This window comes from Panthera tigris, chromosome D4, assembly GCF_018350195.1.
Source record: "Panthera tigris isolate Pti1 chromosome D4, P.tigris_Pti1_mat1.1, whole genome shotgun sequence".
Lineage (NCBI taxonomy): Eukaryota > Metazoa > Chordata > Mammalia > Carnivora > Felidae > Panthera > Panthera tigris.
The window spans coordinates 968551-1078049 of NC_056672.1; the positions used below are offsets into that span (position 1 = coordinate 968551).

General features: G+C 58.3%; 3 protein-coding genes and 1 long non-coding RNA gene across 12 annotated transcripts; all 4 read left to right on the forward strand.

The window, feature by feature from the left end:
* The first annotated feature begins 8740 nt into the window (after positions 1 to 8740).
* On the forward strand, positions 8741 to 59098 carry FGD3 (FYVE, RhoGEF and PH domain containing 3). 5 transcript variants are annotated; one of them, XM_042965317.1, is made up of 18 exons: positions 8741 to 8846; positions 31247 to 31396; positions 32226 to 32748; positions 37187 to 37276; positions 37918 to 38054; positions 39467 to 39623; positions 41874 to 42012; positions 42462 to 42520; positions 45061 to 45207; positions 46221 to 46313; positions 47880 to 47959; positions 49128 to 49158; positions 49995 to 50102; positions 50974 to 51036; positions 55490 to 55612; positions 57084 to 57227; positions 57881 to 58027; positions 58267 to 59098. In XM_042965317.1, exons 3-18 carry the CDS (start codon positions 32266 to 32268, stop codon positions 58483 to 58485), a joined length of 2220 nt encoding a protein of 739 aa, XP_042821251.1. In that variant the 5' UTR covers positions 8741 to 8846; positions 31247 to 31396; positions 32226 to 32265; the 3' UTR covers positions 58486 to 59098. The 5 variants fall into 5 exon arrangements, with proteins under 5 accessions (XP_042821251.1, XP_015399841.2, XP_042821252.1 ...); XM_015544355.2 differs by lacking the exon at positions 8741 to 8846 and adding an exon at positions 23456 to 23550; XM_042965318.1 differs by lacking the exon at positions 8741 to 8846 and adding an exon at positions 23456 to 23550 and having other exon boundaries at positions 57884 to 58027.
* A 9511-nt stretch (positions 59099 to 68609) lies between these two features.
* Positions 68610 to 70929, forward strand: LOC107181100. The gene is made up of 3 exons (XR_001511893.2): positions 68610 to 68815; positions 69201 to 69340; positions 70526 to 70929. It is a non-coding gene; the product is annotated as an uncharacterized LOC107181100 (long non-coding RNA).
* A 194-nt stretch (positions 70930 to 71123) lies between these two features.
* SUSD3 (sushi domain containing 3) lies at positions 71124 to 91975 on the forward strand. 3 transcript variants are annotated; one of them, XR_006210317.1, is made up of 7 exons: positions 71124 to 71254; positions 81811 to 81999; positions 83487 to 83631; positions 83985 to 84137; positions 87052 to 87342; positions 91184 to 91244; positions 91918 to 91975. XR_006210317.1 is itself a non-coding variant. In XM_042963380.1 (5 exons), the coding sequence occupies exons 1-5, from the start codon at positions 71167 to 71169 to the stop codon at positions 87242 to 87244; spliced, it is 768 nt and encodes a 255-aa protein (XP_042819314.1). In that variant the 5' UTR covers positions 71124 to 71166; the 3' UTR covers positions 87245 to 87729. The 3 variants fall into 3 exon arrangements, 2 of the variants coding, with proteins under 2 accessions (XP_042819314.1, XP_015399849.1); XM_042963380.1 differs by lacking the exons at positions 91184 to 91244; positions 91918 to 91975 and having other exon boundaries at positions 87052 to 87729; XM_015544363.2 differs by lacking the exons at positions 71124 to 71254; positions 91184 to 91244; positions 91918 to 91975 and adding an exon at positions 75791 to 75857 and having other exon boundaries at positions 87052 to 87729.
* Positions 91976 to 93221: 1246 nt separating this feature from the next.
* Positions 93222 to 107185, forward strand: CARD19 (caspase recruitment domain family member 19). Of its 3 annotated transcripts, none has more exons than XM_042963263.1 (6): positions 93222 to 93469; positions 103357 to 103499; positions 104946 to 105099; positions 106157 to 106216; positions 106401 to 106472; positions 106916 to 107185. In XM_042963263.1, exons 2-6 carry the CDS (start codon positions 103401 to 103403, stop codon positions 107029 to 107031), a joined length of 501 nt encoding a protein of 166 aa, XP_042819197.1. In that variant the 5' UTR covers positions 93222 to 93469; positions 103357 to 103400; the 3' UTR covers positions 107032 to 107185. The 3 variants fall into 3 exon arrangements, with proteins under 3 accessions (XP_042819197.1, XP_042819198.1, NP_001277529.1); NM_001290600.1 differs by lacking the exon at positions 93222 to 93469 and adding an exon at positions 93967 to 93988 and having other exon boundaries at positions 106916 to 107174; XM_042963264.1 differs by lacking the exons at positions 93222 to 93469; positions 106157 to 106216 and adding an exon at positions 93708 to 93988.
* Positions 107186 to 109499: the final 2314 nt, after the last annotated feature.

A 109499-nucleotide genomic window follows, 5' to 3' on the forward strand; every position in this document is an offset into this window, starting at 1 on the left:
TTTAGAATTGGCATTGTTAAAATACACAGAGACTCTTAATTCATGAATATCTGAGTTGATAAACTGAAGTTTAAAAGAGTCTTCAACTAAAAAAGAAATCAACTCAAAATGTTTTAGTTTAATTTACAATACCCAAAAGATGAGGTTTCTCTTCTTTATTTTAGGTTTTGCTTTGTCTTTTCAAATGGGCCACATAACGACCCTCCTTGGTGCCTTGTGATCAGACACAGAAGAGGTTGCAGGCCTCTGTCTCCTTTCACAGGGATGAGAGGGCCCTTTCCCTTCATCCTGGCTGGCTCTGAGTGTGGGTCTTTCCAAGTTTTGCCAACCTGGCGTGAAAACAGTGTTGTGTCGTTTTGATTTGCGACTCCCAGGCCATAGGCGGGGTGTGTCTGAGAACACTTGCGGGCGGGGGTTCAGGGCGAAAGCTGAAATCGGTCACGACTGGGTGTGGAAATAGCCCTGTGGAGAATCTCCTCAGAAGCACCACATTGGAGGCTGACGCAACATCCGTGTGGATCGGGGTCAGACAGCAGGGAGCCAGTGTTCTGACACGCTTTACTCAGCAAACCGTGTTATCCAGCAACGTTAGCGGGCACCGGTTCACCGGCTGACCTTCCGAGCTAAGCCATCCCCCGCGTCTGCAAAGCTGGCCGAGCTGCCGGCCGGGGGTTGTGGGGGGGGCCTGGAGGCTCCAGGCGGGTTCGGAGCTGCTGCCTAGAGGCACAGCCTGGCTCGGCCCGTCTTGCCCCCTGTCTCCACACACTGACAGGCGCCAGCCCGCGCTGGTCTCTCCACGGGGCCTTCCTGAACTGTTCCACAGGGTGCTCACTCCCCGGGCCGCACTAGGGAGAAGGGAGGGCCCCCGCGAGGCCGGGAGCAGACACCCGCCGCCCCTCTGTCCTGCAGATGGTCCCTGCCAGGCCTAGGCGACCCGAGAGTCTGTAACTGGCAGGAGACATCGCTTTGGGGGGCACCGCTTTGGTATCAGAGGTGCTGCAGATTTCCAACGGTGGGGATGAGGGTTAGGTATTCAGTGCTGCCCGGGCCTCAGACTGGTCACTCCGGCTGACCCTGTCGCCCAGCTCCAGTATGCACTTCACGGCTGGCCTGGCATCGGGCTACCGTCCTCAGCCCAAGGCCCATCCCGGGAGCCCATCTCACGGGTTGATGCCGTGGGCCAGAGCCTTTCCAGCTCTGTGAGCCTCAGCGTCCCCATCCGCGTGTGGTAGACAACAGGAGGTACTGACGGGTGGTCGTGAGGTTCCGCTGGGCCGCGGTCGGTCCCATCCTACCCCACAACATGTCTGTGGGAGATGGGGCTTCCCCACCTGGAAGGGAGGACTGTTGCCCCCCGGTGTCCAAGGCTGCTTCTCACTGCCTCCTGGCTGTGTGACCCTGGGTGCTCTGCCTCACCTCTTGGAGCCTCTGTGGCCCTGAGAACAGGGCCTCCCTGGCTCTGGGGAAGGGCGTGAGTTCCTGTGTGAAAGCGCCCAGCAGGCAGCGGCCATCGGGTGTGAGGCAGCCTTACCATTTGCTTGCCTGTCGGGGAAAGAAAGCACTGAGCCGCAAGAATTACTGATTCATCGGGGAGGAGGGCGCCCACAGTCCAGCCTGGCACCTTTCTGGTCTGGAAGCGATGTGGGGAGGCAGTGCGCCCCCCGGTCTCCTCTGCCGGACTCTGTGTGGCCTGCATCCCGCGGGGGCTGAGCACAGCAGCATCAGGCGCCCACAGTAGCCTGGGTCCTGGGCAGCGGCTGATGGATGGGGACCCCCTGTAGGCCCCAGTCAGGTGCGTGTCGCTACCCCCACATTACAGGTGAGAAACAGGGGTCCTTGGCTCACCCCACGGCCCTGCGGAATGGCTGGGCTCTGCCATCTCCAGACTTACACCCTGCTGTTCCCTGGACCCCCACTCTTCCTCTCAATCACACATAAGGAGTGTTCTTACCACCACTGCCTCCCCTGCTCCCATGGCACTGACTGCAAGCTGACCGCTGCACAAGCTGTAGGCCGTGGAGTCTAGGGCAGACACGGCCGTCACAGCCATCGAGGCAGCATTACTAGTCGAGGTTGTCCTCAGAATGACCCCCACCCATCATCCCGCCCAAGATTGTTCATCGGCTTCTGTCCTTTCACATTCTGTTCCCACCTTAGAATGCTTGTCCCAGCGTTCCTCTGACTGATCACTGCTCATCATCAAGACTCAGGAGCCTTTCCCTGGGAAGCCTCGCTGCCTCGCCGGGCTGGTGTAGCGCCCCTGCCCACCTCTGCTGCACAGCTGTGCCCCCACCGCTGCTTCATGGCTGTGCCTACCGATGCTGCACGGCTGTGCCCACCACTGTACCCCCATGGGGCTGCTGTTACCTGCTCTGCCAGGACCCTGCTCTGCTCCCCGTTGCTCAGTCGGGGTGGCTGCGACCTTCACAGTCCTCAGGCCTCTGTGCTCACCTGTGCAGGCCCTGCACCTGGCTGAAGGTTCTGCTGCCCAGAAGCATGTCCACAGCTGGCTCCAAGCTGGGGGCCCTCTCGTCCTCCTGTTGGCCTTCCAGGGCTCAGCGAGCAGGGCCCTCCGTCAGGAATGAGCATCAGAACAGACTGCACAACTCTGTGTAACTCGAGTGAGTTAAATGCTCTCCTATTTGCATTTAAAACTGGCATTGCGTCCTATAAAGGTTAACTGTAAAACTCATGCTACTAATTTAAAATTCAAACTTTATTTTGAATCAAATTAAATAATAAATATATGATGTTATGTCAAGTCAAGAGAGAGACCATGGAAGAAAGGAGAAATTTTGTATGGCCATCTACAATGCTTTTTATATTTATTTACTTACGTATTTATTTATTTAACGTTTATTTATTTATTTTAATGTTTATTTATTTTTGAGAGAGAGAGAGCACACAACGAGTAGGGAGGAGCAGAGAGAGAGAGGGAGACACAGAATCCCAAGCAGGCTCTGCGCTGTCAGCACAGAGCCTGATTCGGGGCCTGAACTCACTAACTGTGAGATCATGACCCGAGCTGAAATCAAGAGTCGGACGCTTAACCAACTGAGCCACCGAGGCGTCTCTTGGACTTTTAGTATTTTAGATGAATTTTTGAATCAGCTTCTCTAGTTCCAAGAAAAAGCCTGAATTAATTTTCTTTTCTTTTTTTTTTTTTTTCTTTTCAACGTTTTTTATTTATTTTTGGGACAGAGAGAGACAGAGCATGAACGGGGGAGGGTCAGAGAGAGAGGGAGACACAGAATCGGAAACAGGCTCCAGGCTCCAAGCCATCAGCCCAGAGCCTGACGCGGGGCTCGAACTCACGGACCGCGAGATCATGACCTGGCTGAAGTCGGACGCTTAACCGACTGCGCCACCCAGGCGCCCCTGAATTAATTTTCTATTGCTACCATAACAGATTACCACATGCGTCATGGCTTGAAACAGCAGACTTGGTCCGTATAGTCTTTATTTAGGTCAGGAGCTCGGTATGGGTCTCATGGGCTAGAACTCGTGTGGCAGACACGTGCGCCCCCCAGAGGCTCCAGGAGAGGGTCTCCTTCCCTGCCCCATCTTCAAAGCCAGCAGCTTTCTGCTTTGTTTAAAAGTTTCAGATCCCACAGGATCCAGCTACATCCCAAAGGTAAATTCGATGTGAGAACACAAGAGCCCCCAGAACGGCAGGAAATCAAGTCTAGCTTTGTGCCCGTGCGACAGGAGCGGCTTGTCAGTGGGCTCCGTCCTGTGGAGGGACCCTCAGCGAGTCACTGGGCCCCAAAGAGAAATCCTAAACGTGAAGCCGTTTCTGCACCTCATTTGCAGGCAGGACGTCAGCCCTCGGTCGTGCAAACCACCCTCTAGGCGTGCGAATAGAACAGCCCAGATGTTTCCCGCTGTGGAAGGTGTTGGTTTTCACAAGTGAGCAGCAGAACAGAATCGCCAAGGATGCTGGTGGCTCAGAACCAAGAGGGCTTCTCGACCCTCCTCCCCGCCCTCAGTTTTCTCCAGGTGAGTGCGAGCATGAGCAACACGGGCCCCACATTTGCTTCCACATTTGCTCCGGGGCACCCAGCAGGTGCTGCGCTCTGGTTACACTGTGTTCCAGGTTCCAAGGGTTGACGGTGGCCTGGGGAGCTGCAGTGTTGGGCACGCCCACATGGTCACGGGGACATGCCCACCAGCCTGTGGGGAGGCTATCCTGGTGGCCCTGACATCAGGGGCTGTACTAAACCTCTTTTAATCCCCCCAACAACTGGGAGAGATTGGTACTCATTATTCTCATTATATGGATGAGGAAATGGAACTCAGAGAGGGTAAGTAACTTGTCCAAGGACGCACAGCCCCTAACCGCTGCCCCTTGGTGACATGTGAGCACAAAGAATAGCAGAGTGGGTGCCCACCCAGTGCCCCCAGGCTCAGAAGACCAGGAGGCTTGCCAGGTATGTGTGCGTGTGTGTTGTGTGGTGGGCCCAGGGGTCCATGAGGACGGCCAGGAGCTGGGTGTGATGGGTCAGAGAGGTCAGGTGTGGCTCTCAGGTTACCGGAGCCAAAGTAGCTTTCCCCTTAAAGGCCGAGCAAAACGGGCTGTTGCCTGGGAAAGGAAGGGCATTTCCAGCCCCACGGAAGGCTGGAGTCTTGCTGAGGAGCCTTGAATGCCAGGACAGGGCGTCTGTTGCTTATCCTGCGGGCCATGGGGAACCGCTGAGGTGTTTATTCCAAGCCAATGTTAGAGTTACAGAAAAGCTGGGGAACCGGTAGCCAGTCCCTGGCTCCTCACGGGGTCCCTGAATGTAGGCAACCACAGCACACCCACCGAATCAGGCACAGCCGCCTTGGTGCCCCCCCCTCCCCCCCGCCCCGGCCGTCTAAACTCCGGACCCACCCACATTTCACCCACTGCCAGTGATTTTCCTTTCCTGCTCTGGATGCCACCCTGCACTTAGCTGTTCCTTCTCCTGACCCTCCCCGATTTGCCACAGCGCAGGGCCCTCAGTTTGAGCTTGCCCTCCGTTTCCTCGTGCCTGCAGGCTGCTTGCATTTGGGAGGAACCCTGCAGAAGGTCACATCGGGGCTTCAGGGATGGCACGCATCTGCAGCGCCTCCCTGGCGACCTGGCCTGGTCACTGGGTTCAGCTGGTTTCTCCTTCGCCTTCAAGGTTGCTAAGCATCTTGGGGGAGACGGTGTGGATCCGGTCTCTCCTGAGACCCCCGCCGTCTTCCCGCGTGTGGTCCTGTCCTCAGCCCCTGTTCCTGGCGCCTCCCAAGCCTCTGTGCAGCGTCACTGTGGGCTGGGGTTCTGGCCCCCCGCACGGCTGGCTGACTTCAGTTATTAACATCAGCTTGGACTCATGGATATTGACTCTGCGGGTTAAATCTGACACCCTTTCTTTTGTTGCTTAAGCGATTCCGGCTCTGGCTGCTGGGAGCTGCCCCAGACCAGGTCCTGAGTCCTGCTGACAAGTCCCACCTTTTTTCTGAGCATTTTCATCCTTTCTGGAGCCAGCACACGCTCCAGCCTCATCTTTCCAGGGGATGTCCAGGGACAGGAGGGCGTGGTCAGGGGGTCCCTGAGGGAAGGAGGGTGTGGTCAGGGGGTTGTTCTGGTTGGGCTGCCGTGGGCTGCAGAGGAGACGGGTCAGTGGCCTGAGGTGGATGGGGTCGGCTGCCCTCCGGTTCAGGTCCCAGGTCCCTGCAGGTGCTACCAGAATCTGAAGACCCATCAAGGCGGGGTCTCACTGGGTTTCTCTGTCTGTTGATGCTCTTCTGGGCTGAATGGAGGACGTGTCCAAAACTGAGATGAAATACGCTGTTTTCCAAGGGACAGTTGGCACGGGTTTTAGCACCATATTCCCCAAGCGCGGATGCACTCGTCATTTAGGCTCGTGGTACCCCGTGTACACAGCCGTGACAGAGAGGCAGCCTGAGGGAAGCTGCGTGCTCGTGTGTTCAGGTCTGAGACCTGGGACGTGTCACCGAGAGCGCTGGAACTATGGCGGGGCTGGGCTGGGGCATCTTTCCCATGACACGGGTGAGGCCTCTGCAAACACATGGGGTTTCTGCCATCCTGGCCAGGCCCTGCAGCCACCTCCACCCCCTGCTACACCCTCTGTGTGGGCCAGGGGGCACCCCTGAGGCTGCCAGGGGAGGGGCTTCTTGCTCAGAGACCCCCTGTCTGCAGACTGATGGGAGAGCAGCCGGTCGGGGGCCCCCTGGGAGAGGGGCTCACGGGCCCTGCCCCCTGGGTACGGCCAGCCTTGTCTCGGGGCCTCCACCAGCAAAGCCAGGAGACAGGCTTCACTCCAGGGCTGCCGGGATCAGATGGCACAGGTTGTGCCTGTCCTGCTGCTTCTGGAGGGCCATAGGCACCCCTCCCCGGGGAGGTGTCCTGCATCACCTTGGCTCACAGCAAGCTCTGTGCCGAGACAGGCCTGGAGGCGTGTCCCTGTATTCCTGGCTACTGTCCTTTAGAGAATTCTAGGTGTGTTTGGGGGGCTCAGTCAACTAAGGTCCAGCTTCAGCTCAGATCATGATCTCATGGTCCATGAGTTCGAGCCCCATGTCAGGCTCTGTGCTGACAGCTCAGCACCTGGAGCCTGCTTCCGATTCTGTGTCTCTGGCTCTCTCTGCCCCTACCACGCTCACTCTCTCTCTCTCTCTCTTGAAAATAAACATTAAGAATTTTTTTAAATAAAAAAAAGAATAAAGTATTTTTTTTTAATTTAGAAAATTCTGGGTTGGTCACAGCACAGAAATGTGGGGCGGGAGCGTGTTATACACACTTGCATACGGTGTGTGTGAGCGCGTGCGTGTGTGTGAGCACACAGGTGTGTGTGCACACATGTGGCTTCCATCCACCAGCTGTCAGGACGAAAGCCACGGTGGCACCCATGCCCAGGCCGGTGAGCCAGGAGCCGGCAGACAGCTCCAGCCGCCTTGTCTGGAGGCACTCCCGGCTCCCTCCCAAGCATTTCACCCGTCTTGAGACTTCTTCATCTGTGACTAGAATTAATGATGCTCACCTCCCTGGGGGCAAGCAATGATGCCCTCACGTGGGGGCCTGGCGTCCAGCGACTGTGCAGAGCAACTGATTCATCACTGGTCAGTACGTAAGCATTTAGTAAACAGTCCTTATTGGAGTTACACTCACCGTGTAATAGTAGCTTACTTGCCGTCCGTGTGTCTGGCAGGGGGAGTCAGCGTCTCTGCGGCAAGCGGCCAAGCTCGGGCCTGTGGGCCCCACAGGTGCGATGCCTGGGTGCTGAAGGAGAGTGTTCGGGCACATCAGACCGGCACAGGAGGGGGCCCCTTCTCGGGGGTCACGCAGCTGGTGGAGGCCGGGGGAGAGGTGCAGGACCCAGTGTGCTTGGGGGCCAATGTTGCAGAGAAAAGAGTGTGTGTCCAGCTCGCTGGGGACAGGATGCCTTGCCTCTTGTGCTCCAGGCAGCACAGCAGAAACGTTTGTTGACAGGCCGTTGCTGGCTATCTTTAAACGCAGCAGATAAACGTTTGGGATTGAAGTGTTTCTACTATTTCTTGCATGCCACAGGCCAATCACACGGCTCCAACCTCAGCCAAAGACACCTTTTCTTCACTGGGGTTGGCAACAGTCACCCGTGGGTTCGGGACCCCGGGATGGAGTTACCTGGTGGCACCTGGAGGCACGGGGTCTCCTTCCGGGATGACCTTGGGGCTGAATCTGAAGCCCCCTGTGGCTTTGCACTGGGAGGGAGCCTTTCTCCGAGAGGCAGTTGGGTGGGAGTTTCGGGTGAAGAGACCCGGGTTTGGACGAAGAAATGCAGCCCGGATGGGAAGTGCCTGAAAGCCAGCGGCCCCGTCCTTCCTGGTGGCTATTTGTCAGACTCTTCCTTCACGGCTGGGCGGGAAAAAGGGACACTTGCACTCGGTCCCTCCACGTGGCAGAAGGCATCTTTCCCGAGTGGTGATCCGGCCCCCACCGCTGCTGCCTCCTAACTATTTAATGCCACGTAGCACTCGCCTCAGGAGCCGATGACACGACATTCTTGGTGGACCACAAGCCTGTGTTTCTATCTGCAGATTTCCTGGCAAAGGAAAGGCCACATGGGGACACTTGGAGCTGTGTCCAGAGGACAGGACGATGGGCCCAGCATCTCCTGGGTGTCGGGGGCCTCACCCTGGCTGTCACCTCCTGTCCCTGATGCTACAGGCATGTTGCTGTCCTGTGGGCACGTGTGTGTGTGTGTGTGTGTGTGTGTGTCCCTCACTGACCCACGGCTGGTTTGGGGTGGCCTGGCAGGGCTGCCCATGTCTTGCCTGGGTCCTGTGTCAGCCACACACAGCATCACACACACACAGCATCTCACACGCACACATGCACACACACACACAGACACACACCCGCACGGCCTCCAAACAAAGCCCTCTGTAAGCGACTGTGTCCTCCCGGGAGCCTCCCGAGACACGTGCTAAGCGTGTACACACAACCGTGCTGGTGGAGTAATGTGTCCTGTGGCCTCAGGACCTTGTAACAAGTCTGTAAGAGGGAGGGCGCGCCGCAGGGGGTTGCGGAACAATAGATAACACCTCTCTTCTCCCAGCCTGCCCCGGCCCGCTTCCGCCCACAGGGACGCCCGGCTCGCGTCCCACCGCACCCAGCCGCCGGCCCACCGCGTTGCCACGGAGACGGTGGGCATCCCCGGGGCCGCCCCGCCCCCTGCTGGCTTTGTCGGGGCTGGAGAAGAAAGGGGCTGTGCGGGCGCCGCCCCGCCCGAGGGAGGGCCCGAGGGGGCAGGGCCGCCGTGCCGCCCCGCGGTGGCCTCCCCGCGCGCGCCGGCCGGACGGGGGCTTCCTGCTGGGCCCCCTTGGCAGGGAAGGCGGTGAGTAGGTGCGACTGGAAAGGTTTCAGGTGGCGGTGAGGTCCGGGTCCCCGCGCTGCTCGTCCTGCAGGGTGGCGGGCAGGGACACAGCGTCTGCGTGCGCCCAGGTGACTTGAGGAGGGGGCCTGCCCCTCCCTCGGCGGGTCCCCGCCCCCCGGCCTCCCCCCCCTGGATGTTTGCTGGGCACGTGCGTGTCTGTCTCTGGACGTCCCCACGTCTGGCTGAACCGCGGGGAGGGGAGTGGGGGTGTGCTTAGAAATGCCACGGCCTGAGGTTGCCACGAAAACGGGGACCCCGTTTCAGACGCCGGACAGTATTTTTATAAAAGCAATTTTTTAGAGCAGTTTTAGGTCCACGGCAAAATGGAGGGAAGTTCAGAGATTTACCCTGCGCCCCCGGCCCACCCCCGCCTCCCCCTCATGGAGGGGCACCTGTGAGCCTGCATGGGCTGGGCATCGTGGCCCGGAGCCCACACGTTGTTGGGGTCACTCTTGGTGGGCCTTCCGTGGGCTTGGGACAAATGTGTCCTGACGCCTGTCCATCATTTCACACCCTAAGAAGCCCCTGACAGCCAGGTCACACCGGCAGGTCTGTGCGGGTGTTGCCTTCTAGGATTGGCTTCTGTCACTTAAGTTTCCGGCGTTCCCCCGCCCCCTGCTTTCTCTCTCTTCAGGAAAACCAGCCCCTCGGATGCATGTGGTCGAGGGTACCTTTTCTTGACAGAGAGGCTGAAGACTGCACACTCCCGAGTCCTTGGGGACGCCAGGCCCCAGGCTCTTTGGAGGTGTGGACCAGGACATGCGCATGTAGGGCGACTTCCCAGCTCAGCCTGGAGTGAGGGGGTCTGCACACCCGATTCTTCTTTGAACTAGTGTAAGCCGGCAGGCCCAGCCACAGTGCCTTTGCGGGAAAGTTCAACGTGCCTGGGGTGGGGGTTCCGTCCAGGCCTGGCTGTTGGGCTGCTGGGGCGGGCGGCTGAAGGCCACGGGCTCTGGGTGCAGAGCTTCCTCTGTGCCAGGCCAGGGTCCCACCGGCACAGAGACTCCCTCGGGTAGACCCTGGGCTGGGGCCTCAGTTTCCTCCTCTGTACCACAATGGTTGCCACAGCTCGTCCCCGGGCCCTTGGTGGGCTCACTCAGTGACCTCAGCCTGCGCCGTGGGGGCCTGGACCTGCTCTGGGCACAGTGGACAGACGGGCTCTGGGGGCTCAGGGCAGGACACGACCACCTGCCCCCCAGCCATGTGACTGGGGCCCATGCCTCAGTGTCCCCAGCTGTCCAGCAGGGCTTGCTATGGGTGACAGGAGCTGAAGGGTGCCCTCTGCACACACATGGCTAGTCAGACTGCAATGGCTTCCCTGGGTGGCGGGATGCCTTCCCAGGCTCATGGTCGCCAGTCCTGCCTCAGTCCCACAGCCTCGGGCCAGCTTTGGGGGCTTCCTCCCACCCCAGGACACATGGTGAGGGACCCCCAGGGGCCTTGGGGCTGTGTGGGGACCTCCCTCAAGCACAGATGGGGTTGGAGCATGCCCATGGCTCAGTAATCCCAGCCCACTCAGGCCACCCCCTCCCCGCAGCCGCTGCCCACCGTGTGTGTGCGTGGACTTGTGTGTGTGCACGTGTGCACAGGGACCAGTTGTCCAGTGAGAGGCTGGGCGCCCATGTTGGCAGCGATCTGCCCCCGAGGGGCTGAAGGCCGTCTCCTCCCTGTGGGCACTGATGCCTGGCCCCATACCCTGCGCTGCAGCCAAGGAGGGGGCACCTTCCTGCCACTCCCCTGAGGCTCCTGCACCTACAGTAGCGCTCAACTAACTGGCCCGTGGGCACTGACCACCGCTAACCACCTAGTGACCCACCCACTTCCTTTTTTGTATCTCCATCCATCTCCTCCTCCCTCCTCCCTCCTTTCTCCTTCCCTCCTTCATCCTCCTCCCTCCCCCCTCCCTCCCTCCACCCCTCACCTGCCTCCTCCCTCCTGCCTCTTTGCCATCTTGTTGCAGAAGGGATCTGGTTCAGCTAAAGCATGCAGGATAGAGAAGCAGGTGCATACAAGGGGAGAGCTGTGTGTTTGCCAGGCCGAACTCAGGGCGGGGCTGGTGAAGCCGCAGGGTGGGAGCCCAGGACCCACTTGCATGGGGGTGCTGGACCTGGGCTGACTCTTCCCCGTTGTGAGTTTGGGAAGCTACCTCCCACGTCCAGGTTGGCCCTTGTGAGCTGTGGGAGCCTATGAGCAGATCGAGGAACACTCAGAGGGGGTCTGCTGCTCGGGAGCCCCGAGGTGGCCTGGGGACACAGAGCACCCCAACCTGGGACACGGCAAGGGCAGGATGCTCCAGGTGGAAGCTGAGGCTGTCAGCCCAGAGTTGCCCCCACCCCCAGCTCACGCCCTCCTGGGGCTGCTCAGCCCCCAGGGTCCCCCGCAGGAACAGGGAGATGGGGCAGAATGGGGGTGGCCAGCGCCCCTGCCTGGCTGAGCGGGAGGTGAGAGACCAAGGAGGCCGTGTCTGGTGTGTCTGGTGCCGAGGAGGGAATCCCCACGGGCTTTCTAGAGCTCCAGCTGGGGCTTTTAGAATGAAGTTGCTGGCGACATATGCTTGAACCTTTTGTTTCCCAGTAATTAATTTCCAGTAAGCCCCTCCCGCTCCCTCCTTTCACAGTGCATGTTTGGGGGGGCTGCCAGCAGATTCGCATCCTCCCTCCCCTGAAAGGCAGTACCCTAAATACACAGAGCTATGAAGGCTGAATCACTTTGGTTCATCAGGACCTGAGAGTGAGGATCCCAATGGGAGAGGATGCATATGTGGGGCTGCGGCCAGGACGGTGGTGGACCCCGAACTCAGGGCCTGGGCCTGGGTGCTGGTGGCCACCCCGTGTCACCCTACTTCTTGAATCAGAGAAATTGAGGGTTTCCTTCTAGACCACTGGGACAAAGTGAATATTGCAATAAGTACTTAAGTACTGTTAAGAAACGCTAACCATCATCTGGGTTGTCAGCGAGCCACGATCTTTTTGCTGGTGGAGGGTCTTCCCTCAGTGTTGAAGGCTGCTGACCCCTCAGGGCAGTGGCAGCTGACCCCGCAGGGAGGTGGCGGCTGTGGCCATTTCTGGAAATAAGACAACTGTGACGTTTGCCACGTTGACTGACTCTTCTCTCAAGAACAATTTCTCTGTAGCACGTGATGCTGTTTGGCATTTTACACACAGAACTTCCTTCAAACCCGGAGTCTATCTTGTCACACCCTGTCCACTGCTCTGTCAGCTAAGTTCGTGTGATATTCTCAATTCTGTGTTGTCATTTTGACACTCTTCACAGCATCGTCACCAGGAGCACACTCCGTCTCAGGAAACCACTTTCTTTGTTCATCCACGGGAAGCAAGTCCCCATCCGTTGGAGTTTTATCCAGCTCCCAGGGAGCTTGGCCCAGCTCCCTGCCGTCCTCAGGCCCCCCTTCTGCTTCCGGTTCTCCTGTTTCCACACGTCTGCAGTGACTTCCTCCCCTGGAGTCCTGAACCCCTCAAAGTCCTCCCTGGGGCCGGAACCAGCTTCTTCCCAACTCCTGTTCATGTTGAATCGTGACCTCTTCCCATGAATCCCCAATGTTCTTCATGGCATCTAGGATGGTGACTCCTTCCCAGGATGTTTTCAGTTTACTCTGCCCAGATCCATCAGAGCAATCAGTGTGTGTGGCAGCTATGAGCTCACGAAAAGTGTCTCTTAACTAATGAGACTTGGAGATCAGAATTACCCCTCGATCCATGGGCTGCAGAATGGTGGTGGTGTTGCAGCAGGCATGAAAGCAACAGTAATCTCATTGCTCGTCTCCGTCAGAGCTCTTGGGTGACCAGGTGCAATGTCTTTGAGCAGTAATCTTTTGGAAGGAATCTTTTCTCCTGAGCAGCAGGTCTCAACAGTGGACTTGAGCCACTCGGTCAACCGTGTTGTGGACAGATCTGCTGTCCTCCAGGCTTTGTTGTTCCAAGTAAAGAGCACGGGCGGAGGAGATTTTGCGCGATTGCGACGGGCTTAGGATTTTCAGAATGGCCAGTGAGCTTCCACCTGGCTTCCACCTCAAGTCACCAGCTGCATCCGCTCCTGAGCAGAGTCCTCCTGTCCCTGGAGGCTTTGAAGCCAGGCACTGACTTCTCCTCTCCAGCCATGAAAATCCTAGGTGGCATCTTCTTCCAGCAGAAGCCTCTTTCATCTGCATGGAGAGTCTGCTGTGTAGTGTGAGCACCTTCCTGAGTCCTCTCGGCCAGATCTTCTGGATAATTCTGGCAGCTTCTGCGTCAGCACGTGCTGCCTCACCTTGCACTTGGGCGTCACAGAGAGAGCTTCTTTCCCCAAACCTCCTGAACCAACCTCTGCTAGCTCCTACCTCTTCTGCTCCTTCCTTACCTCCTCAGCCTTCGCCGGATCGAAGAGTCTGGGCCTTGCTCTGGGCGAGGCCTTGGCTGAAGGGAACGTCGTGGCCGCTTTGATCTCCCATCCAGACCAGCCAGACTTCTTCCATATCAGCAGTCAGGCTGTTTCCCCTGCTTATCACCCGTGTGTCCACTGGAGCGGCGCATGCGTGCAGTGTCCTTCAAGGACTCTTCTTTGCCTTCACAACTTGGCTACCTGTTTGGCACAAGTGGCCTAGATTTCAGCCTGTCTTGGGTTTCGCCCTGTCTTCCTTACGAAGCTTAATCTTTTCTAGCTTGTGATTGAACGCGAGAGACGCGTGACTCCTCCTTTCGCTTGAGCGCTTGGGGGCCATTGTGGGGTTCTGAGTGGGCCTAATGTCAGTACTGTTGTGTCTCAGGGAATGGGGAGGCCTGAGGAGGGGGACAGAGATGCAGGGGGGGACAGGTGAGCAGCCAGAACACAACAGTTTATCAGTTATCAGTTTAAGTTTATCAGTTAAGTTCACCATCTTATATGGCTTGGCTCGCGGTGCCTCAGCTTAGCATGGTGACATCAAAGATCACAGATCACCGAAACAAATATAATAATGATGAACAAGTTTGGAAAAATGGTGCCAAAAGACTTGTTCCACACACGGTTGCCGTAAACCTTCCATTTGTGAAAAACTGCAGGGAAGCGAGGTGTGCCTATATACGCACAATGATTTTCTTTCTTATGGGGTTAAAAAAAAGCCCATAGACACGGCACCCCCTCAGTGATGGGCATCAGAGTGCTGTATCACAGGCCAGGGGCCACTTCACCTGGGGCGTCGCCCTCACTCACCGGGACCTCCCGTAACTGTCCTGTTCTGTCTGCAAGGCTCCCAAACGCCACCTCGCGTAAGGGACTGAGGCCACAAGTTCTCCAGCGCATCCCAAAGGCTCCTTTTGGCTGAGATGACTGAACTGTCAAAGGTTTTCAGAGCAATTCTGCTTTTGTTTTGTTTACGTAAAGAGGTAATGGGACTGCTCAGCAATCAGGCCCTCACTTTCTCACGCTGACATCTGGCGCCCAAAGCCAGGTGTGGGCTGCGAGGCTGTCCTTAGTGCCGCCTGGCTTCCGGCTACATGCTCAGCAGCGCCCAATTTAGGGGACATTTTCTGTCTTTGAACAATATGCACTTTCAGTGGAAAGGAACCTAGAGAACATTTTGCAAAAGTGTGTTTTCAGAAAGCAGAATTACATTCCGGGTCCATTCCTCCTGGGTTTCTTGACCGCATTTTTCCTCAGAGAAATTTAAGACAGCTAAGTAGAAATTAAATTTTCCATGTATAAACAGACGTGGAGACAGTAGTGCCTCTGACGGCAACTGCTGGAGGTTTGGAATCTCGAATGAGCAGTATGAGTTTACCGTCTTATTTTTAAATAGGTTGACTGTTCTCCCAAATGCAAATATGATAAATGTTCTTTGTAAAAATGCATATATTCCTGAGAAGCAAGGAGAGGAAAATGGAAAACCCCAGAAGCCCAGCCCCAGAGCCGGCAAGCCCAGCGGCCTGCACGTCCGTGGGGAGTTTGCTGTTCCCTCCCGGGTCTTGTCCAGCACTGGGTGGGTGGGTGTTCAGGCACCTGCCGACTGACAGAGCTGACCCCTCCAAAGCCCGTTGTGTCCCACCGCCTCAGTGCCCGACACTGCCCCACCCTGGCCTGACGGTCCTCCCCGGAGTAAGCAGGAGGGGCAGGGCGCAGGGAGCCGTGCCGGGATGAGGGGCGGGCAAGCCTCCGTCTTGGGGAGCTGCTGGGAGACTGAGTGAAGGCTTCGCGCATCCCTGAGCCTCGGTTTCCTCATCGCCGTCGGTACTGGGATGTTCCCCTGCAGGGCCTTGGCTCGCCCTGCTGCCCTGCGCCCCATGTCAGTGGCCCGCTGTCCCGGCCACATCCTCTGCTGGCTCCCAGCCTGGCCTTGGCAGCTGCTTGGCCTCCTGAGACACTGCCTCCCTTCTGGGAGCAGGGAGGCGGGGTGTCCCCGAGGCTGCTCCTCCTTCACTCTGTCTGTGGGGACACAGGGGCTGTGATGCCAGGTGCCGATGTTGTGGGGAGGGGAGCGGCGGGCCCTGGAGGGCAGGAGTGTCCAGCCTGCGCACCTGTGCTGGGTGTGGACGGTGGTGCGGGGGGCGCCCTGGGCAGAGGGCACAGGGTGACGGGCGGGGTGTGCTGGCTAATGTGGAGGAGCTGCGAGGCCTTGGGGCTCGGCCCCACGTCCATTTCTGTTGTGCTGGGGATTCTGGGAGCTGCCCTGTTTCCCTGGATAAGTCACTGTTTGCCTTAACAATCAGGGGACTCCGTTAGCCCCTTTTCTTTTTCAATTTTTAAAAAATGTTTATTTTTGACACAGAGAGAGAGCAAGTGGGGGAGGGACGGAGAGAGGGAGACACAGAACTGGAAGCAGGCTCCAGGCTCTGAGCTGTCAGCACAGAGCCTGATGCAGGGTTGGAACTCACAAACCACAAGATCATGACCTGAGCTGAACTTGGACCTTTAACCAACTGAGCCACCCAGGTGCCCTCCATTAGCTCTCTCTTAAAAATTAAACTTTTTATTCTGCAATAACTAACCGTAGATTCACGTGTGGTTTACGCAGCCTCCCCGGAGGGTGACGTCCTGCGCAACTGTGGAGTGCCGTGCACAGCAGGACGTCCACACGGGCACAGCCAGGTGTGAACTGCCTAAGGACGCAGCTCGCCTGTGCTCCGTGAACGCAGGTCCATGAACGATGCTCTGTAGGTGGAGCTTGGAGCGGTTTCAAATGGACCCGCCGGGTCTGCTGTGCACCCAGCGGGTCGGGGCTGCGGGCGTGCCTCAGCTCAGCCCTGCACCCCTGGGGCACACGGGGCTGTGTGCAGGTCAGGGCTGTGGGGAATGAGGCTGCACATCTGCGTGCAGGTGTCTGCATGGACGCAGGGCTTCGCGTCTCCGCACGGACACGAGGCCGTTGCTGCGTCCTGGGTGGTGGCCCTTTCCTTCTAGAAGAACCTGCCGGGCTCTTCCCAGAGCGGCAGCCCATTTGCGAGCCGGGTGTGGGTGGCCAGTTTCAGCACATCCTGGACGCCGTGGGCTGGCCTGGCCTGTCTCCATGTTCTCCTTCCCACACGTGTGAGGGCATCTAACCCCGGCCAAGCTCGCACTTGTCAATTTTCCCATCAGGGCTCGTGCTCTTGGTGTCCTGGCCCCAGGTCCCAAAAGTTTTCTCCTGTTTTTCTTGAAGTTAGCTTACATTTTACGTTTGATCTATGACCCACTTTGTGCTGGTGTGTGTATCAGGCGTGCGGTTTAGGTCGGGTTTCTTGTTTGCCTGTGGAGGTCCCGTCCTCCGAGGCCATTTGTGGACAGGCTCTTTTTCCTCCCTTCGCACGGTTGGCAGCCCCCTCCCCCCCGCCCCCGCGGTGGGGCTCCCGCCGTGCCCCGTTGATGCCTGTGTGTGTCCCCCCAGCGCCACCCTGTCCCCTTTGCTGTGGCTACAGAGGGACCTTACTGTGGGGCCAGGGGCCCCTCCAGCGTCTTCCGCCTGTTCACGGCCGCCTGCTGCCCGGGGACCCGTGCCCCCCATGTACATTCTGGAATGAGCTCCTCTAAGGTCTACAGAAAGCCTTGCTGGGACCTTGATAGAAACTGAATTAAACTCACAGGTCATTTGTGGGAGAATTGACGTTGCTACTGTCTTGAATCCTCAGTCCATGAACACAATATGCCTTTTTTAAGACTTCTGTTTCCTTCGTCATCATACTATACTTTTCAGCACCCAAGCTTAGCACATGCTTGTGTGTGTGTGTAAATGGCATTGTGTTTTTTGGATTTTGGCATCTGCACGTTCATCGCCGGCATATAAACATTCAAGCGATTTTTGTGAATTGATCTTGTGTCCGTGACTTGCTACTTCTAAGTGTTTTTGTAGATTCATGGGGTTTTCTTAGACAAGCGTGTCATCTGCACACATGGACACGTTTATTCCTTCCATGTGCTCCGTTCTGATGAGCAACAACAGTGACATTGTCTCCCGTTCCCACCCTCCGGAGGTGGTGTGGGATGAACGGTGCCCCCCCAATTCATGTGCTGAAATCCTAACCCTCAATGCCTCAGAATGTGACCGTATTTAGAGAGTGAACCTTTAAAAAGCTAACTAGTTAAAATGAGGTCTTGTGTGTGGGCCCTAATCCAGTGTGAGTGGTGTCCTTATAGGCAGAGATGTGGACACAGACATGCACGGAGGGACGACCCCGTGAGGACACGGGAGAGGATGGCCGTCTATGCACCAGGAGGGAGGCCTCAGGGGAGGCCGGCCCTGCTCACGCCTGCCTCCCCAACTTCCCTCCCCCGGGACTGGGGCAGATGCATTTCTGTGGTTTCTACGGTATTTTGTTACAGCAGCCGGAGCAGCCCCCACCACAGAGGTTTTCCCGCCCCAACTTCATGCCCAAGTTCTGCCTGTTGATTCACTTCACCTAAAATAGCCTTTTCCATCTGGCTTCTTATGAGACGCATCCCTGTCGCTGGTGTATCAGTAGCTGAGTGATGTTTCCTGTTAGGACCGTTCCACACTTGGCTGATTCATTCTCCAGTTGGTGGACATTTGGGTTATTTCCAGTTTTGAGTTATTATGAACAAGGTTTCCACAGACATAGTGACCAGGTCTTTGTGGGGACAGGTGTTTTCTTTTCTCTTGGGGAGACCCCCCCCCCAGGAGTGGGATTGCTGGGTCGTAGGCGGGTGTGTGCCAAGTGCTTCTGTCACCCCTCATCCTGTCGGCACTTGGTACCATCAGCCTTGGACTTTGGCCACTCTGATGGGCATGGCGGTATCTCAGTATCTCATGGAGGCTACGTTTCCCTGATGACAGTGCTGCTGAGCCTGTCCCTGTGTGCTCCTTGTCTGTTTAGACAACTTTTGTAAGCCAAGTGCCTGGTCTAGTCTATTCCTCAGTTTATTTTTTATCAGATTCTTTGTCTTTATTGGTTCATAGGAATTTTTTTTAACTTTTATATCATTTGAGTAGTGTTCACTATCACACTAGAAAAATGTGACAGATAGAATGTCTAATGTAGGAAAGAGGTGCTAAAACATTGCCAGGGGTGAAAACTAACCTTAACATCTTCCTGAAAGGCAGTAGAAATAAAAGTAGGGAAAGAGAAAGGCACATTTCACAAGATTATTTCAGTAATAATATCTTGTCCCAGAGGCAACAAACAGCAAACTAGCCTTATTTTAAAACATGTATCCATAGGAATGTTTTATATATTCTCTACACAAGTCCTTTGTCAGATGGATGTATTACAAGTACTTCCTCCTACTCCGCAGCTCCCCTTTGAATAAGCACAAGTCTCGTGTCGGTGACGTTTGGTTTATCACGTTTTTTTCTGTGGCTTTTAGGCCTGAGACATCTGCGTGCCTTGAGGGCGTAGGTGTCTCGCCTGCGTGTTTTTAGAAGCTCTCTAGGGCTCGCGGTTAAGACCGATCCGTCCCAGCTATTGTGTGTGAGGTGAGTGACGGCTGAAGTCCACCTGTCCGTGTCCACTTGCTAACGCACACTTGCGAGGGGCTCTCCCGTCCCAGTGAGCGCTCACACCATCAGCCAAAACCAGCCGACCACGTGTGCGTGACTGCAGTTCTGGACTCCCCATCCTGCTCGTTCATACGTTCCTCCATCCTGACCCGCCGACACTACCTGTCTTGTTTTAATTCAGTTTACTTTTGTTATGATAGGAATTATTTTACTTAATGAACTAAACCATTTTACTTATTATAGAAACCTCTGCACTGTGGTAATGGACAGAAGCGGTTCCCCATTGTCAGCCATTCATATCTGTGATTTCCCTCCTACAGACACGGCCGTGTGTCACGTTCTTGCTCATCCATGGGCGCGAAGGACTGGCACGTGCGGGGGCCGCTGCACACGGGGCTGTGAGCCATTTCGTCGTCGTTGTTTTGGTGGAGGCTCCAGATTGCCTTCCACAAGGTGCAGGGAGAGGGGTGCTCCCCAACCACTGTTTGCACCTGTTCAGGCCTCCTTTCTTCTCCGGGGTAGCAGTGCCCCCATCTTGTGCTCCCCCATCCTCCTCCCCCGTGCTTCCCCATCCTCCTCCTCCCTTCCTGTGCTCCCCCATCCCTCCCCCCCATGCTCCCCCCATCCTCCTTCCCCCCTGTGCTCCCCCATCCTCCTCCCCCATGCTCCCCCATCCTCCCCTCCTGTGCTCCCCCATCCTCCTTCCCCCATCCTCCTTCCCCCCTGTGCTCCCCATCCTCCCCCCCTGTGCTCCCCCCTCCTCCTCCCCCGTGCTCCCCCCTCCTCCTTCCCTGTGCTCCCCCATCCTCCCCGCCGTGCTCCCCCATCCTCCTCCCCCATGCTCCCGCATCCTCCTCCCCCCCTGTGCTCCCCCATCCTCCCCCCATGCTCCCCCATCCTCCCCTCCTGTGCTCTCCATCCTCTCCCTGTGCTCCCCCATCCTCCCCCCTGTGCTCCCCCATCCTCCTCCTCCATGCTCCCCCATCCTCCTCCCTTCCTCTGCTCCCCCATCCTCCTCCCCCGTGCTCCCCCATCCTCCCCCCCATGCTCCCCCATCCTCCTCCCTCCGTGCTCCCCCATCCTCCTCCCTCGTGCTCCCCCATCCCTCCCCCCCGTGCTCCCCCATCCTCCTTCGCCCCTGTGCTCCCCCATCTTCCCCCTGTGCTCCCCCATCCTCCTCCCTTGGGCTCCTTCGTGCTCCCCCCATCCTTCTCCATTTATCAAGTGTCAATATTTTGCCCTGTTTGTGGTCTCCCCACATAGACAGGTAGGCTTTTTTCTCACAACCATTTTTTTAAAAACGCAGCACTCACAACTAGAACATTCTGTGGCCAGTACTTCATCCCGTTTTAGAGACCAGCCCATGAGGAGTCCTTGCCACCCCAGCCGTCGGCCAGGTGCTTCTCTGTACTGACCCAGGACCGTGCAGTCCACCCGCCAGTGCTCAGGCCTTGGTTGTTTCCAGGCTTGCTCTTACCCGCCCTGGTGCAGGGAGCCACCTGGCCCTCGCCACCACGCACCTGTGCAGTATGCTCAGCACTGATTTTGGAGTGGTCAGTGCTGGGTCAAAGGGCAAGTGTCCCCTTCCCTCGCCCCACCCATCCTGTGGAGGGGTCTCTGCTAACCTGACGGGAAGAGAGGGTACGTGGGTGTGGGCCGTAGCTGTCCCATCACATGTGTGGCGGGCCACTTAGATTTCCTTTTCTGTGAGCTATCAGCTTCTGGATCATTCCATAGCCCACGCATCCCTCATTCCTCACCAGGACTAAATGACGGAGGTGACTCATCCAATGGAGGCCAGCTGTCTGAATCTTGAAGAAGACACAAAACCGAGCCAAGTCGCAATGCGATGAAGTGCGGGCTCAGCGGAGGCCCTGCACGTGAAAACAGCAGACAGATGGCTCTGCGTCCAGTGACTGTCTTTACCACCTATGTCCCTCACGTTGCCTCCCTGGTTAAAGTTATTCAGGACATGAAGGGCTGTGAGAAGCATGATTCTGAGGGAAAACAGCGTGGCTCGTGGTCCCACAACACGATCGTTCCATCCATTAAAACATTAAATACTGATTTTGGAATAATTTTAGAGGCACAGACGAGTTGCAGAGACAATACAAGGGGCTGCTGGGTAGCCTGGACACAGCTTTTCCCAATGTCCACATCCACACAGTGAGCTCCGTTTGTCCAGAAGCTTAGCTTGGGGGAAATGCCACTGGCCACAGACTCACGTTTTACCCACATCCGATGTGGGGCACCATAATGTGTTTAGTAAACATGGAATTTTAATGTTTGTGCCCAGAAATCTATCAAAGGACAGGAGAGAGAATTTGGTTATCTTGGCAAGTTTTTTTTCTTTACAAAGAAATAAACACTTTAATTCCGGATGTTTTCAACAAGGGGCAGGACCAGAGGGGGCACAGGGCTCCCACCGTCCAGGGCTGCGTCATGTGAGCAGCGCCCGTGGAGGGTGGGTGCATGGAAGACGGGAGGGCACGTGCGGCCTTCCCCCAGAGAGCCTCGGACCCCGAGAAGCCCTCTGGGCTCACCGAGAGTGAGCAGCACAGAACGGGTCTTCACCGCCATCAGGGAGCCCTTCCGGGTTGAGGCCCCAGTTTGGTCTGTTGGGCCACTGATTAAATCATTGGCTAGAGAAATAGTGCCTTAAAACAAGACTGTCTGTAGATGTCTCTCCCCTGTGGCCTGACACCCTCTGACCTTAGGTCACCCCTGGCCCTTTTTCCTGATGACCGCAGTCTATCACCTGTCACTGCATAACAAACAACCTAAACCACGTGGCTTAAAATGACAGTAAACACTTACCAATTCTATTTTCATTGGTGGGTCAGAAATTTAGGTGCAGCCTGGCTCTGGTCAAGGTCTCTGGTGAGGCGGGGGCTGCGGTCTCACCTGATGGCTGGGCAGGCAGGGATCCACTCCCTCATTCTCCCTCAAGGCAGGCTGGTGCCGGCGGCCGGCTGGCGGCCTCCGCTGCTGCCCACGCAGGGCTCTCCACACTACGGCCTAAGGGTCCTCACCACGTGGCAGCGGCTCCCCCAGAGCCAGCGGCCCAGGAGGGAAAGGCAGACCTGACCTTGGAGGTCGCCCTCTTCGTTTCTGGTGTCCCAGTGGCATGTCACCGGGTCAGCCCCAAGCAAACGGCACAGGTGTGCAGTGAAGGAACACCCAGATGTGACTGTTCCCCGGCCATCCTGGGAGCCGGCTGTCACAAGTGTGTTCCTTGTTGGACGGTGCCACCTCCCTGGTTGACATGCCTCCCCCCCGCCGCCCGCCATAGGATGCTCTCCAGCCAGGCCGCGCCCCACTGCACTTTTTGTTCCTCACTCTTGTGCCTTTACACCTGGCCTGCTGCCGTGCTGTGTGCCCGCATCCCTGCCTTCTTAGGCCACTTGTGTGCAGCAGGGCTCCGGGCCTGGGTCCTCAGGTCCTGATGGGGTCCCACGGCCAGTGTCCTGGCTCAGGGATGTCAGCGGGCAAGGGCCACGCTGGGGGAAGGTGGCAGGTGCTGCTCTTGCCACACCTGAGCCGGGGGCATCTGGAGGGTCCCCCTGCCACGGGCCAGGCCCTCGTTCCACCCAAAAACCCCATGTACCCCGTATTCTCTCCACCTTATGGCGCAGATGGCACAGGAAGAGGGGCTCTGAGAGGCTCTGTGGCACAGAGCTCTTGGCCCAAGAGCCGGGACGTGAGCCCAGGTGCCGGTGCGACACCGGCCACCGTCCTTCACCTGCCGGGTGGGGCAGTTCTGAGTCCTCAGTGAGGTGGCGGCTGGGGGGGGGGGGCCCACACAGAATGCGCACCCGCCTCGGGCTTCCTGGAAGGAAGTGTACCTGCGTCCGTGCACACGGCGGCCCCCGCTGCGGGCTGACCTCGGTCGGCATCTCCCTCACAGACTCTCTCAGACCTCAGCTTAGAAGGAAGGCTATCCGGAGGTAAAGCCTGACCGCCCCCAAACAGCGGGGCATGGGAGCAAGCGTGCTGTGTAGACCCCACTGGGGAGCCACGTGAGCTGTGGGGATGCACGAGGCAGGTCTTCGTGGGCCAGAGAACCCCGTTAGCTGCCCCTTTGCTCATTTCCTCACCCTCACGCGTTGCCTGTGTGTGCAGTGCTGCCCCGGGGGGCTCCACAGTGACCCCCGGCCAGCAACGAGGACATCAAGGTTCAAAGAATCACTTTGTCTCTAAAGAAGCATCATGGCGGGATGAAGGAGCCACCATTGGATGGCGGGCAGAACTCGTGGCCCGAGCTCTAGGACTCCACTTCTTGCGTATTTACTCCCCGAGGTCATGGAGTGTCGTGGGTAGGGTGGGCCCTTTTCGCCGTTCCTCTGATGGTCTGTTGGGCCCTCCTCTCAGCTAGGGGACCCCACTGCTCACGTCTGCTGGACACCCCAAGGGTCCCAGTGTCGTGTGCTTGCAGATCTGAGCAGAAAAGCCCACAAGGCGAGCTGGAGGCAGGAAGTCTGGGGCCTCCGTCACGTCCGTGCCCAGGACAGTTCAGGGCACTGTGAAGCCACCGCAGGCCACGGTGCAGAGGCTCGGCGGGGCCTGGACAGCTCTCCAGCCGGTTAGGGCTGTACTTTCACAGAAGAGGCAGCTGGGGAACCAGTGAGCTTGGGCATGTGACGACGCGGAAGTGCAAAGGCACCGTCTTTGGTGACCTGTGTTGCAAAACCAGCAAAAGGAAGTTGTGTTCGCTGCTGCCTGAGGTCCGCCCCGGACAGAAGCACACACTCCCACGGAGAGCAGGTGAGTGGTTCCAGCTCCGGGGTCTTTGCCGGCCCCCGCAGCCTGTGCTGGTGCTGCACGGGGCACTCCTGGGGACGAGGGTGTTCAGAGCAGGGGCCGTTTGGGGTCGGTGGCTCCAAGGCAGGAACCGTGTGGTGGTACGTGAGCGGCGTGTTGTGCGCACTCCTCTGCCTCCTGGGGGCCTGTTTGTGAAGAACCAGGGTGCTATGGGCCGCATCCAGCGGCAAGCACGCCGTTTGCCAGGACAGCACTCGGCATCGTCTGGGGCTGCTCAGACCGGCTGAGGTGAACGGAGCCCGGGAGGGGCCGGGGTCTGAGGCCGACCTGGCTCAGGGTGACCGCCCCCCTCCGTGGGTCCGGCCTGCACATTCGTCACTGAGGCCCTGGCCAGTGCTGGTCTTCCCTTGCCTGGGCTTAGGAGGGGTGGGTGGTCCCAGACACAGTCCCCGGGCGGGTAGGCCTTCCCACAAAATGCGGCTCTGGAAGGTTCTGCAACCTGCAATTTAGATGCTGACAGGGCTTGGCTGTGGCGGCCCTACTGGGGAGGAGGACCCCCTGGGAACCCCACACGGCTGACTCCTGGGTGGGGGCACACCACAGGTGGCTGTGGGTGGAGCCAGACACCAGTGTGTTTGTGCGGAGCAGGGGTGTGTCCAGGGGCACAGCTGCGCCCCGAGCACCCAGCTCCCAGGGCCCTCCAGGCTTGCAGTCGACTGGCCGACTACTCAGCCACTTGGGCAGGAGAGGAAACAGGGAGCTTTGGGCCTCGGCCTCGGGCCCAACTCAAACCTTCGGAGCCTGACAGCTCAGCCGGGTGGGGCCGGGTGCGCAGGGAGGAAGTGGTTTGTCTCCAGCTGGGTGTTTGCAGGATGTTGGGGGCCCTGGTTCCCCTCCTCGGGGCTGATGTCCGTCTCCCCACAAAGCCCAGCACCTCCTACAGTTCAGGGGCCTCCGAAACTGGACGGGCCCATATGCCCTGACACGCAGAGGCCTGAACCTCAGTTGGTCCGCTGAGGCCGGAGCTCAGATGGGTTAAACGAGGTTCTGAGGTCACACAGAGCATTGCTGCCCTGAGCCCCTCAAAAGCCCAGGAATGGGGCTGTCCTTGGACTCAATGGTGACAGTGGTGCACCTGCTGGCCCAGTGCTGGGAGCACCTGCCCCAGGTGGATTCTGAGGATTCCCACTGACACATGACGAAAGTGAGGCACCTCAGTAAAGGAGGTGAATATGGAAGTCAAACCGTAGGACAGATGTGAAGCCCAGCCTTGAATGGGGCGTCGCCCACCTGCACAGCCCCCTAGCTGCCCACAGCTGGGAGACCCATTCTGTCTGCAGCCCTAAGATTCTACCTCCTCCATCTCCAGGCGCATGACCTGGTTCTCCGGATGGCCAGGTTGATGCTCGTTTGCCCTGTTTCTTCCATCAGGGATGCTGTTCCCTCTGGCTGGGACACTGTTCCCTCTCTCTGGGTTGCTGTTCGCTCTCTGAGATGCCATTCCCTCTGGCTGGGGTGCTGTTCCCTCTCTGAGACGCCATTCCCTCTGGCTGGGGTGCTGTTCCCTCTCTGGGATGCTGTTCCCTCTGTCTGGTATATGTTCCTTATCTGAGGTCTCGCATATGATGGTGATGATTGGTCGTGTAGGTGTCCAGTCAGGTGGACGGTGACTGACCTTTCCGGAGTGCTCTGCAGGCTCTGACGGGCCCACACGAATGAAGCCCGTGGGCGCCCAGGACATGGCACTCTGGCTCGCCCAAGTGAGCGGGTTTGGGAAGGTGATGTCCCTTTCCCACAATTACCTGGCAGGTCACTCACTGCACAGGTGAGACCTGTTGTCATGGGGAGGGCTCCACCGGGGCAGCAGGGACAGTGACCGCAGGTGGGGATCCATGGGGAGGCCTCCCCAGGGCGGTGTGGACCCGGGTGGGACCGGGGTGCACGCACACAGGGTGGCTCTCGGCAGCGCGGGGCAGGGTTTCCGTGAGATAGCTTTGGGAAGGTGCACGTCTGCCTGTCTCACTAGATGTTTTAGTGAAATTTTCAGATATAATGAAAGGTAGGGCCACACGTACCCCAGAAGCAGGTGGCTCAGTGCAGCACCAGAAGTTGGTGGCCCACCCCCGGCACGCAACCCCACCACACAGCCCGGCGCCCGCATGGGCCTACACACCGGTGGGAAGGCCGGGCCTTCTTCCTGCAGCTGTGTGATGGCTGGCAAGGGCTGCAGCGTGCAGTGACGGTGAATACCAACAGCAGGAAACAGAAGTACGCGCGTATACAGAAAGTTCAAGGGGGAAACAAAATAGGAAAGAAAAGGAAACAGTAAGTAGAGGCAGCGGAGGCGGTCGGTTTTGCAGGCACAGCCAGACCCGCGTGCTGTGCGTCCCATGCGAGTGCCGTACACCTGCGTGTCGTGTGTCCCACAGGCTGTTTGTCCTGCGTGCCATGCGTCCCTCGCACATGCCGTACACCTGCGTGCCGGGTGTCACGCATGCTGTGCGTCCTGGGTGACGTGCGTTCTGGGCATGTGGGTCCCCTGTGCCACGTGCCCCGCGTATCGTGCGTCCCATGCGCGTGCGTCCTGCGAGCCGTGCGTTCTGTGCGCATGCGTCTCGTGAGCTGTGTTATCAGCGTCCCGTGCGTCTCGTGCGTGTGTCATACACCTGCGTGCTGCGCACCTCTCCTGCTGTGCATCCTTGCGCGTGCGTCCCGCATGCTGTGCATTCTGTGCGCATGCGTCCCCCGGGCCGTTCAGCAGCTTGCGGTGCGCACCTTGTGCCGAGCGTCTTGTGCGCTTACCGTACACCTGCGTGCTGTGCGTCCTTCCTGTGCTGTGCGTCCATCAGGTCCACACTCCCCCCCTCCACCCCAGGTCTGTGTCAGCGTCCCCCCTCCCCATTTGTGTCAGCCATTACCAAGTGTGGGCCCCCCCCCCAGGTCTGTCAGGATTCCCCCCAGGTCTGTGTCACAGTCCCCTTCCCCCCGTCTGTTCGAGCCCCAGGACCAGGTCGGGGGGCGGGGGACAGAGCAGCAGAGCAGTGGCTTAGCAGCAGCAGGTCAACCGGTTTTCAGGCAGCTGGCTCTGGGCCAAGCCCTCACCACAACCGCGTGTCCCCACGGGCCAAGGGGCTTCCGGGGTGTGGAGAAAAGGCCAAGGCACAGCGGGGGAGTAGGTTTTAGGTGCTTTTGAATCACTGTTGTCTCGACTCTGGTTCACACAACTTCTGATAGGATTTTCCAAAACACAGCTTTTTAAAAAAACTGTGTGTGTGTGTATGTGTGTGTGTGTGTGGTAAAATACAGGTGACATAAAGTTTGCCATCCAAGCCACTCTAAAGGTCTGGTTCAGTGGCATTAAGTGTATTCACATCTTTCTCCAGCCATCCCCACCATCCATCGTCCAGAACATTTTCATCCAAACTGAGACTTAGAAACACGAACTGCCCTGGCCCCACCACCACTGCCTCCGCCCCGGGGTCCACCATCGATGTTCTGTCTCTGATTTGACGACCCCAGGGACCTCGCGTGGGTGGAATCACACGGGGCATGTCCTTCTGTGACGGGCTCACCGCCCTCAGCATCATGTCCTCAAGGCCCATCCGTGAGGTAGCAGGTGTCAGGGTCTGTCTCCTCTTACTGGCAAGTTATGTTCTGTCACACACACCCACCATGTGCTGTTTATCATCCCCCGTGACCACTTGGGTTGCTTCTCCTTTTTGACTCTTGTGAATACCGCTGTTGTGAACATGGGTGTGCAAGTACTCGTTCAAGTCTCTGCTTTCAGTTCTTCTGGGAGGAAAGCATTCTTGAGGACAAGACGCATTCGTGTTGGAATCGGCATTGAAACAAAAGCATGTCTCTAAGAAAGGCTGCAGCCCACCAGGACCCTGTTGGGACCATCCAGTCCCCAGGCGGCTGCCCACACGAGCATCCCAGTGCTAGGGTGACAGGGAGCTCTAACTTCCTTTCTGTTTTCCCACAACTTCTAAGTTTTCTGGAAAGGATGCATCAAACCATTTGCAAAAGTGCAGGAACTTTGAGTCAGGATGTAAGCTGGTGTGGGCATCCCAGTGGGCAGGGACAGCACCGTGTCGGTCCATCTCCTTTCCTCTGTGCTCAGCTTGCCCTGGCGGCCCCGCCCGCCTCCAAGATCCCACTGACCCCAGACACGTGCCAGGGCCTGCGTGTGCTCAGCAGACGGGACGGAGACCGCAGGCTGAGGCCCCAACACAAGTGCCTGACCTGGAGCGGAGCACCCCCGGGTCATGGGCCTCTCTCACTGGCAGCTCGTGGGTTCTGCAGCCGTGTCTCCCAGCCTGGACCCGCGTGCAGGTGTGGTGGCACAGAGGTTCCTGGTGCCGCCCCATGGTATTTTCAGCCTCGTTCGGGTCACCTGCTGCAGGTGACCAACCACTTGAGCTTGGTGGGGGAGAGAGCAGCCCCACTGAATATCTCGCATAGTTTTGGGGCTGGCAGGGTGCTGCCAGGTGGCTCTCACTCAGGGTTTCTCTGGGGCCAGTCAGGGCCGGGACAGTTCCAGAGGCTTCTCTGCCTCACGCCTCTGGCGGCTGCTATTTGACAGGGTGCCAGGTGCCAGACGGCAAGAGACAGAGATGGTGGTGGTTCCAGCAGGGGTTCCTGTGCTGCTCCTGAGGAGCAGACCTCACCACAGGGGAAACTAAGCAGCGTTCGGCCCTGTGGTCCATCTGCAGAACCGTCCCTGCCTGTCTCGGGTAGTACTAGGGCCCCAGGCCCGGGACAACAGCGTTCATGCCTCCCTGTCTGCTGGCTGCTGCGGTGGAGACACTTACATGGTCCCCAGCACCCTGCACAGAGGGGGACATTTGATCTGTCCGTACTTCTACATTGCCCAAACCTCCCCCAGCCCCAGTGTTGGTGCCTTCTCTGCTGGGTAGTGGCAGTCTTGGCTGTCAGGGGCCCTGGACCCCGGCTGAGTCCTGCATAGGTACAGGAGCCAGCCTCACTCAGCTGGGGGGACTCGGGGCTTCTAAGGGGAGAGCCAGGGCCTGCTAGAGGTGTCACCTCCCGTGGTGACACCCCCACCCCCCCCCAGGCCCTGGACATGTCAGAATGAGCCCAGAGCCCAGTCCGGGATTCAGAGCAGCGTGTCTGGATAGAGGCTCCCAGGTGCTGCTTGTCTGAGACACAGAGCATCACCCACCTTGGTGACTGGTGACTATGACTGGGCAGGTGTGCAGAAGTGCTTGGCACAGCTCCTGGCACGTGGTGTGTGTGTATGTGTGTGTGCACCTGTTGTGGAAGCATGCGTGTGTGTGTGTGTGCACACGTGTGTTCCCTCCCCGAAGCCGCCTGGTCCCCTGAGCAGCGTGGAAGGCGGGCAGCAACTGGGCTGGCCTTCCCTGACCTTGGCCTCGGCAAGGCAGCGGGGAGACCAGTCCTGGGGTGAGCAAGGTCGTGGGCTGCATCCCAGGGCTTCCTGAGTCAGAGTGGGGGGCGGTGCTCTGCGTTCCCTGAAGGACGCGTTGATGTTGAGCCTTGGGCTTTCCTGTCTGGCTGAGCTGCTTCCTGCCGCTGCCCTTGGAAGAAGGGGCCTTCGTGGCCCACGGGTCTCTGGGGGCAGAATGCAGCCCACTCCTCCGGAAGGGAATGCCCAGGTGGGCACCAGTGCTGCCGGAGCCTCCCTAGGCCACAGGCCTGGCCCTGTGCTCTGGCTGACTCTCCGTCCCTCCTGGAATAAGGAAAATGACACTTGGGGACATTGACTTGCCGAGCTGGAGCAAGTCAGAGGCATCACCATCTGTGCGGTGTAACCGACACAGGAACTGCCCGCGTTCAAAGCGCACAACCTGACGTTTCCACACGCGTCCGTACCTGTGAAACGGTCTCCCCGGTCACGACAGTGAGCCGCCCGGCATCCCAGACCGCAGGGTAGTGTGCGTCTCCCGGAACTCTGTAGATGGAGCAGCAGATGAGGACCTTCCCTCGTGTCCATCTGCTTCCACCCTGCACGGTGTTTCCAGAGCCATCCGTGCGGTTGGCAGGCGTTCTCTTTCCCTCGGTGTTCTGGAAAGCTTTGTGTCGAGTTGATACCATTTCTTCCCTAATGTTGGACAGAATTCGCCAGAGAGGCTTTGTAAGCCTAGAGTTTTCTCTGTGGAAAAATGTTTAAGTGCACGCTTTTCTTGTGCTTGGCATCGACGGAGCTGCTTAGATCCGTGGATTTATAGCTTCTATTAAATCAGGAAACACTTTGGCCATGATTTCCTCAAGCATTTCCTGCTCAATCCCTTTGTTTGGCCTGCAGTTATATACACGGGGAGTCCAGGTACATGCACACCGTGCCGCTGGGTTTTTCCACATCCCGCTATCTCGGTGATTCGGTCGGGATGGCTTCTGTTGCCCCCAGCGGATCCGCTCCTGGAAGACAGTCGTGCGCGCCCCCGTGTCTGCTGACCTTGTGCACGGAGTAGGACGTGGGCCCGCAGCTTCCCTGGTCTGTGCTCTCATCACCGGTTGTGAACGTTGTTCAGGGACGCAGTGACGCTGCGTGTAAACGGGGGCTTCCTGGGACCTGAGCAGGGCTCCCCGTGGGTCCCCCGTGGGGACCGCATGGCCCAGCCCGCACCCGTGCCATGCCCTCCAGCGGCTCCTCCTCGGTCTCGTGGCGCCCTCTCGCGTGCGCTGAGCCATCCTTGGGGGCCCTGCAGCGCTCTGCTCCCTGACGGGCTCTCCTTCCAGCGCTCTGCCTGGTGACCGCCACCTCCTGTTCTCCTGGACTGTCACCCGGGTCCCTGTCCCGCTGGGTGACAGTGCGCGCAGTGCCGGTTCCCACCTGCTGGGGGCGCTGTGCTCTGCCGCCCGGTGGAGGCTGTCTCTCCACCCTGACCAGAGGCAGGACAGCCTGAGGTGGGGTTGCGGAGGCTGCACCTGGTGCGGGTCGACCCGCTGGACCCAGGGAGGCCTCGCCTGCCGCCCGCATTCCAGCCACGCGTTGGCAGGGCTGTGTCCTGAGCGTCTGCTGGAACTTGAGTTTGTCTCCGAACAGCGAGCACAACGCAGGATGGAAATCTTGGTACTTCCCCCCCCCACCCCCCACCCCCACCCCCACTGCGTCAAGCGATTGGGAGCGTGGCAGCCAGGGTGTGCGTCCTGCTGTGGCCTGGTGTCCCTTAGGGAAAGGTCCGCTCGGGAGCAGTCCCGCCACACGGAAGCCAGCTACGCAGGTGGCAGGTGCCGTAGGCAGAGCTGGTGCGTCAGGACTTTGCCCTCAGGTCTTCCGGCCCTGAAGCGCCGCGGAGGGGAGGGCCAGGCCCTGGATGCCTGTTGGGTTTTGTGTGAGAGCCAGAGGGAGCTGCGTCTCCACTGGTGGGTCTTTAGCCTTGTCTCTCGGGGGAGGAGGGGAGGGGGTGCAGAAACTGCTTGCTGGCCGCTGGGCTGACTGTGGGCGTGAGCCCTGGGCGCCGCGTCTGGGGGTGTTGGGAGGGTGCCCGCCGGCTCTCTGCACACCGGGTGCGACCCTGACTCCGAGGCGTCAGTCCTGGCCCTCGAGCCACCCCTGTGCTCCCTCCGCCTGTGGCCGTGACCCTTGCAGGGTTGGCCGCGCTGGGCGGGGCCCTAAGCTACCCTTACACCCGCTGCCTTTGGAGCCGGCCTGGCATCCTGGCATCCGCGGAGCCGGCGGTTTCATGCTCCCTCTCCCACCGTGTTGTTTCAGGACCCCCACTTCTAACGTGATGGGCAGGAAGGAGACTTTCGGCCAGTCCCTCTCACGCCGGCTTCTGGCCTGAGCCACCGACCGTGACCCGGAAGGAGTGCAGCCAGCAAGGAGCCAGGTGCAGAGCCCTCACTGGGGACCTGGGGCCAGGTAAGTGGGGCATGAGGAAGGTTTTGGGGGAATGTCATCTCCCCTGGCCCAGCCCCACCCTCCCAGACTGGCACCTGACTCCCTCTCCTCCAGGAGAGGTGGGAGGTGAAAGCAGGAAGTAGCTCCAGGGTGCTCTGGCTGGGGGGGGGGGGGGGGGGGGCGGGGGTTGGAATCTGGAGCAAAGCCCTGGCCTCCTTGGCCCCGGGTCTGTGGAAGGTGCCTGATCACCTGTTAGACACGCAGCCCCAGTGATACCAAGGAGGGTCCCTTCAGAACTATATCATGGGGTACACAGCACCCAGAAGCCAGAGCACCTCGCAGACTGCTGGTGACCTCATGACCGTGACTTTTGTGCATGTGGTTTAAATGTATTGAGCAGTGGCTGGCTTCACACTGGGCACTCCTTCTCTCCCTCCTCCCTTCCCTCCTCCCTTCTCTCCCTCCTCCCTTCCCTCCTCCCTTCCCTCCCTCTTCCCTTTTCTCCTTCTCTTCTTCTTCCCTTCCCCCTTCCCTCCCTCCCCCCTCCACTCTTCCTTCTCTCCCTCCTTCTCTCCTTTCCTTCCTCCCCTCCTTTCTTCTTCTTTCCCTTTCTGTCTCTTCTCCTTCTTTTTTTTTTTTTTGATGTAAAAAAATTTTATTTTAAAAATAAAATGTTTTCCATTTGGTATTCTCTAAAAGTCTGTCTGGATAGGGCCTAGCTGGAGCTGTGTGGGCTGTTCACTCCACACTCAGTCCCCTCCCACCTCCTCCCTTCTCTGGGGGGACATGCCTGTGCCCATGGACTGGTCCATGCCTGGCTGGCACTGACCCTGCTCATTTCCTCCCACAGGAAGCCCCTGGCTGGTCCCCCACAGAGCTCAGCTTTGAGGATGGAGTCAGGAGAGGGGTCCTCAACAGCCCCGACCCCCACTGCTGCCCTGGCGGAGCCGAACATCGGGCCTGACTGCTCTTCCCCGGGGCTGCCAAAGGCAGCCCCAGGGAAGTTCCAAGCACTGCCCCTTGGGCCCAGAGCCCCCCGCAAGGACCCTGACCCCGGGAGTCCCGGCAGCCCGACCGCAGGGGACAGGCCCCCGGATGCAGGCCCCGCGGGGGACCCCAGTGGTGGCGCTAAGATCCCTAATCGCGACAGTGGGATCGACAGTCCATCCTGCAGCGTGGCCGGCGAGCACTTTCCCTGTGAGGAGGGTGGTGAGGCTGGCCTGGGCCCCGTGGTCCCGGGGCTACACCCAGAGGCAGCCCCAGAAGGTGGGGCCCTGCGGGAGGAGGCCGACAGCGATGATGTGGGCGAAGGTAGCGGTGAGGAGCCAGACACCGAGAACAGCCCGCCGGGGGCCCGTGCGGACACAGCCAAGGTAGGCCACCCCGTCTCCAGGCAGCAGGGGTCTTCTGAAGGGTCTTGAGGGTCACGGTGGCATCGCTCCCGCCTGGTTCCAGTAGTGGCTGCACGTCAGCACGTCAGACAGGCCCTGCAACAGGTCAGTGGGCAGGGCAGGGGCCCCAACACCTCAGGCGGCAACCTCACTGCCGAGCCTAGGTTAACATGTCCACACGGTGGCACGGGGACCCCACCCCCGGTGGCCGTGACGGTGGGTCTCGGTGCCAATGGAACCACCGCCACACCCTTCACCAGGACTGGCTGCCCGCCTGGCAGAGCCCCTGTGAGGAAGGCAGCATGAGTGTCCCCTGTGCTAGGAATGGGGAGCCCCAAGGTCACCGTGGAGCATGGCAGGGGCGGGAGGGGAGCCTGGGCATAGGAGCCGAGCCCTGTGCAGATGCTCCGGGAAGGAGATATGCCCACAACATGGCGGGTGTGCTGTGACAGACCCACCTGTGTCCTGTCAGCATCTCGGGCTCTGGGTGCCGTGCGGGGACGTGTGGGGATGGGGAGTTGAAGCGGGGGGCCCTTGGCTCTGAGAGACGCCTGTGCGTGGGGAGGGTGCGACCGGGTCCTACGAGAAGCCCAGGTGACCCAACCTGCTGGCCCTGGTTGAGGTAACCCCCGACCTTCTGGCCCCGGTGGAGGGGACCCCCGACCTGCTGGCCCCGGTGGAGAGCCTACTGGCTAACGTGACCGAGACAGAAGACAGGCCTGGAGGGCGAGGGGCCACCACGCGCCCTCGCTGTTGTGAGCCAACTTTTCGGGGGCAGGCGGGGGCTGTGGTTTAATCTAGGTTTTGTTACTGTTCGGGTGTGGTAATGCCAACGCATCAGGAGGCGGCAGCCGTTGAAAAAGATGGTGGGGAGTCCGGCTGGCTCGGCCAGTAGAGCACGTGAGTCTTGATGTCCAGGTTGTGCGTCAGGCCCCACACTGAGCGTGGAGCTTACTTAAAAACGGATGGTTTGTTACTTATAGTTCCCAAGAAGAGGAGCAGGCCGGGCCACGGGGCCACACGGGCAGGACCAGAGTGGGTCAAGAGGCAGAGGGGGTGAAAACTGTGGCAAGTACACATTGTGGTTTCTGTGGGAAGGAACGGGAGAAGCAGGGTGAGCAAGTTTGGATTGGCCAACTTGAATGACCTTAGTGTGCCCTGGGCACAGACGCGTTCCCAGATGTCTGGATCAGCGTGGCCTGGCTTGCATGTGAAAGACACGATTGCACGTGGGTCCTTTATATCTGCAAGAAACAGCCAGACCTGGGAGGGGCCCTTGCTGTGGGGTCAGCAAGGTCCCAAGATGTCCAAACACCTGAAATACAGAAAATAGGGGCATCTGGGTGTCTCACTTCGTCTCAGGTCACGATCTCACCATTTGGGAGTTTGAGCCCCACGTGGGGCTCTCCTTCAGATCTCTGTCCCCCTCCCTCTCTGCCCCTCCCCCACTCGTGCGTGCGATGTCTCTTTCTATGTCAGAAATAAATAAAATGTTAAAAAAAAATTCAATGCAGAAAATAAATGATGTGGTTACTAAGGACCACACCACCTGTGGCTCTCAAGGTGTGTCCCGGGTGCTGAGAGCAGGTGCAGACCCCAGGCTTGTCCCATCCTGCCCACACGGGCTCTGGGGGTGTGCCCGGGGCCAGGGGCTTGCTGGGGAAGGCCCAGGTCTTCATGTCTCTAATACGGAGATGCCAACACTTCTGGGTTTGTCTGCCTTCTCCATCCTGGGTGTCTGGTTAGAACATCACACACTGGCCCATCCTTGGGGTGAGGCACTGGACCAGAGCCCTGGGACCCTGTGCCTCACGTCCCCCCACCCAGGTAGAGTGAGGGCATGCTGATGTGGAAGGGTCACACACATCAAGTCAGCCTTTATTATGTGGAGGAAGTCCCCGTTTATTCATAGTATGTTGCTTTTATCACAAAGGGTATTGCATTTTATCAAATGCTTCTTCTGTGTCAATTAAGATGATCAGGTGGGGTTTTTCATTCTGTGAATGTTGTGTGTTGAATGTTGATGGATGGAAGCACTCTGGCATCCCAGAATAAATCTCTCTTGGTCATGGCATATGATCCTTTTAGGTAGTGTTGAATGAAATTTGCTACTGTTCTGTTGAGGACTTGCGCATCAGTGTCCTTTAGGGAGGTTGTTCTGTAGTCTCCTTATAAAGTCTTTGAGTGGCTTTGGTATCAGGGTAATGCTGGCCTCACAGAGCTCAGCTATGTTCTCTCCTCTTTATTTTTTTTTTTAAGTTTTTATTTTATTTTGGGGGATGGGGAGAGAGAGAGAGAGAGCAAGCACACACACACACAATTGGGGGAGGGGCAGAGAGGGTGGAGGGAGCACGAATCACAAGCAGGACCCTTGATGTCACCACAGAGTCCCACGCAGGGCTGGATCCCATGAACTGCAAGATTATGACCTGAGTCGAAATCCAGTCAGATGCTTAGCAGACTGAGCCCCCCAGGCACACCTGTTCTCTCCTCTTCAATTCTTTGGAAGCATTTGAGAAAGATTGGTATTAATTTTCCAATGAAATCATCTGGTCCTGGGCTTTTCTTTTTTGGGAAGTTTTTTATTTCTTAGCCAATCTACTTACTCATTGTTGGTCTATTCAGATTTCCTATTTCTTCATGACTCAGTCTTGATGTGTTTCTAGGAATTTATCCATTCTTGTAGGATGTCCAGTTTGTTGGAGTGTGAATGTTAATACCAATCTCTTGTGATCCTTTTTATTTCTGTGACATCAGTTGTAATGTTTTCTCTTTTATTTCTAATATTAGTAATTTGAGTCTTCTCTCTTTATTTCTTAGTAATTTAGCTAAGACTTTGTCAATTTTGTTGACCTTTGCAAAAAACAACCCTTAGTCTTGTTGATTTTTTCCATTGTTTTTCTATTCTGTGTTCCATTTATCTCTGATCTAATCTCTATTATTTCCTTCCTTCTGACTGCTTTGGGTTTAGCGTGTTCTTTTTCTCATCTCTTGAGGTGTAAAGTTAGGTTGTTGATTTGAGTGGAGGGTTCTGTGTATGTCTGCTTGGCGGGTTGGTCTACAGTGTTGTTCACAGCCTCTGTTTCCTCACTGGGACTCTGTCTGCAGGTCCAGTAGGAAAATGGGGTACACAAGGCTCCTACCATCTCTGTGTTGCCGTGTCGCCCTTCAGTTCTATCAAGTTTGCTTCCTATATTCAGGAGCTATGAGGCTTGGTGCATAAACATTTGTGGTTGTGTCTACATTGATCCTTTTATCATTATATCCTGTCCCTTGTTCTGTCTTGTAACAGAAGTTCTGTCTTGTCTTTTTCTTTAAAGTCTGTTTTGTCTGATTAGTGTGCCCACCCCTGCTCTTTCTTTGTCTCTATGTGCATGGAGTATCTTTTCCATCCTTCTCACTTTTAGCCTATGTCTGTCCTTAAATCGAGAGTGAGTGTCTTGTGGACAGCAAATAGTTACTTGGATAGTATTTTTTTAATCCATTCATCCAGTCCATGTCTTTTGATTGGGGAGTTTAATCCATTTACGTTTAAAGTAATTACTGATTGGGAAGGACTTAACCATTGCCATTTTGATCATTGTTTTCTACATGTCTTGTGGATTTTTTGTCCCTTTCCTACTGCCTTCCTTATTTTTCATTGAATTTTTGTAATGGTATGTTTTGATTCCCTACTCATTTCCTTTTGTGTATATTCTGTAGGTATTTTTTTCTGTGGTTACCATTGAAGTTACATAAAACACCATAAGTTATAGCATTCTATTTTAAACTGGTAACAAGTTGACTTTGACTGCAAAAACCACTCCTTTACAGCAGCCCCTCCTCCCCATTCCATTACTGATGTCATGAATTACACATTGATATACTGTTTACCCTTTAGTGTAGATTTCCAGGTTTTTAATGGTTTCTGTCATTTAAATTTTATGCACCAGAATTACAATAATACAGGTTCTATCTGTCCATGTGTTTTCCTTACCAGAGCGCCTGTATTTTTGTACAGCTGCATGACTCTAGCATTTCTTACAGAGCAGGTCTGGTGATAATGAACTCCTCACCTTTTGTTTGTTTGGGAAACTCTTTTTTAATTTCTTCTTCGTTTTTGAAGGACAGCTTTTCTAGATACAGTATTCTTGGTTTACAGGTTTTGATTTCAGCGCCTTTCTGGTCTGCCATCTTGCTGACAAAGGCCACAGGATACTTTGATGTGGCTGCTCCACCGGCTCTGTGGCCAGGGTCTCGGGAGGGCAGAGCTGTCTCTGGGCTGCAGAGGCTCTGAGGGGATTGGCAGGAGCTGCTGTGCCTTCCCCAGAAACCTCCCCGAAAAGTCCCAGGCCTAGCGGTCTCCTCCGGCCCTCCGGGACCCCTGGTCACCCAGCGTCAGAGCCGCCTCCCCAGGGAGCTGACGCTCTTCTCTCTGCAGTGCTCTGAGCCCCAGAAGCTGCTCCACATCGCCCAGGAGCTCCTGCACACAGAGAAAACCTACGTGAGGCGGCTGCACCTACTGGACCAGGTAGCACACGCGGCCGGGCCCTTCTTCATGCATGTGAGGGTGTCTGTGTGCAGTGGCAGAGGCAGAGTCCCCATCTTATGGCGCTGGCTAGGCCTTACGGTTGGAATGTGAGTCTCGTCCAGAGACCCCTCCCTTTCGCTGTCTGAGCCTGGGGCTCTGGGACAGAGGTCTTGTCCTGTCACTGCGGGGTCTTTCTGCCTGGCAGTTGCGTTGTCTCAGCTCGTGAATGGCCTCTGGAAATCTTTCTGCGTAAGTGGTCGGGACAGTGGCTGGCACCTCCCTGTCCCCACAGCAGCACAGGATTTATGGGCACAGCAAGTAAACCCCTGGGAAACTCAGAGAGTGCTAGGTGCTGCTTCTGTCTGTAGCTCACGGAGCAGAGGAAGGAACTCGGGACCTCCCAGGTCCCGTGGCAGGTGGGTGGAGGGAAGATGGCCCGTCCCCATCAGCAGGAGACTGTGTCTGCCTCACCCACACTCCTCAGCCATAAGTTCGCTCGCTGTAAAACCAGAGGTTTGAGCCAGTTTGATGAAGAAAACGGGCAGCAGCAGCCCCTCCCGAACGCCTCACGGGGCAAATGCGGTCGTGCTGTCTGCAGCAGCCCTCGCTCAGCGCCCGCTCTGTGGGCCTCTGCATCCCAGGTTTTCTGCACCCAGCTGGCGGAAGCAGGCATCCCTCCGGAAGTCACCACAGGCATCTTCTCCAACATCTCCTCGATCTATCGTTTCCACGGGCAGTTCCTCCTGCCGGAACTGCAGACACGGATCACGGAGGAGTGGTGAGCGTGGCCCCGGGTCCCTCGGAAGCGGGGGCGGGCATCTCCCCAGGAGCATGACCTCAATGCTGGTGGAGGCTGGGGCCCTGGCGACTCTGTCGTGGTGGTTTTGTGGAATTCTCACGACCAAGCGGCCTCTCAATCTGGTTTGTGTGCCTGAAAGACAAGGAGGCACCTGAGGGCCTGGCTCCTTCCATGCAGCGTCCCCACATCTAGGCTGCCTCACCTGCAAATCAAAGGGACTTTAATACCCACTCAGGGCTTTATGGGATCTCAAACATCGAGTAAACAGTGCTGGCAGGTTCATTTCCCTCCTCATGTATACTCCCCCTTGGCCTTAAAAACTGAGATGTTCCCCCTCGCAGTGCCCCTTGGATCCTCTGCTGCTGCCCCCAGGGGCGGTCCTGTCCCTCTGCCCCTCTGAGCATTCTTAGCAGAGGGTCGGCTCGGCCGTGAGGCATGGCCCCAGACTTGCCATTCTCCACAGCATGTGCCTCCCCCCACTCCCCGCCCCCCGGTTCCGGGTGCGGCTGCTTCGCTCTGGGGCCTCTGCTGCTCCCTCCCTTCTCTGGTGCCCAAGAGCCCACTCTCCAGCTGCAGCCAGGCCACTGAGAGCACAGACGCCAGGAACCTTGACTCGGGTGTCAGGGAGGGTCCCTGGCAGTTGGTCGGTCCTTTGTAAGGATGTACTCCACCTGCAGTGAGGGTTATACAGTCCCCAGGGCCGCTGTCCACACTTGCTTAAAAGTGGGTTTTCTCCTTGAGGATCTAGAAAGACCACATGTGCACAGATACTCCCCAGGGGCTTGCCCGCCTGCCTTCACAGGTGGCCAGCCTTTGAGCGATGTCCCCTGGTGCACGGTCCAGTGATGCCACAGTGGATGGCTCTCTGCACTTGCTTTCTGATCATCTCTTTAGGATCAGTTCCCCACAGTTCCAAGGTCAAAGGCTGTTGATCTCTTTTTCCTCTTGAAGTTCATTTTCACATCCCCGTCCATGCCGTTTTCAGCACTGCACTCCTTCCCCTTCTTAGGCCAGTGCCTGCTCAGCCCCTTGTTCCTAAAATCTGCTCATCTAACGGCTGAAATGGGGTTTCACGGATGCTCTTTGATGAGTGCCTGTCATTTAAGCGGTCACGTCACCGCCGGCACCCCTGCTCTGGAGCAGCGGTCCTGTGCCTGCACTGTCGAAGGGCCCATGTGATCCTCTCGTTTACCTTGTGTAACCTGCTGTTTCCCAGCCCATGGGATATGGGAGGTAGGGTGGAAGTAAGGCTCAGAGAGGGTGACCGGTGTGCCCACCATCACACAGAGCTGGGAGCTGGGCTGTTGGCCCACAGATTCCTGGTGACTCCCTGTCCTACCTCTGGCCCCTGGCCCAAGCTGTTTCTCGGACAACCTGTCTCCCCCGCACAGGGACACGAACCCCCGGCTTGGAGACATCCTGCAGAAGCTGGCCCCGTTCCTCAAGATGTACGGCGAGTACGTCAAGAACTTCGACCGCGCTGTGGAGCTGGTGAGCACCTGGACCCAGCGCTCACCGCTGTTCAAAGAGATCATCCAAGGCATACAGGTAGGGCAGCCGCCCGACTGTGCAGCATGGCGCTGGGTCGCATGCTGGCACAGGGAAGTTCAGTGAAACAGCAGGATGTGTCCAGAAGCTCTACGCAGTAACCACGGGACGTGAACCCTAGTTGTCATTTCACAGGAGGGAAGCATGCCTCAGAGAGGGGTGTGATGTGTTTCTGGGTAGATTCTGGGTCCAGTGCCCGTGTCTCCCACTCACCAGCCACGCAGGCATGGAGGGAAATGTGCATCGGTCTTCCTTCTGTCTTTCTGCAAGCCGCCCGGTCACGTCTCTGCTGCAGTAGTCTCTTCTATGTCACGTTTTTTTTTGTTTAACAATTTTTCAGATTTTTAATGTTTTTTAATGGAATTTTTTTCTCTCTTTCATTGTATAATTTTTTAAATGTTTATTTTTGAGAGAGAGAAAATGCGCACGTACACAAGTAGGGAGGGGCAAAGAGGGAGCCACAGAATCCGAAGCAGGCTCCAGGCTCTGAGCTGTCAGCACAGAGCCCGACGCAGGGCTCGAACTCATGAACCATGAGATGATGACCTGAGCCGAAGTCAGACGCTCAACCGACTGAGCCACCCAGGCGCCCCAGGCTTTTATATGTTAAGAACATCTTCTGTGTCCTACAAGTTATTTTCCTCATTGATCTTTTATTTTTTAATTTTATTAATGTTGTTTGCCATACAAAATTTTTGTTTTTAAGCACTCCCGTTTACTAGTTCTTTTTTTAAAAAGGTTTATTTTGTTTTGGGAGAGAGGGAGAGCACGAGCAGGGGAGGGACAGAGAGAGGAGAGAGAATCCCAAGCAGGTTCCACACTGTTGGAGCAGAGCCCAATGTAGGGCTCAATCTTATAACCTTGGGATCATGACCTGAGCTGAAATCAGGAGTCACACACCCCACTGACTGAGCCACGCAGGTGCCCCTTCACTAGTTTTTAATATATTAATGCTTTAAGAAATCTTCAAAGTAATGCTTACAAATGCATTTCCCATCCCACGGCTATGTTATGTCTTCATTTTAAAAAATTAGAATTGCTACTCCAGAATAGTCTCCAAAAGGATTGTGGTAAGAATCCAGCTTTATCTTTGTGAATAGTTAGCTGCTTGTCCCAACATCTGTTTACCCTGAGCGCCACACTTGGACACCACAGAGTGCATGTGTGTGCACATGCCACACACACACACGTGCGTGTACACATGCATTGACACACACCTTACTCCACTCTGCATCTTTCCCAGATCCTGCAGCCGTCAGGTCACCTGTGATTTCCTAGTGTACAGTCCGAGATCCCCCTGCGTCCCAGCTTCCCTCCCGCCCCAGAGAGGACAGTGCTGATGCCGAGTCCTTCCTCCCCGCCGGCAGCCACATCCGCCCCAGCTGTCTCCACAGAATACCCCCTCCAGCCTCCCAGGCTGGGCCCGTGGCTGAGCCCCAGCCCCGAGTGACCAGCAGGAACCGGGAGTTTGTGCCGCCTGCATCAGCAGGGTCTGGAGGCCCAGCGGTGGGGCAGGCACTGTCGGCCCGAGCGCCCCCCCGCCCCCCCCTGCCGGGAGGATCGTGTTCATGACAGTTGCAGGCCAGTGTTTCTCCAGCCCTGTCGTGTCAAATGAGCCTTTGGAGCTCATTTGAGCTGGAAGCCGTTCTGTTGTGGGCCTTGAGTGGGCACAGGTGACAGGTGGCGAACAGCGGGTGGACAGTGCACCTCCCCTGGCAGGGGCGAGGGGGACTCTGTAAGAGGCAAGCAGGGCCTCAACAGGGGTGCTTCCTCTTCATCTGCGAGGAAGAGGAGGTGGGCAGCAAGGGGAGGGGACCCGAGAGGGGAGCACAGAGGTGGCACTGTGGGAGCAGAGGGCCAGGGGGTAGAGAGCCTGTGAGTCTTGCTGGGCAGGGGCAGGGTAGGGCCTGAGAGCCCACCCCTGCACGCAGGCAGGGTTGCATTTCTATGAGAACACACAGCAGCACTCAGAGAACTCCTGATGTCTGGGAGGGGAGCAGGCCCAGCCCCTGATGGAGTGGGGGAGTTACCAGTGAGGGAAAGAAGCCGTCTGGGTGCACGGACTCCAGCAAGGACGTGTATAAAGGAGCTAGCACTGGGAGTCTGGGCCCTTGCTCCATTGTGCAGCCTCTCCAAGCCTCAGTTTACCCCGCTGTAAATGTGGTCTGCACTCAGCAGGGTGCAGGTGCTGTGGCGCCATAAGCAGGGATGAGGGCCCAGGGTCCACGCGTGTGTCTGTCGCCCCCACAGAAGCAGGAGGTGTGCGGGAACCTGACTCTGCAGCACCATATGCTGGAGCCCGTGCAGAGGGTCCCCCGCTACGAGCTGCTGCTCAAGGACTATCTGAAGAGGCTCCCCGGAGACGCCCCTGACCGGAAGGATGCAGAAAGTGAGGCTCCTGGGCAGTGGGAGCCGGGGCCCCTGCTGGGAAGCCAAAGAGAGAGAAGAGAGACCGGGACAGAGCAGGGGAGACAGCCAGGCGCCCCCAAGCACAGCTGGAGAAGGGACTGAGTCTCTGAGGACAGAGAACCATCTGCCCCCCCTGCACTGTGAGGGGTGGACACTGGTTCTGGGGAGAGGGCTGCTGGATGCTGGCCAAGCTCAGGCCCCAGGAAGGGGCAGCTCCTGGCCCACAGGCAGTAACTGTGGCGGCAGGGGGAGTGGGGTGCCGGCCCCGGCAGACCCCCCGCAGACCCCCACAAAATGGAGTGTGTCTGCAGGGCCCCACCCTTCCCGAGCAGGGAAAGGGCAGGAGCAGGGCAGCACCTGGTGAGGTCAGGATGTGTGTGTGGCGCCAGCAGGCACCCCGCAGCCTGACTCCACGTCTTCTTCCCGCAGGGTCCCTGGAGCTCATCTCCACTGCCGCCAACCACTCCAACGCCGCCATCCGGAAAATGGTGAGTGTGGGGATCCTGGCAGATGCCTGAGGGCCCCACAGCGTGCACACCACTCACACCTCTGCCACGAGCTCTACAGGCCAGCCCCTTACTAACTCTAGGGTTGTTGGTAAGCTGTCTAGTGCCCTGTGCCTTAGTTTCCCCATATGTAAAGTGAGGTCACTGACAGGACCTGTCTCACTGGGCTGTTGTGGGATCAAATGAGTCACCCTACGTAGAGTGCTCAGAACAGGACCCACCATTCATTCATTCATTCATTCACTCGTTGAAGCTCTGTCTTAGCGCAGGCTGCTGTCACAAAATCCCACAGACGGGCTTACACGACAGTGTGTATGTGGCAGGTCTGAACACTGGAGAGCCCAGATGGAGGCACCTGCAGCTTCTATCCCAGGCTTCTGTCCTGTTCTCGTGTGTCTGCACATGGCAGGCAGATCGTTCTCTCTGGGGTCTCTCATCAGGGTTGTGGCCAAACTTCATCACCTCCAAACACAGCCTAGGTCAAATCTACCTAGAGGTAGATTTCATGCCCTGTTGTGACCCAGGTGGCTCTGTCCCTTGTTTGGCCTGCACAGTGCCTGGGCAGAATTTCTAAGTCCTCATCCAGAGTTGTAGATCGGGGCGGTTCACAGGAGAATCCAAATCCCTGGCCTCACTGGGAAACCCCATAAGCTCTGCACTGCACCTGTGATGCCATCTGGGTGAGCCTGTGCCATCAGCTGACCCTAGGGTCTCCCAATCCTGAGACCTAATTTATTTTCACATGGGCACTGTTGTTTTTGAGAGGAAAAGGAGTGAAATATTTGTTCGACCCCACGTCTCTCACTGTGAGAAAGGAGAGGCAGCTGCTGGTTCCCATAGGTGCTGTGCTGCAGTCCAGCCCCACATCCTTACCTGCCTGTCCCCAGTTTGCTCTGGGGCCCCAGGGACAGATCAGTCAGAGATCAGGCCCACTGTGGGGTGCCCACCGCAACCTACACAGGTTACATTTCACCCTGGGTCCTTTTTGTCTAATTTCCCTTTCTGCCTCCCCGCTAAATGTGGTGGAGGCCAAAGAGAACTCCATGGTCACAAGCTAACATGGAGCCTGTGGACGTTTGGGGGAGTGCCCACAGGTTTCCATCTCTGAGGGGCGTAGACGAGGCCTCCTCTTTGGTGGACTCCTGCCCCACCTGTAGCACACCTGCAGCGGTTCTCTCCCCTAGTCTGGTGAGGTCTCTGCTTGCCAGGGGTGGCGGGTGGTGTGGGGTCCTGGTCTGACCCCAGGGCATGGCATTAGGGAATTATCAGTGTGTGCTCACGGGAGCCTCTCCACACTTGTACCAGGCCCTACCCCCGCTCAACCTGGACCACTGCCCTGGCTTCTCCCAGCCTGAGAGTCTCCCCGGTTTTGATCCACACTTCTCCAGCTCAGAGCTTTCTATGGGGCACCTGTTTTGTCACTCTCTATTCAGAATCTTCTGGCCTGCTACTGCCTCCAAGGTGCACACCAGCTTTCCCACACGCCACGTATATACACAGCCCCTCAGTACACACCAGTTGCATGCCCAGTCCCCCGGTACACGCCAGGTACACGCCCAGCCCCCCAGTACATGCAGGGCCCTTTGGCCATGCCCTGCCTGCTCTGCTTACTCTCTATGCTGGCTCCCCCTTCTACCCCTACACCCACATCTGCCACCTGTGTTTGTACCAGAGACAGAGGGCTAGCCAAACCAGCCTGCTTCCGAGGTGTGCAGGCTGAGGTTGGCCAGGTCTCCGGGCAGCCGTTGCTGTGGCCTGGCAGGTCCAGGCTCTGTGTCACTGAGTTGAGGTTCCTGCAGGCTCAGCTCTGCCTTCTGCTGCATTCATTCCTTTGGTCCCAGCTCTAGCCCTGGTGCTGGCAGCGCAGGGCAGGGCCCATGGCCTCTCGGCTCAGAGCTGGGGCCACAGGTTGCCAACCCTTTCCTATCACAACCCGCGTGGCCATGTGACCACCCAAGCAGTCTTGAGGCCAGACGAAGATGACCTCCAGCCCGCAGAGGTCTGGCGTCTTGACGGCCCTGGGCCACATGGTCTGAGAGGAACAGGAAACCAGGCAAGGTTACCACAGGCAGTGATGACGGTCCAGGGCAAAAGCTGCAGCCACCGGAAATACCTCCTCTGACCACAGAGGGACCGGGGGTGCAGCATAGAGGTCATGAGAGGGCCAGTCCCTGTTCTCTAGCAGAAACACCTTCAGAAACTCACTTGACTTCTCCATGCCTCAGTTTCCTTGTCTAAACTGGGATAAAATGACACCTACGTCATAGGGTCCATGCTGGAATTGAGGAGCCCAGCCTGGCCCATCGCAGTGGTGTTAGTGGCTGTTATTCGTCGTTCTCTGCGGGGCGACTTCATTTCATTCTTTAACGCCCAGCCTGAGTGGCACCTGGCGTGTCCCTCCCACCTCTTCATCGGCATGCTTGCTGCCCCATCTTGGTTCTGGGCCGCACCTGCAGGGTGGCCACCACGGGCCCTTTGGTCCCTGTGCCCATGTGGCGGCCTAAGCCCTGTGTCTGTCACAGGAGAAAATGCACAAGCTGTTGGAGGTGTATGAGAGACTTGGTGGCGAGGAGGACATCGTCAACCCCGCCAACGAGCTCATCAAGGAGGGCCACATCCTAAAGCTGTCTGCCAAGAACGGCACTGCCCAGGACCGCCACCTCTTCCTGGTGAGGCTCCTCCCAGCCGAGCTCCCTGCCGCAGAGCCCCGCCCCCACCACGCCCCGGCCGCAGAGCCACGCCCTTCCCGCCACGCCCCAGCCATAGAGCCACGCCCCTTCTCGACACGCCTCCGCCGCAGGACCCCAACCAGACCGACAGAGCCCCGCCCAGCCCAGCTCCCTGCTGCAGAGCTCCGCCCAGCCCTCCCAGGAGCCCCGCCCCCACCACGGAGCCCCGCCTACCGGCCGCACCTTGCAGCAGAGCCCCGCCCAACCCCACAGGGAACCACGCCCCTGCCCTTCCCGCCACGGGGCGCCCCCCTTCCCCTGCCGCAGAACCCCCAACTTGACCGACAGAGCCCAGCCCAGCCCGCCGCAGAGCCCCTGCCACAGAGCCACTGCTACAAAGCCACACCCCCCGCCACAGAACCCCAAACTGCCGGACAGAACCTAGCCACGGAGCCACGCCATAATCACCACGCCCCCGCCAGGCCCCCAGCCATAGAGCCACATCTGTCGCAGGCTCACGCTATACCTGGCACGCTCCGGCTCTGCCCACCTTGCTCGCACCCAGCACTGCCGCCCACGGAGCCACGCCCCTGCCACAGAACCCCGCCCCCACCACAGAACCGCGTTCTGCCCCACAGAGAGCCACACCCGCCATCATAGAACCACGCCCCCTGCCCGTCCTCTCCACAGGGCCACCCCCTGCCTGTCACGCCCCCCACCACAGAACCCCATCCTGACCAAGAGCCCCGCCCCCCGGCATGAAGCCACGCCCGCCGCGGGTTCACGCCCCTGGCCCCGCCCTTCCTAGCACGCCCTTCCTAGAGCCACGCCCTTCCTAGCACGCCCTCCCCGCCCCCTCGGCCAAAGAGCACGTCCCACCCACCATGCTCCCCGCCCTGCCCTCCACGGAGCCACGTCCAGCCCAGCCGCAGGGCCTTGCCAAGCCACCTCTCTGTAGTGCCTCCTTTGTGGGGGTACAGGCACCCCTCACCCGGTGCCTGTCCCTGTTGCAGTTCAACAGCATGATCCTTTACTGTGTGCCCAAGCTGCGGCTCATGGGCCAGAAGTTCAGTGTCCGGGAGAAAATGGACATTTCGGACCTCCAGGTGGGTGAGCCCCTCCCTCTCACCTGCTTCCCTGGCAGGACATGGGACAGGGGGGCGGGGACACCAAGCTCTGCTGGAGCGTCACCACTGTGCACCTGGTCCCTCACCCACTTCTTGAGCTTCTCTGTGCTCCAGGTATGGCCTAAACATTTCTGGGGGCCACTCAGCCTGGCAGTGTGGGCAGGATCCCTGTCTCTGTACTTGGCCTGCCTGCTAGGGTGCTGCTGGTCTGTTTGCAGGATGAAGGACAGCACCAGAACCTGGGCCACCTCTGTCCCTGTGAGGTTGATGCTCAAGGCCCATTTAGGGACCCGAAGGTGAAGCTTGGGGAGAACGTGGACAGGGTGCTCTCCCTGCTTGGTCCCTGGTCCCCTGGTTCCCTGGTCCCATACTGTCTCCTCTCCTGCACAGTCTTGGAATCCACATGAGGTTCTGAAGGCCCAAGGTCCAGACGACCTGTTGTGCTTGCTGTCCTATGCTCCCCGAGCCCCTCTGTGTCCTGGCACAGGAGCCACAGGGGCTGGAACCAGTGCCCTTTCCTGTGGGGGAGGGCTCTGAATTAACCAGCGCTCTGAAAATACTAAATCAAAAGAATTTTTTTTATTTTTTAACATTTATTTATTTTTGAGACAGAGAGCATGAACAGGGGAGGGTCAGAGAAAGAGGGAGACACAGAATCTGAAACAGGCTCCAGGCTCTGAGCTGTCAGCACAGAGCCCGATGCGGGGCTCGAACTCACGGACCGTGAGATCATGACCTGAGCCGAAGTCGGACGCTTAACCGACTGAGCCACCAGGCACCCCTGACTAAATCAAGTGCTTAATCAGTTTCATGAGGTGAAGGTTTGCCTTAATGATTCAAGAAAATATACCTCTTAGAATTCTTTGAATCCAGGCTTAAGAAAAAGAGTTAAAAGTAAAAACTACAGAAAAAAACACATTTTTCTACTTTTTACAAGAACTCATTTTGTAATGTTTCTGTGTAAGGAATCAGTGGCATATAATTAACTAGACATGTTAACGCTGAAGTTGTCAACCTTGGAGCATTTGGGAAATTCTTGCTATGAGGCCCAACCCCAGATTCTGGTTAGGCCCGTATTTCCCTAAAGCTGGGTTGTAGTTCTAACGCTGGTGGGCCCGAGGGTCTTAGTTAGGGGTGGGGTATCAGAGGGATGAGGGTGACTTCCCATCACGGGGGCTGGCAGAGTGGTAGAGATCCTCCGGCTCCTTCTGAGATTCCAATTCTTCTCCCAGGGGCAGTGCCTGCAGGTGCTTTGGTGGGGAAAGGTTCCCCTCATCAGGGGCTGGTGGCTGACTTCCTGGGAAGCCCCACAGACAGGAGGGCTTGGCCGGCACAGTTCCAAGCCCAGGAGACGAGAGGTCCTAGCCCTGTCTGGGCAGGACAGTGGTCCGCCCTCCTGCGTGGACCAGCTCCCCTAGTGTCCCACCCACTAGGTCACCTCTGCCCCCTCTCAGGAAAGACCCCCAGTCTGAGAGCATGAGCCTGCTGCTCAGGGCCTGCTAAGTAACCAGTGGTTTTGTTTTGCCCTTGGCCCTGTGTCTCTAGGTGCAGGATATCGTCAAGCCAAACGCGCCCCACACTTTCGTCATAATGGGAAGGAAGCGGTCCCTGGAGCTGCAGACTCGGTAAGGGTGGCTGTCCCAGCCTCTGCTGCTGTGGGAACAGCTTTGACCTGAGATTTTAGCAGACAGCTTTCTTTTTCTGAACGGGATAACCTTGTGACGTGTTGTTTTTGGCTTATGTTATTCACTTATTTGTGGTTTACAATGTAACAGCTCTAAGGGGAAGTTGGTGAAAATTGAGCTGCTGTCTTCCTCCTCTTCTGCACCCCAGCAGACACTCTTAATCATCTTGGAGGTGTCTTTCCGGAACTTCTGGGTGTATGAACGTGTACTGAGTTTTAAAATCGCACATGGTTATTTATTATATAGCCCGTTCTGCCCCTTGCTGTAAGAAATCATTTCATATCCGAGCCCCGTTTCCATAAGCAGCATAATTCTCTGTTATGGGCAGGGGCCAGCTCCTGCTGACAGGCACCTAGGCTCTTCCTGCATCTTGATACTGTAGAAAGTGCTAGAAGCAGCGTCCTTGTGCCAGCTCTGTGCGTGTTTGTCAGCCTGTCTTTCAGGAAGTTTCCTGAAGTAGAATTCGTTGGTCAGACAGTAGCACATCTGCTTTAGGCTTTGGTGGCTGTTGTCACACTACCCTGTAACTGATGCCAGGCTTGTGCTCTGAGGGGCAGGAGCATACAGGAGATCCCACCTCTCGTTTCCATGAGCAACGTGAGATCTTTGTAACAACTGTTGTGGTCCAGGGAGGCGTTGATTTACATTCACTGCAGGGGGATCTGCATACCACACCTGGCCATATGTGATCCTGTCTAGACACATCTGACCCTATGTGGCCACACCTGACTCCACCTAGACATACCTGGGCACAGCTGACTCCTCCTGACACATTTGACTCCACCTGGCCACCCCTGCCCCACCTGGCCACCCCTGCCTGCACCTGGCCACCCTGCCCCACCTGGACACACTTGACTCCAGCTGGTCTCATGTGACTGCACCTGTCCCACCTGGACACACCTACCCGACCTGCACACCCTGACTCCAGCTGGTCTCACAGGACTGCACCTGCCCACAGTGTGCCAGAGCACTTGAGGACGGTCCTCCAGCCCTTGAGCTGCACTTGGAGGCTGTGAGCAGCCGGGGCATGTGCTGGGGGACTGACAGGAGTCTGGTGATTAATGGTGTCTAAGACCGGGTTGATAAAATACTGCTTTTGTTTTTACAGGACGGAAGAAGAGAAAAAAGAATGGATTCAGGTGAAGCTTTTAAAATTTTAAAGTAATTGACCAAATTCTTGGGCAGTGTGGCCATTTCATGTTGCAACAAGGGATAGAGTGGCCCAGGCATTGCCCACCCATGTGCCCCTCGCAGTGACGACGTGACCCTCATTAAGTCCCTTCAGATGCCACAAGTCTTTCAATCGGCTCACGTGTTTGGCACCATAGTGAACAAATAAACACGGAAGGCCTGGAGGTGGGCAGGTGGGCACGTGGATCTCTGCTGTCTGGTGGGCCCAAGGGGAGCCCACGGCCAGCCGGCACGAGCAGCAGGTCACATGGAATGGGGAGGTGGCCAGTGTTCTGGGGCAGCCAGAGCAGACTTAGCTTGGATCAGCCACGGTGGGGACAAGGGGGACAGAGACTAAAGCCATGAGGGCAAAGGTCAGAGCAGGAGCTGAGGAAGGGAGCCCAGTGTAGCGCTGACCCAGAAGGCCTGTGGCTTCCAGAATTCTTAGAACAGAAAGCTGGGCAAGGAGAGAAGAAGGAAATTCAAACAGAAACAAGGTGGGAATGCTGCTGTGGGAAATATACGTGTGTCTTCAAGTCCATACAAAATGTCTGGGAAGCATCTGTGGCAGCCTAGATGCTGGCAGGTGGCGGGGGGGGGGGGGGTGGCACCTGGCGTGCAGGGTGGGCCTGGGACCTGTGGATGGAGAGTAGAGACTTGGTTGGCCATGGGTGACCTGTGTCGGGTCGTGGGTCAGAGGGACGTGCGTGGCCATGGGATCCGTCCGTGAGGACAGAGGTGTACTGGCCCCTGCCCTCCTGGATGTGCTCGCTGAGGGCCCTGGTTCTCTGTGGTTTCATCTCAGGTCATTGAGGCCACCATTGAGAGGCACAGGCAGAACAGCCAGACCTTCAAGGCCTTCAGCGGCTCCTTCGGCCAGGATGAGGACCCCTCTCTCGCCCCAGAGTCCCCTGTGAGCACCAGCGCCCTGGAGGCACGGCAGGGACCCTGAGGGGTGGGCGCTAGGCCTGATGCAAGAGGGCTGGCACCCCGGGAAGGACCAGGGACCAGCGTATGGGTGACATGCACTCACTGCCTGTCCCTTACTGAGTACTGACACAGGGGCCATGGGGCTCAACGAGGTGGGTCAGTGCTTAGCTGGGCAGGAAGGGAGAATGGGCCTGGGTGACGCTGTGCATGAGGAGCTCGCTTGTCCCCACACGCAGGAGGCAGGGCCCTGCCCAGGGTCAGATGTGGGGGATGTCAACCGCAGCCACCCATTAGGGACCACCTCCTGTGGGCACAGTCATGAGTGCCTTCAGAGGAGGGGTCCCTCCCTCCCACCCCCCAGCAGAGGCACCCTTGAAACCAAGGGAAGCCCGGCCCAGCCTGGCCCCACAGCCTCGTGTCCCCGTGTCCCCATCACCAGGCCCGGCTGGCCCTCCCACAGCCTCACCGGGTCTGCCTGTCAGACCACTTAATATTTGCATCATATCTGTTCTTTTTTTTTCTGCTTCGTGAACACATTTTGAAAGAAAACTTTGCATCCGTCTCAGGCCACCTTAAGCAGAGGCAGCCTGGACTCCGAACCATCCCTGCGGCTACAGAGGGGCAGGAAGAGCCAGGCCCTCTCCCCTACCCTACACGGTGGGGCACAGACTCTGCAGGAGTGTCCCACACTAGGCCCGGGAGGAGCGGTTCCCCAAAGTCCCAGCAAACACTGGGCCCCAGTAGACTCTTTCTGCCCCTGTGGTCAGGCAGAAGGGGTAGGGTGACGGCTACACTGGATGTCAGCGCAGGGCCGTGGAACCTGCACTCATGCTGACTGTCTTTGTCCCTTCCAGGTGGTGAGTGCCAGCTCTGAGGACCCTGCTGTGGCAGCCGGCGGTGGAGGGGGTACCACGGGGGTGAGTGACCCCTCCAGCTTCGGCAGGGGTGGAAAGTGGAGGGTGAGCTGGGACCAGGATGCCACCGCATTTGACCTGAGTCCCCTCAGTGACAGCCTCTGGCCCTACTGGGAGAGGACTCGGGGGAGCCTGCTGGGACCCATGTGTCCATTGCCTGGGTTGGGTAGAGGTCACACAGCTGGGCTCTTTACCTCCTGTGAAAAGTGACTCAGGGCGGTGCCTGACCTTCAGGCCGCTGGGTCATCCAAAAGGGAAATGTCAGCCCCCTGGCCCCAGGGCTCGGGAGGACAGGCAGGGGTGCTCTCAGGGAAGGCTCCTCGGAGGCGGTGTCTGACCCATCTGTTGGGCCCAGGAGGATGGAGGGAGGTCCTCCCTGCAGGCCCAGGAAGACAGTGGTGCCCGAGACCCCCACTCCAAGCCTGCTCACCTTCTTGCCACCTGGGGCCAGGCAGGCAGGGAAGGAGCGAGGTAGCCTGTGTCCCTGTCCCCACCCACGGACAGGGACAGGCCTCCTCTCCTCTGGCTGGTTGGGGGATTAGGTAGGAGGGTGAGTGTGTGTGCCTGGCACTTTGTGAGTGTGGTTGTTGACCACTGGCCGACCAGTCGTGAACCCTGATGACATCTGTGACCCGAGACACCAGGGGAGTGTTGCACCTGTGTGCCGGAGGGGACACTCCTGGGAAGGCTGGTGGGGAAGGGCTGGAGGCCCACACTTGGGCTGGCTGCCTGAGGGTTTGCTCCTGAGTCCCCCACGTCACATTCTGCGACCCGCCAGCCTCTCCGCTCCTCTCCCACGCCCTCACCTTCCAGGCTCACATCCCCCCCCCAGGTGCTGCCTTAAATTGTTATTGAGTGTCCCTAATTCAACGTTGAAGCCCAGAGCTCGCCCAGTGAGGCTGTGTGGCCCTTGTGGATTGGTTGTTGTTCTGGGCGGCCCCATTTTGGAGAGAGGCTTGGGGGGCAGGCCTGGCTTCTGGCTCCTTCCTCGAGTTGGGAAGAGGGATCTGAAGAAACTCTGGGGAGATGGCAGTTGTCTCCTTGGCCACAGGGAGCAAGGTTCCTGTCATGGCCTGAATTTTTAGTAAGAATACATTAGTCCCCTCCTCCCATCGTGGCCTTTGCTGGGAGGGGCAGGTGCACCTGGACACTGCAGCCTCCTGCTGCTTAGGAGAGTGGAATCTGGGCCCCCAGCCTGTGTCCTCGGGTACCAGGCGCTGGGAAAACCTTGAGAAGCTCCTGGGCCCCCAGGGAAGGAGGGGGCATTTGGGGGCCATGAGGGGTGCAGGGGCCAGGTGGCAGGAGGAACCCCCTTATTCAAGTGGTACAGCTACCTCATGGCGCTGGGGAACAGACGCAGTCCCCAGCAATTAGAGTAATCGAGTCAAGAAGCCTGAAAGGGGCATGGGCAGTGGGGAAGGGATGGTCTTGTCACCACCCATGAACTCCCTGAGGGACTTCCTGTGTCTGGCTTCACCCTCCTGACCCTCCCCTGGGCCTGTGCACCTGCTCGGGGCCCACGACATACAAACAGTGCAGCAGACTGGCAGCTCCATGCTTTCCTCACTGGTGCGTCCTATGAGCAGAGATGTTTCTGGACCTGGGGCAGCTCAGTGTGGGCAGAGCCCTGGCTGCACAGGGCCTGACTGAGACCTCCTCTGGGCACCTATACGGAAGGTGCTCAAAAATGAGTTTTCATTCTGACACCGAAAGACTGACCCTTGCTACAGACGTAAGCTTACTCTTAGCACATTTAGAGAGGATGGCTAAGTCCATGCATGCTGTGCTGGTCTCATTTCCTGAGCCCTGGTGTCCTCAGACAGATGCTTCTGCAAGCCGCTTTTCCTAAGAGAAGCTAAACCCAAACCAGGAAGTTTCGCAAGTAGCTGAAGCCCTCAGTGTTCTGCAAGAGTCACGTGGCTCTTCACAGAGGCTTCCTGGGGCCCAGACGCATGGGGAGGACATGCGGAACCCTCTAAGGGAGTTCCTTGCCAAGCAAGGCCCTGACCCCACCACCACCACGACCTGGCGCTGCCCTTCCACCCCGAGCCCAACCTCTGGGCTCATAGGACAGAGCTGCCCACGGGGAGCAGAGGGGCCGGGCAGGGTCCATGTCCACGCCCTGCAGGACCCTCGGGCAGGTGTGAGGTTCTTTCAGGGGCTGCTTGTCACAGCCACCTGTTGGGGGCAAACGTTTGCCTGAATGTTTCTCCTGCTTCTATGCTGTGGGACAAAAAACACCCAGTGAGTCAGACCCCAGCGCCCTGGGCAGAGACCCCCTCCCGCATCCATGGTGGCATGTGGGGTGCTTTGGGTGGAGCCTTGTGGGTGTCACAGTTCTGTACCTGCCTGAGGACTTGGCCCAGGCCTTTCAGGTGTCGCGGCATCCAAACAGATGAGCACTGCTCTCATCCACTCGTCTGATAACCTGACCACAGAGGGAGCCTGGTGAGCCAAGGAGACCCAGTCCCCGGCCTTGCGGGTGGGTTCCCGACCCCCTCAGTGTCAGTGTCGGTGTCGGTGTCGGTGTTGGGAGCTGCGCGGCCTGGGGCGAGCCGCATCAAGACCAGACCGAGGGTGCTGGCGTGGGGCTACAGAATGCTCTCCAGAGAAGGCTGCTCCCCTCAGCCCCAGCCCCCAGCCTCCCTGTTGTGGAGCTGCCCTTGGTTCCGCTGACCTTCAGGTGGTGCCCAGGCGCTCCAGCCCCACAGCATTCGCCTCCAGCTCTTACGGGCCAGCCCTCTCTGGCCCTCCTCCTGCCCCAACCCCCTGGGACACCCTGGAAGCCCACACGGACTCCCGGCTGTGATTTGTGGCTCTGGCCTTGGGCCAGCGCACACATCCAGCTGCCCTGCTGCTCTCTGCTGGCCGCTTGTGCCTCGTAGGCCCTTGGTGGGTCACCCTGGGGGGGGGTGGAGGGCAGGGTGGGGGCTTCTGGGCCATGGCATGCCTCAGGGATGACCACATTCCCCTTTCCTCTCCCTGCCCTGCGCCCCCGACCCCAGACCCCGTCCCTCCCACATCTGGCCCTGAGCAGTCCTGAGATAGTCTCCAGGAAAGGAGCCCTGAGTGAGGTGGGGAGAAATGGGAACATAGAAGGGGGGTTGGCAAAGTCAGTCAGGATCTACCTGCTATGATGGGGCTTAGGAGCCGTTGCTAACCCCACTGTACAGATGGGGGACCCTGAGGCTCGGAGAGATGATTCGTTCATGGTCTCGTGGCTGATGAGGGGCGGTGCAGGGGCTGGGGGCTGTACAACTCCTACCCAGATGGGGAAACCAAGGCTCAGCCAAGTGGCCCTGCTGAGCCCCCACCGAAGCCTCATGCTGTGCTGTCTGCACAGTGCTGGTGAGAAAGCCTTTGCCTTGGGGGTGCTGGGGTCCTGGACACAACTGAAGTCACAGTGACCAGGGGATGGGAGCCGAGCACGCAGACCCCGCTGTCCGTGGTGCAGACGGAACCTGGTGGGGCCGGGAGGCTGGGAGGGGGCTGCTCACAGAGCCTGGTTTGCATTCTGCTTGTTTACTGGTTTCTTCCTCTTCTACAAGATGTTTCTGGTGAACAACTGAGCAACTGCAGTCCGACTCGGGCTAGAAAGTTACCCTGGCCCCAAACAGCCAGTAGCAGCCGCCGGGCGTGCTTCCTGCAGCCTGGTCTCCGCTCACAAATAACCTTTCTGCTTGCCGCCCTGCACGCGGGTCTTCTCCCTGAGCGGTGTCCGGGCAGCCTTCAACAGTGCCCCCACTTGTCGTCTGACTGCACCTCTCACACAGGGGCCCCCTCCTTAGCTTTGGGCGACATCAGAGTTAGGAAGAAAAGTGGATACATTCGACAACAAAATCCTCGTCTGCAATCACTAAAGCAGTAGAGAAAAATGAAAACCCCTGCCCTCGCCCTCCGGACCCGACGCAGCTTGTTTCAACGAAAAGCGCTTTATGGTGTCGTGTGACTTGTCCCAAAACTGTGTAACCTCTGTGAACACAAACCACATTCGTTTCCTGACTTCCTGTTGATCCCCTGGCAACCCCTGGGCGGGAGGGCCAGACCGTTTGGTGGAGGCTTCGTGGAGGCGGAGAGGGTGCAGTTGCCGCCCACCTCCCTGGTGCCCAGGTGGGCCCTGTGTGCCCCTGAGCCTCGGGCCAGTGGCACGGGCGCCAGGCAACGCAGGCCACGCCGGGCAGAACCCCCTCCCCACCTGGGCGGCTGGGCACCGTCTTCTCAGACCCAGCAGGTTGTCACTGGCCTCCACGCAGGCCGAGTCGATCCAAGCAGAGATCCAGACCCCTTACACCCTTCCTGTGGGCCACAGTGACCCCAGGGCAGCCTGGGGAGTGGAGCTGGGCGGGCGCAGAGGCGACGTGCTCTGCTCTGTCTTCTGTGCCGCGAGCGTTTCGCTCTGCGCGTGCGCTGCCCGCGTGCTCACCCACCTGCCCCTGCGCCCTTGTCGCCCCCGTAGCCCGAGCCGAGGAGAGGGTCCGCTAAGACCAGGCGCGACAAGGAGAAGCAGGGCTGCAGGAGCTGCGGCGAGACCTTCAACTCCATCACCAAGAGGAAGCACCGGTGCAAGCTGTGCGGGGCGGTGAGTCTGAGCGGCGGCTGGGAGCAGCGTCCCCTCCCCGCCCGCAGAGTGGTGCCCTGGAGCAGGCAGGCGACGGCCCGTCCCAAGTAGGGGCTCCCCTCCTTCCTCTGGTCCGCTCGTGTCTGGCCAGCGCTGTCGTGGCTGAAAAAGTGCCAGATTGGGAACCACAGAGCTCAGAGCTGGGTGTCCCGGGAGCTGGGGGATGAGGGTGACCTCATGCCCTGTGAGGAGGTGGAGGGGATGGAGTGGGGGGAGGCAGGTGCAGGGTGCAGGCGTGATGGGGCTCCCTCCTGCTGCTTCGGTCCGGGTGCTCCAAGGGTGCTGACGGTTGGGTGGACCTGTGGAATGTGAGGCCACCTTCAGCCGGCACCCTGAGTGATCACCGTCTCCATTTCTCCTGGCAGAGCCCCCACGACCCTTTCTCTTGAGGGTGGGGTTTTGAATTTAGCATTGGAAGGGAAAGTTGTGCCTGATGAAGTGTTCCTAGGTTAAGTCGTTAACATGGAATGTGTGTCAACAAGGGGTCTAAGCACAGAGCTGTCTTAGAACTGTTTTTTGCAGAACATACCAGCGGACTGTGCCTGGTCTGCTGTTCGCTGTCATGCCCTTGCATGAAACCTTGAGGCACTGGGGGAAGGAGAGGTAAATGGATGAGCCCTTAAGTGAACGGACAGGTGGATGATGGGTGGGTGAGTGGACAGAGGATGGATGGATGGACGGTGGGTGGATGGTGGGTGGATAGATAGAGGATGGATGGGTGGGTGAATGGTGAGTGGTCGGATAGATGGATGAATGGATGGAGGGTGAGTGTGTGGGTGGATAGATGGGTGGATGGATGGATAGAGGATGGATGGATGAGTGGGTGGATGGTAGGCAGATGGGTCATCATCCATCCGTCCATTCACTTATCCGACCATCCTTAGAAATAGAAGTAGAAATCTAGTAGAAATCATGGAAATTGCTATGTCATAGGGTAACTTCATTTTCAATTTTTTTGAGGCCCCAAGTATTTCTTTTCCACAGCACCCATACCATTTTACATTCACAGCAACAATGCTGAAGGCATCAGTTCCTCCACATCCTCACCAACACTTACCTTCTGTGTTCTGAATAATAGCCATTCTGACTGATGTGAGGTGACATCTCATCATGGCTTTGATTTGCATTCCCCTGATGACAAGTGATGTCGAGCAGCTTTCCATGTGCTTTGTGCCTCTTCCCAGTCTTCCTTCCGTGCACACACACCTCTCCCCAGTCTTCCACACAGACCCCTAGACCCTCCAGGTGAGGAGGCAAGTCCTGGATGCCCGGCAGGGGCCCGTACCAGGGTCCCTGTCCTCTGACGAGGCTCCTGCGGAGAAACCCTTCCCCTCTACATGCCGCGTCTCTCCTGGCCCTTTGGCCCTTCCAGCCTCTTCCTGGACAGTCTTCTGTCTGGAAGGTGAGGTCACAGGTGCCCTCTCCCTTACAGGTCATCTGTGGGAAGTGCTCCGAGTTCAAGGCTGAGAACGGCAGGCAGAGCCGAGTCTGCCGAGAGTGTTTCCTGACCCAGCAGGTAGCACCTGAGACCCCCAGCCCTGAGGCGGTGCCCGAGGACCCCAAGCACAGCACAGAGGTGGGCGGGGCCAGTGAACGTCCTGGACAGGAGCCCCTGTCCCTGGCACGGTGTAGACCATGCTCCCAGAGCTGTTGGCTTCCCTTGGGCTGGGACAGAGGGTGTGTGTGTGTTCAGTGTGTGCTCATGTGCACACGGTGTGTGCGTGTGCTCAGTGTGTGTGTTCATGTGCACGTGGTGTGTGTGCGTGCATGGTGTGTGCATGTGATATGTGCATGGTATGTTTGTGTGTGCTCAGTGTATGTGTTCATGTGCACACGGTGTGTGTGTGTGTGCATGGTGTGTGCGTGTGCTCAGTGTGTGTGTTCATGTGCACATGGGGTGTGTGTGTGTGTGTGTGTGTGTGTGTGTGTATGGTGTGTGCATTCAGCTGAAACACAGCCCTTCCCCGTGAGCCACACCCTGGTTCCTGCTGTTCTGTTTTTCCCTACTCTGTCTTTATTTCTTTCCTGGACCCACTGGTGGCCTCACTCTCCTAGAGCGTCCAGCCTGCTAGCAAGAGGCCTTGTGGTGACCTGGAGTGGGTCAGGCCAGCCCGGGGCCTTGTCCAGTCTGCTCCCAGAAGGCCAGGCCTGGCACTTTTACCCCCACCCCCGCCCGTAAGGCTGCCACCTGCAGGGAGGCTGCGCCTGACCCATCCTTTGTGTCTCCAGAAGGCGGCGGCCGTGGACGCCCAGCCCAGCCTGCTGTGTGGTCACCTGCGGGTGTCAGACAGCGGTGACGCTTGGAGCGAGGTGTGGGCTACCATCCCCACGTCGGAGCCCCTGGAGCTGGTGCTGCACCTGCAGGGAGGCAGCCAGGTGTGTGCCCACCCCCCCTGCCCCTGGGGTGGTGCTGGGGGGCGTGTCCAGTTCCCACAGCCCAGAGGGGCCTGGGCCACACTGCCCGGGACCAACCCCGCTCGGACTTGTGTGATCTGGGGCCTCTGTTTCCCCGGCTGCTCTGAGTCACCCCTCTGCTGCCCGCCGGTGGGAAGGAGTGGTCAGCGGTGCCCGCACCACAGAGGCCCAGGTGCCAACCCACCTCTCCTTTGCTGCAGGCTGGCCGGCCGCCACGCACCATCCCCCTCTCGGGCTGCACAGTGAGCGTGCCGGACCCCATGGAGACTCTGGGCACCGGGCATGTGTGGCGGCTACAGCAGGCCCAGCAGGCCCTGTACCTGAGCACCCCGTCGGCAGAGCAGCAGCAGCGGTGGCTGGAGGCCCTGAGCGCAGCTGCCCGTGGAGACCCGGCTCCGGCCTTCCCAGGGGCCCCGTGAGCTGAGCCTCCGCCAGGTGTCCCCGCTCCGCAGCCACCATGGTGGGGCCTGTTGTCACCTGGGAGGTGGCGTCGGAGGCCGCGTGCAGGTGCAAAGGGCTCGGACCGCTGGGGGTGGACAGGTCACAGGGCGCTTGACCCTGAAGGGACCTCTCAGAAGTGGAGGAAACAGGCCCAGAGGGGGCAGCTGCCCACCCAGCATGTCTCCGCAAAGAGCCTGGTTCTGCCCTTGGCCCCAGCTGTGTGGCCTGGAGTGAGAGTGCTGGCAGACTGTCTGGTGTGGGGCGCCAGCTCTGGAAGGCAGAAGGAGCGACTTGGGGGTACCCGGGGCCTGGTGGAGGTCTGTAGTCCTCCTTCCCTCCCTGCTGCCCCACCCCTGCCCCATCCACACCGTCTGTACCCGTGAGCTGAACTGTGACCGGTGGTGGACTCCACCCCTCCTCCACCCTGTCCGGCCCCGAGGCCCACCTCCCCATTCGGACTGGCTGGTGGTCAGCCTGGGCCATCCCCGCGGGACCTCCCTGAGAAAGTCAGCGGAGGCCAGCAGAGGCCTGAGTTGTGTGTGCGGCCAGCGGCAGGACCTGCTTGTCTGCAGAAATAAATGCTGGCAGCCAGCAGGTGGGCACAGCCTCAGGGCAGGGGCGCCAGGTGGGGAAAGAGGGTGACAGCACAGCTAGGCCTGGGGGGTATGGGGCCCACCCTGTGGCGCAGTGTAGGGCCTGGGGCCCAGCCGGCCCCTCCCCCTGGTCCCACCTGGTCCCCTTCCCCCCACACCCATGACTTCTGCTCTCTGTGTGGTGACTGAGCACCTACTGTGTCCGCAGGACCTACTGGGCCCTTCTCTCCAGGATGTGCCCACTTGACAGCTAAGGAAACTGAGTCCTATCACCCCAGACCCAGGGGGTGGCTGGAAGTGACCCACTGGGAATAGCAGCATTCCGTGGGGTGGGAGGAAACTAGCCCCCCCCCCACTGCGGGTGCCCAAGGAGGGGTCCTCACAGCTGCCCCCATGAGTTCTCTGAGCCTGGGCAGACCCAGGCCCTCTCCTCCTGCCCACCAGCCTGGAGTCCCCTCACGCACGTTTCCACAGTGATCCCAGTGGGAGGCCCTTTCCTCACTGGGCAACCTTGAGGGTCCCCTGGGAGTTATGTTCCACAGCAGTCCATCAGAGAGCCCCGGGGCCCGTGGATTTCAGACGAGACACTGGGAAGGACTCCAGCAGCCGCAAGACATGGTGCCTCGGGGTTTGGGAGGAACAGAATCCGGAGCGGAGGACGCCCCAGGGCGGGTGTTGCAGGAAGAGCGCTCAAGCCTAGGGCAGGGCCACGAGCGGCCAGCAGGTCACAGGTGGGGAGCAGAGCAGGCTGGAGGCCGCAGGGCCTGGTCTCCCCAAGGTGTCCCTCGGTGTTGCTCTGAGAGGTGGGGGCCACGGGGCGGGCCTGGGAGTGTGACTAGAGCTGTCTGGCAGCAGCAGGGTTGTGGGGGCGCAGATAGAGACAGGGCCCCGGGTCCCCAGTGGGTCCCCAGGAAAACCCCTGTGATGGGCAAGTTGGAGGCTGCAGCTCCCAGCATTTCAAGAGATGAAACGCCAGTGTTCTTGTGAAACATCCTGATAAAAGTTAGCAACTACCGCAGTCTGAAGTCACAGGTGGGTGGCGGTGAGCAGCCCCAGGAGGCAGCTCTGTCCCCAGGGGCCCCTCCTGCCCTGAAGCCCAGGGCCTGGGCACACTCTCCTGCGCACCCACGGAGGGTCCTGAGGAATGCCAGACGGTACGGGACACGGTCTCAGTCCCTGCCTGCCTAGCCTGATGCCACGCATAGGGGCTGTGGTTGGAGCGAGGGGTCTACCTGAGCAGGTGTCCACAGGAGGAAGGGTAGCTAGCAGTCGGAGCCCAGGCTCCCATTGTGGGTGCCAGGGCCCACTGACCACACCACCATGGGAACATGTGTCCTCACCAGGCCCAGAGGGGGAAATACACTTGCCTGAGGTCACACAGTGAGGTAGGGACTTGGCTGGGTGTCGTCCACCTGTTCGTGCAGGGCATTGCTCGCACGCCTCCTCTGTGCCGCCACTGGATTTCTGGGACTGGGGGTCAGACGACACCCTGCAGCCTCTGGCCCTTCCACACATCCAGCCTCATTTTCTCCTGTTCACCACACCCAGGTGCCCCCGGCTCCGGCCCTGGACCTTTATTAGAACGTACCCGCCTCCTTCCCACCTCCCTGTCGGCCCTTTCGAGACCGTGCTGGATGTACCTGTGCCCGGTCTCTACTTTTTGCTTGGATACTTGCCCTTTTTAACCTGTCTCTCCATCCAGCACGGAAGCTCCCGGGGCAGCACGGTACACCCACAACGGTGCCTGCCTCCTAGCAGGTGCCTGCCTCCTAGCAGGTGCTCAGTTGGTATCTGCCAACAGGATTGGTGAAGGCTTGGGGACGCTGTTCTTTCCGTGTGGCCCCTGAACACCTTGGGCCTGGGATCTTTGTTTTACGGAGGAAACTGAGGCTCAGAGAGACCCAGTGGCTGCCTCCCCCGTGGTCTCCGGGACTCAGGGACAGAGCCAGCTTATCCTTGGGCGTCTGGTCCCATTGCAGAGATTGGCACGATGAGACCTGAGGGGACAGCATGCCCCAGAACACTGGCAGAGGGGCATTTGGGTCCACTTGCAGCTATGCCTGTCCCCCAGGGGGACACTGAGGTGGCAGGATCAGCCCCTGAAGCCCCAGCTCATGCCAGACCCCACAGCTGAGGCCTTGAGGTGCTCTAGCTGTGGCTCCCACACCTCCTGGGGCCTGACAGTCCTGGCACCAGGCATCCAGGGAGAGGGCGGGCTCGGCTCCCTCAGAGCTGTTTGCACGTATCTGCAGGTGAGCCCCTTCGGATCCTTCCAGGAGGCCCAGCTGGGAACCGAGGCTGTCATGGACCCCAACGCCCGTTCCTTTCAGGCACCACCCCCCACCCCCACACACACACAGGGCTCCCGGTGGGCAGGGTCGGCTGGTGGTCACCTGCGATCTCTGACATGGGGAGAAAAGGGTCATGAAGCCTCTCAGAACAGCACCTGAGTCCTTCACACCCTCCCCCTGTGGGACTCTACCCCCTCTGCATCCTGGTTCCCACCCAGCCACCTAGTGCACCCAGGAAGGAGGTCTGTGTGCCCCAGGTGCATGTCCATGTGGGCAGTGCTCGAGAGGCATTCGGTCCAGGTGTATCCACCTGTCAGCACTCTATCTTTCTCCAGATGATGCAGCTATGATCCCTAGGGGGCTCCCAGTGGTCCCCAGGGGAGTCTCAAGGGTGCCAGGGGGCTCCAGGCTGTCCTGGCAGGTCTCCGGGTGGTCCCTGAGGGGTTCTGGTGTTCTGAACACCTGCTGTGAGGTGCTGCTCCCTGACCAAACACCCTCACACCCACCAGGGCTCCACTTTATGAGGGAGAAAACTGAGAGCCCAAAACGGTGAGTGGGGTCAGGGCAGGTTGTGGGGAGGAGCCAGGCGCCCACCCCACATTCTGCACATTCCATCCTGGAAAAACGGCCGCCTCCGCCCTGCTGGCTCCCAGGACTGCCAGGCTAGGCCTGGCCCCGCCGGCTCTGTGGACTAATGGGTGTGGTGCCCGCTTACGGGTGCACAGAGCGGACGGAGGCGCTGAACCCAGGAAAGCGCAGCCCCCCAGCCTACTCGTGGGAAGCCTTGTGTGCAGCACTCCTGGTTGGTCCCAGGGGGCCCAGCCTTGGGCGTGAGGGGGCCAGAGGGCCCTCCTGGAACAGGAAGGAAGGGCCTCCGGGGGCCCAAACCAGGCCTGGGGAATAGAGCCATCTCCAGCCTCACCTGAAGCTGCTGTGGGAGAATGAAGCGTGTGCCATGAGAGAGCGTCCTGCTCTCTGCTGCCTGCCTTACCCCGCAGCCACCGTCTGTGGGGACCAGCCTGCGGCCGCCAAGATGTCCCCGGCCAGAATCCACACCGGCGGTACCTCTGAGGGGGACAAAGTTGTCCCCCTTCCTGCCAAGGCCGCTCTGCCTGCTGTGACACACGTCCCCCTCCCTGACAGGCCCCCCCCTCCCTGCGCCTTATAAAACCCAGACAAGCAAGTAATGCCCCCGAAACACAATGTCTGCCCCCAAAGGGGCCCCAGAAAACTGACAACTGAGCAGCCCATCCGGGGTCATCCCCAGAGCAGGAAGTGTGTGTGGCCCTCGGCCCAGAACCTACAGCAGCCTCTTCTGTGTCCTCCCAAAACCTGGACCAAGGGGCCACCTCCCTCTCCTGCACACAGGGGTGTGCTATGGCTCAGCACGGGGAGGTCCCCAGGAGATCAGAGCAGGGGCTGTGTCAGGTTTCTCTCAGTAGCAGATCCTGTTATGTGGATTGAATGCAAGGAGTTTATTGAGGAGGCCACCTAGAAAGAGCTGTGTGGGTGCAAAATGAGATGGAGAAGGGCAGAGAGCCAACACAGGTGTCTCGGGTTGAATGGTGTCTGTTACCTCCAGATTCTCGTCCATCCGGAACCTCAAAAGGTGACATTATTTGCAATAAGGTCTTTGCAGATGTTGCTGGTTAAGCATAGAGCAGGGCCCCAAACCCAGTAAGTGCTTATCAGAAGAGGAGAGGACATTCCGGAAGGCCCCCCACGCTCCCAGGGGGAGTGTGGCCTTGCCCTCACCCTAACCCCAGACTCCCTGCCTCCAGAACCAAGAGAGAGTAAATTTCTGCTGTTTTAATCCCTTTAATTTCTGTCGTTGCCAACTTTGTGGCCATTTGCACGGCAGCTCCAACAAACGGGTTCCGTGCGATACGGGACGGGCTGTGTGACGAACACCCCAAACCGAGTGGCTGTGGAGTTGCGGACGGGAGGAGTGTGGGGTGCGCTCCCGCTAGAAACGCGGGCGATGAGGGCACCCCCGGTGAGAGCTGAGACGGGAGGGAGGGGGGCCACCCTTGCCTCAGGTGGAAAGTAGAGCTGGATGTTAGCTGAGGACAAATCGGGGAGGGGCCCTTGGGCAGAAGGGAACCTGCTGGGGTGTTGACTCAGAGGCTGTGGTCTGAAGAGACCCGAGGTGCTGCTGGAGAGATTGGGGCTGTGACCCCCCGAGTCTGACAAAGGGGCAGAGCTGGGATCACCAGGCGAGGCCTGTGGGGCCTCGTGTCTGGCGGCGTGAACCCCTGTGCGGCGCCCAGGCTTGTGAGGACAAAGCGTCAGGCCCTGAAGTCTCCGCGGCTCACGCTGCTGGGCTTCCAACTGGCGGTTCGGGTCATTTCGGAGGCCGTCTGTTACCCGGCCTGGGGTGACTAGGGCAAGTGGACAGGGCCAGGGGGCAAGGAGGCGGCTGTGGCTCTGCACGGGCTGGCCTGCAGGTGAAGGCAGCCCCGGGGCCATCCTTTACCATCTCCAAGCACTGGAGGGGGAGGGCGCCCCCAGGGTCAGCACGCCTGGCAAAGCCTCAGATCACAGAAAATGAAAGGCCATCGGGTGGAGCCTTGGGGAGCCTCGGGCCCCGAGGGGCTTGGCTGAGAAGCCACGGGGCAGAGGGGTGGTGCACAGGCAGCCCCTGCCACAGACAACCTGCCCAAAGCACCACAGCAGCACCAGGGTCTGAGCTCAAGTTCGCTGGTGGTCTGGGCCAGACAGAGCTCCACCTGGTGAGTGGAGAGAAAGAACAGAAGGGGAGTTTGCCTGAGGTGACACCAGCACTACCCACCTGAAGCAGCTCTCGTCCGTGGACTCTGCTGGTGACGGCTGCCCTGTGCCTGGCAGAGATGAACCACGTGTGGTCCCTGCACTCCGGGTGGAATCTGTCTGCTCATGGCCTCCTCAGCCCAGCCCAGCCCAGCCAGGGCAGTAGGGAGGCCTTCTTGCAGGAGGTGGTACTGAGGCTGAGTATGGAAACACCAGCAGAGCCATAGGGCTGGATAAGATGACAGAAGGCTTCGCTCCCAGGCCCTGTGGACGCGGGAGATCAGGGAAAGGGCAGCCAGAGCAGCCCCAGGCGGCACTCCACGACTGGCTAAGAGGACACAGAGGCAAGAGGGCTGAGCAGGCACCATGCAGCCTAATCACCCCTTTGAGTCTGGCTTGCAGAGGTGAGGTGATGGCCACCCTCTGTAGGACCTGGGAGTCTCCAGCCTCTGAAGACTGCAGCAGCACGCTTCCCACAAAGGATTGCTGGGCTCAGTTGAGCGTGTTGTCCACTGTGCAAAGGCCCCGCTGAGCATGTAGCCACACTGAAATCCAGCCTGTGCTCACCATCAGGGCCTTGGCCCTCACCGACTGGGTTAGCCTCAGTGTCTCCCCTGGCCTCTGTGAGCCTCACAGAGGAGCTGCGAACGAGGTGGTCTCCAAGGGTCTCAGGAGCATGGTGGTGCAGGGGACAAGGGAGAAAAGAGAGCAGCAAAACCCGGATGGCCGTGAGCATGGAGCCACCCAGGCTGAGAGGGGCCACTGTCAGGAAGGCAGTCAAGAGATGCCCTCATCTCTGGTCATGGGCTGTGCCCACATGCCCTCAGCCGGCCTCGCTCGAGGTGGCTAGACGGACAAAGTACACATTCCTCTGAACAGTCTAGAAAATACACATGAACATCTGGACGATGTGACCCGCGTCCCCTCCAGCGCTAACGCCCAGTCCTCCGGAGCCCTGGGTCGGCTGGTGCGTGTCTGTGTCCCTCGGAACTCAGCGGGGTCGCACCCACATTTGGGGTCTGAATCTGATCCTACTCTGTGATTTGGGGAGAGCTGCTGGTGTGCCTGGCAGATACGCAAGGAGCGTTTGGGACAAGCTGGCCCAGTGCCCGGGCCCCCATGTGGCTCTCAAACTTGCTGAGGATCGTACCACTGAGAGGTGAGGTCTGTCTCGCTCCTTGAACCCGAGCTCCATGGCCGCTTGATGGACAGAACAGAACACAAGCGAGTTCCAGGCCACACTTACAGAAAGGGGCAACTCCCACTCCCTGTGTTCTGGGACACGTGCTCCCGGGAGCCAGCACCATGCTGCATGGAAGCCCCAGCAGCCCCCGGTGAGCCCTCTGCAGCCGGGCCTGGATGCAGATGCATGAGCAGAAATGACAGTCATGAGCATTGCCACTGCCATGCAGCAGCACGTCCCTGGAGCCCTGGAGCCCCAGCAGTGGTCAGGCCCGTGGCACGCCTCTGCCTCACTGCAGCAGTTGGCCCAGGGACAAGTGAGCACGTGGTCCAGCGCGTCCCTAGGAAGCAGTGTTTGGGACGCTGGGAGGGTGGCCCCCCTGCCCGGGGACCCAGAGCCCCAAGGGCTTTCAGAACTCGTCACCATGGCCCCTGGGCCAACGCTGGGGTTCTGTCTCTTGTAGCCGCCCGGGGCAGCCACTTAGCAAAATGTGTGAGTCATAGTCTTGAGCCTCAGTTTCTCACCCATTAGATGAAGACAGCACGGTGCTCAAGATGGTTACTGGGAAGCGTGGTCATCAGCACAGCGAGTGCTGGGGCAGGGGCAGGTGTGCAGCCTGGCCCTCCCCGCCCTGCTGTCCGGCACACTCCTCCAGCGATGGCATGAGCCCCTCCTACCAGCCCTGACTGTGGGCCGCATGCGCTGCACGTGTTTGGAGGCCCTGCACGTCTAGCGCACCCATTCTACAGGTGGGAAAACAGAGGCACAGAGAGCCGGACAGTCAGGCCCCAGCGTCTGCGCCTTGGAGCAGAAGTCTGGGATGAGCTGTGTCACTAGAGGAGACCCCTCCCCCGCCGGCTGTGTCCCCATCTGTGAAATGAGAGCCCTCTCAGCACCTGCCAGCGTCCAGGGCTCTCTGATCTATCCATTCGGATGGCCTTAGCCAGCCTCCCCGGCTGTATAGGGGGCCCCAGCAGTGCCTCCCCAGGCCGTGAACCGGGCCCCAAGCCTGGGCCTCTGAGGTGCCAGAGAGAGAGCTCCGAGCATCCACAGGCATGGCTTGGGGGAGGTGGGAGCCAGACTGGAGCCCAGAGAGGGGCGGGGCTCGTCCAAGGCCAACCACAGTGTGACAAGGGGGACTGACGGGGGCCACTGGGCACTGGGCCTGCGGAGCATGAGGGGCAGGCTCTCACACTTCTCTGGTGACCGGGGACTCCCTGGGCAGGTGCAGGCTTCAAAGAAGCTTAGCCAGCTCATGAGCACTAAGCCCCAGGATCGCCCTTGACCCTCCCGTGCACTTGTTACAGCTTGGCTCGCCTGAACCCTGCTCGAAGACGAGCCCCCGCCCCCCGCAGGCCCCAAACCCTCATTCTGGTGAGTGGCCTTGGATGGGACAGTCCCCTTCTCCATGCCTCAGTCTCCCCATGTGCAAATGAGGGATTATCACGCGTCTTTTCACAGTGGAGTCCCGACTGTCCTGTGAATGTGTGCAATCATTTACAGGGACCCCACCCTTAAAGGTTTTACTAGCTTCCTGTTTTCTGACTAGAGAATGGCTTCATGCTTGTTGTAGAAACTCCAGCACAAAGAAGACGCAAGAGGCAAGAAACGGTTGCCCAGCGGTGGGGGCAGAGGAGCCGCGGGGTCAGCCCCGCAGGCCGTGTCCCTCCTGTGAGGGCTGTCCCGCAGGAGGGGCTGCTGGGATCTGGTCGGTGAACCCACCACCTGCTCTCGCCCTCCAGGGAAGCATGTGGCCCCGAGGCCTGTGTCCCCGCAGGAGCCCCGAGCCGTCGCTGTCACTGTGAACCTGTAGGCAGCAGCTGGGCGTCGCCTGGGGTGACTCCCCCACCCCCCTCCCGAAGGCCCAGGCAAGCTGGCTTGTGAGGCCGCTGGCCAGGGACGACAGCCCAGCAGTCAGAGCTGGGGCCTGACAGGGAGCAGAGTCTCGCCTTCTTGTGGGGCAGCTGAACGGCCAGTGTGCGCACGGGCACCAAATGGCCTGACAGAAAACATTTTGGGGAAATTCAGCCCAAACATTCAGCTCATTGGAGCTACAACCTCAGGTTACTTTTTTGAAAATTGTTTTTAATTAAAAAAAAAAAAAAAGGCAAAGCCCATTGGGGCCACACTGCTTCCCTCTTAACCATCTTTCGATAGAACTTTCTGGGGTTGGTCCACGGTAAAAGATTTTTAGGATGAATATCTCACGTTTCTATCAACTAGAAACCAAAATCAATAATATTTAAAGAAGGGACGCCTAGCTGGCTCAGTCTGAAAAGCATGTGACTCTTGATCTCGGGGTCATGAGTTTGAGCCCCATGCTGGGTGTAGGTTTTATTTAAATAAATTAAAAAAAAAAAAATATATATATATATAGGAGCGCTGGGTGGCTCAGTCGGTTAAGCATCTGACCCTTGATTTTGGCTCAGGTCTTAATCTCACAGTTTGTGAGATCAGCCCCTCGTCGGCCTCTGCCCTGACAGCATGGAGCCTGCTTGGGATTCTCTCTTTTTCTCTCTCTCTCTCTCTCTCTCTCTCTCTCTCTGCCTGTCCCCCACTCTCTCTCAAAATAAATAAATAATAAATGTTAAAAAAAGAATATTTGTTAAAATTTCTTTTTTTACATTTTATTTATTTTTGATAGAGACAGAGTGCGAGCGGGGGAGGGGCAGAGAGAGAGGGAGACACAGAATCCAAAGCAGGCTCCAGGCCCTGAGCTGTCAGCACAGAGCACGACGCGGGGCTCGAACTCACAAAACTGCGAGATCATGACCTGAGCTGAAGTCGGACACTCAACTGACTGAGCCCCCCAGACGCCCCCCCCAAAAAAAGAATATTTAAAGAAAATAAACAGCATTTTACATTTCTACAGTTATTGTCCGATTTGAGGGAAACACACCAAAAACCACACCTGCCCCCATCGAGGCTTATGAACAGCCCCCCTTCCCCAGGCCACCAGGGCCCACGGACACCACATCGGTCAAACTGGGGGCTGAGGAAGGTGCCCGTGGGACCCCTTCAGGAAGAGAAGACCCCCAGGGCAGATCCTCCCCATCCCCTTGACAGGTCTGGCAGCACAGGTATGAGCCCACTTTACAGAGCAGAACACGGAGACCCAGGGCCTCAGACCTCTCTCCCCTCACTGCCTTCCCTGGTTCCTTTCCACGAGTCCATTCATTCCACAATGTCCCAGCGTACTGCCTGCTCCAGTCGTAAACTGAGATGGGCGGGTGGTAGGGTGTGGGCCAGACCCCAAATGCAGAGGCCACGGCTTCAATCAGCTCCCCAAGGCGTCCGTGTGGGCTCTTGCTGCCTCTCCAACAGCCGCCCACAAGTTCCTTCCTGGCCCCTAACACCTGCACAGGGGGAGCCACAGTCCTCTCTGAGATTCAGCACAGGCTTTGAGGTCGCTGTGGGGGCCGTTTGCAGGTAAACAGGGAGGGCTCCCTGGAAGGGGGGCTGAGGCCTGAAGGTAAGAGACCCTGGCATAGCCCAGGCACTGCTCCCAGTCTGGGCCAGGGCGCAGAGAGGCTGGGGCCCTGGGCAGCTGGGAGGGCAGAGGGGGGCAGGGGGAGGTGGTAAAGGGGTGGGGCCTGAGGGGCCCAGTTCCAGCCTTGATCACCGCAGGGCCTCCGCGATCTCAGGGTGATCTCAGGAAGGTGGCAGAACCTTCTCTAGCCCCCAGATGAAAACACTAAGCCTCGTGGCATCGGGGTGGGGGGGCCTGTCAGAGTCACGGTCTCTGCCATGGATGAGGGGACAAGGTTTTGGGGCAGGCGGTGGCCCAGGCAGTCTGTCATCTGAGGTGGGCCAAGTGCCTTCCCCACCTAAGCCTCAGTTTCCCTCCCTGCACACAGTCAGCGTTGCCGGGCTCTCCAAGAGGCCCCGGAAAACATGGATGGATGCAGCATTCCAGCACATGGCTCATATCAGCCACGGACCCACCTCTAGAACCGACCCCAGTGCCTCCTGCTGCTTCTGATGGCTTTCGTGGCAGGTGGGTGTTCTGAGCTGTGACAAGGGACATGGTTTCCCGTGGGATGTGGCAGAGGTCTTGGGCCACCCCAGCTGCCTAACAGTACAGGGGGCCAGCACCACATGCTTGAACACCCAGAACCCACTACCCAGCTGTAGACCAGCGAGAACAGTTTGTGTCCCTGACCTCGATGCCATCTGTCAGGGGCTAAACTGTGCCCAGACCCCCACCCCCCAAATTCAAGTGCTGGAGTCCTAACCCCAGTACCTCAGAACATGCCGTTTTTGGAGACAGTACCTTTCTACAGGTAACCAAGTTAAAGTGAGGTCAGAAGGGCTGCCTCTAATCCAGTAAGACTAGTGTCCCTATAAAAAGGGTAAATCTGGGCAGCGACAGAAATGTACAAAGGGACAGACGGCCATGTGAAGTTTGGAATGATACAGCCACAAGCCAAGGGACTACAGGAAGCTGAACAGAGGCCTGGAATAGATCCTTCCTAGGGCCTTTGGAGGGGACACATCTGCTGGCACCTGATCTCAGGCCCTGAGACAACATGTGTGCAGTTCTAAGACACTCAGCCTGTGGCACCGTGTTACAGCACCCCGGAACATACCGCCCTAAGTGGCCAGGCTCAATCTGGCATTTGGGACTCCTGGAGGCCTGGGCCAGCCGGTCCTACCTCCCCTCCCACTCACAAGCAGAGACCAGGGTTAGCCCTGTGTGCAAGCCCTGGAGATGGGCTGGGGGCCTCTGGCAGGGAATTCTGGGGCTCCAGCCTAGGGTGGTCTAGAGGGAGCAGGGATCACAGCAGGCCCTGTGGGCTCACCTGGCTTTCCCATGTGGCAAACGGGATATACTTGCTTGGTCAGGGGAACTGAAGAAACTCATCTTGTGTGGTCCACGGGTCTGAAGTGGGGACCAGGTATTATGGGGTGACCGCAACTCAGACCCAGGAAAGGGGAGGGTCCCTCACTTATTCCACTGGCTCTGAAAGCAGAGGTGGGGATGGGCTGCCCTGCTGGGACCCTGCTCTGTGGTTCCAGGAGAACACTCACCTCTTTGTGCCACCTGCCAGGCCCTCCAGAGCCAGTCTTGTCCACCTGGGCCACCTTCTCAGGCTTCGTGAGCCAGGGACTTCCGGCTGTTCTTCAAGCTTCCAAAATATTCCACCTCAGGACTTTTGCATCTGCTGTTCTTTCTTCCAAGATCACTTCCTCCAACTCCGCCAGAGACAAGCCTACTTGGGAGCAGCCCTGAGCCACCCAGTGCCGCCTCTGCTGGGAAGTCACTAGTTTGAGAGCCCCCTGGGCGAATGGCCAGGCAAGGACGCGCGGCGCCGGGGCGGGGTGGGGTCAGAGGGAGAGGAAGGGGCGGGCTGCAGCTCCGGGTCCGGCCCGGACCACGACCCGGGTTGCTGGGCCGGGGGCTGAGCCGGGAGAGGGCAGGTGCCCCGCCGCGTTCGTGAGGGCACAGCCAGACCCCAGGGGTCTGAATCTGCCCCCACCACCCGGGGCTCCTCAGTGAAGACCTACAGCATCGACCCCCCAGCTCAGAGGGCCTGGCCCACAGGGACACGGATGGGGTTCACATGTGCCGCTCACGGAGGACATCTGGCCTGGGGAACCGGGGTTTTCAGAGGGGCGGGAGACGAGGGCAAAGCCCGTGCAGAGCCCTGGAGCGAGACTTCCTGCACCGCCAGCTTTGCCCCCTGGGGGGTTGGGGCTCCCGCGGGGTCGGCCCCGCCCCCGACCTACGGGGCGGGGCCGGCCCTAGGGGACTTGTCCCGGGCCGCCCCGCCCCTCCGGCTCAGGCCCCGCGGTACCCGCCGAGCGGCGAGGAGCGCAGGGATGCACGGGGCGGCCTCGACCCCTCGCCGCAGGGCGAGGCCCGGGGGGCGCGCGGTGGACGCCGAACCCGCCCCGGGGAACGGCACAGGTGAGCGCCGGGGCTGCGGGCCACGAGCGAGGCTCTGCACCCATTTCACGGACCGGGAAGCCAAGAGGCGCGCGGCGCAGCGGGAGCGGGGAGGGGGTGCGCACAGCCGTGGCGGTGGGGGCGCGCAGCCGGGAGAAGGGGCGCACGGCCGCGTCCGGGGAGGCCCGCAGCCCGAGACCCGCCCGGGGACGACCCTCTCCGACCCTCCCCTCCCGCCCAGCCGGCGCCCCAGAGGAGCCGAAGCCCGGCTGCAGGCGGCCCGAAACCAGGCGGCGGCGGCGGCCAGCCGCCCCTCCGCGCAGGTGCGCGCCCGCTCCCGCTGCGGCGCCCGCCCCGCCCGCGCCCCGCTCGGAGCAGGGGAAGTCGGTGCGGCCGACGTGGGGACCCGGCCTCGCTTGGCGGGGAGGCTCTCCGGTGCCCCGGCTGGCCCCCCACCCCCAGTTCACAGGTGAGGAAACTGAGCCTGGCGGGGGAACGACTCTCCGCGGTCGCCAGGCTCCCGGGCCAGGGACGAAGTCTGGGGTCTCCGGAAGTGGGAGGACTGGCACTTAGCGTACTTTGTGACTGATTTCGAGAATGTTTTGAAGAGGGTTCACCTTCGTGCTTTGGCTGCGGTGTGGGCAGCTCGTCCGAAGCCCCAGGTTTGGAGGCTGGCTTTGCTGCATGAATGCGCCTAAAGCCTAACTGAGAAACAGAACCAGAGGTCCCTGAGGCTCACTTTAGCGGACACTGCCCCCTCCCCCTTATGCCCGAAGGTCTCTGCACACCTGTGGCCCAGGCCAGGCTCAGGACTGGGCTCTTCGCACGGATGGAAGCGGGGCCTGGAGGAGCCCCCCTGGGTGCTGCCAGTCCTGCTTAAAACAGTGCCCACCCTGGGGGCCCTGGCGGGCAGCTCCTTCTCAAATGGGGAAACTGAGGCCCAAGGAGGCAAGTTACCGGCAGAGGAGAGGTGCTTGGCTCTAGGGGCGGCCTGGCCTGGTGAGGTGGGTTTATTTTCTTTGACTCCCCGTCCCCCTAATACCGAAATTGGTGCGTGTGACGACCGTTTGAGTGTTGCCCCACTGCCGGGGAGGTGGGTGTTGACCAAGAGGTGGAGAGACTTGCACAAGACCAGCCTAGGACGGGGAAGGGGAGGCCCTGATGTGTCTGCATACAAAAGACTGTTTGCTGAGAATCCTGGGGGTGGGGGGTGGGGTCTCAGAGGCCAGTCCCCGCCCTCAGGCTTTCCCTGCCTCCCATCTTAGGGCTCAGACTCCTCTGGCCGCCCTGGGGGTCCCAGCCCATTAGCCCTTCCCCAGCATTTGGGGTTGAAAGACACCTCTCACCTGGGATGTGTCGCTCTGCTTCTGGCCTCAGTTTCCCCACGTGCTTAGTGGGCACTGCATGCCTGTCCCCGGCCTTGTGGACCAGTCAGGGGGAGTCAGGAAGGGCCTGTGCACCCCCCACCCCCGCCACAGTTGTTCTGCTCCGGGGTAACACAGTCATCCCAGACCCCACCATCCCCCTGCCCCATGGCCCCAGTCTTTTGAGCTGTGAAATGTGTACCCACTTGTCCCTGTGGGGTTGTGACAGTTTGGCACAAGCTACAACCTAGCAGTGGGGGCGGGGGGCGTGTTTTTCCTTGCCGTGGTAAAATGGACGCATCACTCTGCTCTTCCAAAGTCTAGCCGCACGGACCTGGCGTCCCGGGGTCCACGTTCTTCCCTCTTCGCCCAGGTGTGGCTGGTGAAGGGGCAGAGGCTGGCTCACAGCAGGGGTTAAGTGTTTGTTGAGTGGAGGCCGGGTGCCCCGCTCGCCATGGAGGCCACCCTTCCGCTGCCCACAGGCCCCCGCCGGCCCTGGCCCGCCTCCCGGGCTGCTCCAGCACTCCCTGATGGGGGAGATTGTGCAGGAACGCAGCCCTGCGGGAAGGACACGGTTCCAGCAGCCAGAGGTGACCCCCTCCCACTTCTGGAAGGGCCTTGAAGGAGATGCCTGGGAAGGGGGCCGCAGGAGGACCCGGATGATGAGGGCGTGCCATGGGCGTGACTCCTATATCCCTGCCGCACCGCTGATCTGCGCGCACTTCACAGAGGACAGACCGAGGCCCAGGGGGAGTGGTGGGAATTCAAGCGTGGCCTCCTTGTCCCGAGGTCCAGCTCCGCCTTCTGCCTTCACGTTCCTTCCCCCGCCCCTGGAGCTTTGGGTGGCAGCTCTTCCTGGGTGGGAACCAGCCTGGGTCTGCTCTGAAACACACTGGGGATTCCACCAGTGTGGGCTGACCCACCAGCTGGGGGGCGTGCCGGGAGACCCCGTCTCCACTGTGGCCGAGGCCCGAGGCCCGGGCCTGCCCTCGGAGGGGACAGGAGACGTGCTCAGAGAGGGCGAGTATCTAGCCTGAAGACACACAGCCGGGGCTGTGGGCCCCCCCACGTGTGGCTGTCCCCCCCTGCTGGGGTCTTGGGGGTCTCACCCTCCATAGAGCACATGTCACCCTTTGAACTCTCCTCCTTGGGTTTCCCTTTCCGTTTGGGGGAAACCCAGACGCAGATCAAGGAAGCAACTCTCCAGTGTCGCAGGGACCCAGGCCGGTGGTGAGCGGGCCCAGCAGCCTGTCTCCCCATCCCAGTCCCAGTGCACCTCTTCCCAGAACGGAAAAAAGTAACTGATTTACCAGGTCCTGGGCGGGGGGGGGGGGGGGGGGGGGGGGGGGGGCAGGGGGGGAGGTCAGGGTTTGAGGGCAGTGTGGGCTCCAGGAAGGAGGAGGACGAAGCAAGCAGGCCTGTGGCCCAAGGTTCCAGATAAAAGATTAACAAGCGGGATTGTTCTTCACCCTGCTGGCCATGCGGGGCTGGGCTGGGGAAGCACCACCACAGGCCCTGCACCCCCCTCCCCATGAGAGGGAGCATCCTCCTGGACCCGTTGGGGCGGGAGCTGGGGACAAGGGGCGTTCCAGGGCAAGTCTGCCCTTTACTGTCCAGGGAGCCCCTAGGGTTTGGTTTGGGTTTGTGTCTTCTTTGCAGTGAATCCATTTACTTTATTTTTCCTGCTTTAAGATTTATTTGCACCTAGTAAAAAAGAGGTCGTAAAAAAAGGCCATGAAGGGCCCAAGGAGCAATGCACCCAAGGTTGAGGGGTGCATAGGTCCAGCCAGAGAAGGGCTGGGGGGGTGCAGCGCCAGGTGTCTGGGCCAGCCACAGGTGGGAGGGGCCTGGAGGAGAGGACAGCGTGAGGGTGTCCTGCAGGATGCCCAGGGGCAGCGGGGTGTCTGTGAGGGTTTTCGGCAGCGACAGGAGGAGGTGGGATTTGCTTCTTAGATATCAAGGGAGGGGCTGTTGGGAGCCAGTGATGGGGTCTGGGGTCTCCAGGACGGGGAGGGGTCAGTAAGGGCTGTGAGCAGAAGCTGGGTTCGCCGTGTCAAGGGCCATGGTGTCTACAGCCTGCTGGCCCATCCGCCGGCCGTGGTGATTCCTCAGGACGTCTCTGGGAGGGGGTCTTGGGTAGACGTGACTACAGCCCCCCGCAGCCCTTTGGCACTCAACCACCTCCCTGCCCTGGCTGTGTGTCACCAGTTCCGTGGAAGGGTCTTGTGGGGACCCTGCCAGTGTACACGGGGGACATCAGTTTCCTCATCTGGAAAATGGGCTCAGCCCAGAGATGTGTTCGCTGGCCTTCTGGGCCCAGGGAAGGGATGCCGGAAGAGACCCATAGGAGCCTGGGGGTGTCTGGGGTGCCATGGGCTGGGTGCTCAGAATGAGGCATTGAGCCCCCTCCTGGGGAGTGTTTCTGAGCTCAGGCACTGCTCTGAGGTCTCCCTGGGGTGGCCTTACTCTTCTCATGACCCTTGCGGGAGGGCAGTTCACCCTGTTTTGCAGATGGGGAAATTGAGTCTGAGCAAGGTGAGGCCCAGGTCTAGGACTCAAGTCAGACCCGGTGGAGAGGGCCTGAGGTTTGGGGGCTGGGGGCTTCCCAGCAGGGGCAGGGGCACCTTCCCACCTCAGCATCCTGTCCGGGACGTGGGGCTCCCGGCCGGCCCCCCAGGGAAGGCATTCCCCTCTTCTGGGCAGGTAGTGGGCAGGGCTCCTCCCCCTCCTCTCACCACGATTATTCCTCTGGCCCTGTGTTTGGCCGGCCACACACTGATGCTGTGGCTCCCTGCCTCTGACGGGTGTGAGCTCGGCTCGCTGCCTGGAAATGCAGAGTGTGGGGCCGCAGGGCTGGGGCACGGAGCCAGGACCGCACTTAAAGCCCCCCACTCTGAGTCTCTCGGAGACCCGCAGACCCCCACCCCACAGTGTGCTCGCTGGGTGGGCTCTAAATCCTGTCTCCTGTCTGCGGGTCGGTGCCGCCCCTCCCCCTTCCCTGACGGCCCCCTCTCTCTGTCCCCTTTATGGCTCTGAGCACCTTAGGGAGAATCACTTCTCTCCTTTCAGCTGTGTGACCCATCCCCTGGGTGGAGAAACCCAGGACGGGCATCCTGGCCACCCCCACGGGAACCGGCAGCAGCACAGGATGTGAGTGACAGCGGGGCCCTCCCCCAACCCGTGCACACAGGGCGAAGCAGTTCCTGAGATGGCAGTGCCGTCTGGGTACTTCCAGATGGGTCACAGGCCCAGAGCAGCAGGTGCGGGTGGCGGGGGCAGGGGGGGTTGCCGCAGAGCCCGAGGGGTCTGGGCTGGGCCGGGCCCTGGCTGCCAGGCGGTGACATTCAGCGGTGACACTGGCTGGAGGCTCTCTCCCCTTGTCTTAAATATCACAGACGCACCTGCAGAGCCGAATGGATTTATTACCACACCTCCCAGCCTGACCCTGCCCTTGACTCTTCACCAGGCTGCTTCATCGCCTCTGCTGCTGCTCTGGTCTGTCCCTCAGGGCTCCTGACCTTCTTGAGAAAGTTCTAGGTGTGCAGGCCAGGCGCTTGGTGCGGGTGCTGTGAGCGCTCCCGGCCTCTCCCCCTGGCCAGCCTCCTCCCCAGGCAGGTCACACGGGGCAGCACCGAAAGAGGCTGCTTAGCGGCCCCGGCCCCAGAAGCAGAAGTGGCGGCTCTAAATTGAGGACTAGGAAGTGTTGGCTCCCTGGTGACCCCGGGGGAGGGGCCACGTGGCCGGCCTGTGGCTGCCGTGCTCCGTCTGCCCGGTTCCAGAATGCCCCGCCCGCCTCCTGGCCGGGATGACAGCCGGTGTCCTTGTCCACGGGTCCTGGTGGGGGCGCTGGCTGTAGCCCGGTGGCTGAGACGGCCTTTCCGTCGCTCCTGCCTTGGCGCCTGTCGAGGCCAAGTGTGGCGGTCAGTTAAGAGCCCAGAGTCTGCAGTGTTCAGTCCCAGGTCAGCGAGCGGAAGCGGGCAGTGTCCACCTTGGGGGCACAGGGTGGGTCCCCTGCCCTCCACGCCGGGGCTCTGTGCGCGCACACACACACCCCACCCGCCCCGGTACGCCAGTCTTTTCCATCTTGACCAAGCTAAGGGGCCAGAACAATACCTCGCATTTCAAATTTGCACTTCTCTGATTGACACAAGTATTTTCCTGGAATTTTTAGGAGCTTTATTGAGATGTCATTCACCCATTTAAAGTGTGCATTTAACGTGTGCAGCTCAGTGGCTTATAGTACGTTTTCAGATAGGGACAGCCATCACCACAGTCCTTTTTAGAATTTCATCACCCGGGAGAGAAGCCGTGCGCCCTCCAGCAGTCTCCCCCCCCCCACGCCCCCCCCACCCCCCGCCCATGGCTAATCTACTTTCCGTCTGTGAGGATTTGCTTGCCCCTTCCAGACATTTCCTATAAACAGAGTCTGACAACTTGAGGTTTTGTGACTGGCTCAGGCACCGAGCATCCTGTCCTCATAGGGTTCGGCCACACTGTGGCCTGTGTCGCTGCCCCTCTCCTTTTTGTCGTCTGGTGCTGTTCCAGCGGGGCTTGTACCATTTTCTATTTATCTGTCCACTCATCCGTGTGGACGTTGGGGTGGTTTCCACCGTTTGGCTCTCGTGAGTGATGCTGTTGTGTGTGTGTGTGTGTGTGTGTGTGTGTGTGTGTGCAAGCAAGTCTGTGTGTGGGTGTGTTTTCATCTCAGTTGTGTTGCTGGGCGGGGCGGCGCTGCACCGCGTGGTAACGCCCCATGTGACGTCAGGAAGGGGGCTTCACGTGTTGTGTCCCCACCTGCAGGGCACGGGCTCCAGGTTCTCCACCTCCTGGGGACACCTGGTCCTTTTCAGGGACAGGTGCTTGCTGGCTGTGAAGCAGGGACTCCCTGGTGATTTGATTTGCATTTGCCTGAAGGAAGGACGTTGAGCATCTTTTCATGTGCTAATGGGGGCCACTGGTATGTCTGTCGAGAAATGTCTGTCCAGATACTTTACCCATTTTTAAATTTGGTTATTTTGTCTTTTATGATGGAGTGAGTATAACGGGGCATCTGGGTGCTTCAGTTGGTTGAACGGCCGACTCTTGATTTCGGCTCAGGTCATGATCCCAGGCTGGTGGCTCGAGCCCCGCCTTGGGCTCTGCACTGAACGAGGGTCCTGCTTAAGAGTCTCTCTCTCTCCCTCTGCCCCTCCCCACTCTCGCGCGCACTCTTTCTCTCTCTCAAATAAATTTTTTTTCATTTATAATTCACCATAATAACTTCCGCACTCTAAACACAAGTCCTTTATCAGATATACAGTTGACAAATATTTTCTCACACTCTGTAGCTTGTCTTCTTACTTTCTTGATCATGGCCTTTGAAGCACAAAGATTTTTAATTTCAGTCAAGTCCCATTTATCTATTTTTTGCTTTTGTCGTTAGTCTTTTGGTGTCGAATCAAGGTCAGGAAGATTTATCCCTCTGCTTTCGTCTGAGAGTTCTGCAGATTTAGCTCTTACATTTAGGTCTGGGATTCACTTGAAGTTCGTTTTTGTGTCTGCTGCGGGGAGAGGGCCAGCGCTGCTTTGCCTGTGGATGTTGTTGCCCAGCACTAGCTGCTGGAACGCCGTTCTCTTCCCGCCGGACGGTCCTCGTGCCCTCATCAAAGCTCACCTGACTTTAAGAGTTCATTTCCGCACTGTCGCTTCTGCTCCATTGGCTCCGGGTCTGTCCCTTTCTCACCGTAGCTTTGCGGAAAGTTTTGAAACAGGAAAGCGTGAGTCCTCCAACTCTGATGTTTTTCGAGATAGTTTTTGTTGGAACTATCCTAGGTTTTCTGCATTTCCTTAAGAATTTTAGGACCCTCCTGTCAGTTTCTGGAAAGGCAGCAGCTGGGACTCTGGGAGGGGCTGTGGTGTGTCTGCAGAGGAGCCGAGGCTAGTGTGGCGGTCAGTCTCCCGGCCCGCGGGCACGTGCGACTTCACCTCCGGGCAGGACCTTTATTTCCGCCCGCAGTGTCTTGTAGCTTTCGGGGTTTAAGTTTTACTCTTCTTTTGTTCACTTTATTCCTAAGCGATGTATTCCTTTGGACGCTCTTGTAAATGGAATTGCTTTCTTTATTCCACTTTGTTCCCTGCCACTGTGCTGAAATATGATGGATTTTCGGGTGTTGGGCTTGCATCCTGCAGCCTTGCTGGACTTACTAGTTTCTGTAGGTTTTTAGTAGATGCCTGCGGATTTTTGGATTCGAGATGGTGTCAAATGGAGGTTTGCTCCTTTTCTGATGTGAATGCTTTTTATTTAATTTTTTTTTTAAACTAATTGCCCTTCCCCTGGTTTTTGAGACATTGGTTTTTCTTTTCTGATTTACCTGTTCTTTTCTTTTGTGATTGTTGACACCGTCTTAGTAATTTGGTAGTGCGGTCTATCAGGGAAAGACCCGCTCTGGGACAGGTACCCACACCCCCTGCTCTGCTGCTGACTTAGTCCCGGGCCCCTCCCCTGTGGAACCTTGGTTTCCTCGCGGCAAACTGGAGACGATGATTCTTCTCCGCTGTCCTCTGAGATGGTTAGGAGTGCTGCACGAGGCTAGGAATGAGGGTGCTTCTTGGCCAGAACATTCTATCAGAGCTGCATTGCTGGTGGGGGTAGTGATGCTGGTGTCGGACACCTGCACACGGGGGCCCACATCCTCCCAGCCGCAGGACAGACGGGGACAGCTGCGGCCAGTTCCCGCGGTGTGTCACCCAGCCTTGCTGTGCCTCAGTTTCCCCATCTGTAAGGTAGTGATGGACTGCCCTGCTCACAGGGCTGTAGCCAAGCACCCAGTAGGTTCCCAGTGTTAGCTGATCCAGGAGTCAGCACCCCACCCCTTGCACAAAGCATGAGGGCCCCGGCTCACATTCTGCCCCACATTTCGGCCCGTGAGCCCCCCTCCCCCCAGTTCTCGGTGGGGCAGAACAAGGGGTGGACTAGTGCAGCGTGGCAGAGCACAGCCAAATGCTGTCACTCACAGTCACTGCCCATGGTGAGGCCTGGGGCAGCCGCGGCTCCTACTGTTTTCCTGACAGCACGAAGCGGGGCCGATGCTCAGGCTGCTGCCCCCTTAACAACCTCGCCCTGAGTGGGGCAAGGCCAGCACAGCTGGACAAGGGGTGGCTTGACCTCCCCCTGCCTTGGTTTCCCCTCTGGACAGGTTGGATGTGCCAGGCATGTGCGTGTGTGGCTGTCCCGAGTGACAGCCGCTGTCCTGGGCGGTCCTGGGTGTGCTCTCCTCCCGCAGCCTATGTGGAATGGGGTGCCATGGTGGCACGCAGGGAGCCCCCGTGGCTGTTTCCAGGTGGGCGTGGCCTTGGGGGGCACTCTAGCCCCCTGGGGGTGTCCTGGGTACAGATTTTAAAAGCAGAGCCCGCAGGGTTTGCTGGCGAGTCGGCTGTGGATCAAGAAGTGTCCACGTGTCAGGGCTGGAGCACGGAAGGAGCCGGCCTGGTGCTGCCGTCCGAGTGAACACAGCAAAGGCCACGTGTCGCGCAGCCTGGCGAGTGCAGGAGCTTGGCTGGGTCACAGCGTGCCAGGCTGACGGCAGAATGTCATGGCCGGTGCCTTCCCTGGGCATTGTGCTGAGCAGGGGAGCCAGACACAGGGCACGTGGCTGCGTGCATATGTCCGTGTGCACACACACGTGTTCAGAAGGTAGCCTGGTGCCATCTTGCTGGTTCCGAATCCCTGCCCTGCAACACAGGAGCTGTGTAGCCTCGGGAAGTGACTTAGCCACCCTGTGCCTCGGTTTCCTAACCTGCCAAGTGGGGAGAATGGTGGCTCCCCAGGAAGGCACTGTCCAGGTTGACGTGTTAGTGCACGTAAGGCGTGCGTTCAGCATCCGGCACTCCGTAGGCTCCCTGTAAGCGCCAGCTGTTGTCATTGCGGCGGTCTCATGACGGTGCTGTGATTGCCACTCCATTCATACCGTCTCTGTACGTCCTTATGGAAGGACGGCTGGCTGGCATTTGTCACCAGGCTATGCCTTGCTTGGCCGCACGGGTCCACGGCCAGGCACATTGGTGGTTTCTGTACACGTGGGGGTGAACATCCTGGTGTAGAAATCCTGGCTGCAGATTCGTAATTCTTTCCTTTGGCTAAATTCTCGGATGATCCACGACACAAAGCTCTTCACACGTTTTCCCATCCAGAAAGGTTTGGATCCACCCAGAGCGGGCGTTCCCAGGCCTCTTGAACTTGGCACATGGTCTTTTTTCTCTTACGATTGGCCAGCTCGAGGGGTGAGAGACGAGGTCTCTGAATCCGCACATCCTCAGCTACCGTGAGGAAACAGATTCTTGCCTCTCGGCTCCTTGTGTTTTTTCTGTGAAGTGCGTGTTCCCACGTTAGCTGTTGCTTTTTATTTGGGGTCAGCTTTTGTGGATGAGCACGAAGATACCAACCAGCAAGGGGGTGGAACCTTCGTCCTGCGCTCTCCAGATCTCTTCCTGGTTGTTTCACCTGAGCTTGTTTGTGTCTTAGTTATTGGAGGAACGAAAGTTCTCCTTTCTTACTTTTCACGCACACTGCCCGTCTCTCCCTTCCCCTGTTTTTTCCTTGCTTCTGCCTTTGGGTCTACGCTTAGATACTAATTGTGTGCAGTTGGCACTTGACCAACACAGGAGTTAGGGGTCCTGACCCCCATGCAGTTGATATTTGGATACAACTTCTGACTCCCTGAAAACTTAACCACTAATGGCTACTGTTGGCCGGAAGCCTTACTGATCACATCAAGAGCTGGTTCACACCTATCTCGCATGTTAGATGGGTTATGTACCATATGATTACAGTAAAGTAAACTAGAGAAAAGAAACGTCATTAAGAAAGTCGTAAGTAAGAGAAAATCCATTTACAGCCCTGTCCTGTAAAAAGTCCACACTTAAGTGTCCCCGAGCAGTTCAAAACCGTGTTGTTCAAGAGTCACCTGTGTTTGCTTTTCTTGTCTTCTGACACAGATTCGTTTTTTCAACACTGTGGTCTTTGGAACCTCTAAGGTTCACTTAATGTTGGGATCTGCTCCACGTTGGCCCCCAGGCCACCGGCCGAGTGGCTGCCACGCCAGATGGCCTGGGCCGTGGCACCTTACCCAGGGCGTCGTGTGGCTGTTGGAGCAGTAGCGCCCTTCCCCGCCGGGGCTCCTCCCCACCCTCTGCTGTCCAGGGTAGGGTCCTCATCTCTGCTCTCTTCTTCCCTAGGCACGTGCACACGGGTGCAGCCACCCCCGCGGGGCACGCTTCAAGTCCTTCGTGGCGACGGCACTTCTGTGGGGACTGTCCTCGTGTTCCACTGCCCCTCAGGCCACCAGATGGTTGGGTCCGGCCTCCTCACCTGTGCTTGGAAGGGGAGCATCGCCGAGTGGTCTTCAGTGAGCCCCGTGTGCAAGTGTGAGGCCCGCTTCCCCTGAGCACCTGCAGGGGGTGGGGGGGCGGCTGGTCCCGTCATGTGGGGCGTGAGCGTCCACGGAGGGGATGCGGTGGGTACAAGTCCCCGCTAGGCCTCTGTAGGGTCCCGACCCCGCTGCGGGCAGCTGGACAGCCCCCACTGGGCCCTATGTCTGCACATGGACTCCAGGCCCAGCAGCCTCAACCCTCGCTCTGCCACTGACTTGGCCTGTCAGCACCGAGAGCTTGTTTGAGCTGTTCTCTGTCATCTTTTAAGCGGGCAGCTCTGTCTGTTCATTCATTCATTCTTTGATGCACCCACGCAGCAGACCTTCATAGGATATTGTGTGTGCTATGGATTCTAGAACTGGGGACACTGAGGGCCAGGATGCTCGCAGCCCCGGGCTCCCCGTCAGGGGACGAGATGGCTTTCTAGCTTTCAAGTTGTATTTGTTGTACAGGGTGGTGAAGGGTTTTCCAGAGGGAGGTCACTGTATCGTGTTGACGTGTGTCGGGCATCAAAGAGGGCTTCGTAGCCAACACGGTTTGGAACATGCTGGATTAATAGGCTACAGCACTTCTCAGAGCCTTTCAAATGCTCGTGTGCTGGATCAGTCTCTGAGAAGGAGGGCGCCCATCTGGATTAGGCTCCAAGATAACAGGGATTCACTGACAAGGAGCTTTCTCTCTGAGGGCCCATAGCCCTCAGGATGGGCATCTCATACGGCACTCCCTGTGGAGGGGGGACCCAGGCTGCGCTGGCCCCTCGCCCTGGGGTGGGACTCAAGACAATGAATGGCACCTGTGTTCTGGGTGCTTGTCGTGGCCGGGCAGGAAAGGAAGGCCCTAAGAAGTGCCCCACACCATTCCCCTCACCCCCACGGGCCAGAAGACGGATATACAGCTGCGGGGGCAGCCGGGAGAGCTCTTGGGTCTGGGTGGCCTGTGTTCAGCTGGGGCAGGGGATGGGGATGGAGGTGGGGCGTGAGCAGTGTCACCGCAGGGCAGGGTGTGCAGTGTTGCTCAGACTAGGACCCTGGGCCTTGTCTTCCCAGGATGCCCGTTAGAAGCCGGTAGAACACTGCTCGACCCGTAGCTGAGGTCACACGGCTGTTAAGCAGCAAAGGCCCTTTGGCCTCAGACACAGGCATTCTTCTTGCTTTTGAGCCTCCTGGAAAGTGAACTGAGAAGGCACGTGGGCCCCTGAAGGGTTTACCAGCTTGGAGCACGTGGAAGCAGGCCACTGCTGGCATGTGGCTGCCATGGAACCAGGGGGCTATCACTGAACTCCTTTCAGAGCTTTTCCGGGTGTGCTGCTGTGAACTCCTACACACCCTCCGAAACCCTGCCCAAGCACCCCCCCCCCCCTTTAGGGGACAGTGTTCCCTGACAGCCCCAGCCACCAGCACCTACCTCCCTGCCTCCCCCACGGAACGGGGTTGCTGAGGGCCTCGCGAGCCCTGTGCAGGAGGTGGCCTTGTCTCCCTCAGCCGTGCCGCCGTATGAGACCTTCGGCTTCAAGGTGGCCGTGATCGCCTCCATCGTCAGCTGCGCTATCATCCTACTCATGTCCATGGCCTTCCTCACCTCCTGCCTCATGAGGTGCATGAAGAGGAGTGAGCAGCCATCCGACAGGTACGCTGGCCCCAGCGGCCTCCAGCCCTCCCTGCCGCCCGAGCCTGAGGGCAGAGGGCGCTCCATGGGCACTTGCCGTCCGGGGGCGCTGGGGCTGCCCTGGCTCCTCAGGGAGCCCGGCTACCGAGTGCTGCCCCACAGCAGCCTGCGACTCACAGAGCCTCGCGGCTCTGGAAGGTCTTTCCTAACCAGGCCGCACACATGGGTCTGGTCTGGGCCTCCTTCAGTCTGGGTCCGCTCGCGGCCTGGGCTCCGCGGTGCTGGGTGAGCAGGGTGACGAGCCAGAGTCCGGCTCATCAACCGCCTTGCAGAGGATTTGGCATCCTGAATGTCCTTCCCCCGTCTCTCCCCAGGGCAACCCAGCTGTGGCTCCAGCTGAGAGCCGGGGACTTGGATACGGTGCAGGCCTCCTACCTCGGCCTCAAGGGCCCGAACAATGGCGGCGGTGGTGGCAGGGACCCTGGGGTCCGCCCTGGCCAGGCGCACGACAACTACAGCTTCACCACGTGGGCACGGGCACGGCGAGGGGGGCATTGGGCGTGAGGGTGGGGGGCCCAGCTTGGTCAGGACGCCCGTCATCCCACACGCTGCCCAGCCTTACCTGGGCCTCAACTCCCACCACCCAATGCCTTTATCCTGGGAACTCAGACCTGCAGAGACAGGAGATCCCCTCCCGGGGGACGCAGCAGGGCTCTGGGTCTTATCTTCTTGCACGGGCACACAGACTTTCTGAACCGTTACAGGGACGTTCTCTTATGTCCCTTCCTCTGACTCCCGGAGTCTGGTCAAGACTGCACGTGGGCTGCAGATACAACAGCTCCCGGTGTTTCTAGCTTTCAGCATGTGCCCTCTGACCCCAGCGCTGGGGCTCCGGGCGCCTTCAGTGGGGCGGGCTGTTTGTTTTTGGCAGCTTTGTCTCTTGCGGGTTCTGGGCCGCCAGGCTTCTGCATGGCCACACTCGGGCTGCATCTCCCGGATGTGCCCCCTGGTGGCGCTGCTGTGGGTCACAGACGCAGGTCAGGCCGGCGCCCCGTGGTCACATGCTCTGGGGCCTCTCGGTTGAGGCGTCCACGTCACGTGATGAAGAGGGGACTCTGCAAGGGGCCATACTGCTCCCCCCACGGCCCTGACCTGTGGCCTGGGAGTTACACACATGGTGATTCTCTAATTGTGCCGCGACTCTGTCCTTCCTGTTGTGAGGAATGAGGATGAGCTCTGGCTGTTTACTCACTTTCTTTTTGGTTTTGCTGTTTGCACGTCACTCTGAACTCTTTCCTGAACTTTATTTCGGGGAGATGTCAGGAGCACACAGAAGCAGACGGAACGTGTAACGGGCCCCCTGTCATGCTCACGGTCACTGTCCCCGACCTCATCCGGGTGCACGTTTCCACAGGCTCCGGTCCTTTCCGTCCACCTGTCCCCGTCCGGTGGCCTTGCTGCATGGCGGCTGCCGCGGCCTCAGGGTCCTCCGTCAAACGGCCAGGGTCTTAGCAGTGCCTGGGCCGGCCGGACAGGGCTCGGGGAGTGCCGGCCGTCACCGTTCATCCTGCTCTTGTCTTGAGGCGCGGCTGTGGTGCGGCGGTCTGGCCCCGTGTCTGCTTGCGACGTCCCGGGCCCGGCGATGGCCGGAGTGCGGAGTCTGGCCCACGGGGAGGCACTGATTTCCTGCCTCCCTCCCTGGAGCTCCAGATGCACCTTAGACACACACTAGGCGCACGTCACGGTGGCGTGGCGGAAATGCTGCCTCGCCCCCTTTCCATCCGTGCACCACGCGGTCCGCGGTCCCCAGAGCGTCGCCCAGATGCTGCAGCCACTGCACTCGGGTCGGGGTGAATGTCTGCACTTACTCAGAGTGGTTTTCCTTTCTCAAGATGACATCTGGGACCACCCAAGAATGGACTGTTGAGGTCAACAGTCCGGATGTTTTTACTTCCACGTTCTTTCCCCAGGAGCCCAGCACAAGTTATCTGAGCCGTTTTCACAACAGCTGCACCGTCACCGGGTGTCAGGACTGGTCTCCCGCTCACTCCCTTAGCAGGCGCCAGCTTCATGCTCGTCGGCGGCTCCTCGGTTAACGCCGAGGTGTTCCCCACACCATCGCTGTCAGTTGTGTTGTTGGCTTTAGTCCTTCGGGGTTACTCTGCGCGTCGCCTGCTGGTGACGGCTGTTCTGGGAGCTCTGTGGGTCCTTGGGACAGAAGCGTAGCCACGGCCGCAAGTGCCTGCCTTTTTGCTCCGGCTGTGCTGTGGGGTCTCGGCTGATGCATTCTCTTCGCGGACGGTCAGCCGCCCCCCCCCCCCCCGGCAGGTCTCAGAGCTTTTCCATTGCCCCCTACCCGGTGGCACCTTCCCTTCCCATTACAGACTGTGACACACCGTGCTGTGTCTTAGCTGGGGACGCACCAGTTCAGTGGGGGAGGAACGGCTGTCTCTCGGATGTGCCTTCCTAGGTAAGGCCCAGGGCCTCGAGCCCCCCATCTAGGTCAGTGGGGCTGTCTGGAGGAGGCCAGGTGTGCCCCCCACATTCCTGTTCTCTGTATGTTTCCCAGCAACTCCCAATAGGCCAGGCGCTGCTCTAACCTTAGCGGCAGGCACTGTTTCCATCCCATTTTAATAGAAACTTGTCCAGAATCGCACATAACTGCTAAGCGTGAAGCCGAGTTTGGACTCTGGCTGTCTGGCTCCAAAGTCCACAGCCTCACCCACCAAGCAGTCTTTCCTCTCCGCTAATTAACTGGTTCATTTACTTATTCATCAAACCAACATAACTTCTTAACTCCTACTACTTCCTAGAGCTTTTCTGAGAATTAAGTGTGGGGGGAGCAGAGATCCAGGCAGGCTTCCTGGAGGAGGTGATGCCCGTGGTGAACAGATGGGGAGAGTCTGCATTTGGGGGAAGGAGAGAGACAGCATCTTAAGTGGGGGCAGGAAGCAGCAGGGCAATGTGAGCCGGAGACGACCCAGTGGATGGGGGTGCAGGCTCTGGTCAGGCTGAAGAGTGTGATTGGTTTGTGGGTTGGGGGTGGGATGCACAGAGGAACCGGAGATACAGGCAGTGGGTGATCTGGCCCCAGGCCACCAGAGGACAGTCTGGAGGAGCAAAGCTGTCTCTGCCCCCAGCAACGGGGCCAGGGAGAGGCCTGGCCCCTGTGCTTTCCGCACACGCTGAATAAGCCCCCTTCCCTAGCACCACCCCAGGAAGCCCCTTCCCAGCTTGGAAGGTGGGCATGCTGCTCCTTGGACCACATACCTCATACGAGTGAGGGGTCTGAGGCCCAGGGAGGGGCCTCCTCAGGCTCAGGGCAGTTCTGACCCTGCCCCAAGCCCACTGAAGGCAGGGCCCAGGTGCCCGGCATGGGGGCAGTGTCGGGTTACACGGGGTCCCCGCTCTTCCCCCAAGCTTTGCCTCTTCTTCCTGCAGAGACCTGGGTGAGGGCACCAGAGAAATGGCTGGCATGGCCCGTGGCGTGGACAAGGACCCCTGGACCACCCGTCCTGCTGGCTCACCCCGTGCCCAGGTGATGGTGCACACGGCGGACCCGGGGCACACCCTGCCTGCCTCCTGGCCCGCTGCAGGAATGTCCAGGCAGCATGCGGCCTACGTCCCGGGGTGACTGAGGCAGAGGCCGGAGCCTGCCCTCCACACTGGGAAGACCAGGCCAACCCCACCACCCAGCCACCTGCATATCCACCTGTGCCCAGCTTAAGAGTGGTCAGTGAAATCACCTTCTGGGGTTAGGGATCCCTCAGGGTGCTGAGCTGGGGACGCCGCTGGGGTGTCCTGTCCCGGGGACGCCCAGCCAGAACAGTTTTTATAGACAGGCTCCCTTGGAACCAGCACGAAAGGTTCTGGAACCAGGTGCAGCCCTGCCTAGCCTGCTCCTTTAAAGAAACTGGAGGACATTTAAAGCAAATCTCACTTATAGCAGAGCAGGAGGCCGGGCAGCCGACCTCTCGGCTCCTGCTGGCTGCCTCATCTTCCCCGCAGGCCAGGCCGGGGCCTGTGAGCAGGGACCCAGCTGGGGTGCTGCCTCTGTTACCTGCACAGTAGCCACGAGGGGTGAGAGGTGGGAAATAAACCATTCTAGCACTGGGAAAACAAAGATAAAGATCACTGTCTTGATTTTCAATCTCTGTTGTACTCAGGGTGTAAAACAACTCCCTTATTGTCACTGCTGCTCAGGGCCCCGGGCTTGCTGGGGCTCTGTCAGGCAGTGCCATCAGCAGCCTGCTCACAGAGACCTCAACGGCGGTGGCCGTCTCGAGGGGCCCGGGTCTCCTTGCACACTGGGGGCTGGTGTCCACGGTGAGAGTCCTGAGTGTCAGCCATGCCCTCCGGGGCCTGGGAAGTCCTGCCGGGTCACTGCTGCTGCATGCCAGCCAGCAAGGGGGCAGCTGAACTCCACTTCTGCATGGGAGGAGGACCAGGCACAGGGGGACACCTTCAAAGCCATCACAGTCCCCCAACCCCGAACTCATCAAAGCAGTTTGACAAGAAGATGTCCTGTCTTTTGCCACCCAGCCCCTCTTCCTGAGGGGACAGACAGACAGCATACCTGTATGTCCACACCCATCAGGTGTGGCTCTCAACGTTTGCACCTGCCGCTGTGCTCCTCCAGGGCTCACTGCTCAGCCACGCCTCTGAGTGGCTCCTGGGGGCTGCTAGGTCCCACCCTCCACGTCCACATCTGTCCTGGGCCGGTTAAGATCCAACCTCCAGTCTCCTGCATTTTGGGGTGGGATCTGTCTGGCCATTGAGAAAAGTCACTTTGGTTTGTCCTCTGACCTTCCCTGCTTCCTGCCCGGAGCCTCCGCAGCCACACTGGGGCCGTGAGGAGGGCAGCCTGTGGTCCTCAGGAGCCTGGGCTGCCCCCCTGAAGCCATGATTGTGGTGTTTCCCATCACTTACAAATATATCCTGATGCAGGCTACCCAGATTGGTCTGTCTGTCCCTTGGCTCTTGTGGGAAGCCACCCGCTGAGGGACCCTTGGGTGGTTTTCAGCTGTTGCATTTGGTGCCAACATTCTTTCTGTCCTGGGATGCTGTCCCGTAGGGTGGGTTTCAGGGTGGGATCGTGAGGCCAGAGGGTGTGTGCAGCCCTCACCTGGGCACGAGGCAGCTTTCACACCGCGCTCCCGTGGGGGGTGCTGGGGGACACCAGCTGGGCAACGTCATTCCCAGCCCTCAACCTGAGCAGTGCAGGCTCCACATGATGGTGTCCCCGGCAGACCTGGGCTCTCCCCAGATTCTCTGGCAGTGGCAAGCCGTGCCCCTGGGCCACGCGCCTCTGACGAGTCTGCAGGCTCAGCTGCCGGGGGCCGGGCTGGGGTGACAAGCTGCCGTGACCCCACAGAGGGTGGCCGTGATGCTGTCAGAAACTGCTGTGCTCCTTGAGGGCTTTCAAGTCCTGCCGAGGCGAGTATTTTGTCCCCGGGTACCTGACCCGGGGCTCCCGGAGCGCAGGACGGGAAGACTGGGGTGAAGCGGCCCAAGGAGGGCGGCCCCGTTCTCCATTCCTAACAGCTGAGGGTGACAGATGGGGTCCGGCTGGGGCAGGCGCACGAGGGTCAGAGTCCTTGCCCGGGAGACCCGGCAGCGGGAGGCCTCAGCTGTGTGGCACGCTGGGCTCTGAACCCGTGTGTGCCACAGCCAGGGGTCTCTGGTGGATTGGGAGCGTCCCGGACGGTTCAGGGCAGAGAGGCGTCACCCAGCTGCAGAGAACAGGGAAGCAGCCAGCCCCAAGCCCCCCAAAACCAGTCCCACCTTGCACTGGGAAGAGAGGAGTGAACACCTTTCTTTCTGCTTCTGGAAACCCCAAGCTCACTCCCACGGAGGGGCCTCGGCACCTGCCACCGCCCCCACCCCCACTCGTGCCTGCAATGCTGCCAGGCCAGCTTCTCCACCCAGGTCATCATGGTGTTCAGGAAGGGTCCTGCTGCTGCGAGGAGCAAGCCCTGGGCCAGCCCCAGGCCCTGGGGTGGAGGCACACCTCAGAGATTTATCTCCCAGTCCTGAGGGCTGGGAGCCCGAGACCCACGTGCCAGCCCATGTGGTTCTGGTGTGGACCCTCGTGCTTGCACACAGCCACCTTCTGTGTCCTCACGCGTGCTGGGTGACCAGGGCGGTGGGCTCTCTGGTGTGTGGTTACAAGGACACTAATCGTAGGGATCAGGGCCCCACCCTTAGGACCCAGTTTACACTCAGTACTTCCTCAGAGGACCATCGCTAGAGACAGCCATGGGGCAGGGCCTCGATCCACGGATTTGGGGGACACGAGCATTCGGTCCGGAGCAGCCCCCTCGCCTCAGGGTTTATTTCTTGCTTGCGCTGTGCGGTCACAGGCCCCCAGCTGGGGGAGCAGCCCCATCCCAAGGGGGGGTCCACGACCTCTGGGAAGAGGAAGGGATGTGAAGGGTCCCTCAAGGCAGGGCTCTGGCCTGGGGGGCACGCACCTCACTCATGCACACCACGCATTGACCAGACTGATGTCACGGGCCAGGAGGGTGACTCTCCTGGTGTGCCCTCCTCCTCTCCACCGCACGTGCTTCGAGGCCTGCCCCAGCCCTTCCAACACGCGAGACCCGCGGTGTTGAGGTGCTAGGATAGCTACGCCATCAGAGAACACCAGTCAGCCCTCAATACTGGGGCACGGCCGTTCCTGTCCCCAGAAGAGGCTGAGCAGCATCAGGCAGCACCCCATCCCAGGTAGAACGTCCCCCGCTCGGGGGACAGTGGCTGGGGGAAAACTGCCTTGTGAGTCCATTTCTCAGCAACTTGGTTATCTGTGTGTACCATTTATCCACTGCTGGACAGCCAGCCACCGGGAAACCCTGGCTTAAAACCACAGCCGTCAGGTTACCATTTCGTCTCCTGGTTCTGTGGGTTTGCTGGGCACATCTGCCCCACGGCCCTTGTCAGCAGAGGCCGGGCTGGAATCTTCCAGGGGTATCTCCACACATACGTCTGGCAAGTGGCTGTGACTCAAAAGTAAGCGGCCCAGGAAACAATGTGCGAGCTTCCTCAGGCCTGAACATTCAGGGATTTAGATGCACTTCAGCTTCTGGACTCAGCAGAGAGGAACTCCTGATTCTACCTGCCCCTTCCACTCCCCCAGGCCCAAACACCGATTCCACTTTCTCTGAGTCCCCACATCCAGTCCTGCGGCGAGTCCTTGTGACTCAACCTCAAAACCCATGTGGAACCCACTCGGTGTATCCAGCCTCTGGCTCCTGTCGCCCCGATTGTTGGAGTAGCTTCCTGGTCTCCTAGGCTCCTTGCCTCCATTCAGGTACCACCCTGCACACACGTGTGAATTTCCACACAGAAAGAACCCTACCACAGGGTTGCTTTGGGGTTTTGAATTTCTAATTGTGGTAAAATATGCATAATATAAAAATTTACCATCTTAACCACTGTTAAGCATACAGTGCAGGGGCATTAAGTACATTCACACTCTTGTACACCCATCACCAACATGTTTCCAGAACTTTCCCATCTTCCCAGACTGAACCTCTGTACCCCTTAAACACTCCCCTGTCTCCTCTCTCCCCAGCACCTGGCACCCACCATCCGATACCGTCTGTCTATGGACTTGGCTGCCATAGGGATCTCATGTAAGTGGAATCCTACAGTATTTGACCTTTTGTGTCAGCTTATCTCACTTAGTCTTTAATGTTCTGTGCAACCAATTTTGAACGTGTGGAGGGGGCTTCCCCGCACACCAACAAGCAGTTCTCAGAAACCAGCAGAGTGGCCTACAGTTCAACTCACTGCTGACCCTGTCTGCCAGGAGAATTCGATCCCACGAGCTGCGGGCTGTCCTAGAGTGTCCCCCACCTGCCATGCTGCAGACGCCGGCCGTAAATCCAGTTCTCACCCGTGCATCTGACCAACTGGTTGTAAATCAGAGGTTCCCACCATCCCTTCCTTGGATTGGACTAATTTGCTAGAGTCGTTCACAGAACTCAGAAAGATGCACAGGGCAGCATGTGGACAGAGGACACGGAGAGTCCAGGCACTCTCCAGGCAGACCACTCTCCCACACCAACGCGGAGGCTCTCTGACCCCTGTCCCTTAAGGCACGATTGATCTATTCATTGGCCCTTGGGGACTGACTCGAGCTCCAGACCTTCTCCTCTCTCCTGAGCCGAGGGGTGGATTGCAAGTTCTAACCCTCCAATCACATGGAGGTTTCTCTGGGCCACCAGCCCCATTCTTAGGTGACCTGGGGACATTCCAAAAGTCGCCTCATTAACATAACAAAAGGCACCTTTTTCTCTCCTTTAGGAAATCCCTAGGGTTTTAAGAGTTCTGCCAGGAGGAAGACCAAATATGTATTTCTTACTGTTAATCACAATATCACATTCAACATCATGTCCTCAAGGCTCATCCATGTTGCAGTAGGTGTCAGAATTTCCTTCCCTTTTAAGCCTGAACCCACTGTCTGGACACAGCGTATATACTAACCCGTTCCTCCGCTCACGCACACTGGCTGGCTTCTGCCTCTTGGCTACCGTGAATAATGCTGCTCTGAACACGAGTGTGCACACGTCTCTTGGAGACCCTACTATTAATTCTTTCGTGTGTACAGAGGCTGTTTTCAAACCTATCAGTCAGAGATCACCACGCCCTCGTCTCAGCGCATAACCTCAAATACTGGGCCCTGGCTGCCTGGCCTGCGAGACTCTGCATGACTCCCCGGTCACCTCCCGACCTCACTGCTATTGCAGAGTCCAGTCCAGCCATCCAGACTGTCTCTCAAGCCTAGAAAGGTGGTCTGTGCTTGGGCTCCTGCATGATACTGTTCCCCAGCCATCGTGTGGAGTTCTGCCTCCATTTGGCCGGGCGTCTGCTTGGATGTCTGGTGCATTCGGTGTATAACTGCCAGGTAACCAGTTACCCTGAAACACAGTGGTTCAAAAACAATCGTCATTATCACCTGTTACTACAGCTCTCTGTTTCATGTGAGGTTTGGCAGGGTGGCTCTGGCTCTCTGTTGAGGCTGGGGCTGTGGTCTCACCTGACGGCTGGACAGGCGGGGATCCATCCCTCGTCACTGTCCAGGTACTGCCCCCTTTAGGCTGATCCCTCCTGGCTACTGGACGCCCACCGGCCTTTGTCCCAGGCTTGTCCTTGTTCCTCCTACAGACTGACCTGCGTGACCTTGGGTAAGTCACTTCCTCTCTCAGAGCCTCAGTTTCCTCATTCGGGCGTGGGGCGCGGTGGCGCGGGGCAGGGAAGCCTACTGCGCCCAGCGTGGCTGAGCCACCTACTCCCGGGCGGGGCCATCTCGAGGGCGGGGCCATCTCGAGGGCGGGGCCATCTCGAGGGCGGGGCCATCTCGAGGGCGGGGCCATCTCGAGGGCGGGGCCATCTCGAGGGCGGGGCCTCGAGGGGGCGGAGCCTAGATAGGGCGGAGCCTAGATAGGGCGGAGCCAGTAGGCGGGCGTCGGCAGTAGGGGAAGGTGCGCCAGGGCTGGGGGCGGGGCTGGAGTGGGGCGCTCAGAGTCCTGGTCGTCGCCGGAAGGGGCGGGGCCATGCTGGGGGCGGAGTTTGGAGCCCTGGGACAGGATGGCGGGACGGGACTTATTGAGGGGCGGAGCTAAGGGCTTGTGAGGCCCCTGTACCCTATGCGGGTTGGAAACTCCAGACTTCAGAAGGCGGGGCCGGGCTCAGTGAGGGGCGTGGGTCAGGGCTGTAGAAGCGACCTAACAGACGTCAGCAAGGGTGGGGCTCAGTGGAGTCGGAGCTTAGAGCCCTAGCATAGGCGAAGACGCCTGCGGCGCCCGGGATGGAAGGGCCTCAGAGAGGGGTGGGGCCAAGAACTCCTGCCAGAGCCGTAGGTGCCTCCAGAGGGGGAGGTGTTCAAGTGGGGGCGGGGCTTAGGACCTTCGCGGCCAGGCCACAGGTCTGGGGGCGGAGCATAACGTCCGGAGGAGGCGGGGCTCGAATGGGGAGCGGGGCTTTGGGCCCTCGCGGCGCCGCAGCTGCCGCTGGGGGCGGAGCATAACGGGAAGGGGCGGGCTCAGTGGGGGCGGGGCCTATAACTTCTACGGGTGCCGTAGGTATCTCGGGTGGAGGCGGGGCTCGAGCGGGGTCTGGGCTTGGGACGCTCGCGGCGCTGCCGCTGCCTCTGTGGGCGGAGCATAACGGGAAAGGGCCGGCTCAGTGGGGACGACTTGGGACTGTGGCGGCGACACCGCCGAGACCGGGGCGAGGCCTGCCGGGAGGCGGGCCTGCCGGGAGGGGGCGGAGCGAGTGGGACCGGGCGAGCGGCGGACAGACGACCTAACGGGTGGACGGCGGCAAGGGGACGGGCCGGGCCCGGCCGGGAGCGCGCCGTGCGTCGCCATGACAGGTGAGAGCGGGCCGGGCCGGTGTCCAGCCTGCCAGCCCGGGACCGGCGCGCGGCCGCGGTGACCCCCCGGTGCTGCCCCGGTGGCAGCTCCTCGCGGCAGCGGCCAGTGACCTTGGTCCGTGACCGCCTCTCTGTGGGCGGGACGACGACCGGCCGGGGGCAGTGGTCGGAGCCTGGAGGGGCCGTGGGCGAGGGGCTGGGGTGATGCTGAGGCCTGACAGGGGGAGGCGAGGGTGAAAAGGGCACCAGCAGTCTTCGCGGGGGTCATCCTGGCCACCTGACACCCGTGTATAGTACCAGTGGGACTCTTGTTTGGGGTCAGGCCCAGGAGAACCGGGGACACAGACTCAGCCAGCACCCCTGGGCTTTGTGCTGCGTGCAGGGCGGCCCTGCCCCCTCCAGATTCTCCCAGAGTGGGGTCTGAAGTGCAGCCAAACCCCCAGAGCCTGTGTGGACCGCAGAACCCACCTGCCTCCTGGTCCCAGCTGAGCAGGGTCACCTTGTTGTGTGGGACTTCCACTGATGGAGAGACCTGGTGATGGAGATGGGTTGGCCAGGGATCTCATGACAGCATGGTCAGGGAATGTTCTTGCTCCCCAGGGCCCCACTCTTCCAACCTCCGGGGTGGCAGAGGGCTCAGGGAGGCTCCCAAAGGTCCTGTTCTCTCCCCGGTGCTCACTGGAGTCCCACAGATAGGATTTCATGGGCTAGTACCTGGTGTCTTCTGGGACACCAGTGTCCCAGCGTAGGTCAGAAGAGACCCCAGCTGCACCCTATTCGCCTGTCACCTCCCAGAACCCTTCTCATTTGTGGCTGCTTTTTCTGAGAGCCTGCTGTGCCCTTGGCCCTGTGTCAGGTGTAGAAGGACATGTAGGATATTGTCTGTATGTGGATGAGGAAATAAAGGCTCAGGTTGGACAGGTGCCAAGCACCAGGCTACCTGGGTGGTCAGGGGCAGAACTAGACCTGTGCCCTGCCCAGGCCCCTCAAGGTCCTGTGGGAGCCTCTCCACAGCCCTTTTCTTGCAGCCAAGTCTGAGCGTTGAGCCTCTAGAGATCCCTCCCGTCACAGCTCCTCATTTTGGGGGCAGGAAGCTGAGGCCCAGAGAGTGCGGGCAGCTTTGCCAGGCTGCAGGGATGAAATCCTTGGCTCGTTGTTCCTGTGCCATGACTGGGGGGTCTGCCTTGTGCTGGTTCTGGGGCCTTCATGACAGGTTGCAGGGTGGGCATTTGGACCCAATGTGTCTGCACAGGGCCAACGCTGGCCAGGTGTCACTGCAGCTGTTACTGTTCTGTGGACCCAGGTGTGCTGGGGAGTGAGCCCTCTCAGCGCCACACCTGAGGCCAGGTCCAGAGCGCAAGCAGGAGGGGATTCTGAGCGGGTCAGGGACTGCAGTGGGGAGGGAGCCATGGAAACTCAGGGAGGCCTCTTGAGGGGAGGACGGTGAGCTGAGTACAGGTTAGCCAGGGGGAAGCCAAGGGACAGGGTTCTCATCCTTTGGCAGGGGTCCCAAGCAGCATGGTGCCACGGCAGGGGCGGGGGGCGGCTGCTGTGCAGGACAGCTCAGGAACCTGGGGTGAAGGCACCTGGGGTAGCTCCCACAGGGCCTTGAGTGCCACGCAGGGGTAAGGGGTTGGGGGATCTGTGGTTTTGGCACCAGCTGAGCAAGTAGGTGGGGGAGGTGGGGCTTGGCAGAAGTTGCTGGCAGAGTCGGGTGGGTTTGTGCCAGAACATTCGACTCCATCCTGTAAGAGCTTTCTGGGGCTGTTACTCAGGACCCAGGACCAAAGTTTCCTGTGCATTTTCCTTCCTGGGTGTGGCCATCTGGGTGTGGTTTTCCTGCACGGCTTCCAGCCACCACGGAAAGCTTCAGCCCTAGGCTGTGTATGCCCTGTGCCGGGTGACTCATGCTTGCTGCCGTGGAGACTCCACCTAGCTAGGGCTGCAGCCGGAGGACCGCCAGTATGCTGGCCGTGGTCCACCGACAGTCCATGCATCCAGAACTCTTTAGTGAGTGCCTGCTGTATGCCTGCCCTGTGCACGAGTGCACACGCTGTAGAGGCAGTGCTGGGCAGAATAGCCTGGGGTCAGGATGCAGCTAATTGAACAGTTAATTAGTACGTTAATTAGGCGAGTGGGAAGTCTTGGATGTCAAGAGGCAGTGGCTTGACACAGCCACAAAGCTTTGGATGCCACAAAGTTGTGCCTGGCTCCAGCCTCCATCTTCACTCTCTAGTGGCTGAGGTCTTGGGCAGGTCCCTCATCTATTCCCATCTGGAAATGGGCGCGATGGTCTTGCTAGAGCCGCAGAGCTGATGGGGCGATGAAGATGATCTGCACGCAAAGAGCCTGTAGAGTGCCCGGTCACGGGGCACACGCCGTCAGCCGGCTCAGAGGGGCTACGAGTGGTGACGCCAGGTGACCGGGAAAGTCCTGCCTATGTGGCCCTGGCAGATCTTTCGGTGTCCCTGGGGGTGACTTCCTCACCATGGTGAGGCTGCTGACGGGTGCGTCTGCCAGGTAGACTTTCAGGACCTGGGAGGACCCAGAAGTTAGAAATGCATATTTTTGAGGGAAAAGACCAGTCAGGAGGAGGTGGCAGTGGGAGAGAGAGGTGAGGAGGACAGATGGTGTGTTGAGTAGGCCCCATGGCAGAAATCTAGGAGGGGCCCTTCTTGTTCCCACATGATGACCCCATTTGAAAAAATCAACTTTATTGAGGTATTATTTACTCACAACAAATGCATTTATTCTTCTTAAACATTTTTTAAGTTTATTTATTTATTTTGAGAGAGAGAGAGACCATCCTAAGCAGGCTCTGTGCTGTCATCACAGAGCCAGACATGGGGCTCCATCCCACAAACCGTGAGATCCTGACCTGAGCTAAGATCAAGAGTCAGTTGCTTAACCGACTGAGCAACCCAGGTGCCCCCAAATGCACCTATTTTTTAAAAATGCTTTAATTTTTATTTTAGAGAAAGAGTGCACACACATAAGTGGGGGAGGGGCAGAGAGAGAGGGAGACACAGAATCTGAAGCAAGTTCCAGGCTCCGAGCTGTCAGCCCAGAGCCCGACTCAGGGCTTGAACCCACAGACAGTGCAATCATGATCTGAGCCGAAGTCAGATGCTCAACTGAGCCACCCAGGTGCCCCAAACATCTGATTCTTGATTTCAGTTCAGGTCATGATCCCAGGGTTGTAGGATCAAGCCCTGTGTAGGACTCCACGCTGGGCATGGAACTTGGTTAAGATTCTCTCTCTCCCTCTGCCCCTCCCTCCCACATGCATAGGCTTGTGCTTTATCTCAAAAAAATAAACATTAAAAAAAAACGAGTCTGTATGAATTTTAGAAGAAAAACAAGAAACATCATTGGAGTTTGGATAGGAATTGCGTGGACTCCATAGATCACTTTGGGAATTATTGTCATCTTCACGACATTAAATCTTCTAGTCCATGAACAGAGGGTATATTAATTTGTATCTTTTAAATTTCTTTCTGTGATGTTTTGAAGTTTTCAGTGTACAAGTCTTTTACCTTCTTCGTTGAATTTATTCCTAAGTATTTTATTATTTTTGATGACAGTGTAAGTGGAATTGTTTTCTTATTTTCTTTTTTGGATTGTTGATTATTAGTGTATGGAGATGCAACTGGTTGTTGTGTATTGATTTTGTATCTTGCAGCTTTGCTGAATTTGTTGATTAATTTTAACCTTTTTACAGTTTTCTAGATAGAAGATCATGTCATCTGCAAAAAGAGATCATTTTACTTATTCCTTTTTTTTGAATTTTTTAAAATGTTTTTATTTATTTTTGAAGGAGAAAGAAAGAGACAGAGCATGAGCGGGGGAGGAGCAGAGAGAGAGGGAGATACAGAATCAGAAGCAGGCTCCAGGCTCTAAGCTGTCAGCACAGAGCCTGATGCGGGGCTTGAACCCACAAACTGTGAGATCATGATCTGAGCCAAAGCCAGACACTCAACCGACTGAGCCACCCAGGCGCCCCCCTTTTTTTTAATTTTTTTTTTTTTACTTATTCCTTTTCATTTGAATAACTTTTTTTTTTTTTTTTTTTTTTTTTTTTTTTTGTCTAATTGCTCTGGCTAGAACTTCCAGTAATGCATTGAAAAGAAGTAGTGAGGGTGGGCCTCTTGCTTGGTTTCTGATCTTAGGGGAAAAGCTTTCAGACTTTTACCATTAAGCATGATATTTGCTGAGTGTTTTTCATATGTGACTTTCATCATGTTGAGGAAATTTTCTTCTAAATTTATTGAATGCTTTTTTCCTTTAATCCAGAAGGAATATTGCATTTGTCAAACGCCTTTCTGCATCATTTGAGATGACCGTGATAATCGTGTGTGTGTTTCTTCATTCTATTAACATAATGTATTACATTGATGGATTATCTTATGTTGAACCACCCTTGCATTCTGGTGTATAATCCTTTTAATATGCTGCTGAATTCAGTTTACTAGTATTTTGTTGAAGATTTTGGCATCTGTGTTTATAAGTGATATTGGTCTGCAATTTTCTTGTAGTTATCTGCGACTGGTTTTGTTATCAGGGTAATGCTGGCCTCATGGAATGAGTTAGGAAGTGTTCCCTCCTCTATGTTTTTTGGAAGAATTGTAGAAGCTTTGATATTTAAATGTTGGGTAGAATTCACCAGTGGAGCCATCTGGTCCTGAGCTTTTATTTGTTAGGACAGTTGTGATTACTAATTGAATCTTCTTACTAGTTAGAGGTCCATTGAGATTTTCTCTGTGTTCATGTTTTGGTTATGGTAGATTGTGTGTTTTTAGGGATTTGTCCACTTCATCTAGTTTGTCCAATTTGTTGGCTTACACATTTCCCAAGTATTCTTTTATAATCCTTTTTATTTTTGTGAAATTGGTAGTTCATTTCCTACTTTTATTTCTGATGTTAGTAATTTGAGTCTTTTTTCTTTGTAAGTCTAGCTAACAGTTTGTCAATTTGCTGATCTTTCCAAAGAACCAAGTTTTGTTTTTGGTTTCGTTTTTTCTATTTTCCATGTCAATTATCTTTGGTATAATCTTTATTATTTCCTCCCCTTCTGCTATTTTGAGTCTAGTTTGCTCTTACCTTCCTACTTCCTTAAGGTGTAACATTAGGTTGCTGATTTGAAATCTTTCTTCTGGTGTAAAGTGTGCATTTACAGCCTAAATGTCATCTTCCAAACTGTTTTCATGGCATCCCTTACATGTTGGTGTGTTGTATTTTTATTTTCAGTTGTCTCAAGGTACTTGCTAATTTCCCTTGTGATTTCTTCTTTGATCCATTGTTTCATTTTCACATACAAGTGAATTTTCTAGTTTTCCTTCTGTTACTGATTTTTGGCTTTATTCCATGTGATCAGAAAGACCCTTTGTATGATTTCAGCCTTTTTAAAGATATTAAGACTTGTTTTGTAGCCACATTTGTTTTATGGTCTGTCCTGGAGGATGTTCTATGTGTGCTTGAGAAGAATGTACAGGTCCACCTTGGAGCTATTGTGAGTTCGGTCCCAGACCACCACAGTAAAGCAAATATTGCAACGAAGTGAGTCCAGTAAAAAAAAAAAAAAAAAAAAAAATTAAACAGTGAGCCCAGTATATTTCTTGGTTTCCCAGCACATATAAAAGTTATGTTTACATTATGCTGTACTCTATCAAGTGCACAGTAGCATTATGTCTTAAAAACAATGTGTATACCTTAATTAAAAACATCTTATTGCTAAAAAATGCTACCAATTATCTGAGTTTTCAGCAACTCATAATCACTGATCACAGATCACCATAACAATTGTAATAATAATGAGAAGGTTTGAAATACGGTTTGAAGAATGAAAAGTTTGAATTGCAAGAATTATCAAAACGTGACACAGAGACCCAAGTGAGTCGATGCTGGTAGAAAAGTGGCTCCAGTGGACTTGCTCAGAGCGGGCTCGGCACAGACCCACAGTTTGTAAAATCGCAGTATCTGCAAAGTGCGGTAAAGGGAGGTGCACCTGTATTTTCTGCTGCTGTTGGGTGACTGCAGTCCGGGTGTGTTGGCCCTCGTTGGTTTATCATGCGGCTCACACCCTCCGTTCCCTTACTGGTCATCTGTGTGGTGTTTCTGGCTGTTACTAAGAGTGCGGTACTGGGGCACCTGGGTGGGTCAGGCAGTCAAGCATCCGACTTCAGCTCAGGTTGTGATCTCACAGCTCGTGAGTTCGAGCCCTGCATTGAGCTCTGTGCTGACAGCTCAGAGCCTGGAGCCTGCTTTTGGATTCTGTGTCTCCCTCTCCCTCTGCCCCTCCCCCACTCACGCTCTGTCTCTCTCTCTCTCTCTCTCTCTCAAAAATAAACATTAAAAAAATAATAAAAGTGTGCCACTGAAATCTCCAACTGATACTATTTTTCATTATTACTAAATCTTTACTATTATCTGGGGGCTCTGATATCTGGCTCATGTGCTTATTAGATCTTCTTGGTGAATTGACTCTATTATTAACGTTGATATACTTCTTGGTCTTTTGTAACAGTTTTTGATGCAAAGTCGATCTTGGCTTCTATGCACAGAGCCACCCTGCTCTCTTTGAGTTGCTATTTGCAGCGACATCTTTTCCCTTCTTTTCACTTTTGGCCCATGTGTGTCTTTGGATCTGAGTCTTTTGGAGACAGCTCATAGTTGAATCATATGTTTTTAATCCTGAGAGGACAAACAACTCTGTTTCTCCTCTGCTCCTACACGCAGCACTCATACCTCTGAGGACTCCTGGCACTTCTGGTCACCAGGTATGCGGTCCCTCACCTCCATCAAGCAGTCCCCTGACACCAGCTGGGGGTGTCACAGTTCACCTCCCGACGCTGTCTCCCTGGGGATGGCCTCAGTTCCCACTTGTGAAGAGCTCAGTCCTGTACACCGTCCCCGCTACAGACCCCGGTCACAAGGCTTCTCACCGACTGGCTATAAACCGAGGGTCCTGTGACCCCCTTTTTTGGTTCAGTCATTTGCTACAGCTCACAGAATCTGGGAGAACACTTTCCATACTAGTGCTGATTTATCACAGAAGGATACAAGTGAACGTCCACACACACAGGGTGCTCAGAGCAAAGAACTCGGGAAGGGGCCCAGAGCCTCTGTGTCCCTGCCGGGCCAGCCGCCTCAGCGCCTCCATGTGCTCGGCAACCTGGAAGCTCGTCCAGCTCCATCCTCTCGGGGTTTTACGCAGGTTTTATTACATAGGCGTGATTGATTCAATGATTGGCCATTGGTGATGGGTTCGGCCTCCAGCCCCTCTCCCCTCTAAGCCTCATGTGGTTGGCTCCACTGGCAACCAGTCCCATCTTGTGGTTATTTAGGGGCTTTAGAAGAGTCACCTTGTGCACACGGCCAGATGAGGTTGAAGGGGGCTCGTTAGGAACAAAAGACAGCTTCATCCTCATGGCTCATCTCTTAGGACGTTCCAGGGGGTTCAGGAGCCCTGTGCCAATATATATTTCTTATTAGAAATCACAGTATTGGGGCGCCTGGGTGGCTCAGTCGGTTGAGCGTCTGACTTCAGCTCAGGTCACGATCTCGCGGTCCGTGAGTTCGAGCCCCGTGTCAGGCTCTGGGCTGATGGCTCAGAGCCTGGAGCCTGCTTCTGATTCTGTGTCTCCCTCTCTCTCTGCCCCTCCCCCGTTCATGCTCTGTCTCTCTCTGTCTCAAAAATAAATAAATGTTAAAAAAAAAAAAAAAAAAAAAAAAAAGATCACAGTATCAAAATTCCATTTTGCCAATCTGCGTCTGTTAATCTGTTTACATTTTTTTAAAATGTTTATTTACTTTTGAGACAGAGCATGAGCATGGAAGGAGCAGAGAGAGAGGGAGACACAGAATCGGAAGCGGGCTCCAGCCTCTGAGCTGTCAGCCCAGAGCCTGATGTGGGGCTCGAACTCACAAGCCGTGAGATACTGACCTGAGCTGAAGTCAGAGGCTTAACCAACTGAGCCACCCAGGTGCCCCTGTTTACATTTATTTTTTTGAGAGCTTTTATTTTCTAAGTAATCTCTACACCCAATGTGGGGCTCAAACTCATGACCCCGCGATCAAGAGTTGCATGCTCCACTGACTGAGCCAGATAGGCGCTCCTTAATCTGTTTACATTTAAAGTAATTACTGCAGTCACTGGGGTGCCTGGGTGGCCCCATTTGGTGAGCCTCCGACTTCAGCTCAGGTCATCATCCCACGGTGATTTCAGGCCCTGTGTCCAACACCTTTGTGCTGACAGCTCAGAGCCTGGAACCTGCTTCGGATTCTGTGTCTCTCTCTTTGTCTCTGCCCCTCCCCCTGCTCATTCTCTCTCTCTCTCTCACTCTCAGAAGTAAATATTAAAAAAAATAATAATAAACTAATTACTGCAATTACTGATAATGAATCGCTTGTTTCTGCATTTTTGATGTTTGTTTTCTGTAGGTCTTGTAGCTTTTTGTCCTTTATCCATTACTACCTTCTTTCATGTTTAGTTGATTTTCTGTAATAACATTTTTTATTTCCTTTTGTGGATATTCCACGGATATTTTCTTTGTGGCTACCATGAGAGTTCCACATAACATCCTAAAGTTATAACCATCTAATGTGAATTGATATCAACTTAATTCCAATCACACACAAAAACTCTTCTCCTCTGCAGCTCTGCCCTCACCCAGTGCCCGTGTCCACCAGCAAGTGGGACAGGCTGGCACCAGTGGGGGGGGGGTGCATGTGGTCACACAATGGATGCTCTGGGATTCAGCACCCTTCCTTGGGGATCCTGTGCCTCCCACCAACCACTGACCCACCCCTGGACTTTAAAGGCCTGTCATTCTAAAGAACATTCTTAATGGGAAAAAAGGCATGGCAGTGATGCCGTGATGCCAGGACCCTGGCTGGGCACACCGGTCTGCTTTGTGGCAGCCTCACAAGGCCGGGCAAGCTCACGTGTCCGTGTCCCGTGGCCATGCCAGCACGGGCCACCCAGCCCTGCGCCCCTGTCCCTGTGGGAACAGCAGCCAGGGGAGCTGCAGGGTCGGGCCTTCTCCAGGCTGGTGTGTCCCTGCAGCAGGCCCTGGGAGGGGGGGACCCAGGGACAGCGGACTTGGCCTGAGTTTATCTCCTGCTGTAAGCTCTCAGGCGTAGAAGAGAAGAGCTGGAGTCTGTGGTCCCACACACTAGTGCGCCCCATCTCTGGCAGGGGGGTGGCAGGACACGGGGGTTCCAGGCTGTGCATAGCCTGCACGGGTGGGACGGCTTACAGCTGATGTGCCGCCCGGGGGCTTGGGGGCCATGCCACGGGTGGCATGTGGGCCCCGTTGCCACTCCTCGGCCGTGCGGGCTCATGCCCTCCGTGCTCTCTGCTGTTTCAGAGCAGACCTACTGTGACCGCCTGGTCCAGGACACGCCTTTCCTGATGGGCCACGGACGCCTCAGTGAGCAGCAGGTGGACAGGATCATCCTGCAGCTGAACCGCTACTACCCCCAGATCCTCAGCAACAATGATGCAGAGAAGGTGCTGGGGTGAGGGGAGGCGGGGGGGAGGGGGGGGGGGCGGCACATCTCTCCCTCCCTGTCCCTCCCTCCCTGGGCTGGGAGAAAGTGGGTGGGGGGGTGGGGGGGTGGAGAAGGACAGTGGAGGTGAAAGCCTGACTCCTCGCAGTGACGTTGGGCCCGGAACACCGGCTCCTTGAGCCTCAGTCTCTCCCCGTGTCCTCGGGGCCTGCCAGCCCTCCAGAGCCGCTGGAAGCCTCACAGGAGACAGGACAGTGTGCCACTGCGTGTGACAAGCCTGGGAGGGGAGAGGGGGCGGGGGCGCTGGCCGGGCTCACCCCAATGCCGCAGGGCTCCGCACCCTGCCTCTTCCAAAGGCTCAAAAGCGGACACCGAGGGAGGTGGGTGCACCTCGCCTGAGCCGCCCTTTCCCTGACTCCCCCTCAGGGCCAGGGCTTTGGGGTGTGGGGCCCCCTCCAGCCGAGTGGCTGAGTGAGCCCCACTCTCGGGGCTGCAGGGCTGCCTACAGGGCTTGGGGCCTCTCCTGGGCACAGTGAGGCTGACCCCCAACACAGCTGGAAGGCTCATGGGCCCTGCCACTGGCTCAGATGCTCAGGTTGTGAAAGTCTACAGCAAAGGAAAAGTACGGGTGGAGTTCATACCTTACTATTGTAATTAAAAGTCTGATACACGCTTATTATATAAATATTTGAGAAGTTTCAGACGTTTATACAAGAAGAAGGAGAGTCCTGCATGCACATTGCCACGCTATTCTGCTCCTTGGTCTCTCTGGCTCCTACCGTCCGCTTGCAGTTTGTTACACTCTGGTTCTGAGGGGAATGGTATGCTGCCACCAGGTGGCAGCACCAGGCCACAGCCTCCAGGTCCTGCATCAATGCCACCTGCCGACTCACTGACCTTTAGAACCATACATTTCTCCATGAACTCATCAGAAGATTCTGGGTTATTTTGTTTTGTTTTCCTGCTTAGCCCTCCGTTTTTAAATTCCTCGAGTCACATTCCTGTTGACTATAAACTACTAGAAGTTATTACTTATGACATCACCTCCTTGATTCCTTGTAGCCTTTTTACAAGTGAAGAAACAGAGTCCCAAGGTGTAAAATGACCTGCCAAAGTCACATGGCAAACCATCAGCTTTTAACAGGTGGAACAATGTCACCACTGTCTTTCTTGATGACCTGTCCTGGCCTCCACAGGGAGGAGGCTCCACAGGGAGGACCAGTGGCTGTGCTGTGACCACAGCACCGGCTTGGGCGCCACGTGGGTGGGCTGTGGCCCTGGTGGCACTTGATGCCTCCTCTGGGTGCTCTGTGCTGCCGCCCCCGCCGCACCCCGGGCAGGGGCCCCTCTGATGCAGAAGCTGGAGCCCAGGGCAGAGCCAGAGCCCCCAGCCTCCTTGGCCCTGCCCCTCCAGCCTGACCTTTCCACGCACCCTTTCCACCCCCAGTTCCGGAATCCCAAGGCGTCCCTGCGAGTGCGGCTCTGTGACCTGCTGGGCCACCTGCAGCGGAGCGGCGAGCGGGACTGCCAGGAGTTCTACCGGGCCCTGTACATCCACGCGCAGCCCCTGCACAGCCGCCTGCCCAGCCGGCTGGCCCTGCGTAAGTGCGCCCCCCGCGCCCCCAGACAGGAGCAAGCTGTCGGATGCGGACACTGCCGCATCTCTCGCGCCTGCTGTTACACAGGAGGAGGCGTCTGGCGGGTGTGGCTCCGCCCTCCCTCCAGCCTGGTGCCCTGGGGCCCGTCACCTGCGGGCTGGGGGCCGCTCACGGCTGTGCCAGCCTTGAGTATCTGTGCCCCCATGGCAGAAACTGAGGTCGTGCCCACAACTGAGGATGCCCTGGCCGGGGGCGGGGGGATCCCCGCAATGTGGGCGTTTCTGTAGAACGATGTCAGGCACGGTGGCTGGTCTGAGGCATGCACGCTTTGGTTTCAAGGGTTTTGGCTGAGAGCTCAAGAGGCACGTGAGTCCCGAGGGACCCTCTGAGCTGCGTGTGGGGATGGAGGAGACACAGGCGGGGATGGCAGTCCAGGCCTGAGACCTCTGTGCCCTGGTCCCCTGGAGGAGGGGCCGGTGTCCCTCGATCTTCTGATGGGAAGCCAGAGGCCTGAGGGACAGGGTGGCTCACCCTGACTGCTCAGCTGGGACCCCGGGGCAGGTGTCCCTGACCTGAGGATGAGCTCTGGTCCAGGACCCGTGTGTCACACCAGCCACTGGGGGGGCCCCACAGTCTGGCTGGGCATCAAGCACCTTCCAGGCTCCTGGGCCATCAGCAGGTGGCTGGTTGGGGAGGTCTGGGAGAGAGTGTGCCCTGCCCTCCTATGGACATCACCAGACTTGGGATGGTACGCTCGGTGCCTGCCTCCGCACGGAGCGGTGCCCCCTACCCATGGCCCTCAGGGTCTCAGGATGTGGACAGAAGGAGATCCAAAACTCAGGGTTCTGTGACGCTGATCCCACGGTTCCCTCCCTGGTGCTTTCTGCCACGCCTGGCCCAGAAGGCCGGCTGGGTGTGTGTACAGCCTGGTCCGGCCCAGCCTAGGGGTTCCGGGGGTGGAGGGAAGGAGCCTGAGCAGCCCCTTGGTTTCCTGCAGGCGGGACGACCACCCTCCTCTGGCCGGCCCACAACTAACCGAGCCCTGTGATTTTGTTTCCAGAGAACTCAGATTGCACAGAGCTAGACTCCGGCACCGTGGGCCGCGAGCTCAGTGACAGGGGTAACGGCCTCCCACGCCCCCCACCCTGTCCCCCACCCAGGGCTCCGTCTCTGCCTCAGGGTCTTCTCCTTTCCGAGTCAGACTCGGTCCTGCCTTCCCATTGACTGGGCCCCAGGGTGCTCGCTGGGGCGCCCGCCGTCTGGGCTCAGGCGGCCATGTGCCCACATGCCCCCTTTCTCCCCAGGACCCATGGCCTTCCTGGCCTGCCTCGGCCTGGCCGCGGGGCTGGCGCTCCTCGTCTACTGCTGCCCTCCAGGTGGGTGCCGCCTGCCAGGCCCAAGCACCGAGCCCCCTGGCCTCCCTGTGCCTCAATTTCCTAGCCTGTGTGGTGGGACGGCAGTGGGGCCCAGTTTGCAGGCACAGGAAGAAGAGGGAGTATGGGGGCTCCACCACCCCCCAGGGGTCGGAGGGTGACAGCCCCTGGCGGGAGGCAGGGTGTAGCCGGGGCTCTGGGGGCCCCTGTCCTGTGTGTGGCCTGGAGTAGGGTGCCCACCTCTGGCCCCCATGTCACAGCCCTGGCAAATGGACGGGGGCCCACAGCCCAGCATGGCAGCTGCCGTCCCTGCCTGGCCACACCGGGCCTGTCACCGTTGTGGACGGGGAGCCACAGGCCCACTTGGCAGGGACGCCCCACGCCGCTTGGCTGTGGGGCTGCACAGGCACGTCAGTGGCAGTGTCTGAGACCACCTTGTCTTCCAGACCCCAAGGTGCTGCCGGGGGCCCGGCGTGTCCTGGGCTTCTCCCCCATCATCGTCGACAGGCACGTCAGCCGCTTCCTGCTGGCCTTCCTCACAGATGACCTGGGAGGGCTCTGATGACCCTGCCCCCACCAAAGAACCCCACCTGCCTGCCGAGTGGGCCCCACTTTTCTAAATGTTTATTTTTCACTATTTATACTTTTTTAAGAAAGTTACCTTCGCCTGACAAAGGTGCTCAACATTAAATGTTGGAGTCTTGTCGCTTCCCTTGGGAATGTTTTCTGGACGATTCTGACTTGAGACCCTGTGGTGTCTTGGCTGGCGGGGCTGACTCTGAGGGCTCTCGGTGTCCCACACTCAGCCCGGGGCCAGGTCCTGCTCAGGCTGCCCCAGCCCCCACTGCCCCTCAGCACCCACCCCCAACATCCCCCCACCTCACCGTCTCCCCAGAAGGTCCCTCCTCTCTTTCCCCTTCTCCCTCCCACCGTGCCTCTCCAGAGCCCACACTTCTCACTTGGAGCCCCTCTGTAGTCTTCTGTCTGGCACGCGGTCCGCCCCCACACCCATCCCCCCATCCCGGCCCATCACCTCGCCCTTCCCGGCCACCAGCCCAGGTGGGAGGGCTGGGTGGGGGCACTGCCCCGCCATCTGTCAGCCCCTGCCTGGGGCCACGGGGGGGCACCAGCTGCACATACCAAGATGCCCCAAGAAGCCCCATGCCCATATGTGTTCACTCCACCCAGCGACCCCAGCAGGTGGGGGCTGCATCCCTGCTTTCCTGAAGAGGATACTGAGGTTACTCAGCCAGGAAAAGGGGGACCTGGCACGTGAGGGGGTCTAAGATTCACCACTGCCTTCATTCTCTTCTGTGATGTGTCCTAAAGGGACCCTTCACAGCCCCTTGTCCCCATCTAGTCACCAGAGCCAACACCCGGGTCCGGGGCCCTGCCTGACCTCACCCGCCTCTGTCCTGGGAGTGGAGTCCCTCCCTACCACGAGGTGAGACCTGGGCTTAATGGGTCTGGGGTGGGTCCATTGGGTCTAGAAATGAGCCCAAGGTCTTGTCCCAGATTCCAGGCAGAAACTCAGAACGAAACAGTCCACAAAACCTTCTAGAACTTTTAGAGTTGACAAATGTCATTGTGCCATCCAGGGTCCTGGCCTCTGGCTCCTCCCCACTGCCCCCACCAGCCTGGGGTTTGCACCACCCCCCTCATCCTCATCTTGGGGACACTGGCCTATCCCCTCAACCGGGGTGTCTACACCTGTCTCACCTGCTAGCCTCAGGCTCAGGATCCCAATGTGGAAACTTCCCTTTGGACATGGGAAGGTAAGTGTGCAAGTCCAAGAGGGCCTGGTGCCCTAGCCTTGGCATTCAGCGTCACAACCCCGAGGGCCCCGTAAGCCAACTGAGTCGCCTGCGGACTTGCAAGCAGGACCTCCTGGCACCGCGTCGCCTCTGGGCGCCATCATTTTCAGTCCAAAGCCAAGGACCACACAGCCGCCGAGATGGGGGTTCCACCCGGCCTCGCCACACATGCATGTGCACCAGGCACAGGCTGGCCCCCAGGGGTCCCTCTCCCAGTTGCCTCCTCGATCGGCTCCTCCCCCACAGCCCCTTTTTGGGGAAACAGAAGCGTATTTGTCAACCCACGAATCACCATGAGTTTGCATTTTCCATGGGAGGTTTCTGGAGATGCCAGGGCAGGCCACCTCCAGGGACGACAGCTGCTCCCAGGTCTCAAGGTGGCAGGGCACGTGTAGGGAAACAGGTGGGGGCAGAGGGGCCCGGCTCCGGGACGTGGTGTCCCACACACGCAGCCAGCTCCTGGGCTAATTCCCTCATTCCGGCGCCCCGGCTGGATGCCGTGGGACAGCATGGCCTGCGCTCACTCTCCACCTCTACGCTGCAGGCCCCGGGGTGTCTCCAAACGGAGCCTTGGTTTGCCCATCTGTACAATGGAGACACTCCTGTGAGCACTCCTCGAGCAGGCCCTGGACGGCACTGCTCAGTCCCATCTCTTTGCCAGAACTCTCTCCACGATTTCACCACTTTGTGGGAGCGTCACATGCAGATTTCTCTCTGGGACATTCCACTGGGTGGAGCGGGCACGGCTGCTGGCGCTTGGCCATGAGGACGCAGGGGCTTCCCTGAGCCACCCGAGCTGAATGGAGCCCCCACAGCTGAGCCCCACACAGAGCCCCTCTTGACCTTTCCCGGGGCCCAGGAGAGGGACCTGCAGACCTGCCCGCTTCCCTACGGCGCTTTGGCGCCTGACCGGGGCTGGAGAGACGTCCCGCGTGCCAGGTCCTCGTGCAGACTGCAGAGGCTGGACTGGAGGCCACCTTCCCGCTGGCCCGCCACACCAGAGGCCTGGTGCCTGCACCCGCTCTGGACTCTGACATCGGGGGCGCCGGAGGTTCCGGAGGTCAGACCCCGAGGCTCAGCTGGGCGGGTCCCCTCACGACGGAGCAAGATCCCGATTCCCAGGTTAAATTTCTTTCTGGGCAGGTGCCCTGGGGTGTTTGTTTGTCCTGCTCCCTGAGAGACACAGCTGGCAAAAGGTGACGGAAACACCCCGGTG

Bases quoted from the DNA above. Each gene is read 5' to 3' on its own strand.
- FGD3 (XM_042965317.1), top strand. From the start codon at position 32,266: ATGGAGTCAGGAGAGGGGTCCTCAACAGCCCCGACCCCCACTGCTGCC. The intron at 42,013-42,461 runs GTGAGGCTCCTG...TTCTTCCCGCAG, and splicing joins TGACCGGAAGGATGCAGAAA to GGTCCCTGGAGCTCATCTCC. The intron at 49,159-49,994 runs GTGAAGCTTTTA...GTTTCATCTCAG, and splicing joins AGAAAAAAGAATGGATTCAG to GTCATTGAGGCCACCATTGA.
- SUSD3 (XM_042963380.1), top strand. From the start codon at position 71,167: ATGCACGGGGCGGCCTCGACCCCTCGCCGCAGGGCGAGGCCCGGGGGG. The intron at 71,255-81,810 runs GTGAGCGCCGGG...CTTCTTCCCTAG, and splicing joins CGCCCCGGGGAACGGCACAG to GCACGTGCACACGGGTGCAG. The intron at 84,138-87,051 runs GTGGGCACGGGC...TTCTTCCTGCAG, and splicing joins GACAACTACAGCTTCACCAC to AGACCTGGGTGAGGGCACCA.
- CARD19 (NM_001290600.1), top strand. The intron at 103,500-104,945 runs GTGCTGGGGTGA...TTCCACCCCCAG, and splicing joins GCAACAATGATGCAGAGAAG to TTCCGGAATCCCAAGGCGTC. The intron at 106,217-106,400 runs GTAACGGCCTCC...CTTTCTCCCCAG, and splicing joins CCGCGAGCTCAGTGACAGGG to GACCCATGGCCTTCCTGGCC.